Source organism: Pempheris klunzingeri, chromosome 1 (genome assembly GCF_042242105.1).
Source record: "Pempheris klunzingeri isolate RE-2024b chromosome 1, fPemKlu1.hap1, whole genome shotgun sequence".
NCBI classification, from domain to species: Eukaryota; Metazoa; Chordata; class Actinopteri; order Acropomatiformes; family Pempheridae; genus Pempheris; species Pempheris klunzingeri.
In genome coordinates this window covers 16,002,543-16,123,549 of record NC_092012.1, presented here as the reverse complement: position 1 = coordinate 16,123,549, position 121,007 = coordinate 16,002,543, and the positions used below count along the sequence as shown (strand labels likewise).

Sequence of the window (121,007 nt, the reverse complement as noted above, 5' to 3'; positions counted from 1 at the left end):
ATCTGTGTGTATTAATCATAAAAGAAAAATATTGGTGTTAAAAATGTATTATAGGATGTTCAGTTTAGATGGTAGACTGTACTTTCCCACTACCACTGTAGATGGTAGTGGGAAAAATCAGCAGTCATCGCTCTCCTCTCAAGGGACGATTCCTTGCAGTATGGATTTGTCACACATGAACCATTTGGTAGAATTATTTATGCTTCTCAATGACAGTGTTTCATTTGTCAGGCATATTCAGTGAGAGATTATATGGTTTCTGCCTTTGATTTTCCTTATAATTTTTCCCTTTGATTATTAGTGTGACTCCACTGGATTAATAAATCATTGCTTTGCCATCTATTTGTGCAAATAAGCAATTTTCTCTTATTCGGGGCCTTTATCCGCTAGTGGGCGTGCAAGTAATATGAATAGAGGATTTAGGAAGGTGATACAATAATCCATGAGCTTACATTATCACCACGGTGTCATCACATACAAAGATATAACTACACAGAGCTCCTTATGCTCTGTTTCGCGACGAAACAGGACCAGAGAGGGTGTCCTCTCGATGAAAAGTATTTTTACAGACACACTCTGCTCTGATTTGTAGAAGCCGAGCTGTCGCAAAGTGTCGTAAAGCAGCCGATGTGGGGCAGGGATCTGGCGCCCCCGTGCGGCAGCTCCTGTGCTGTAACCGAAGCCAACGAACAGACGACCTGCTGGGTAAACAAGAGTGGATGCCTCGAAAGGCAGGAATGGCAACTCCGTCGAGGGCTAATGGTGAGACATTTCTACCTTGTGAAATAGAAACATAACAGAGGGGTCGTGCTACATTTTAAGAATCGACGGGGCTCCTTTGCGAGTCAAAATGGCTGATTATAGTCGGGTGTATGATGAGTGAAGTGGAGCTAGCCTTTATGTTAGCTTAGCTCGTAGCCGTCCAGGGCCCATTGCCTTCGATTTTGCTTGTCGGATCAGCTCGGGACTGTGTTGTCAGTTTCACAATCCCAGCCACTAACGTCCTCGGATCGCGATTTCTCTGTAGGCCTGCCTAGTTGCTTTTATGGTTAACATTTAGCCAACTGTCCGTTTTCAACGCTTGTCATTATTTCCCTACAGGATTTAACCTCACATGGTACAAAAAGGACGGTGACACATTTTGAAAAAAGGACTTGGACCCAGGTACGTGTTGTCTTTGTTGTCTTCTGTCTGGAGTATGTGTCAGGCTAGGTGGCTAGCTGTCCACTTTGGTTTCTCTTGATTCGTTATTATCATCTTCTTAACATGAGTTACTCACATTTGATGTTCGTATTTTTAGTGCTTCTCCTTTAGCACGAGTTTATCCGGCCTGAGTCACTTCAGCAGCGTTTGTGGGATACAGACAGACAGCAGCCGAGCTTCATTGTAATTGTTAAGCGTTGTAGAAACTATGCTTAGCCCCAGTTTGAGGCTCGGTTATGTCGAGCTAAATCAATCTATGAAGCTCTGTTTTTGCTCGGTAGTCGTTTCACACACACACATACACACACACACACACACACAAGCGTAGTGGGTATCGTTAGCATCAGCTCAGCAGTCCTGCCTCAGTCGTACATCTTGAATTGCTTTACTGTTGCTGTTTCTGTTACACCATATTTTCTGCTATAACTAGCTGCGACTGGCTCACTTAATAGTATCCGCATTATCTCTCGCTTAGGTTATTTGGTCCTGTTTTGTGAGAGATCTGTATTATTCAGCCTCGATGCATGGGGATTTTTTTTCCTTCAGGGCTGTCCTCTGAGGCCCCTGGATTCATGCATGTCATTGCGCAGCTCTCTCTGTGGCAGCTGAGGGACTCTCACTCATCAGTGAGTTTGTATGTAAAGGCAGAATGAGACTTTTGGCTTGTGTTATAGATGGCAGATTCATTAAGTTGACAATCTTACTAAAACCCAGACAACAGCACCCTCTGGCACCATCGACCTCATCAGCCCCATTTTGCAAAAAGTTGCAGCTTCAGGTCAAGTGACAACCAGCATGTCAGTATGAATTGGGCCTTAAATGCATCATGACATGACATTGCTGAGTTTGTTTTCAGTCAATATAAGCAAATCCAATGCGGTGCAACATGCAGGAACATCGTGAATACCTGTGCAATCTAATCCAGTCCAATACAATTACCCTGCAGCAAACACTACCAGGAATGTTGTTGTGTTACATTTCTTGCTGAGACAGTGCCAGAGAGATGCAAAGTGAACTTTTATGTAGTTTTTGTAACTGTGTGCAGTATCTTAAAAGGTATATATTAGTCTTCAGTTTGCTAGCAACTGTGGCCCCACACAGGAATAAGAGTCTTGATTTTGATTAACATGAAATTACATGGGAACACTGACAGACTCTTAGGCAAGGCACCTGAATTTCTTAATGTAATGAATGGTGTCATCTCAGCTACACCATTGTGTGGATGGGGCAAGCAAAGTATTGGTTGTTTTATTTTCTTGTGTCGTGTTACATCACTTTTGCACCCAGATGGCCACATAGACACGGCCAGTACAATATGTTCCTAAATCACTTGCTGAAATAGTAGCTCCATGATTTTGTTTTCAGATTACATCATATCAAGACGTGCAGTCCGCATCCCGCTGTGGGCGAGATCACCTCGTGCATATAGTGAATAAGCCTGCACTTGTGTGATTTTGTTCACACTGTTCCTAACATTATGTGACTTCTGAAAAACACAGTTCACCAGTGAACATCAATGTAGATATGCAGCACACTTTGTAATTGAGGACAGTGTGGTATCAGCAATACAGATGACCAAAAAAAGTTGATCACCAACTAGAAGCAACCAAATTTAACATATGTGCTTTGGAGCAGAGACTTTTTCTCTTTCTTGCCAATTTTCAAACATCAGTTTCCCAGCCTTGTAATCCATGTCAATGCTAACACCTCTGATGGCTCACAGGGGCTGTAGTAAGCCATGTGTCTTCTGAAAAGATTCTTAACATAGACACAAACTTTATGCATCATTTACAAAGGCAATGCTGGAATTTGACGTTGTCATGGGAGACCTTGCACCGCTGTGAAGCATTTCCCACTGCAACATGCTTAAAGAGTCCCTCTCTCTTGGAAATGAACTTGTTGGTGCACACAAATATAGATAGCAGTGTCCCAAAGTCATGCCATAAACATGAGAATCAGTTTCATTGTGGACATTATCCCCTCTGAGATCCCATGTTCGTTAGTCCGATTCATGCATTGCCTGGACTCAACAATAAAGCATCAGTATTGACTCAGCAATTACTTTTGACTCAGCTTGTGGGCATTTATTTTCTATTTTTGATCAGTAGCTTTGGGTCATGCTGTCTTCATTTGTGCTAACAAACAGATTGACTGTTTGTCAATGAACATATTGTCCCACATTTAATACCATTTAGTATTGTTATGGGCATATTGAGGTTTGTGCGTAAGCCTGTATGTTCATTTGTTCAGTGAAGTGCTAGAAAAAAAATCTGAAATTAGTTTTTAGTTTCAAGCAAATGGGATATGCTGTACTGTAAAATAATTCCTAAAGGCTTAATGTTGAACCATTCAGTGCATTTTTATTATCTATAGCCATTTCAACATATTGTACCTTTTGTTATTAAGTACACCAGTTATTTAAATTAAGGTTTTCCTACTTCCATTGTCCCTGATAAATGTGAAGACAGACAGACAGTAAAGGTCATAAATGCAATTTGTGAAGATCTGATGGATGGAGTCCATCAGTTTAGGATTTTGTCATATTTATAGCACACTGAAGCAGCTAAATCTGATCAAACAATCTGATCCAATTGTCATATTTCGCCTATTGATTCAAGTTGATCTTGACAAGCTGCCTGAATTTATTTAACATTGATATCTGAGAGAGCCATTGATGAGTTGCTTTTGATTAATGTACCTAACAGTTCATTTCAACATTATATTTCATGGATGAATTAGAGCGTATAATGTTTTTAGCTCATTGGTTGGGCCATATTTAGGTGTGAGCACTTATTTCCTTTTTATTTTTTGTTGTGAATTTGGTCTTGATTTGAAAGGTCTTAATCCTTGAAAGGTCTTAATCCTGTCACTGACATAATGAGCTGTCCTTTGGCCATCATGCAGCGGAGTGGCCCGTAACTCCTGTCCTTTGTTCTTTTTCTAGATTTTGTGAGATGCAGCCGATAGACGCCTAGGAACTGATGAGAGTGCACTTGGTGTTTGCCCTTTGAGGACGGACCTGCCACCATGAAGAGTGAGGTCTCATCTGAGGCCCCCAGCAGACAGGAGCATCTGAAGGAGCCACTGGTGAACCCAGAGCCCATGGAGGCAGCCAAGAACTTCCCTAACAACATGGAGGTGATTGGAAAGGCAGGCAGTGAATTTGAAACCATGTGTGAGTCCAGGCATCTGGCCCTGAGGGACACGGGAACACACAGAGACTCAGAACGGAGCCTCCCTGGGCGCAGAAAAAGAAAAGGCCAACAGGCAGGGCCATCAGACTGCTCACTGAAGGAGGGCCACATCAGTGAGAGTTCACTGGCCCCTCAGCGTCCCAGGGTAGAACTTTTACAGCACCCCAGTGAGGATGAACATAATCATGAGTCCTCTTTTAGTGACTGTGCGTCCTCCCCTTCCTCTAGCCTGCGATTCGGGGACTCAGACACTCTCAGCTCAGAGGATGAGGGGGAAGCTGGGGCAACAGGGGGGCAACACAAGTCTCCTGCCCTGACAACAGGAGGAGCCGCTGGAGTTGGCCTGCGCCCTGTTATGGGTCGAACTCGGGGGAATCGCTCTCATAAGTGGGTGCGGTCGGAGGCTGAGCCAGTGCTGCTGAAGCGGCCCTGCGTGAGCAGCCGGCGGCCTCTGCATAGGAAACGCTTTGTGAAAACAGCTCCTGGAGGGGGTCAGCGGACTCAGAAGCAAAAGGAGCGACTACTACTGCAGAGGAAGAAACGTGAAGTTATCGCACGTAGGAAATACGCTCTGTTCCATAGCACCAGTAGTTCTAGTGAGGAGCTGAGTAGTGACTCGTCCTCCCCCTCCTCTACGGAAGCAGAAGATGAGCTGTATGTAGATGTCAGCAGCACCAGCAGCCAGCCCAACAGTGCTTCTGTTGCCACAGGTAATTACGAACCACGGCTCTATTACAGTTGTGTGTTGTATTATAATCTCTGTGTGGTATCTGTTTTGTTTTGCAGCATGAGCTTTGTTTTTGCAGGCTGTATCATATGGTTAAAAGCATTGTAAACCAACAGTGAAGGCTTATATAGCATGACACTGTGTCATGGCAATGTGATCACCGAAACACTGGAGTCCAGAGCACAGGCCATGCAGTCTGTATCAGGCATCGTGTGTTTGTATCTTAAAGGCTTGTAGTGTTTGTTTCAGAGTAGCTGATAGATTAAAAGAAACTTTAGATGGTTTATACAATACACACAGGCCTTCTTAAGTGCTATTATGGGTTAAATAGATATCAACAGGCAGAATGGTACACCACAATGTGGACATAATTTTATATTTGTATTGATTTGTACAGTTTGTTAAAAACAGCAAAAAAAAGTATTGCAAGAGTATAATAACAATGATGTTTCCCAAAGCTCACAGTCACCAGGATCCCTAACATTGCAGGAAACAACAATCCAGCATTTATTAACATATTTAAATTGAAATACATTGATGCAATGCGAATTAATATGCACTGAAAAGCAGAACAAAAAAAAACAAATGGCTGAAGAAGATAAGAGGTCAGCGTGTGTTGTGCAACCTGCAATGAGAGTGTGACTCACATCTTTTAATCACAAAAGAGTTTGTTAGTGGTACATTATTATTACAATTTAAATTACCATAACTGACATGTTTAGTCACAATTTATCTAACTTTTAAACCACAGACTTCCAGTTTCCTTCACTGCACAATCAGAAATTAATTGGCCATAGCGGAGGTGTGATGATTATAAACGATCTCACTTACTGTGTGTTTACTGGAGCAGGATCGAGTTAACAGGTTTTCATTCCACAGCAGGTGATTTAATTCTGGCTCCCAACCAGAGAAGGGCAAGTAAACAGAGGACTCACCTTGTGTTTTGTTTAACGTAGTGAAAAACATGCTCACGAGCAGCTCTTGCCTTACATTTCACACAGCAACCTATTGCTGCTGCAGTGTTTCCCATATCTACCAAAAGAAAACAACCAGGTGAAAAATGTAACCAACTGCAATATAGCTTTTGACATTAATGTTGCAACATACATAAGAATATTGTCTGTATGTATTTGTAAAGGCTTGGACATAAAGGATGGAATAGATTTAAGGAATAGCTACTCCCCTCTGCTTTTCAGGGACCCTCACCTGGCAGGCTGAATAGAAACTACAGCCCTCTGTATGTGTTGGAACAACAGGTTTATGCAGGTCCTATACCTAAACCAAAGCTTTCTGCTCTCATTCTTAGTGAAGTAGCACAGGCCAGTGTGCCAATGAAGGTCACCTTTTATTTTCTGTTCTAAAATGTTCAAGCATATACAACAGGAGTCAGTATATCCTTTTTAAAAAGCCCCACCACTACCTCGGTTGATTGTTTTCCTCGTGTAGCCATTTAGGCTCAGCAATATTTCTGCTGCTCTGGCCCTGGGGGAGAATGGAAAGTTAGTTGTTGTGCCTCTATGGTGGGAGGCAGAGGGGAGAAAAGTCAGACTGTTGAGTTGCAGCCTTTGCATAGAAACGGCAGGTCTCGGAGGGAAAACAAGACATTTGTTTACAGCAGGGTAAAGCAGGGAGGCAAGGGATGAAACCTGCCGTCTAAATGCCCAGAGTTAGAGCAGGTGTGTGATCTAGTCAGGGAACGGGTTAATCCTACCTCTGATCTATTAAATGTGAATTAACAGTATCTTAGCCAAATTCACTTTGAATGCAGGTCACACCCCGATTGTTGTTTTAGATCAAATACAATTCCACAAATTCCCTTATGCACACATCTTACAATTGGTCACAACAAATTGTTGGCATCTACAGGAGTTACAAAGACAAAGCATGTATGTCGGTAATAGTAATAGTACGTATTTTTACCAAAGACTTTGCACACTGCTTGCAGTTCTCTACAAATTGTAAAGAAGGTGTTGTTGTTTGTGTAAGCACTTGAAAGCTCTACCAGAGTACCAGGCAGCTAGACTCACAGAGGGTGCTAAGCAGCAGTTCTCAGGAGACAATTGAAATAGAAATCACACTGGGGAATTGTGGACCTCACCAGCATGGCAAGTCACTTAGTGATATGTCTGCACTGCTGCAACATAAAATTGTGTTACCTCGTTAGTCATTCAGACCAGCAGCAGCTACCTTAGATTATTTATGTTATTATATTTTGGTTGTTTTAAGCTTGTTCTCATAGGGTCCAGTGCATTGGGTTTTCATCCATCGATTGAATTCAGTAAAAGGCTTTCCACACAACATCGAAATATGCTGCCGTTTACATGAGTCGAAATATATGCACATAGTTTGAAAAAGATTTAGATGACATCTTCTATCTGCCTTTAAAGGTTGGGTTTAGATTTACGTTGAAGACTTATGTGGGAGATTTATAACTTTGACTCATACAGCAGATGCATGAGTCAGCAACTCTCACTTACACTGAGAAATTGTGACAATAATTAGAAACAGGCATGAGACCATAAGCTCAAATAAACCTATATTGGCTGTGACTATGCGCTGCACATTATCTCCATCACTGGCGGGGACTAAAATGATAGATTTATGCCTGGGTTTAAACCCTGAGACAACCCTGTAGATTAAGCTGCGTGTTATAAAAACACCAACACAGAATCTATTTGGGGAGACTGTGGCCCCATTGCCCTCCCATGATCCCCTGCAGCAGCTCCACTAAAAAGGCTGAGGAGAGAGAATTATGTATTTGTCTCAGATTAGTTTTCCATGAGTTAAACTTCTTTTAACGGTGCCTATGTTGAACTATGCTCCTTGTATGTCATGTGGGTGGCATTTACACACATGTATGACCCCTAGAGTAGTAGTAGGGGTAGTAGAAGACGTGACGGGTATCTCCAGTGAGTGCATGTGGTGAATTTATTTTTAAAATATAAAACAACAAATCTTATCTTTGAAATATATCAGGATTGTTTGAGTATGGTGAGATAGTACAAGTATAGATATAGTTATAATTATGGCACATTCCTGTGTAAATCATAAATGTCATTCACAAACTATACGGAAAAGCTGTAGGTGATATGAATATGCATTGCAATGCTTGAATCTGTGAATGCTGCTGCACTTGGGGTCTACATTTGTGTCACGATATAGGTTTCATATCATCTGAAGGGGCTATCATGGTATTTAGTTCAGGCAGAGATGGAGTGAGATCTGTTGCAATCACAGGGCAGATTTGGGAACGGTAAAGGAAAAAAAGCCAATCCCAGTGCGAACAGTGTTGAGCACTGATGACCTACATTTTTTCTGTTAAACCGTTAGCCTGCTAGTACTGCTGTTAGCATGATGAAACAGGAGAAACACTATCTGGCCACTTAAACAACTTGCACGGTTTTTAGGCTAAGCCACTGAAAAAGAAAGGGAGCGCAGGGTTATTGAAAAGGGAAGCAGGAAAAGTGAGAAGTACATGGCTATGCTGTGTGACATATATGGCATGCACAAACTTTAATATGTGTTTATTTGTTGTTTGTTCATATTTAAAAACCACAAAAAGGCATATTGGTGTATTTGCACTCCTTACGTTTTCATTTTCAAGTATGTATTATCTGTTAATTGTATTGCGTTTGTGTGCTGTTTTTGTGTGGTGTATGTCTGTTCAATACTGAATTCACTTGCTGTGTGCAGGTGCTCTGGATGAGGATGTGGTGGTGATTGAGGCAACTCCGGCTCCAGCTCCTACTGTCCCTGCAAGCGAGGAGATCAATGTTACTTCAACAGACAGTGAGGTGGAGATTGTCACAGTCGGAGATGGTTTCAGGTAGGAGCCTCACCTTTTTCAGCAAGAATATAAATAATGTACTTATATGAATTTTACAATAAATGTGTCTACATTTTCTGCATGATGTAAGGGAAGGTAATGATGGACTGAGACTCAAATATAGTGTGTAGAAAAACTTTTTTCTCCTGTTTTGTGTTCTTTTTATAAGGAATAACAAAACATTCAAGCATCAGTTCACCACTAAAATAATCAAATTAATCAGAGAAATGATAATCAGGCAGTGTTACTGACTAGTTGTGATAATCACTCAGCATTTTGAACACCTATCAGACTTACTGTAGTGCTCTATGTGCTCACCACTCTTATGAGGATTGTAGGTCTTAGCACCCCCACCCCAGTTATTATTGGGGATTGGTTGGGACAATCATTTCCACCAGCTCGATTTGATCATCCCTCCCTCAGCTGCCAGCTGCCACCTGCCACACCGAGCAAGGGTTATGAATTTCAGTATGAATTTCAGTCAAAAATAGCCATTGTATTTTCGTAGTATTTTTTGTGCCAGCCATTAAAGTTTCCATGCCTCTGGGTAATGTCCTTAGGGCTTTGTATACACACTTTCATAGGCCTCTTCAGCTGTGTTGTATTTGCATAATAACAGTAGACATAATTGTTTTCTTATTCATGGAGAGAGTCTACAGATTGAAAAGTTTCGGACCTAATGATGCAACCTGAGGTACATCACAAGTATTACTTACAAATGAGGACCTATACTCAAAAAAACAAACAAAAAAGACTTTATTGAAAAGATGGTCTGTATGGATTTTATTCCTGCTGGAATCCAGTGTAGTTTTGGGTTCGAGTATGGCTTAAATTGAACAGCTGACTGACGAGGGAAACCTGGGAGACCTGGAAATCAATCTCGAGCCAGATCAAAAAGTATCAGAAATGTTATGTCGGAATTGTTCAGAGCAATTTTCTCTTGAGTAATCAGGTCTGTTGGAGCCTGGGGCCGAGGACAAGCTTCTTCTCAGTGTCTTTTGCATGGCTGGTCATGAGTTGTTGTTCCCCTTTCATTAGAGCATGAAGAACCCCCTTTCCCCATACTGCTAAGCTATACTGGTTATGCTATTTATGGCGGATTCTTGATTTTTTTTTTTTTGTTTTTTTAAAACAGTATGTTGAAATGTTTTACTACAAATGTCTGCTTTTAATGGGGTGCTCTATGTGAACACCGATGTTAGTCCATAGCATGCCTTCTCTTTATTAAGACTGTGAGAATCACTTATCCTATAATTGAGCACCAGTGTATGGGTCCAGTATGTTTTTGAGCCTGTCACACTTGTGATTTTGCTCATGTGTAAGGAACGAATGGAAGCAGAGTGTGTAGGAGTATTTCTGAAAGGTGATGAGTTTGGACCAGTGTAAAATGGTGCATTTGGATGGACAATGCAGAAGTGGTTGATGATGCAGTTGAGGCCAAAAAGTTAATGTGCACACAAATTTATTTTGATCACTATGAAACTTGTCTTAAGTGTAATATTATTTCTACTTTAGTTAATTCTAGATTTTAATAGAAATAGTTCTCTATGAAGAAAGCAACTGCCTTTTAAGTCTACAATGTGTGAAATAACACTTTGTAAAGTAATACATACTTTACTTTTTTCACTTAAAGTGCTTACATGATAATTAAGTTTGAGATGATGAAAAATTGAATTGAGGCACCTAGCTTATTTGAATATTAGAGTGAGTTGCTTTTAACGCCTTACCCTTTTCACCATCAGTTGGTAGCTTACTATTAAAGATAGGCGCTAGATGGATGTATAAATAACTTGATTAAGACCTTAACCATAGTATGTGTTAAACCCCTGTTCCACTGCGTGGTACTGACTTGACTCACTTAAACTGGTTTTCCATCAGCAAACGATGAGGACAGTGCATAAAGTGTTTTTGTGGGGAGTGTGTGGTTGAGCGAATGAAACGGCGTGAGCGGCAGCAACTGATGGTGAATGCAACCGGAACAGAGGGTAAATGTACAGTATAGATCACTATGACAACAAGCTAAGAATCTTGTCTGATTTGAGGGGGTACTATCTACAGTGGAAAACAAAAATCCAGAAAAGTACCGGGTATCAAAAAGCGAGTACAGTTGATTCGAGATGAAGAGCACCGTTAAGTAGAAACACAGCATTGTTGAATGCATGTAAGAGTAGCATTTTTGACAAGTAGAAAAAGGAGTAAATGCAGTTTGTTGATGGCAAGTGTTTCTGAGGATGAACAGGCACAGGGTGGGTGGGATGCAGTGTAGTGCTCCATTGGATTTGCTTTGCTCATGGATTCCATAGCTTATAAAGCTGCTGAATGCCTGGTTGTATATTGCAGCTATGCCACATCACTGTGAAGAGATCGGCTCAGTGCCTCTGTTATTTAATTCTCTCTAGAAACGGCACACTGTGAATAAAGGTTCATAATTTGTCCGTGTCGTTGGTGGATAGCTTGAGTGGTAGGGGAACAAAACATTTTTCACTTCACCAAATAATACATTTAAAGCTACATCTTTTTTGTGAATTCCCATGCACATCGATCATTTCTTAACACATTATGTAGATGATTAGAATAATGGTGCAGATGACAGCACACTGAGCAAGAAATCATGATAACCTCATTGTTTAAGAATGCATAATGTTAACTGGTTTGTTAACTGCTTTGTGAAATATGCACATGCTTTGGCCTTTTTGTATGTGGTAGGCTCTGGCTCTGGCTCTGGCTCTGGCTCTGGCTCTGAGTCAGATTAGGCCATCTCGGCTGAATATGTTGGATCAGGGCAAAGCATTTTAGGATCAGGGACAGGGGAGATGGGTGGAGCCTCTGCTGGTGATGTCGGGTCTGGACCAGGCCTTTCAGGGCCACTTGGGGACACATGTAGCAGGCAATGCAACATTTTTTTGACAAAAAAATAATCTGCATTTTTTTTTTTTCATTTTGAATTATGTTTTAATGTTGTGATGTTGCTCACACTTTGTCTCGTTTGCACTTATGTGATGTGGGTGGAGTGCATCTTTTATCTTAAATTTAAGATTTTAACTTTCTCATTTAAAGACTGTTTGTCATGTTTGTCTAGAGGCAAATGTCTCCAAGCTCAGCTGATGTTTGTTATACTTTTTCTAAATCAGACCTGCTAAACATCACCAGTACTATCAACTTCAGTCACAGAAAATGTTTGCACCCTGGAGCCCTTTGTATAGATTTTCCAAGGCATAGAGTAGTATTTTTAACGTGTATTCACACCTTCCAGCCATTGCTTTAATTAATTCTTGTAATGTATGAAAAATAGCTTGTAGAGTTTTAAAGAAGAGGAATAATGAGTAGACAATCTAAGAATTGGAACACAGTGCTCTGTTTCTCAGAGAACTGCTAAATATTTACAGTGTGAAAGCAACACATTTACAGAAGATAGCCCCTACTGTCATTCTCTGCAGCCCACTCCATTTTCCTCACCCCACTGAGGATCTTATTCCCCCATTCTCATAATAAGGCTTCTTGTCTCAATACTCCCGTAATTCCTCATGTAGGCAATTATGCAGTTCAATTCACGAACCTCCCTTTCCATCCATTTCCAAAACAGTACTTTTTATTCTTCCCTACTTTATATTAATCTTTCAGTTATGTCTGAAAACAGTTCTCAGAAGTGATTGCACCAAGCTTGGAATGCTTCAGCTTGTCTAATCTGCCCATTTTCCTGACTTTCAAAGATGTCTTGGCTCGCCAGAGAATGTGGGGATGAGCTTCCCTGAATGGGGGATGGGCGGAAGGGGAACAGGAGGGCGGGGGAATCAAAGGCCAACAGAATGAGCAAAGAAAGCTTTGTGTACGCCGCTAGTGGTCCGATTTCTGAGAGTGTGTTTGTATGACAGGTGTTTTATTTTGGCTAACCTATTTACATCAATGAGGGTAGACTAAATAACAGAAACCTGTCTGTTTAATGCAATACAGACCACCAACAACACAAGCGAAATCCTCCTAAATGAAATGAATAAAGCTGACTCAACACCTCTCCTGTCCTGTGGTGTTTTGTGCAGTGTCTTGTAGTATTTTCCATCACGTGTGTGGACAGAGGAGTGTCTGTCTGTAACTTGTTGAGGACAGGATTGTGGCAGTCTCTCATTGGTACAGCTTGTACAAAATGTGGAAGTTCAGAAACTGTTTTCAACCAACGGCATTTTAGGGACATGGTGTAAATGTTATTGAAATCGGGTCAGAGCAACAGTTTTTAACTCTAACCTGTTCTTCTCACATTGCTGAGTGACATGCTGTCAGTATGGATGTCTTTGCACTTCTGGCTGCTATTATTTGCCTGTGTTGCTCCACAGTTTGCTCACTTGTGAAGCAGTGCATTAGTAGAACATTCCAGTGTTTTAACAGTGCACTGTGGGGCGTGTTTGGTAGCGGGTTTATCCAGAGCCCAGTGAGTAACAATAAACAAGGATTATGTAGCTGGTATGGATCAATTAAAAAAGGCCTTGACCAGGACCTGCCCTGCAGTTTGATCATTTCTTTTTCACACATAGTTATGGCGTTACCTTCAGGGCATGTCGATCAAGTATATTTACGTAACATTACAACAGTAACGCACACAAATACTAGCAAGGATCACAGAACAGAACAGGCTTATAACAACTAAGCTAACACTACCTGAGCTAGCACTACAGCCTGAAGTTCCTCAGAAAGCAACATGAAAAAAACAGCATCCAACCTGCTAATGGTAACCTTGTGATTTAGTTGGCCTCAAATTAGGGTTATCATTCAGTTTCTCGTGACTGTCCCTCAATATTACAACATTATATCAGTCCAACATTGCCCGAGCCTGTGGGATTACAGTAGATGCTAGCTGAATTATCCCCTCAACATGCAACTGCATGTTTTCATCCTTGACTATTTAGTGTTTCAGAATAAAGTCTTCACTTCCTCAGATGATAGGAGGACATGAAGACTGTTGCGTGGGTTCTTACAGCACACTACAAAATATTTTTGCATGCTTTCCGGCATCAGCGAGCAAAACGCAATGGTGGACAACAAGAAAGACTCACCTCTGGTTTGAGGGCGTGCCAAACTAGCTGCTAGGCGGGCTTTGTTACATAGTGACATCACTAAGTTAAGGAAGAAAACGCTGGACAACAAAGGAGACATTTTACAGGCATAGTAATTCTCTTTGGTGTGGACTTTGGGTTTTGTAACTTTTCAGACCTTTTACATGCACAAAAAAGCCTGTACAACACACACTATTGCTTTACATAAGGCTCAGCCATCTATGGGCTATTCATATACACTCACTGGCCACTTCATTAGGTACACCTTGCTAGTACCGGGTTGGACCCCCTTTTGCCTTCAGAACTGCCTTAACTGCCGTGGCATAGATTCAACAAGGTGCTAGAAACATTCCTCAGATATTTTGGTCCATATTGACATGATGGCATCACTCAGTTGCTGCAGATTTGTTGGCTGCACATCCATGATGCGAATCTCCTGTTCCACCACTTCCCAAAGGTGCTCTATTGGATTGAGATCTGGTGACTGTGGAGGCCATTTAAGTACAGTGAACTCATTGTCATGTTCAAGAAATCAGTATGAGATGATGTGAGCTTTATGACATGTCACGTTATCCTGCTGGAAGTAGCCATCAGAAGATGGGTACACTGTGGTCATAAAGGGATGGACATGGTCAGCAACAATACTCAGATAGGCTGTGGCATTTAAACGATGCTCAATTGGTACTAAGGGGCCCAAAGTGTGCCAAGAAAATATCCCCCACACCATTACACCACCACCTCCAGCCTGGACTGTTGATACAAGGCAGGATGAATCCATGCTTTCATGTTGTTTACGCCAAATTCTGACCCAACCATCCGAATGTCGCAGCAGAAATCAAGACTCATCAGACCAGGCAACGTTTTTCCAATCTTCTATTGTCTAATTTTGGTGAGCCCGTGCGAATTGTAGCCTCGGTTTCCTGTTCTTAGCTGACAGGAGTGGCACCTGGTGTGGTCTTCTGCTGCTGTAGCCCATCTGCTTCAAGGTTCGACATGTTGTGCGTTCAGAGATGCTCTTCTGCATACCTTGGTTGTAACGAGTGGTTATTTGAGTTATCGTTGCCTTGCTATCAGCTCGAACCAGCCTGGCCATTCTCCTCTGACCTCTGGCATCAACAAGGCATTTTCGCCAAGAGAACTGCCGCTCACTGGATATTTTCTCTTTTTTGGACCATCCTCTGTAAACCCTAGAGATGGTTGTGTGGGAAAATCCCAGTAGATCAGCAGTTTCTGAAATACTCAGACCAGCCTGTCTGGCACCAACAACCATGCCACGTTCAAAGTCACTTAAATCACCTTTCTTACCCATTCTGATCCTCGGTTTGAACTTCAGCTCGTCTTGACCAAGTCTACATGCCTAAATGCATTGAGTTGCTGCAATGTGATTGGCTGATTAGATATTTGCATTAACGAGCAGTTGAACAGGTGTACGTAATGAAGTGGCCGGTGAGTGTATATTGCTAAGTAAAAGTAAATTTGCTACGCAGTTTCAAAATTGTTGATGAAAGAAAGCTGGATGGTGTAATATAGTTATTTTTTACTCTGTAATTATAATGATATATTTTCTTTGTATAAGTGAAAGGGGTAAGCATCAGATCAGTACTCATTACAGCAGCCATTACACTAGAAAGTGGCGTCATCCAATCCTTAAAATGTGAAGACAAACTTGTCAGTGCAAAGCTTGATGCCTCGAATTGTTTACCACTCCAACACAGTGCTATTCCTGCCATGTATGACTTCATTCCCTTCAACTCCCAAACCAGCACTTTGCTGTATATTACCGCAGTGCTCAGCCCTCAGTCCTCGGCCCTGCTCTCATCCCTGGGGCATGTGGCTCACATCACGTTGGCTTGGCACAACCTCAGCTTTGCCAAGACCCATTCCCATAGTGTTCATGTTTACAATGTACTGTTTTCCTCTTGGCCACCCTTTTATTATCAGGGGGTCATGGTGGTAAACAGATATTTACAAAATAATCCCAGATCTACTTAATTAGGAACCCCTCCCAAGTGGCTAGTCTTGCTCCCTGGGATCAAACCAGAGCTGAGGAGCCTGGCCAATTAGACCCCAACACAACCACACTGCGCCCCCCTCTGCTTGCCGCCCTCTTTGCTGTGTGTTTTGTAGGTAGTGACAAGTATGTGTATGTGCATACATATGGGTAGAAGTGTGCTTTAGTTGAAAGTTAATAAGCTTCCTCTTCTATTCCACTTGCATTGTGCAGCATGTCTCACAGGAAACTGAATTGGATGCAGACCGAATGAGCTAATGGGAATCCCCCTTATCACAAGCAACAAAAGAGGAGGCATTTCCTGCATTAAATCACATCTGAGGAATGTGATCAAAGCTAAATTCTGTTAGCATTTAGCATTTTGCAGAGTAGATCAATAACTCAACCAGCCCATAACAATACATACTATTATTTATGCCCTTTTTTTATATGGTATAATCTTGAAGTCGCTGAACTCCGAACTGTACTCACACTTGACCATCCACAACCAAGACGCCAAACAAGGTGGTTCGATGATTCCAGTTGCCCAGAATTTGTTGAAATACAAAAACCACAAAAATTCTTAGTTTTACTCATTATTTAAACATTGTGTTTTATTTGTCTAAATAATTTTTCTATTATTTCTTTTATTGGAAATTGCAAAGTGTGTAACTGGCATCCATCTATTCCTTCTACTCACTTTTTCCTGTTTCCTGTGTTATATTGTCTATATTGTGGTATGGTCAAAGTAATATCTCAGTTGCTCAACAGTCTGTCACAAGGCAGAGAGGCACATCACGTTACATATACACTGACACATTGAGCCAGTTTAAAGTTTCCAATTCATCTAGCCTGTCTGTCTTTGGCTTCCAGGAAACCCATGCAAACAGAGGGGGAAATATCATTCCAGTAAGGATTTATTGAATCACCTGATAGTTTATGTTTCAAGGAGCTTGTCTATGATTCAGTTTGACACAGGAAAAGCTCCATATTTACGATGAAGTTGCTGTTAACAGGGCAGAGCTTTTGGCACACAGCATACAGCCTCTTCCCTCTGCTCCTGTGTATTTTCCTAAGCACTCTCAGGGAACAACAGTGAAATCCCTTAGCCACAAAGCTCCATGGTATCCAGCTTTACGGCACTACCACACAGTATCTAGCCTCTTGTCCCTTGGGCTCATCCCTCCTCCCTCTGATCACTTGGCTTTTATGGCACGGTGGGGGGAAATGCGGCTATTCCCTGGCCTCCTACTCAAGTCTCAGACAGCAAGGAGTAGAGAAATGGGAGCCTTTGAGAGAGAAAATTAAAAAGACAAAAAGAGGAAGGGCCAGAGACATGGCAAGAAGGGTGTAGAGCATTCAAGTGAGATATTGGAATAAGGAATGTAGGTGGAAATGGTGAGAATTCGATGGAAGTGGTGTTGTAGTCGTGGGTGCCGAGCTCCATGACGGCAGCCCTGAGAGAACAAGCTATCTGTATTTTTAGATTCTTTTTAGACATAGCTGGAATTAGGCATGTGCCAGTCTAAAGTCTATTTGCAGCTATATGAGGTCTTTCTGAGATGTCCAAGTGTATTTAAATAGGATTGTGTGTATGTTTGCTTGTACTACATGCATAGCCCCACCTTCCTTTCCAACAACCCACAAAGTCAGACTGATTTGATGCTCTATGAACAGTAAAATGAGTCAAAACCACAGATCAGACACTATTTTGTCAATTGATCAACTGTGATATGAAAAAACGTAAACCACCTTCATATTCTTGTACGTACATAATTAAGAAATGTATGCCGAGCTTTCCGTTTCAGTTTTGGGTGAATGTGTTATGTTTGGCTAAACCCCCTAAATAGTTTTCAGAGAGCACGTACTTCTGAGTCTTAGCTGGCAGTCCCTTTTGACCTTCGATTATGTCCAAATGCTTTTGTCAGGATTGTCCACTGTTGCTCTAGCCTTTTGTCAAAGCAGCCACTGTCCTGGAAATGAGCTTGAAAGGCTGGGTCTGACAAAGCAAATGCACTGAGCTGTGAGAATACTCTTGGTGAGACAGGCGGTCCTTTACTGCAAATTTTATGTCTGTGTGTCTACAGGTCACGCTCCATGGGGGGCATTGGCAGGATTTGGGGCAGTAGTTGCTCCCAGAATCGTCTCCAGGAGCCACGCGGACGTCACAGACTCTCCACCGTCATACAACCACTGCGTCAGAGTGCTGGGGAGGTGGTGGACCTCACTGTCGATGAAGACGGTAAGAATAAACATAGTGAAAAATCCTGTCCAAGTACTTTTTAACTGTGTCTGTTTAAAGGATAACTACACATAGTTTTAACACAGGCATCTGTGAGGAGGAAGAGGAAGCTTCTTAAGTGATCTGTGATATAGCTTTATACAGTCAAATTCATGACCGTAGCACCAAGGTGAGGAAATAATGTCAAAAAGATGCTTCACAAAGGTTGACATGGAGCTATCTTTTTGGTCACTCCAATCTGGATTTTTAGTGGATGCTTTTTTTTAGAGCATCACATCATGCTACACACCAAAACATTTTCTTAATTTAGACATGGATGCAATTTATAGAGGATGCAAGGACTAATGAGGCCAAATTCTAACTGTTTACTGCAAGAATAATGTGTTGTATTCAGGTATTATTTGCCAGACTCAGAGCAGTTATTAAATATAGTTTTACAGGTGTGCTAACAAAAAGAATATTTTAGATCCTGATACTAAGTACTTGCATAGTTTAAAAATTAAATGGGTTGTTACAGTGCTATAAATATTAACTGTAATGCACACCAATTAATGATAGAGATGAGTTTGTTGTTCTACATTAACCATGAACATTAACCTACATTATGCTAAAGTAGCATTGCTATTTATTAGCATTTCTTTTAACGGTACACAAGTACTTTATTTTATTTAAAAATCTTTGTAACCTCAGGCATTTGTGTGATTTAAGTCCAATGACAGTCCCTTTATCAGCCCACGCTCATGACAGATAGTAAAATGGTAGGGCACCGAATATTAGAGTATTTGCATTTCTTAGGAGAAAGAGGGAAAATTAATTTGTGAATATGAAAAGCAGAGTGCACACACTGGAATGCTAATGAGGTCTGCTCTTCTCCTTGGCTGCTAAGCCTCCGCAGACAAGTACACACATGCTATAGTCCATGCTACTTGTGTCGAGGTGGATTTCAGATGGCCACATGGATTGTGAGAAACATCTCATAAGGTTTTGCTAATTATTAATGTTGTTTTATTTGAAAACTACTCTAGCATAAAAGCAATTTCATTAATGGTAGGATCATCTGGAAAACAAAACACACATAGGCAGACAACATCGACAGACCCCCTCCCCCTTTCCTAACTTATCACCTGACTTGTTTTTCTCCCCAGATCTCTCAGTTGTGCCAACAACCTCTGGCAGCATTCACCCGCAAACAGTTAGGTCATCGTCGTCATCATCTTCCCATCATGCCTCTACCTCAGAGCTCAATGATGCCCCAGGCCCTTCCACTAGCTGCTCAGGCTCGATACCTGAAAGTATGCACACACAGAGGCCAAGCGGCTCTACTCGCACAGCCACTGAGGGTAAGACAGGACAGGACATGGCATGTCCGAAACAGCTGCTGAAGGCCATTTCATTTCGAATCTTTTGCTCCGAGGCAGCTTGGTTCCAAGATGACTTCCTTTCAGCTACTGATATTCAAAAATAATAAAGTATTCAAAATGGTCTATATTGTGTAGTTGCATGTCACCACAAGTCACCTTTATTATTCCTGTTCCTTTAAAGTGCTAACCTACTGTCTCATCTTATATTTTTTCTAATCCTATACTTGTGTCTCAACATCTCATCAGATGACAGCAGACCTGGTTTGTCAGGTACAGCAGGAGAAAACGCAGGCACAGCCATGCCCAGACTCCCATCCTGTTGCCAGCAGCACTCCCCGTGTGGAGGGCCCTCCCCCGGTCACCTGTCCCTGAGCCACTCCCATTCAAGCTGCTTGCAGGCGTCGTCCTCTCAGCAGATCAGTGGCTCTCAGCACGGCCACGGCCACAGCCACAGCAACACTCACCACTACATCCACCACGTCCATCACCCAGCACCACAGCCCCCAGGCACCCTGCCCTTTCAAGAGCCGAGCTGCCCTGTGGAGCGACCCAGTGCTCTGCCCGCACCCTGCGCTGTCAGCAGCAGCAACAATAGTAGTAGTAGCAGCAACACAGCCCACTACCATGACCAGGTATGCTGCATTACATATGACTGACAACAAGAAGTACTTTACATACTGAAAGCACAGCACAAACTCAGTCAGTCTTGTCTCACTTCAACTATGAATATTCTATGAATGAGGTGAGAAGATCACCTTTTAAGTACAACTGTTTAAAATGGACTTGCCATAATTTTCATACTTAAATAACTTCCTCCTCTCATCTGCTCTTCGTCCTCAAAGATTCACATTGCATTATCCTACCCTCCTCCCCCTCAGTTAGTGAAGGTCATGGTTCAACGCTTGTCACTTGGCAAGATGAGCTCTCTCTCTTGAAACAGCATTTAGCCAGAGACTTTAGGGAAACAGAATACACAAGGATTCTTTCTATATACCTTTTCACTCTGAAAGAAGAATACAAGTGAAAAGAAGATATATTGGTCATGGTTTATGGCTTGAATTGTGTATGATTTGCACGTGACTGTATTTGAAAATGTTCTCAAAGGAAGAATCATTTTCCAGAGAAGTTTGTCGCTCTTCTTTCTATAACATCTTTGCTGTACTTCCGCAGCAAACTCTGCCAGTGGACCTGAGCAACAGCAGTGTTCGGACCGGTGGAAATAGTGGGGCTAGTTTCCATGGCAGCACCTCGGCCTTTGACCCGTGCTGCCCAGGCTCCACCTCACGGCCTCCTACTTACGTTTCCCAGGCCACCCCTGGGCCCAGCCAGCCAGCTGCGGTGGACTCATTCAGCTCCTCCATGGTGGCTCAGCCCCAGCCACAAACACAACCCCAGCCCTGCAGACATTACATGCACCCCTCCTGTGAGTACATTGCCTTTGTGCAGGAGAGGAAACCAAATATTCACCACGAGTTTAGTTCTAGTTTCCAAATCAAGTTCAGTGGAAACATTTAGTCAAAAACAATGTCAAAGTGTTTTTTTAACTGTGTTGTTTGCTAGTTTTTATGCCTCCACACTGGCAACAGCCATGGCCAGAGGCAATATGTTTTCAAGTTGTCCATCTGTATGTCCATCCGTCGTCTTGGAACACCTTGAGGGAATTGATTCAAATTAAGCACAAACAGCCTCTTGGAGTCATGTTTTTGGCCACAACCCAAGAATTTATGTGCTAATTATGTTGAATTTTAACACTAATAACTATTAGGCTAAAACAATTAAGCGATTACATTTTATACACAGAAGGTCACAGGTGAACTTTACTTCATAATGTTTTGCATAAACACGTTTCTGGCCATTAACAGAAGGGGAAATAGTGACCATATTTCACATTTGATTTGATACCGAATTAATGCCATTAATCTTAGGTGCTCTCCTTGAAACTCATAATTGTATAGATCTTCTGTGCTGCTGGGTTGAAGATGTGTGTGAAGCATCCACATTCTTTGCTGCGACATCCATATTTGTTTACTGTCCTACAACCTCCAAGTGGTGATTCTAGTTTACTCTAGTTTATTAAGAGTGCCGGCGTTACACTGTAGAGAACTAGAGACAAAGCAAACAAACTTGTGCTGTGGCCTATATGTCATGAGCAGACAGCGTGGTTTTAGTGATATTAAAGAGTAAGAACCAAACCACCATTTAGCTAGGTCAAAGTGGCACTAGCATGTTTGTTTAAAGCAGAACTTGGTAACTTTTATACATTTTTGTCATATTTTTCTGAAACTGTCATTGTATCCCAGCAGTACTACATGAGACAGATAATGTGTGAAATCAGCTTCCTTTGGCGTCTCCTAGTGCTCCTAATGCCATTTGCAATAATCTACTGTGCCTGAATAAACACAACCATTTAGAGCAGGAGCAGTCTCTAATGCAGTGTCTTACGCCTGCATCTATGTAGACAGATATCAGGACAGGATTATTGCAAAACTATGGGGTGCCGCCACAAAACTAAAAAATATGAAACATAATTTCTCTCTTTTGGATTTTTTTTTCCTCAAAGGACAACACAGGGCAAGGAGATATAAATGCTGTAGCAGACAAAATGATATGCAATTTAATTTCTTTTTGTAATTTAAGTGGCAGCTACTGCTTTTCAAGGATTCTCTCATTTACAGTACCTTAGTACTTCTGAAAATTGGCAGACAGCTGCACCCCTAAAACTTAGCTCTAATAGTAATTAAACAGAGCCTGATGGTTAATGTGCCAAGCGCTGTGGGAACTGTACCAGGCAGAAGTAGTTAATTGCTCATTCAACTCAGAATAGCTCAGTAAGGAGAGTGAAGCCGTGTGACAAGGCTCTCTGGAGGGGATGTAGTAAGAGAGTTAGTTGCTGCTGGTGCCTACGCTCACCTCCCTCTTGCCTGACTCTCCTCCTCATTTCCCTGCTGCTTTGACAAGTAGCAAGGGAGTTTGCACGAAGAAGAACTAAAACCAAAAAATACATGAATATTTATTCAATGGATGACTCCGATCACTTTGCCGGAAATCTGTCATATAAATACGAGAAGGTTTGTGTCAACAACAACAAAAATAGAAAAACTGCCACAAAGGCATAATCTGTTACATGATGAGCCGAGATGTGTGTCTGCTGGAATAAAACACAAATGTAGAACCCTTACATGCACATTTTGACTGATGCCTGGGGTGAAAAATAAGTTTTTGTTATTTCCTCAAAGGATAAGTCTGGTGACATTTTATATTTACGATAAGTCCCACCAACACCAAAAACAAATTGATCCTATCAGAAAGTATTGCCTGTGTAGCTAAAGCCTGATATAGCTTAATCCTCTGTGTCATTGAGCTCCATTGTTGTCCGAAAGCTGTTATAGAAGAAACATCACACTCAGCCAAAGACAACAAGAAAAAGCTGGGGGTCCAAAAATTATTAAAAATAATTCAGTAAGCCACATTGTTGTACTGGCTGACAGGTTTCTTGATTACAATGAACGTTGGCACAGTAGTTTACTTTTGTTTTAGTTTTTTTTGTTTGCGTCTGAGTGCCACACACAATTTTAGACTTACACATTGTTAGATTTGGTCTTTCCACTGGATTTGTTAAAGTATTTGCAGCCTTACCCTTTAGTGTTTAAAGGTGTTCAACTCCGTTTTTTCTTTTTCTCTTTCTCTTTCCTTAAACCCAGATGGGCCTCTGGCACGCTCGCTGCATCATCAGCCCTCGTCCGCCTGTCCCCATTCCCATGGGAACCCCCAACTTACACCTCAGCCCCCTCCACAAGGCGATTACGTCATCCCCCACACTGTCACCTTTCATCCGCCACTGCCATCTCACCCTTCGGGCCACCCCGTGCCCCCTGCCCCTCCCCCTCCTCTGTCTACCCATCACCTCTCTAGTTCAAGTGCCCCACTGGCCCAGCACCTGCCTACGGACCACCAGACCCTGCCACACCACATACCGGCGCTGGGGGCCTCGGTGCAGAGGCTCCATCAACACGAGATGCTGCAGAGGATGGAGGTCCAGAGGCGCAGGATGATGCAGCATCCCACGTGAGTGCGGCCATGGCTCAGCTGGTTTTTCTCCTCATCCCAAGTGTATTCTTCTTATTAGTGTAAAAACTCCTGTATTCCCTCCCCCACAGACGAGCACATGAGCGTCCACCTCCACACCCCCACAGAATGCACCCCAACTACGGCCATGGACACCACATCCATGTGCCACAAACTATGTCTTCCCACCCTCGCCAGCCTGACCAGAGAACAGCATGGTCAGTATCAGCGGCAATGAGGCCGAGAAGATGGCTGTTTTTAGCCCTAATTTCTACTAATTTCGACTGTGGTTCCTTCGTTTTATGTTGAGATTGACTAGTATTGATGTAATAATGACTGTTACATGTTTGTCAACAGGGAGCTTGGCATCGAGGCTGGAGTGACTGTGGCACCGTACCCTTCAGGGCACCTGCACTCCCACCTGCCCCACTACCACCCTCCACCCAGACTGCACCACTTCCCCATCCCATTCATGGTGAGAGAAATCCTCAGCACACATGCATACATTAACATAAATGAGAAAGAATCACTTATATATGAAGTCTGGCTTAGATTAATGGTGTTGGCCCCTTATTTATAACATTAGTTATTTCAAGGATGGTTTGGTGAACCACATGAATAATGTATTAGCAATTAATAGTAGCTCATCAGGCATTTCAAGTGCACACTCAACAAATCCACAAGCCTTGAGACAGATCCTGTGCAAATATCGTCGACCGTTTCCCGATGTTGGTGCTTTATTTCCCCCTTGGTCACCCTCAGCAACCAAACATTAGCCGTCTCCTACAATCAGAATCGGGGGAGAAGTAGAACCAAAACACACGAAAGTGAATTTTGAGAAAGTCTCGATAGAGTTCATTATTTTAATTTGCATCATCTACGACCTTCATCATTACATATTTACCACGTGAACACATTCAGAGGCCCCTCTAATTTGTTTTTAAAATAAATTATCTCTAATTTTAGAACTGCCACTTACAGCTTAACAGTATTTCTTCATCAATCCGAATGTATCCCTCGCTCTAAAAGAAACTCATTCCAAATACACGTACAAATACAGTAGCTCAAAGTCAAATGACTCAGCCACTAATAGCGTACATTATATTGAACACTCAGCAGAAGCTTAAGACCCCGTCAAAAAAAAAAAAAAAGGTCTGTAAAAAGTGTGAAATTATGAAATGAAAAATGTATAGGAGTCCTTTGATCCAGAAGGATTAAGTCCATTCATTTATAAGAGAGACAGGCGGAGATTATTCTGAGAAAATGTTTTCCCAAAGTTAATGTGTGCACGTTTTTTTTTTTTTCATCCCTCGCAGCACACTGGCATATCTGAAGTGACCTACCCGCACATTCGGTACATCTCATCTAGGATGACTGGCTTTGGAAGAACCTATGAGGTGAGGACTGTTATTTGTAATTTTACATTGACTAGATTTGTTTTTACTAGTCCCAACACATCTCAGGTAAATGTATTACTATTTCATTTATGATCGCCATCATATAGTTGATATTAACTATATAACTGCCTGTCTCGCATCAAAACATGACTGATCACTGTTTTTATATTGGGATAATGAGGACACATTATAACCGTAGCAACAGTGTGCACATTAGAGTCTATTTGTATTCAGCATACAGCGGTGTCATAGGGAAAGGAGAAAGCAGGCTATAATGCTACATTGGAAGTGCATACAAAGAAGGAGGTTTAATGTATCGACCAGAAAATCTTTTCACTTAACTGGTCAGTTTTCAAGAGGCTTCAACCACAACTGAGTTTGCTCGGTTTAATGTCCTGTCAAACTCGAAACAACCGTAAATCAGTTTCCAAGCTTTAGGCAGTAAACGGCTCCAGTGCAGAAACCCTCTGTCCAGGTGTGCCACTGTTTTCATGCCAAAAATGTGCACGTGCCCGTCGGTCTCATAGCAGCTTGTTTGTACCACTTCCACTCAGGACCTGCTGCATTTAGAGGAACGATTGGGGACTGTGAACCGAGGAGCCTCTCAGGGAACCATAGAGAGGTGCACTTACCCACACAAGTACAAAAAGGTGAGGGTTTTGTGTGTGTGTAGCCATGTGTATATATTGTTCATTGGATTTTGTAGCTACTGTTTATAGTCGTGCATGTCTGTTACAGTTTATTCTGGGACAGAGTGCGTAGTGGTCTTTTGTGCTCATTTCAAACGTCTGATGTTTTGCCAACATTTAGAAAAATCCTGTAGTGTGTTTTACCCAGAGATTGCAGCTGTGAAGACATTGTTGGGGAAAAGTTTCCTTAGGTTTCCAAATGTATCTAAATAAGCAATCTAACACCCTGCCACCCAATACAGAAGGTGTTGGAGAGAGACATTGACCAACAGTTAACCCCCGAAGCTTGGGCATCTATTGGAAAAAATATGCACGCAACCCCAGAATCGGTGAGAAATAATGAACAAATCAATTTGGAAACATGTCTCTGCTCACATGTACAGTAGATGTTAGTTGTAGTCTTGGGGGCCAGGGAATTCGGCTCTAGAATAACTTTTGATTTGGATAACTTTGATTTGTTTAGCCTAGCGACAGCAGATAGAAAGTTTTTCTGTTTTCAGGACAAAACGACCATTCTCTCTGTCCCCAAAAGAACTTAATGTTTTTGTTTTTGTTGAAGTGTTTGTTGTAAACATAGTTACCTCTTTATAAGCAATATATATTTATACATATATATTCATATAAATGGAATACATACTTGTAGTGTTACCACAGTGTTTTAGTTGAGCAGTTTTAATGTGTTTAACAGAGTGGATTAATAGGATTGTTAACCATATGTGATGAGTCTGCTGAGGCAGCTTTACTGACTGCTGCATATCAAAAGTCATGTTTCTAATTGTTTCTCGCAAACAGAGAAAGCTGCATGGTAAGCAAGACGAAGATGAGGGGGCAGATGAAGACACAGAGGAAAAATGCACCATCTGTCTGTCAATACTGGAGGAGGGAGAGGACGTCAGGTAAATGGCTCCCCGCCTGGGTGTTTGCTGCTCAGAGTTTTGAGTGTGGTCAGTCTTTTGCAGTGAATATCTGAGTGAACAGAAGCTAAGATGACTTCACAGTGGAACAAAGAAATGACGCATTTCTTGATATTTTAAAGCTAGATTACTTTTTGTTTTGATTTGTTACAGTTTCCAAATAATAATTTAAAAAAAGGAAAAAGGCCCCGTGCAAAAAGCTTGGGAACCTCGTCAGTTAGCACTTTTCAACATCGTCCTCCAGCTATAACAGCTTGCAGACGCTTCTTCTAGCCAGCTAAGACTCTCATTCTGGCTTTTGGATTAATCCCCATTCTTCCTGGCTCAGAAATATAATTCGGCCTCCTTGCATGCACGCCATGTTTGAGATCTCTCCACAGATTTTCAGTAATCTGGGGGCCGCGGTGGCCATTCCAAAACCTTTATCCGTCTTTCCTGGAGGTTGTTCATGGTTGATTTTTAGGTATGCTTTGGATCATTGTCTTGCTGAAATACCCAACCTCTCTTCAACTTCAGTGTCTGGACGGACCTTCGAACATTAGCCTCTTGGATTTCTTGATAGTTATTGGAATCCATTCTTCCTTACACTCGCACAATATTTCCTGTTCCTCCAGCTGCTACACAAGCCCAAAGCATAGTGGGTCCAACTCTATGCTTAGCAGTTGGCAAGGTGTGTAAATCCTTCGCCCTTTTTTTTTTTCTTTTTTCTCCAAACACACTTTCTTTGGTCGTGACCAGAAAGTTCCGTTTTGGTTTCATCAGTCACATTGGAGCTCCAAAAGGCTTCAGGCATCTGAAGGTTTTCGTTTTCAGACTTCAGATGCTTGATTTTTTTTTTTTTTTTTTTTTGAGGCTGTAGTCTTTTTAAAGTATGTTGCATTGTTGCCCTGTGAACAACTAGACCTGTGTCTACTACTTGAATTTTTTTTTTTTGCTCGTTTGAAGTGATGTGTGGGTTCCTTTGAGCTTTTCTCATAAGGTTTTAGGCACCTCTGCCTGGCATTTTTCTTGGTCTTCCAGATCTTGCCTTGACTTCAACTGTCCCAGTTATCTTCCATTTTCTGTTAATGTTTCTGAGAATGGAAATAAGTAGTTTGAAATGTTGACTTGTGAAACATCAACCCAAGGTTGTTGAGACCAGACAGAACAGCTGCCACAGTCAGATACTTTATAAAGCAGGCAGCTACTTAAGAATAAATAATTCAGCCCTGGAATTATGTTCATCGGTCTCATTGAAGCCCAGATGAGTAAATCACTTGGGTCTGGTCCTTATGGCGCCTACACACCGCAAATTGGAAAAGACGCGAAACCACACACGAGTTCTGTAAGGGAGAAAAAAGGATGCCTGCAAGAAGCCACCGATCCAAGCTGCTTGTGTGCTGACTTGAAGCGAAAAACCAAGGAGAAAAAGAAAAGAATATATATTATATACATTGACGTGTTATGATTCCTCGCCCGGTATCTTACCCTCTCACTTGCTTAATGTCGCTGCTGCTTGCCAGTAAAGACACAGTCCAGACTACAAATTGGAGTCACAGAGAGCTCCAGGTATTTAACCTGCTAGGTACTCTCAGGCATGTACCACCCAACAACACATCTCTCTGATCACATCTTTAAACATTCACACTTAACAATGGTCGCTCATTGGAGCAAGCACGAATTTGCGTCTGATCTCGAGTTTTTGTCGGCAATCTTCGAAAAGTGTCGGCCAGTGGAAAATCATGTAGTGTAAACTTTTAGTAAATATTGTTGTCAGAAATAACTAATAATAATCCAAAAGGGTTCCTAAACTTTTGCACAGGGCTTTTTCCTTCTTTTTAAAAAAAAAAAAAAAAAAAAACTATGATGAAACTCTAAAACAAAAAGTAATCTTACTTTAAAATTTGAACAAATGTGTCATTCATAATTTTGTGCCATTAAGAAGTCACGTTAACTTCTATTCACTTAAATATTTATTGTAAAGGGCATTTTGATAAGTGGTGACCACTGTATGCTTTCAGGGGCGTGTCTGTGAGTGTGTGAATACTAGCAGGTGGAGATGTTTCTTATTTGTTTCGTTTTGCCACCATCTCTGGAGGAAAACCCCCAGAGGTGTAGTAATCAGCCATAAACCCCAGAGTCCCCTAAAATTACCTGTCACATGGAACTGCTTTTAGGCATTCACCTTTTTGAAGAGGGTTTTCTGCCCTCTGTTGGTATAAAAGGGAGTGATGAGTGCCACATTTAATTTTTACCACAGTTTTTTTGTTTATAAAAATGCAGGATTTGTTAAATTGCCAACAGTTACTATTTATGACTGTTTCAAATATTTTTGATATAAATTTCTGCAGTATAAGACACCATATGACTTTTTAGATTTGTTGGTATTTATTATCAACTGTCAGCAAATGTAAGTATTGAAGTGGTGTTTTGGCGTTTTCCTTATCGCTAAACCTTTTCAGCCAGTGAGGTGTCTCTTGGCTTGCGTTATCATTTCTGTGTATTAAAAGTGCGAAGAGTGTCGGGAGGTTGTGGCTCCTGGAAGGAAAGCTTGACTGAGGAGCGCCGTCAGCACTGAGGAGGGAGAACGGGAGCAGCACGAATAAACACGCTTATTTAGGGTTTAGATGAAGAGCTCAAATGTTTTGAACCATCTCCTGTGACATTTTTTAAGGATCAGTTGGGGGTGGTTTTCTGTATTTTATTGATTACAAATCCCGGGAGAAGACCAAAACCAACGAAGCGTTAGACTGTCTGTACTTCTCGGATTACCCTGCCCTGAGCCCATTTGTTCCTATATAGATAAAAATCTTAAAAAGAGAGTTCTCCAAACAGCTGGGTGCTGTAGTTAACAACAAATATTGGTCAAAAATAAGCAAATAGTGTATTTGTTGGGAACTATTTTCAGCCATGGATTTGCTTTGCTAGTATTTACAGCAGCAGGATAGCGTATGTGTGAGGGATCAAAATAAACTGCAATGCCCATCTTTGTGATAATGAAGGACCATGCCACCTGGTGTGATGATGATGATGATGATGATGAAACCCCACTGATGTGTTTTAAATCCTTTTTTTGGACAACAATGAGGCTCTATGGTACACAGTGATGTGCTATATCTGACAATATTTGCTATTAGGATCCATTCATCGTTGGTTGTAGTCTTTTCATGAGCTTTGTTGGCAATAAAAAAAAAAAATGGAATATCACCCAACTTTTACCAAATAATAAAGCATCATGTTATATCATGTTGTTATTATTACATGTTATATTACATCATTATGACCAAAAAAAGCAACAGATAAAGAACAGAGCAGAAAAGAGGGCAGCAAGTAGCCAAGAAGAGCGGGACCACAGCGTGTCCTGCTGACCATAAATGTGAGGCCCACTATGTATTTAGGCCAATTTAACAAAAAAAAAAAAAAGAGAGTGAATTTACTAACAGATGTGGCTCTGAAAATAATTCTGTTTTCCTCCCGTTTTCCCCACCAGACGCCTACCATGTATGCACCTCTTCCATCAGCTGTGTGTGGATCAGTGGCTCCTCACCAATAAGAAGTGCCCCATCTGCAGAGTGGACATTGAGGCTCAGTTGTCTGCTGAGAGTTGATGCTGTTTTTCTAACACCCCTTTTGTTGAAAATTTATTTTGTGATCATATTAATTTTCTCTTCAGTACTGCAGTCAACCAAAGATGGCATGAATTACCTGCGCAGCTCTACTACGAGAAAATAAAAAACATCTGACAAAAAAGCATTGAGCCTAGAGTGCCAGCTATCACATATTACTACAACAGCTAGGAATCTCCATTAAGGGTTTAAGATTTTATTGTATTTATAAAGCTTTTATGTAGCTTTTGATTGTTTCCTCAAGTGTCATTTTGTTTTGTTTCTCTGCATGTTTCCTTGCAATGCATTTCTTTGCACATATAACGTGGGCTTAACACGGCCTAACAACTTGCAGGTGAGGATAGCTGCTCTAGTAAAGATGCATTTCTGTAAACCTAATGCCTTGCTTTACTAGAATACAATGTCAGCCTCCAGTTTAAAAAAAAAAAAACATTGCAGGATTCATTTTACCAATCATTGTATTGATTAGTTTATGTTTAGAAGATGTGGATTGTTAGTGAAAGATGTTTTTTAAGTAAATCAAGACATTCCTAACTAGGGAAATATGTTAACAGATCAGCTGCTGTATTAGTGCACACCCAGTATTTCTAGAGTGGAAATAAACTCCAATGTTCACCTCACTCCCAGAATATGCACATGCTTTGCTACGATTACACCTCCCTCCCAGCACCTTCATTTGACTAAACCACCGTTAAAACAAACTGTAATCTGATGTATTTTAGAGAACAAGAAAAAGAATGTCACATCCCTCTCTTGACTGTTCTTTCTAAACCGAGCGATTGTTGGGATCTGCTGTGAATCCTCTCTCCATTTAGTCGCCGCAGACGGGCCTGTGATGGCTCACTCGGTTTCTGTAAGACGAGCTCAGGTCTACATGTGTGTAAGAAATATCACATGAGCCTGCGACCTGGGATCTTTTTGTCAATTTGACACTGGCAGTGGCGATGACTTTAATTTCCTGTGTGTGCGTGCGTGTGTGTTCAGAGGGAAATACACAGCTCAATTTGGGATAAATATTAACTGTTTGTTCTCACACTTCAAACCATTTTATCCACCCTCCCTTTTGTCTCTCTGTAGTTGAGCAGCAGCGTCCATTTTGGCTGCTGCGGAAAGAAAAACACTAATACTGTTGACTAACTCACTCGCATAGACTTGCACAAGAGAGAAAAAGGTAGGAGAAATAGTGAATATGACAGTGCACTGAGGCCATGTATTTCCACTCTGATTAATATTTAAAAAAAGAAAAAAAAATTTGAATGGAGTGTTGAAATGCAGTACTTAAAGCAGGTATCCATGCATTCATTGACTTAAAGGCACCAGGATCATATTCTGTGGGATTTATATTAGTTTTAAAAATAATATTAATAAACTTGGATAACTCTTAAATGAGTCTTTTTGCTTGGTGTCAGATGATCAGATGTTTGAATGAATGTCGGGTTGAAACAGTCTGAAACTATTTTATGGAATGTCATGAATGAATCTGGATCAATTCCAGCACTGAATATTAGAGTTTGAAGATATTGGTCCCATCCTTAAAGCATCTTGGCTTGTTCAAATAAACACTGAAAATGGTCCAATCATATGTTGCTGATGTCAAATGCAATAATAATGAGTTACCCTGGATGGAAAAAAAACTTTGTTCGCACTGAAAAAAGATTTCATGATTTGAAGAATATTTTCTGTTTTGCAATAATGTATTTTTAAGATGACACATTTTTAGTTCCAATTTACATATATATATTAGCGAAAGATAATTTATTTGTTAGCAACATTTATTATATCAGTTCAGTTGGCACAAAAACAATCCAGATATACAGATAAATAAATTCCTCCTTTAGTGCATCTTCTCATCACGCTCCTTTGTTTTTTATTATTACAAGTCTTTACTATTTAATATAAAGTCAGTTGGTTTGTATTTTATAGACATAGTTGTGGTTTCCAACCTTTTTGGCTTGTGACCAATTAAAACTAAGCAATACATATTTATCACACATACAGTCCCACATCTGTCAGTTGTGACCAGTTCAACAAAAGAGGTTTTCCTCCATTATTTTACTTGAATCATGAAGAAGAAACAGTTATTTGATAATTTACCACAGAAAGGACTGGTGGAAAAGCTTCTCTTTGTATAGATATCTGTTTTTTTTCTTTAGTTTTAATCATCTTGCAAATGCTCAGATTTATCTTAGAGTCCCCTGTGGCAGTCACATCCCACAGGTTTCCTTAGATTAGATACAGAGGAGTAAACCCATTTCAATAGAGAGTCTACTTTACTTTTTCCTGATAAAACCCAGTATTCTTTGTCACACTTCTTGCTATTCCCAAATTTAGTCTAAAATTGAGTAGTTTTTCCTCATAATCCTCACTATCCAAATGTGCAAATCAAATGACTAATAAATAATTAGATAATATTAATAAAATAAAGTGCATTGTTTAGGACTGGGCTGTTTAAATCCAGGTTCTGGGCAGTTGTGGCTCATTAACCAGCAGACAGGAGCAAAGAGCTGCAGGACTCCGACCCTCCCGGAGTGGAAAAGAGCACCACTGCTCAAGAATTTGAATATATATATTTTAACAGTCCCTCTATTGACTTATTTTGTTTGCTTTAATTAACATTGATTTGTAATTTATAGATAAAGCACCTTGTAAAATAGCGGATTTGTGTATGAAAGCCCGGAACACAAGCTCACATGCAGCACCTACTGCAGCCACAAGGTGACAATAACACACAGAGGATGTCTCAGAGAGCCACAAAACAGAAGTGAGACTGGAGGAGCTGTTCACAATCAGGCAATTATGTCACATTGAATCACTTATGAAGAGAGAAGCTCACTAATTTCATCAGGTCCATAATACAAACATTTTACGAGCATATTAAGAGGTGGTCTTTATTTATAAGTAGCGTGTAAACAAAACCAAATATCACATTTCTGGTGTTAGCCTCCGATACTAAACATGCAGTGATCATTTAGTGATGTTTAGGAGCTAGAGATCAATATATTGATTTAAACTGAAACCAAATTGTTCTGTAAGAGTAGCTTCAGGTCTGGGTAGAGATGTTAGAGTCCGGGAGGTGTGACGACTGTAGGTCTACCTGTTATAATCCCATTTGACCTTCATTTATAGCCTATAAAAAGTGAATAGTAACCCCAGATTGGTGTCTTGAACTACCAAAACTATTGCATCAGATTTGACTTGACACACGGGGAAAAACACAAGTGTTACTAATAACACTGATGATCCTCATGTGGTCGTCATGACAGCCAACATGTAATCTGGCTGTTTCCACATGTGCTTTTTGTACTGGAGCATGTCAGAGTGGCTTTCAGCAAAAAGGCCTGGAAATGAAATGCCTTTATCAGCGTAGTGATAGATTTGACATTAAGCTAGAATAAATCTTTATCTAGCTTAATGTCAAACCTGTCATGATTTTGTCCTCATTATTGGACCAAAAAACAAAGAAACAAAGCTCTGCGAAAAAAAAGACTGAGGTCATGTCCTCTGTATTTTTTCCTGTAATGCAGTTTACATTCTACTGTTTCAATTTACACATATAGTAGTGTTCTGAGACAGATATCTGTGCTGGACTTGGACTCAGTGTTGTTAGGTAGGGCCATTTTAGTCCAAAACAAAAAAGATGCATAAATCACAAAAATACAATTCAGTACTTCCAGTGATTTCCTCACTAGAACTTTATTCCTGACAGGGCGGAGAAAGCCCTTAGAAAAAGGTTTTCAGACCAATCATGTAAGGAAACTCTGTGGCACTACTTTGGAATAAACAATTACATTTACCAAAAACTATAAATGAATTTATTAAAATGTGGGAAAAAAAACCCGACTAATAAGTTTAAGTTGCTCAGCAAAAAAAAAGATTTTTTTAGTGGGTTCTGGTCAAAATGTATCAGAGTAATTTGAACGAACGCTGTCAGTATTTGTAAAATCTTGGACTGCAGTCCTGGTGGCATGTGAACATGGTAATAAACATAAACATCAGATTGATCATTGTTTAATGGGTTCTCTGATAATAAAACAAAACAAAGCAGTTCAATATACAATATAACATGCTTTATCTACGGTTTTGTATTGCACAAGGATGTTTTCAACCATCCAAGATCAAACTATATTTGATGATGCAGAAGATCTAAGACAGGAGTCGCAGCAGTTTTCACTGACTTGAGCATAGTGTGGTTATTTGATGAAAAAGAACAACAAAACAAATTAGGATTAGGAATGTATAAGTAATGCAACAGCAGTGCAAAAGGTGTGCGGGAAACAGTCGAGCAGAAGCAAAAGGAAGTCTTCGTAGTGCCACGGAAAAATGTCAACACGTTTCTTTCACCTAAAAACAACTTTCGACAAAACAAAAATCCATTCACCCTAGTCTGTGAGAACCATTATCGTCTACCTGGAGCCTGTCTGGAAAATAAAGCAGCCCTGTGAGTGTCAAAAGCAAAAGAGAAAAATAGAATACTTAAGATCCTTCAGAGAAAATACAAAACAATTAATTTAAATTCTAACTAACTTCTAACAGGCGTACTCCTAAATATGAACACATATACAGAATCAGATCGAAAAATGCCTGTTTTATCATTTCATGTAAACAAATCATTCTCCTCAGTAACTCGGCTTATTGCTAGCTTGGCAACCTGTCCTTCATAGACGTGACTTACTGACTGTGGCATGAACAAGTGATGATGTCTGTGTCCAAGGTAGTACCTGTACCAATAAAGTGCTAATAGACCACAGACAGCATGTTCTGGTTACAGTATACATGGCCTCCACTCTGTGTCGAAAATATACTGGTGCGCTAGAACAACAAAAACAACAAAGAAATAAAGATGAAGGTGAATTTCCAGGTGATTCCCCCACGTGGCCGCTTAGCCCTCTGAATGGTTTTTTTTGCACTTGTGGAACGGACATATTTAAATCGCTATTGCTTTGGTGTTTAAAATCATTTTTTTAAAAATCACAGTGTGATGATTTACCGAAACTCCAAAAGTTTCCTGTAAGTACACTTGCAGTTTTGCATCAAAATAAATATTCCTGGTGGAGCAGCGGTCACTTGAGTTTTGACACTGAGACGACCACCTTTGATTCAGCAATCACACCTTCATTTAAAAACGACGTGTTGAAAGTTTAAAAAAAAAAAAAGAAAAATCTTTTTTTAAAATAAAAAATCACAGCCTGGTCCCACAGATTAAGCATACTTCATTCCAACGCTTCAAAATATTTGAGCTCAAATCTTCAGCAAGATGTAAATGACAGTAAGGAGAACACAGAAGGCTATAAATACAATAAATAGTTTTGTTCAGTACTCAAAGGGACTGTGGAGGAAAACAGACCCCGGGGTCAAACAGTCTTCTTGTCTTTAAAGCAGAGCCTCATTTCAAGCCTGACGGTCTTTTGGTCTGGTGGTGTAACCGAGAGTTCATTTACTACAAAAGGCAGTAGTGGAGGAAGTGTGAGTTTCTCTCCGAAAAGGGTGTCGCAGCTCTTCTCTCTCTGGCTGGAAGCTCCATCCCGTCCTCTGAGGGGGGTCAGCTGGGACGCAGCAAGCTCTCCTCCCTCCTCCCTCCTCCGCCTCGCACTGGAAACCGGCAGCTCCTAGATCTTGGTGACGTAGTTGTTGGGGAAAAGTCCCTGCTTTCCGCGAAGTCGTCCCATCCACCACCCGGACGCATCTAACCGACAGACACGGCTGTTATTAGTGTCCTCGTTCGAGCCGAGATCTTCAAAATTAAAAAAAAAACATAAGTACATGACGTGCTTACCCTCTTTGATGATGTCGATGACGTCATCAGCATTGAAGCTGAGCTCGTCTGTGTCCTGAGCGTCGTAGGCGTACAAAGCTTTGCACTGAGGCACCTGGGGTTTGGGTTTGGGCGCAGGTTTAGGTCGTCCTCCTCCCGGCGGAGGCCTGCTGGCTGATGGTCTGTGGGCTCTGAGACACGATAAGAGAAAAAGAGGGAAACCAAACAACCGTCAGCATCTGCGGGACGCTGTCACAGCACATGAAAATGTGGTTTACTGCGCTGCAGTGGCTGTGAAGTTCAGTCAGGATAAGCTGTTTTTACAGTAGGTGAGGTGTTTTTAAGAGATATTACACATCCCAAAAAATATGTGTGCACACAATCACCATCTTGTTCTATCAAAAACCTTTTGACTACAATTTGACCATTTAGATTTTTCTGCAGCTGCACAAAAACACATTGTGATCAAGCTTTTTTTTTTTTTCACCTGACAGCAACTGTAAATCCTGCTACTGTAAACGCAGTTGTTCACAAAACCGCCACAAGATGGTGATTAAGTATGCACTGAATCTTTCACAAATGACCCGAGACTAAAGCATTTTGAAATGTCATGCTTTTCAGAGCAGATCCAGAGTCAGTGGTTCCTTTTTGATCTCATTATCTCATTATTCTGTATACCGACTGTGTTCATTCAATGGGAAAATCCTGTATGTCTGCTGTATATAAAGTATATTCACTTTTAACACAATGCCAAATACTAATACAAATAATAAATAGTAATACTAAACAATGAGAGAGAACAACTCAACTCAACTAACTGCTGATGAATAGTTTAAGTGGTAAGGAGATAATGGAAGAGTTAGTTTATATATTATGTAATATATGCATGTACTGAGTCAAGCCTCCAAGGGAGTCCTGTGTACATGAAAGCAACTTTCATCCTCAACGTCCATCTCATAAATAAAACAGATCCCAGACTTAACTAAGCCATCAGAAGAGGTGCGCAGCAGGGATTCTTCCACTATAGAAACTCTTTGAAGGATCTTTCATTGCAGAAATGAAAGATCCATCATGTTAAGATGGATAGCAAAAGAATTCCCATTGAGTATCGGAGAAATTGAGCAGCAGCAGAAAATGAAAAAATTAGTTGCAGACTACAGTTGGGCTCCTTTAGCGAGTTTGAACTTTGCCTTCTGTGCCGTTAAAAAACTAAAATGTTTTAAGAGAAGAAGCATCAACATGTCCTGCTGCTGAAAGCTTTTCCAGTCCTGAACCACCACCCAAAACACGGCAAACACTCCAACTCACATTCCTCCATTTGAAGTTGGCCGTCTGTTTCCGTTGCTATAAAAGAATAAATCATCCACATTATGCCATATTACAGAAACACAAGTGTGTGTCTTAGTGTGTGACAATGGTATCTGTGGGCTTCTAAATTAGTAAAAAAATTAGTAAATGTGCATGTGATGTGAGACGCTGTGCCACATCGCACAACAACCTGGTAACTAAAATAATCTATGCACTGAATGGGGGAAGGGCTTTAAGCGTGAGCTAACCTGATCACATTCAAAAGCACTCCTACGAAGTTAAGTCGTATTAGGCTGAATGATAATTAGCAGCATACGTCAGCTATTTAAGCGGCATCAGTACATTAACCATGTGAGTCATACTTTTCACTGGCGTCTGAGTCTTTTGGGAAAATGACAGGTCAGGTCGGTGGTAAAACCGAAAACAAACAGTGAGATGCTGGATGGATTTCCACTTCTAAAACGGCGAGATGTCAACAGAGACGCTAACATGTGAGTCTGATGGGTAAAATATAGAACTTGACAGATGCAGCTGAGTTTTTTCAAGTTACGAACGACATCAAAAACAGCTCCAAGAAGGCCGAATCACCTTCACCTGGTATTACAATAGAAGTATATCAATTTTTGTCAAAGGACTAAACTGTATACAGTGATGTGATACAGCTCTTGTGTACGGAAGGTTGACAAGTACACGTCCTGTAATCAGTTTAATATAATATGATCCATCTCTGTTCAGTAGCAGTAAAGTTAAAGTCATTTTCTTGGTGTGTTATCTGCGTGTGTGTGTTACTCTGTTACTTATTTTACTCCTACACAGTATGTACTGTATTTGTGCCAGTTTCTCACCCAGCGGCTCCTTGATCAGGAACTTTCAGACAGTCCAGGTTGGGCTGCTGCCGGCTGCCACCTCGCTCCTTCAGCTGGTTGATGTTGGCGGGCAGGAAGGGCCGTGTCGCGTTGCTGGATGAGGGATGCCTCTGGTTGTGATGCTGCGAGTTCCTCTGGTTGGCGATGTGATTGGTGTTTTTAAGGCCACCGTTCTGGTGGGCAACTGCAAAGAGGAAAAAAAAAACAAACGCATAAAGCTGCTGTGTTTTAGACCAGTCCACGTGGGTGTAAGAAAAGCCTGTTCAAGTCCTGCGAGGTGGCTGATGGAAACGCTCTACCTGGAGGTCCCGGTGCAGCCCGTGAGGGGATGTGCTGGTGAGTTCGGGACGAATTGGTGCGACTCTGAGTGAAGCTCTTCCTGGTGGGGCCTGAGGATGAGATTTTCAGCAGATGACGAGCAAAGCCGTTTAGATTAAAGAAGAAAATTCTGTCTCAGCTGAAAGAAATAAAGACGACGGGGGATGTGTGCACTTGAGAGATGAGACCAGGCCATTTTTGTGGAAGTCGTGATTAAATGTCAAGTCCTCACACTGGAGTTTCAATGAGTTCATAATCAAATTTGTCTTCAAATTCACGACTCTTCGCTTCATCATGTGACTTGAGTCCAGACCTCAGGTGCACATTATCACAGCTCATGGTGAGAGCGGGTCCCTTCTTTACTTTGGGTCTGTTAATACTCACGTGTGTTCTTTGGAAGCCCGGGGCCAATGCTGACCTGCAGAGTTTTGCTCGAAGCCTTCAGCACAGGCATTGCTCCCTGGCCCTGGACAAAGAGGACCTGCCGGGAGCCGCCCCCGCTCAAGAAGCCCCAGTTCTCCTTCTTCAGTTTCATCTCCAGTCTGAGGGAATATCATCATAAAATTTTTTTTTTTAAAAACATGGGTTTGAAGTGCTCAAGCCAAAATTACATTCTCTGATCCTACTGAACAGGTGTTGAAAATGCTGACTTATAAACAATGACAGCTCTGTACCAGTCCAACAGCTTACAGTTTTTTCCTGCATTTTAGAATTATGTTGCTGACTCCTTGTGTTACTGACTGAGGTCGATTTGTGATTTATTGTTTGAACTCTGTGGGTTTATTCTATTTACTTACGTGTTACTAAACTTGAGTGGTAGCTTCCTCTGGGTTTTCTCCTCAAACCTGCGGGCTAGCAAGCTGATGAACTCCGTCTTAAAGACACACTCCAGCAGGCTGTCGTACTCCTGCTCATGCAGGATCATGAAATCATCCTGCATTGTGCTGAAAAACATCAACATAACAGTTACTGAGACGCTCATACGTGATACACAATCAAAAAAAAAATCATTTTTGATTTCGTGAGGACAATTTAACAGTTCTGCTCCGATGGAAGTTAAGATGGAGAGGCAGACTCATCTTTCACATTTGCATAGAAACAGAGGGGGCCTCACAAAGCAGCTCACATCTGAAGAGGGAAGACAGCTTGTGCCCGTAACCCACACAAGGATACTTTGTTCCTCCCAGCGAGGAGGGGTTTTTTCTCTGATGAGCTTTTTACAACTCCTGCTTTCGCTCATTGCACCACCTGGTCTATATTACCCCACTGACTCAAAAGCCACATGCTCGCACTAACAGTTCATGTTATACCTCTAAAACAAGTTATACAGCGTTCCCATCAACAACAAAGGCTCCAAAAGTCTTTCAGCTCCTTTTATTTTTTTCCTTTTCTTTGCAGTAAACTAGTCGACATTCCTCCATGCGAATGTTTTTGATTGCGTATGATTTCAGCAACATGTCTGACATTTGGACCAAAGTGCTCTCGGTCAGACCTGTGCACACAAAGGGACAGACACACAGACATATACAAGAGGCTGGTTTAATATGCTCCACATGTTTTCAACGTCCCTCCTGTGACATTTACAGGAACATGAGAACTTGTGTGATTGGAAATCCAGACTGTGGCTTTGATGTAGATTCATGGATTTCTGCAGTGCAGTGTCAACAGATTATATGGTGGGCCCCTGCATAACAATCTGTCTCTGCTGCATTTTGAGCAGCCATTGTCTTGTTTTGGAAACAACTCATTACCTACTTCTATCTTCCTATACTCGTACAAAAAGACTGTATATGCCTTGAAAACATGACAGGGCTTTAAAATCCAAAGGATGCATGACTGTGTTGAGGACAGAGTGAATCAAGGCACCAGCTTTAAAATAAAAGCACAGGCAGGTTTTACTGTATTCAGCAGAGGGGGATGGAGTTTGAAATCTGTAGTGAGTTATTGTATAGTCTATTATGTACTCTGTCGTAGGTCAGTTAGGGTAAGGAAAAATATAACATAAGGTAAAATGTCAATAAAACATTTATACCTGAGTATATTTCCAGGTAATACAAGTCATGGAATGCAGGCACTGTTTTATATTTGTTTTATCTTTTTTTTAATTTTATTCATATTAATATTTCTCTGCAATATGCTCTTACAATCAGAAACCTTTTGTCAAGGTTAGGGTTGAATAGATGCATGAGATGCTTCTCAACTTCCCCTGACCCTGTAATCTTGAAAAAGACTGGCCATGAGCTGGAAAACACCCCAAATAAATAGATCTGAGTGTAGCTGCAGGATGCACTGCTTAAAGAAGACGTGCAGAGAGAAACAGTGAGAAGCTTTATGCTATTGTATTGTAAGAACTTGGATTCCAACTGTAGCCAGACAGTTAGTGATATCTGATTTGTAATACCTGAAATATTACAACCTAGTATGTTTCAGAAAGGCCGTAAGTGTATTTGTACCTGAGGGACACTGCCAAGATCTTCTCCACATCAATTCGCCTCTTCAGCACCGCTGTCACCTGCCCTTTCTCTGGTCCCTGTTTCACCTTTTCTCTTCCAAGCAGGTACACGGACTTTGGGGTCAGGATCAAGTCCCTCTTAATTCCCTAAACATAGCAGGAATAAAAACAGAGGAATATACATCATAAACGTTTTTGTCAGTCGTTTAGCCACAGAAAGAGGCATCAGACTGAGGACCAACCCTGAAACGGCGGTCATATTTTGTGACTTTTTCTGCGAAGTCGATCTTTTCTCTCTTTCCCAGGAACTGTCGGAGCTCGGGCCTGTCATCCATTCCCAGGTAGTCACCTACAAAGTTCCTGTTGAGGCTGTGTCGCCGCCTCTCCTTGCGGTTCAACAGCAGGTCAGAGGCTAGATAAAGCCAGAGGAAGAGAGTGAGAGATGGAGACAGAGGCCGATGGACAGACGAATAAAGCTGCTAGCTGCTACTTCACTCACCCTCTTCTCTCATCTGGACATACTTCTTGCGGGCCACGTATTTCCTCCAGGCCTTTTGGATGGTCCTGGCGTAGCTGTCAAACTTGCGCTCCCTTGTCTCTTCCAGCAGAAAGAGCTGTGAGCACAAACAAAGAGAAACCAGGAGGCGTACAGTAAGAGACTGGCATACCTCAGTGCACAAACCCAAACACACCTGAACAGAGTGAATGGAAGGAATGACTGCACACATACTGAGCATGCCGGAGTACAGTTGAATACACAAAGCCGAATATCTGCTGTTACTGATAACATTCAGATTTTCATTGCTTTTCAGGGCGAGAGCGAAGGTTTTACTTCTAACTCCTGTAGAGGCACTTTGTTTGGATTGTTGGCAGGGATTAGATTGTTTAGTGCTTGAAACAATACACTCATGCCGATTACTGCTCTGCTCAGCTGTAGAGACACAATGGACGAACCAGAATGAGGAAAAGACACCAAAACGATAACGCCCACGCCTTTTTCATCACTGTCAACTAAGCTACAACATCAATTCTAAGTTTCTGAGGTGAAAACAGTAAAACACAGTTTGTCACCAGATTTATATTTATTTATTATTACAGGTCTTTGTTGAATACTCGACTCTGATTGGTAAATTACGGCATTCTACAGTCTGTTCTTTCTGTATTGCAGACCGATGCCATGTATAACAGGCCACTGCTATAGATGCGTTCTCATAGTGGAAGCAAGAAAATAATTTTAAAGTCAATAAAATCACTTTTAAGTCAGTATTTTGTTCCAAATTGTTGATTTCTTTAGTAAGAAGCTGTGTAATATGTGGGATAATGTTCAGCATGATGTTTTGCAATAATGACTGGCTCGCTGGACATTATCCTTTACTTATTAGTCTATTATTTGGCTGTTTTGTCTTTTCACAACTTCCTGTCAGAGGAGGCGACCCTGTGCCATCAGACCACCGGTCTTCTTGCCAGTCTATGTCGTTTCCTGATGGGCCTCTAGACACGCCATCACACTCTCTGCCCTCTCCCTCCCAGACTAAACATCCTGCCCACTGCTGTAACAGCTCTGGCATCGACACAGCCTACTGCCGTGTGACGGGACAGGAACAAACCGCGAACAACACCGACACACAGCAGATCAAACTTCAACCACAAAAGCTGTGAGGAGAAAAATTCGCTGAGCCACTTGATTGACACCAAGTAATCACTGACTGTTGCCAGATTACACTTCAAATCCAAGAACAAACAGCAGGTGGGGTATGGCGATGAATTTAACTCAAGTCATTGGGAGCTCAAATAAAGTTCCTAATGTCTTTATGACACAAACTTCACACCAAAGCATTAATGGTCATTATTACGATTGCGGTTTCTAACACAGTATAATGTAGTTGTGAGTGGATGTGTGGAAGTGTTTATTAACGCATTTGTCAGCCATCATAATTCCATAACAATATAGTAAAACACAGGTGTAATATTATAAACTACTGTATGTCTTCATAAGAGACATTATAATAATCAAGACAACTACATTATAATATGTTATAAATCATTTATTAAATGTTTGTATACTGATTATAAATGCAAAATAAGGAGAAAAAATAACATACGTTATTAATTGATTATCAGAATTGTTGCAGATTTTTTTGATAACCCTTCACTTGAAAAACAATGTCAGCCATTATCATTATCATAATTGTGACAAACCTATAGAAAACATCAAATAAGTTAACCTTGGAGTTATAAAGAGATTCTAATAATTCACTTCTAAAGTGATTCACATATGAATGACAGCTCTACTCTATGTAATCTGCACTCAACGCAGCACTTGTAAAATCTCTGACAGACAGTAAGCCACCACTCATCCATCACCACATCCCATCCAACATCTGGCCTGGGGTCAAACAAACTTCACTTATTACACCCAACAGAAAAAAGACGCTCCAGTCATACAACTAATTAGACGATGTCAGTGTCTTATCAGACAGAGAGGCTTGTTTGGAGAAGCCTGGCAGCTCATTTCAGCGGTCCGCCCTGTGTGATATTTGCGTTTCATAAGCACACCTCAGTGACTTGGACTCTCAGTCTGGCAGTGTGGGGGATGGGGGCTCTTGGCGAGCATGGCTGCAATGAATGAGTAAAGGCATTCAGGATCAGCTGTAAGGCCTGAATTAAAACTAAGATGTCTGTGTACTAGCTTCCAAACATACATCTGTGTGTGTGTGCACGTGCGTGCTCAATCGTGCATGATGTGTACAAATGTTAATAAGTGAGAGCGCAGGCTTCACACAAGTGCTGCTTTCATAGGAATGATGAAAAAAAGTAGTTATGGTGGAAAAAGACAAGCCTTTACGATGTCCCCCCAAACTCTGTAACCACAGCCTGTACTTGTGTTTTAGTTCCAGAGCGATGTTGACTCAGTGCTGACGTGGTACGAGGGTCGGGTTCAATCTCCTCCCCTACAACAGGGATTCAAGCATGATTTGGGACACTAGTGCCCTTTTATGGTGTTAAGTGTAAAAATGGTGAGTTCAGTTTTCTCCCTGCAAACAAAAAGGCTTTTTGCATGTCAGCCCAGTCGAGTCCTACATCAGCAGAAGGATAACATATAAAAAAAGTTGGGCTGCAAGTGTTACATTTTGCTGGACAGCTTTCTTATAGAGACGCGGTCTTATAAAGGGCAAAGACCGAGCAAAAGAACAGGATGTGACAGTCTCAAGATGACACAGATGCCAAACGTACCGACTCAGGCGCTTTAATGAAGATCTTGCTGCGTCCAAGCTGGAACTGATCCTGGTCCATGTTGACAGACCGTAAGAGATGAAGGACGCCTTGTTTCTCGTCTCCTCGCCACGTCGGCCAGGACTCTTTAGTCAGGATGGCGTACCTGTGGACCGGCAATTTTAGCTGAGACGATAAAGCATTTAACAAAAGGAGCGACAGATGTGTGGGTTTGGATGGAGGGTTATTTATATAACACACGATAAAGATTCCAACCTGGACCAACTTTTCATATTGATGTTGTACAAATCGCACATTTTCTCTCCAATGTCAACACCTAAACTCTGAGTATTTACTGATCAGATACCAGTGCTCTCTTTTCCTGAAATTAATAATCTGTATACCTCACTGTGTGGGACCTTTTTTATGAAGGTGGCACGTGGCGAGGGATGGCACTAACAACCATACCTAAATGAATACAAATGGTAGTATAAAAGTTTACACTGTCACGTCATGGCTGGCACCCAGTCTGCTTAATAAGCTCAGTATTGGTACAAATCAACCAGCTGAACCAACATTTGCATCGTCCAGTCAAAAGCAGTATGACCTGTGTTACCTGTTGAGGAACTTCCTGAAGATTCTGCGGTAGGCGTAGCCAGCACGCCTCACCCTGATGTTTTCCTTCAGGCCCAGGTACTCCACTTGGTGCTTTACTCTTAAGACAGGAAAAAAGGAATGAAGATCAACATTAAGATGAAATCAACAAACTTTTTTCTGGGGTTTTTTTGTTGGCATTTTGCCTAAAAAAATTCTTTAATGTTTAGTCAATTATCAAAATTGTTGCGGATTAATTTTATGTGATTCACTGATCATTTCAGCTTTAAATGGAGTAAAACACAATATACTATATACCCATACATGCAGTCACTGACAAGTTTACCCTTGCTGTTTTATTTTTCTTTTCCCTGCCTTTTTCATATCCACCCTCATTCTATTTTTAGGTTTTGTTCTCAACTTTTGACATTATATTTTTGTGTTTTATGTAATTTAGAAAGATGAGAATAAAGCAGTTATTAGCATAAGACATAAAAAAACACAAAGACACAAAGATAACATCATTTCAAGTGTGTGAACAAACGTGTTCACACACTTGAACACGTGTCTATATCCAGAAAAAAAGACATCCTCATGTAATTCACTTGGATTTATAATCACAACTAACTTGATTTTACTATCAGTCGTGGTCAGAGTTATCAGCTATCAACATGAACTTTTTCAGTTCAATTCAGTTCAAATGTTTTTTTGTCATACGTTTCTCCGCACAATGAAATTCTAGCTTTGCCCTTTCACCTTCAATGCTGCTTCAGGATTTAAACGAAAAAGATGGATAGATAAACAGATAAATAGAAAAAGAAAGGAGATAAATAAACAGTAGCTACACAGTATACACACACAAGATTAAAAAACATGTTCAAGAAGAAAAACTATATACAAATTCAAGTGATATATACATTTCAAGTAGGTCTACATCACATGAAGCGGAAGGGATAATCACAGGTCATTGTATGCAAGGCAGCTGCGTTTTGCTAACTTTTTCCTCAAACAAAGACCTTAAGCACTACTTAGTACACTCAGACTTCCTGTGCAAACAGCAGTTCCGGTGCTAATTAATGAGCCACCCCGAGCCCGACTCACAACAGGAAGGTCATAGGCTCTGAACAATACAGCAGCGCTCTGCAGCTGAACATGTAGTGCCCAAAGCCTGCGAGCAGAGAATAAAGAGCGGGAAACTGAAACAAAGGGATAGAGAGGGAGCCACGTCTGGAACACATCTCACATGACTTGGTCTTCAGACGACCAGAAAACATCAAAATAAGAACAACAAAAAAAAAAAATTACGCACAACTTTGCTGTCAGCAGGAGGAAGTCATGACTGTTTTACTCCTAATTTGGCTGCTCAGAGAAGCCTTTAGTGTTTGATACATGGAGGCTCTGGATGGTCGGTGTCGTGTGAGACTGTGAGGACGACAGGGGAGACAGTGAGTCAGTCACTTACCGGCCCTCTTCCCAGTCTCTGGGCTTCTTGGTTTCGTTGGGTTTGATGCAACGGATGTAGTGCGGAGTACATTTCATCAGTGTGCTCACCAAATCATTGGCTTGTCTCTAAAGGGTGGAGAAAGATCATGATGAGACTGATGATCATAATGAAAAAGTCATGAAAACCCAAAATGCAGTGACTGAATTACTGACTGACTGCTGAAGGACACTGAACTGAACAGTAAACACAAACATTATCATCATCAAAGGCCATTTCCCACAGTTACCCTGATAAAGAGGAGGGGCAGGTACTGTACATGCTGTACTTGGCACACACACACACACACACACACTTCACTGAACACACACCTTTATTTTGCTGCCTGCAGTTGTGGGTCGACCCTTCTTTTCAGCGTTGAGGTTTTCTGGAAACAGTGCTCTGATGAAGGCGCTGTTAGAGGACAAAGGTGAGCAGACTACGTTAGGACGGGCACAGAAAGGCTGGTATCACCCTCGTGTATTTTAAACCTGAAAATAATGTTGAGTTTCCCTGGCAGCCAAAAACAAAAATGCAGTTAATGATTAAAGAACCAAGGACCTTCGACTGAGGTCACTGGTTTAAATTCCTGAACCACTTGGGAAGGTCTGAGTTGGGGATGGGTGGCAAAACAAGTGTGTGTGTGTGTGTGTGTGTGTGTGTGTGCGTGCACTGTGCTGTATTTGTACAAACACCTCTCTGTGCAGCAACTCTCCCCAAAGCTACTGCTGTATAGAGGAATGCATGCTACTATTTGACAACCTGCTTTGTTATATAAAATAATAATGTAAGTAGTAAAAGGAGCTCAAGAGTACAAACCTGAACTACTTTCCTAAGATATTCTTGAAATTGTGTGCCTTCAGTTTAGAGAGGATATGGAAATTTCACAAATATCTGCTACATTCTGACCTGCAGCAACACATCATAGTGTGGTGATGATGATGATGTTGCTATAAAACACCACATCTATAAATTGTAAGTTTATGATTAGACAAAAACATTAAACTGGGACTCAGTAATCCTTTAGTTGTGATTTTAGTTCTGCTGTTTTGTTTCTCTCTCTGTAATTTGGAGATATGCATGGAGTTTGAGTAAAAGTGACATTTGCCATCTTAAATAAAAAACACCACCATGACTTTGACTATGGAAAGAAAAGCATGGAAAACACTGGATGAAATGGAATTGATACACACACTGATTAATGCCCCTTTATAACAGTCTTTTTCTATTTTACTCTTTTATAGCAAAAGGCTAAACTACAATCAAGAGGTTAATCATATATATACACAGACTGCAAGTTCAGTCTTTTTTCATAGAACTTGATCCATAACAGTAAAAGAAAGGAAGTCTGGGTTTCAATTATGATACAGTTTCATTTCTGCAGCCATGGCCTGAGGCAAAGTATTGATTTAGCATCTTTGGACTTTTTGCTCTCACTCTTTTCTTTTTTAATCTCACCAAAAGTCTCACATACTTGTGTATCAGCAAGTTCCCGTATTATGGAAAAATGTTTATTTAATCAAACAACGCCAACATTTTACGACAACTGGAATTAGCGACGTTGTCTTTTAGTTTTTCTTCGCAGTAATGCTGTAACATTTTAAATGACTTTGAAGGGTACACATTTAAAAGGCTTGCCTAGATCATCTGACGAATGAAAAGAAAAAAAAATAAGGTAAAGTCAGGATCATCAAGACGGCTCCTTTTTGTTCACTTCTGTGATCAGCACATCTGTCATTCAGGCACCAAGTATTTGTTTCCTTTTGAACTGTGTCGGCTCTTTTTGCTTTGAAATCTCACATAAAAGCCTGGTCTAAAGCTGACATGTACTGCTGTTAAACATTTGACTTATCTAAACTTGACTATTTTGCAGCATTTGGTGTTTTTTTTATCTTCTCTCTGCTTTTTTTTTCGTGTTAGTATTTTTTTGTTAATTCCATCCCCTTTCTGGCTTTCTCCCACATTGGTATTTGTTTGGTTTTAAACATCTGACTCAAAGCTATGGACACAGAAGAAAGGATCAGTAGGCTGGGTGTACAAACAGACCAGGAGTCTGCTAATGCTGTCCAGCTGACAATACTGGTCATTCCTTTCTTCTCTATTCAGACCTGCTGCTGTAAGGAATGAGGCTGCTTCCTTCCTTCTCAGGCTTCCTTTATGTGAGACTGTGCCAAACTCTTTTATCTATGTGTGTATATGTTTGTGTGTGTGCATGTGATGTAAAGTTCATGTATATATTTTCCAGCACGTGTCTGAGTGGGATTTTGACATGACCTCCTTTCATGCCTCACGAAACGTGCACACAAAGGCCTGTAGGGTTACACAGACAATACAGGCTATTTGCACAGATGGCCACTTTGACACAAAGAAAGCCCAAGAAAACCGAAACGCAGAGGGACCAAACTCCACAATGCAGCCCTGCAGGGAGGCTGCACTTGCAAGTCCAGATGGGGTAGACCCCAAAAGCTGCATATCTGGACAGCCGCCAGACGTTGTTCAGGGCAGAGGGCACGATACAACCCAGCGCTGCACACTTCTGCTACGTCCCCTCACACTCTCATGCACATGTATTCAATTATATCCATATGCATCACAATAGAAGACTCCCTTTAAGTAACCGTAGCGCCATAGAAATCCTCACCACATGTCAGTGCAATGTGCAAATAGGAGCTCCTTACATTTCACTGCTCTGCATCAACTCAATGAGGTCAGTAAAAAGGACGTCTCGGTTCCTCTCGCAGAAACCCTCCGCATCGTAGGAAACCTGGAGGAGAGACATACAGAAGTATTTCTTAAGAGTCATAATTATCAAAAGAGGACACGGTTGAACTGTTTGAAACCTCCAACAAAATGAAAGACGACACCTGTGTGAAAATAAAAAATTGTAACTGATATTCTGGCCTAAAATCACTGGCTTGAACTTTATGGGAAAAGAAAATGAAGGGTTGCAGATCCAAGGTTTACACCTCCTAGGATTAGCTTCCTTATAAAACCAGCAGTGTATAAATTAAACCGTGTTATTTCTGCTGTACTGTAGGCTGAGACTGGAGGAATGTTTTGAGCCCGGTCATGGGAGCCCCTCAAGTCTTTATGGCACGGGTCATTAAGCCTGCGGCATGTGTGCCAGGCTGAGGCCACCACACATCTGGAGAATGACACGGGACAACCTTGGCCCAGACCACCAAAATGGAAATGAAAGCAAAAAAAAAAAGACGTCTGTTATGTGTATACTGAATAAGGCTAATTAACGTGAATGACGCTGTTAGACACTGTTACATAAGGGGAGGGACTGCGGCCATAAATAGGCAAAGAATAGAAGTTTAGACGGGAAAGACTTGAGAGGATGAAGATGACGACACCCGCTCGAGGATTAAAGTAGCAGCTGTATGACTAGTATTTATGACAGATCATACAAGTGGGGAGCAAAAAGGAACAGCTCCCATACCAACACCATAAAAAAATGACATTTTAATAACTTTCTATTTCAAGAAGTTGCTGTCAGCTCCGTGCTGCTTGTATAACATGATCATTTTCAGTTTAAACCGGTTTATGGAGGTGCTGTAAACCTATTGACCTGAATGTCGTAATCTCTAAGGCATATAAGAGTAACAAGATCAAATGTGTCCAAACTTTATTGAGAAATGGACGACTTCCAAATCTAAACAGAATGGAGTCTTGTTTGTCAAAAACGAGACGATGCTGCAGGCTGAGTGGAGAAAAAGACCAAACTCAGCGCTTTAAATGAGTGCACTCAGACTCACTTTGCCAGCATAGTGGTGGATGATGAAGCCCTGGTTCCAGCTGTTGAAGTGTTCGTGGGTGTTGATCTGGACTCTGAGCTTCTGCAACATCGTCTGGTCGGCTCCCTCGCCCACGGCGTGCATGGTGGCGCACACATCATCCAGGATGCTCATGATGCCAGGGGGATTCTGGGATCACAAGGAAAACATTCATGTCATCACTGTCCTGACATCTCACCAAGAAGTTGCTTGCTTGCATTTTATATATCCTGGCGTTGATTGAGTATTAGTGATCCTTTTCTCTTTAGGTCCAAAAAACACTCCAGTTATATGTACTAGAGCTGCCATAATTAAACAATCACCCGAATAATTAGCTGAGCTGATAATTGAACAATGATTTAATCTAAGATATTATAATGGACATAATATTGATAATGGACATTTTTCTCTATTGTCTCACATTCTATAGACCACACTATTGATTACTCATCATGAACGTTACAGAGACAATATTTGTCATAAGAAGTTGATAACTACAGGCAAGAATCATGAAAACTTTGAACCTTTTAACATAATGAAATATGCTAGAAAGGATCACTTCAGCTACTAGAACAAATTATATGAATCAAATTCTATCTTAATATAAAATTTGTCATACAAATACGCACTTTTGACATCAACTAAGCATCTTTAGTAAGTTATAAGTTACAAATCAAACATTGCGGCAGCTTTAGTCTCACACGCTGCCCTATTTGGCTCCATTTTATTCTAAGTTGATCCGTGGTATTCAGTTTGCACAGTGGTAACAGTGTCTCTAACTCAGAGAACACAGGCCTCTGTTAAAAACGACACATGTAAAGTTGTCACTGGATTAACTAAAGTGGCTCAGAGCTGTCAGGCACTGATACAGATCCCCTGCTCCTCTCAGAAGGAGGCTTGTTTTAAAGCCCTTGTTGTAGATTTCATGGATTAGACCTCTCAGTGGGACAGATAAATCAAATTAAGAGGCATGTCGGCACATTTGAGGATATTAAGCTGCAAGTCATGGCAACAGAGCAGAAACTTGGCAGCAGCTTGCAACTCAGTTTATAATAAGGGGACAATAAAACTAACAAATGTTCATTAAAAAAAATTACTGTTTCTGTCCAAGTTTGTTGTGACTGCAAATTAATGCAGGAAATAGTAATATTGTGTTTTAAGATTAACAACTCTGCCCTCAATAAAACTGCTTATTACCTCCACAATGAAGGTTGTATTTTCAGTCCTGTTTGCTATTTAGAGAGACGACAGAAAAACCTTTTGGAGAAAAAACACAGACTAGTTTTCCATCACGTGGTTGTTGGTCCTGATCTGGGCCAAAAATGTTTTCATATTTCCTATTTATAGTTGGTTTTGTTGGTTTTTTTAATACATTCTTACTATTTTCTACTGAGCTATAAAAATAGCACATGTATCCAATGATTTAAGCTGCAACTAAAGATTATTTTACTTATTGATTAATCTGCCAAATACTTTCTTGATTAATAAATTGATCTTTTGGTCTATAAAATGCCCCGAGGTGATCATTTGTTCTGTCTGACCAACAGTAGAAAAGCTGAGGGTATTCATTTTGTTATCATATCAGACACAGAAAACCTGCAAATCCAAGAGAATATTGGACATTTTTCTTAAAAGAATGCTTTTAATTGATTATCAGATAATTGCTGACTAATTTAATATCAACTGATTAATAAACTTGTCATTTCAGCTCTATCAATAATTGTCCATTACTGTGTGTTTTTTTTGAATGATTTTCCTGATTGACATCCAGCTTTTCTTTTCTATATCCTAAAACACTATAAGGATTTAAGGATACTTTATTAATCATTAAAAGTTTATCTACTTTGCTCTCGATGAGATCACAGACGATCTTGTTGTTGAAGTATTCAATCTGAGTCCACTTGATGCCCTCCTGAACATACTCCTCCTACAGACAGAGACATGAAGACAGTCAAAATATGAAACATCTAATGAGGCTGGAAATGAAAAAAAAATAAGAAGAATGCGGAGGAACCTCACCTGCTCTGCCTTCAGAGTCAGCTCAATGAATATCTGCTGCAGTTTCTCATTCACAAAGTTGATGCAGAACTGTTCAAATCCATTTTTCTAATGAGGAGACAACACGGTTAATAACGTCCATACAGACTAAGTGAGCTTTACCCTCAGTAGAGTTTGGATATCCTTTAAGTTCAATGGGCTTTGTTTGGAGTGGGAGTGGGAATGGAGCCATTGTCCAATTCACAGCACATATACCAGAGCTTCCGCCTCAGCCTTATGTAATGGTGGCCTGCATCTTCTGGTCCAATAATACGCAGACAACAAAACCCAGCTGACCTTTTCTTACATTATGTATACAAGGAGAAAACCTTCAAACTAAAAGGCAGACAGAGCTAGTTGATTAGATACTATCCACAGTGGATAATGTCATTGATTGTCATGGTACGCACTAATAATCTGCTCATGCAAAACAAAATAATATAGAAAAGACTTCCAGTTAGATTGTCCAATCCTATCAACAAGTCCAGGACTTCACAGTAAACATGAAACAAACCAAACAAACAAGTAATCAGATTAGTGAAGCATGTTGAGGTCTGCTGTCTCAATCTTAAGCCACATCCTATATAAATTAGTTTTACCCTTTGTGTTTAATCTGTTTAAATGCTCACAGCTAATACCTGTTAATCTAATTTATGTGTCGCTGCAGTGTAAAATTCAAGTACCCATGTACCTGCCAGTGAAACAGCCCAAAACACTTACCTGGAAAATTTCAAATCCATAAATGTCCAACACTCCAATATTAAAGTTCTGATGATCTTTTACCATGGCTTTGTTGATGGACTGAAATCAAAGGATTGTGTTAGATTATTACAGCTGTGTTGCTTCTGTATATATGATTATGTACTGAACTGAAGTGCATAAACACGCAGGCATACCTCAACCAGGAAGTCAAACACTCGAGAATGCAGGGCTTTGGAGAGGGCGTCACGTGTGTAACACGCCTGCTCCACGTTCAGTGTCACATCGATGGACTCGACCGCATTTCCCCACTTGCTGTCCATTTTCCGACTCGTCAGTTTCTCCTTCAGACGGTTCTGGTCAATTCCGAGCAGAAACGCAGGAAAGGCTAAAACTGTTAAAAGCCAGAAGAGAAAGGAGAGGATAAGAGAGGGGAAAAATAAAAAAAAGACCATGTAACTTTAGAAATGTTCATTTTCCTAACTGAGTCTGTGTTTGCCCATTTATTCCAGACTGAACTCGTAAGAAAACCCTTAAAGAGTGTGTTGTATGCTCAGCAGGAACAACAGCATGATTCTGCTTGAATTAATTTACTAGAAACTGCCAGTTATAATATAAAGCTATAATAATATTATCAGCCACAATAATTTATGACAAAGAGTCAATGTCAAACATTCCTTGTTCCAGCTTCTAAAATGTGATGATTAGCTGCTTTTCCTTGTCTAATGATTTGATAAACTGAGTACTTTTGGGTTTTGGAGTGCTGGTTGGTCATAACATTTGTTGAAATCACTGTGGACACTGGGGATTAAATGATCAATTGTGAAAATAATTGGTGTAATGGATGTAACTGTTAAATGCCTGTAATTTGGTTCATATCGTTATGGTAGATTAGATTATTGCTGTACTATTATGATAAACAGAAATAAAGAAAGGTAGTTCGTAAAGTAAAGTCCTGATCTGAAACAGCAAAGAGATATTTCTTTGAAAACCAGTATGCAAATCAATATGCAGGCCTGCAGTCATTGTAAAGGCATCTCGTGTAACCTGTGCATAGCAGAGAGAACCATTGCATAACTGCATTTACTCTTATCAGTCTGTGCTAAAATCTCACAAATCAGAAAACTCTGGGCGATTCTGTGGCTAAACTGCTGAAACAAATCATCCTCCGGAGAGAATTCAGAGCAGATGAGCTTTGAATTATAGCAAAATGCAAAATAGAAGAATATTATTGGGCTAAGCCTTGAAAAAAAAAAGAGTGTTGAGAACACCACAGATCATTTGTCCCGACCTGGCGTTGATATTCTCCCCTGAGAGCCCCTCCCTGCCTTATTACAGTGACTCACTTCCCCTAAAAGGAAATGGCTCTCAGGCCTGCAGACTCACTGTGTCTGGGAATGCATCAGACCACTGCAGTAGCTGGCCTTATGGGACATGAGGGTGTGACTGACCATGCGCCTGCTTAAATAATGAGGAAAAGTCATTCTTTGTGTTCAGCAGGAAAAGTATGGATTGTATACTAAGGGCTGGAGGATTTTACAAAGGCTGTGTTTGTGAATTTCAACAATCCTCATTAACGCACATGTAACCCCACAGGAAATTTGTTAGTCAAAGTGACAACGGATACTGAGAGGAATGGGAGGGAGGTTTGTCAGCAGACATACAATGCTTTGTGAGGAAAACCATACAATGATCGCATCACTCAGTGCTTCACTTTAATATCAACTCTGCTTAACTTGAAATTAAAATAATGTTTGAATAATGCAATTTTGCATCTTTGCATGTTTATGTTCAGCTGTGGGACAGCAGAAATAGCTAAAGTAAATCTGCAGCACAAAAGATATTATGAAAACCATCAAAATGTTGCAACTGGCTTTAATATATGGGTACTTCAGCAGTTCAAAAGTGTAAACGTGTCATGATGAGGTTTTTATTGGGGTGATGTGTGGGACTGTTTTGCAGTCAGGCACAGTGACCTCTTTGTAAGACAGTATTTGTGCTAAGCTAAACAGCTGCTGGCTGCAGCTTCATGTTTACTACACAGACATGTGAGTGATCTTCGATTCTAACTTCCACCTAATAAACTCATTTCTCAAAAATGAAAAACTTCCTTTAAAGAGCCTTCTCAACCTGTTAGATATGGTCCATTACAAACTACTGTCATGTAGACAAGACTTTTTCAAACCCACAGAACTTAATTTTTAATTCGAGTCAAGGTCTCAAGTTTCCTAGAGTACTAAAGGCTTCATGACTGAATTCTGCATTTTCCCAATCTAACAATAAGCACCACTGAAAAGCACAACATCCAAAAATTGTCATTTTTACAAAACAGAACATCTCTGTCAGGATCAAGTTACATTTAACTATAAATAATACCACAGCAGGCCAAACAGTTTCCAAATTATTTGTACAAGCAGTCTCAACATTTCTTTCAACAAGAGATGACGCACCGACTCTTGTGTAAGCTGGTGTCTATGAGAACCTGGCCAGTGCAGCTTCATACGGGGAGCCGGGGTCTGAAAATGTGCAGCATGCTGCAGTGAAAGCACACAGCCAGTGAGACTGGAGGGAACAGGAAAGGCCGAGATTATGGAGCGCTGCTGTTGCGTCTGCACAGAACAGACCGAGGCTTTGTACACTGGCAACTGCACTCTCATCTGCATCATACAGACACAGCATGAGAAGGAAGGAGAAAGGCAAAGAAAAAAGGAGAGAAGAATGAAGCACGGCAGAGGAAGGAAAGAGGGAAGGGGGACAGGAGGAGAAGTATTTTTCAGAGTAATTTTAGTCTCTGACGAAATAAGTGCAGACCTTTAAGAATAGCATTTTATTTTCTGGTAATCTAGCATGGCCTGGATTACTGCAGACAGTTGGCTGCAGCCCTGCATTAACACAATAAAACTTTAGGGAGTGAAAGTGGTGAGAGAGAAATATCCTCCAAAACCAACCAGAGAAGGGCAATTCAGGACACCGAACAGAGGAGAGACATACAGAAAAGAAAAAGAATGCAAAGAAAAGAAGAAATTGACCACAACTCAGTCTCAATCTGAACATCAGCAGCATCTTTAGCCTCAGTCATAACCATAGACCTGCATCTGTGTCTTTGGGCCATGCTAACAATGTGACTCTATGGAGGGAAATGATGGGCCAGACTAAATTATCTCTGCAACTATTGGTTAGACTAGATTTTTTTGCACATTAAAAGGTCTCCAGAGGATGAATCCTATTGGCTGAGGTGATCTGCTGACTTTTCCACCGGAGTAACCAGCAGGTAAACCTTTCTTTCTTTTATCTAGATCTAGAAATATCTAGACAATTTGCTATTAGATGGATTAGAACAAAATGTGGTACCATTATTCATGTTCTCCTGAGGATAAATACTATTAACTCTTTCTATTCTTCTATTTCTTGGTTTTTCCTCTAGCATCATCATCAGGTCAAAGTTTATCTCAAGGCAAAGCTGTGTAGCCTCAGAGCCAACAATTACCATCTTACTTAAAGCCGCTGCCATGGCTGCGGACTTTAAGTCTTGTTTGGTTATAACTTGATTTTTTCTAATGCCTTATATTCCCTGAAAACTGCTACCCACCCTTAACTTAAAAAGGTTCTTCCTCTGAGTCGAATCAAGTTGAACAACAACATGCTGGTCACCGTTCTGAAGGGGAGTGAAACATCCGTTTGCACACAAACTGATGGTGTGTCAGAGACAATAGCTATTATTCCCGAAACAAATAACGATGTACCAGGATAAATCAAATGGCTATTTTTATCAGTACATTTAAAGTTTGTTTTACTAAAAGTTTTAATGTGAGCTTTGGTTGCCGTTACCTGTTTTAGTGTGAACCACATTGAGCACAAACCTGTGCAGCGTTCAGCTCTTTTGTGAACAAGTCCTGGTGTGAGCGTACTTACACTCTTCACTCTCCACAGCAGCGTAGTTGCCTGCTTCCCTGAAACTGATATTTCCCAGGTGCAGGACTCCAGCCACAATCTGAAGCACCATGGCGCGGTCCTCTGCTGTGATGCCAATCACATCCATGGCATGCTGGGAGAACAAAAGGAAAAGATTGTGATAAATCAAGCCCCCAGTGTGGGTTTACTCACTCCTGTGGTTCCTAGCTCACGTTCTCTAATTACTCCTGTTGCGGTCTCACTGATAAACAAAAACAGGAGGAGATCGTTGGAAAAGAAAACAATAGAGGACTGGTAGGGAGAGAGAGGAATGTAAAGAGAAGACTGGGAGCCACATGAACACTGGTATGAGACTCACACAACACCACTGAGGGTGTTTAGCTATAGAGAAGGAACCTGGCCGTACCACTGTCTCCTGGAAGTCACTCTTGTCGTTGATGTCGTCCACTTTGTAGGAACCAGACTGATTGAGGTAACTGTAGTAATCCAGACTCGTGATTCCCAGGCTGTTCTTCTGCTCTCCACTGGCTCCTTCTATCAACTACAGAGCAGAAATCATATAGGCGTATTGTGAATGCAGCAGTAATAAACATGCTGTTGCACAAAGCTTGTGTGTGATGTCGTTTCCATGTTTATATTCATACGCTGTGCTCCATTTTGCATGTGAAGAAAACTGTACAACGGAAAGCCTGAACTCCTCTATCTCTTCCAGGGACCTCGAGCCATCCACAATGAAAACAGATTGACCATCTTCCTGCAGCCAAATGGCACGTCTTATCCTGCGTGTCCTGAAATCCCCTCTTAGACCTTCTCCACAAGCCAAATGTGTCCCGTTAAGTCTTCAGCTCAAAAAGTAAGTCTCACCTGATAGAATATATGGAAACTCCTCTCTCCAGGATTCCTCATGACGACGCGTGACTTCTCCAGGAGGAAGTTGGAGATTTTCCCTCCGTCTGGTTCGCCACCGGAGCTGAACTGGATCTCAAAGTATTTCCCCTGATGGAGGAAAGCATGTTTGTTTTTCAGTATTGGACTGGGCTGCAATAAAGCTAAAAGCCAGAGCTATAAGATTGGAAATATTGGCACCTGGCTGTTTTAATACATTATATAAAAATCTGATCCTGCTTTTCGTCTTGCTGTCTTCCCCAGACAAGCCTGTAATGTAATATCTGTTCCAGTCCCAAAAGTGAACAGAGACACTATTTATTCAAAGACAGTACCTCAAAAGTGGTGATCTCAGGCCACTGGTGCCAAACCACATTCATTTCCCCAAAACTGGAGCTAAAAATATCCCAACTACTGAGACAATACTGCTTTGTATGCTAACCTGAACACTTAGTGAACCAGTAAACGCAGCTGAGAAAGTTCTGAGGGAACACATTTTCTAAAATGTGCTTTGCCCTAAGTTCCTTCGTAAGCAGTAGAAGATGTGCCTCGGTGGTTGTGCATGTATGCCTGTCTGCAGTCCTTACAAGCACAGCTCTGGTTAACCAGGACACACATGAGGTTTGCTTCCTCATGAAATAGGGAGAAAACTGTAACTGCAAATCTTTGTTTTCAAAGACTCAGCTTGGATCCAAAGGTGTGCCACAGAGAAGTTGAGTCCTCAAATTATTCCTGGGTAAGTAGTACCTACTGCATGTATTTATCTCGAGCGACACAGTTAAAGATTTGCAATGCGAGCGGGTTATTCTAAATTTGTCTGTGTTAAGATTTCCCAGAGTCATCCACACTGCTAAATGTGTCCTTGGAGGAAGTCTTTAAACATTTGCCTGCAGGTTTATGCCCCATGAAACGGACTTTCAAATGTTGTCTTTGGTTAACACGAATCAGTTATGAATTGAGCCACAGTGTTCGGCTTCCTGATTCTTTAAAGGTGGAAACTCAGAAATGAAAGCCTTACAAATCTGCTGGAGTTGTTGTTCCTCACAGTCTTGGCGTTGCCGAAGGCCTCCAGCAGCGGGTTGGACTGCAGGATGATGTCTTTGACGTGCTGCGATGAGACAGAGGCAATGAGCCGTTAGCTACGTCACAGACAGACTGTGCAGCAGGTACAGATACCACACACTTCACGCCCTCTCTGACAGGCTGGGGTGTGCATCTCTGGAACTTTCCACTCAAACACAAGTGCACACACATACACACTCAAAAACATCACACAAAGTCTGGCGTGCATTATCTTTCCCATCTTTCCCATCTGCATGTCAGAAACACATGATTTTTAAATCAGTCCAGCAGACTGAGCTACTCCCACTTCCATTAGTGTACACAGAAGTTGAAGCTATTTCTTGGAATTTTTTGTGTTACTAAACTTAATCCTCTATGAAAGGAAAAAATAAACATGCCACACAGAAATCATTTATAGATATTCATCTAATTGTTAGTTTACTACTTTATCATGTTTTAGTCCTCTCACACTGAGGTTCTTCCTGCACTAATATCTCTGATTTTGTCTCTTGATTTGGTTTATTTATGGAGCTTCAATAAAAATTTTTTGTTGTTTTTATTAATTGTGTATGAATAAATTAATGTGTGAGTATCACAATGCTGAGACAGATAAACACATATGTTACTGGCAGGGAGTTGTTATCCATCCACACATGTGAACAAATATGATAAACACGTTGCATAAGAATGCGTGCGGCTGTACTGAGCACACCGCATAATGTGTGCAAAAGGAACCATGTGATTTGGAAGTGATGCTGAACAGGAGTTGGAGAAGGTGGAGTGTGTGTGTGTGTGTGTCCACTATAACGGCCACATTAGTTTAAACATTGAGAGACTTATTTTTACAACTAGCTTTTAGAAGTGTACATTTGCACTGTATCTTGCAAATCTGAACACTAACAAGAATCTGTGTAAGTATGGGAGTAACACATGGGATTTAGGGTAAAAAAAAAAAAAAAAAAGTCAGACTACGGTTAAATTTAAAGTCTGAGGATGATTTCTAACGTTGTCTTGGTGGAAGCAGCTCTGAGTGGATTAAACATAAAAATCCCAATGCCATCATGGTGGAGGCATTTCCTCATCAAACTTTAGATCTTTATCGAGCTTAGGAACTGGACATCTGCTGGTTGGAGAGGGTGTAAGGGGGGTTGCTGCCAGATGGCTGAAGGGGGCTGGGCGAATAAGAGGCTGCTGATGGGCTGATAATGGGGTATAAGGATTGGGATAATAAGAGGAGGATTGGGCATAAGGAGAGAAATAAGTACAGGAATGAAGTAGCCACAGGTTTTTTGATTTCATACAAGTCTGTCGTCTCATTTGCACAATTTGTAATTCTACGGGTTAGTTGGGCGAAATGCAATCGAAGACGTTGTTGTAAATGTTACATGATCACTCAAACCCTCTTCAACTTGAAGAAGATTACTGACTCTGAAATGTTTCCTTTTCCCAACATTTTATATTGAATTTAAGTCTTGGAGCAAGTCACTATCAGCTAGTATCCCTGTGGCTTCTTCATGCTTCATTTCAATGAGATTTTATTCTGCATTAACTTTTTCTTATGAAAGCAGACCAGAAGATTCATCACAAAAGACCATAATAATGTATCTTTAATGACTTATTGCTTGGCTATCTTTCAATCTATGCAGCTCAGCATCTCAAAAATCTCAAACGTCTCATGCATCTGTTACATAGTGTCCTGAAAGAAAAGCAGCTCCTCTCACCTGTACTTTGGGTCCGCCCCCTGACACTCTAGAGATGTAGCCCATGATATATTTGGCTGCCACAGTCTTCCCTGCTCCGCTCTCTCCGCTGAAAATCAAATTTCAGAAATTTAAACATGCGTTTCCTCATACATGCAATCTGAGCCTCTGAGCCCAATTCAAATCCACCTCATTTGGTGACTAATGGCATGTGACACCTGAGCATATGCTCATACGACATGTAAAGGGATTCGTGCAGACCTGGGTGGCTGTTTGGTATCTAAACCATTCAGTGTGGAGGACATGAGTTATGAGTTATGTGCTTTGAGCGACTGGATGTGCATGTTCATGGCGCCATTGCTTTCAGTCTCTCAGTAAGGACATTAATTCTGTTTTGTCACATTCACAGATTTTTCCCTCATCTCTTTTCCCTCACCCTACACTTGTCTATTTTCCTCCTTGCCTTTCGCGTTGCCAGTGTCATACTTATTTTGACATATGTGGTTTGGCAGTGGATGACAGTGGAGTCTGTTTTTTCTTTCTGTGCCTTAAAGTAGAGTCAGGTTGGTAATGCCTCTGTGAGAAACACAGCTGCAGACTGTTAAAGGCTGCCAGAGGAAGTCATGGGAGCCACTCTATTACACAGCAGTCTCTATATAGTTGTAACCCTCCCCCTATATACCTCCTCGCTTCATCCAAATCCTTAAGCATTGTCTGGGCTACCTCACTGCACACTTCTGCTCAAGTAACAACAAGATACTGACATGCTGAGTTGCCGGTTTACTTTTCAAGTCACCAAAAACCTCCAGAGCGCCATCTTAAAGCTTTGTTTTTCCCCATGGAAGTTATTCTCTGAAGAGCTATTTTCAACACAAGCTGCAACGAGAGTTTCAGTCCCATTTTGAGCCCCCACATGGGCGAGTCTCACTGTTGTGGCGCTGAAATGCTGAAGGCATTGTTAACTTCCGCAGAGATTTATTAACCAAACAAGGACATGAGTTAAACAGTGCAATGCAGAGGCACGGAGGTTTAAGTATTAACTTTTACTGAATCATTACTGACATCAGCTATGAGAGGGATGCACAGTCAACAATGGCTTCTAGTTTCGGTGGTTAAGGCGCACTGCATTCCCTTAAAACCAACTGAAGCTGCATGTACAGTATACAGACAAATCAACCAAAAGAGTTCACACACAATGATAGAATCCCTAATACATTCTGTATTTTTATTTCTGATGTTTCTGATGTCCTTTGCCTACATGCTTAAAATGTATTATAGTATAGTGACACAGGTTTGGTAGTCCTTCCTTTGATTATTGTCTGATCTGCTGCACGTCAAACCAGCAGGAGTAAGATGTCTGTTGGCACAATACGGTGTCTGAACTGTTGAGCGGGCCATTTCAAAGCAACACAACAAATCATCCATTTAGTCTAAAATAATTCATTTGCTGCCCTCGCTTCCTTGGAGAGGATGGAGGAAAACACTGGTGTTTGACATCATGTGCAAACACTACATGGGCAAAACCAAAACCAGTTGCAGCATTAACTAGGATGGGATCGAAGAGAGTTGAAGAACCAAAAAGGTCATCCACATCCAACTCATGGACAATCATAGAAAAGAAAAGAATCCTAGTAATAAGCCAGCCAACACCGAGTTAAACTGCTTTTTTGTAGAATTGGGTTTAAAGAGCTGTTGCTCAGGCGACATGTTGACTTGACTTGACTTGACCTGATATTTAAGTCTGCGTCGAGGAACAGAAATTCATGTCTCTTTATGAAACCTTCGATAACCTTAGTGTTTGTGTGTGTGTGACCTGTGCAAAGGTCAGGTGTGAATAAATTGGTTCTCCAGTGACACATGTTTTGTTTGAGGCTTTTGAACATGTCACAGCTCTGATTTCAAGTGATAGTTTTACAGGGAGTGCCAAACCAGTAACACCAACCTGCTCCCGTACGTGCTGTAGTAACCAAATAGTAAGTAGAAAAATGAATAGGAAAAAGTCACAGTTTCCCAACAAGAAAAGTCAAAACAGCTCTACGACTTCATCCTGAAATCCCCTTATGATTAATTCACACATTTTCTTTGTAAATGTGGAAAAGCGCGAACACTGGCAGATGCTGACCACACTGCCTGGACAGCAGTTCACAGCAGCCTTTGTTTGCTGAGACCTGGTTCATCATAAAACCACTTCCATGCTTTTGTTTGCTGATTTAGTCGATCACAAAATCCACCTCAGTGCCTTTATGTGGGAAACTAAACTAACAACTGCTGGCTGTCCAAACAACAGGCGAAAGTGCTGAAGCAGGGGTCATTCATCATGAGGTAAGCACTATAGTAACCGTGCTGCTCAGGTGACTGGCCCATAGGATAAAGCCCCAATCATGACACCACACTTTTCTCTCTGCAGCTTTGTAGCTCAAACACATTCACCACCAAACTCAAACAGGCTGTGAAGGTACCTAAAAACTCCCCAAATCTGAGAGAGAGTGATTCTGAGCCAAAGATCGTGCAGGTGTTCTTCCTCTCATGTTTTTTTTCTTTTTAAACCATGAAGCTGTTCAAAAATATCCGTAATAACAGCTGTTTTTTTCCATCTCACGTCCTAAACTGAGGCCACATCCAGTTGCTAACTGTTTATTAATAGTACATTTTTTCCATAATTTGCATTTCACTGAAGCTGAAAATGAAATGATGGAAAAACATAAAAGAAACAAGTCACTCTTAGTCAGTCAGCTATACCAAATGATGTGGTGGAACCTGTTCTGCTCCCCCGTTCCCCTCCCAGACATTATCATGAGCTGCAGATGCTCAGCTACAGTTCAGCAACACTTCACAGATCACATTGTACCGATTACTATCTCCAGCCTTTGCCCCACTCTCTTCCATCCGGGACATTTAAAGATCTGACACACTGACATAAGCAGTGAAGCAAAAAGACGATGAAGAGCTGTCGCATTAAATGGATGATTTAATACAATGCTGTCTCTTTCGCATGATTACAAACTTATTACATATTTTGGTAGTCACATGCCATTAGTTCATGATGCGTAAAGAAGGCAGAGAGTGACATGTGATTCTTACCTGATGATAACACATTGGTTCTCCCTGTCAATCATCATGTTCCTGTACATGTTATCTGCCAGGGCGTAGATATGAGGAGGGTTCTCATACTGAGCCTGGGAGTTGACAAAATCATTTAGTTAGAATCAAAGGTCAAAAGGTTTTTTTTTTTTAACTGTAGAGGCTGTTAATCCAAAACTAAAGCCAGGAACATATTCAGCAATAAATGTTTTAAGGTCTGTATTTTTATTATTGTCAAATCTCATGAAAAGGCCAAAGCCACAAAGAAATGAATCCTGCTTTATGGCCAAATATTGTCTGTGTCGGCAAAGTCAAATAGAGCTTATTTCTTTGCATCACAGACCACCACTGTTGTAAATACTCACTAACACCAACACAAATGTGTATTAATCCCCTGCTGAAAATGGTCCTCAACGAATGCACTATTTCCTCCTGTTTGAATGACGTTTGCCAAAAACTACAGAACAGCTGTTTTAGGACTTATTGAGGCTTTTCATAGAGACAGACAGAATCCAAAACTATGGAGAGGTGGATTCACACATGGTTGGTTTGGTTTTGGTCTTTTCATTGGATTTGCTGACAATAAAAAATATAGAATAATTTGTACATTAGCCACACTTTTGCCATTAATACTCATTTCAAAGATCTGCACAAATTAAGACCACGGGCAAATCTGTAGCCATCCAACTTAGCAAACAAGTCAGTGGCAAAAAATCTAAACTTCATCCTCTAGTTTGAGCTGATAACACTGAGCAATTCTGAACTCAGTGCACTTATATACAACCAAATAGTTAAATCTGGCATGTGTGATGCTCTGTGTTTTCACAGTCATTTAGGGTTTTAAAAGTCTTTCAATGTGTTCCTGACTTAAACAGACAAGCCCCCTCTCAGCAGGGCAGCCAAGAGAGGAGGCAGACTTGAACAGGCTGTTCTGTGAAGGTACTGCCAAGCCTTCTCAATGGTTGAGTCAAGTTTCTGACAGCAACATCTGTGCCAGCCCATTGGAAAGTTCGCACTGCAACTAGCCTAATTCATTTCAAAGCCTTTGTCCCTCAGACTGTTGCCATCTTAAACCCCTGGGAACTTCAGTGCTTATACAGTACGTGAGTGAGTTCTCCAGTTTGAACCTTTCATACAACAGAGGCCACTTAAAATGTCTTCAAAGGTCACACAGGATCCAACTTACTGCGCCCTGATACATCTCAACTTCTTTTTCCCCAAAGTATGGCATCTGCTTGAAAGGGTTGACGGAGATGAGCACAGGACCAATGTATGTCTGATGAGGTTATATATTAAAGAGCATACAGTGATGACAAACAAATCAGCAAAAACCAAATAACATCGCATTAAAATCACCTTGTAATGGAACTGTGGAGAAATGATAACACATTCCTCCTTTAATGGCAACAGAGTTTCAAGACATTTATGCTCCATTTTTACAAGGAGATTAAAAAACTGTAAAGGAAAGAAAATACTTAATCTAAGGCTGCAATGACGTCAGGAGAGTGCAAAACAGTGCAGCAGTGGAGTATTTGGTGATCAGGCCTGAGGCTAAATAAGCATCCAGTGCTTACAAATGACAGAGAATAGCCCGGCCATGTAACACTGTGAGGTTTTATGCCCTGAAGCCAAAACGCTGCTCAAGGCAAATAAAGCTGCTATTGTGGGTGGCCTACAGTGACCCACAGCCTTGGCAAGGAGACCTCAGTTACGGCTATTTATTGACCCAAATCAAAGGCCTGACTCAGAGATGTCGAACCCAAAACTGCCAGCAGTTACTGAAGTTCATAGTCCTGAGTACTGCCGGAGCGCGGATGAAGTTTATGTAATGAGCTGCTTTGAGAACGCTCAGCATCGCTTCTCAAAGGGGGTTATTCATTCATTCTTCATCTCATTTCACGTCATGAACAGCTTATGTGTGTGTGGCCACAGCTGCATTTTAGAAACCTAAACCTGACATTTGCGCGACGTACTGTATGAAAATGATAGCTCTCAGCACACCATTTTAAACCCCCGCCGCAATCAAAAATTACGGCTGCTCAAAAGAAAAATGGCAGCGTTGTTCTGTAGATTTCTCCATTATGCAATTCGCTATTTTTCACACCTTTTTGTTCCCTTTTTGCACCACAGTGAGATAGAAACTGGAGTAGATCTGACTCTGGTGAAGGAGCAGGAGTTTGAGGTGTGGGTGGAGGTGTGTACAGAGGGGCCCTTTGCCCCCTGCACACGGCAGCGTTACCTCCCAACACTGATCTATTACTCATTGCTTACAGTGGCGCTGTGAGTGACCATTCAGCTGTTCTGGGAAAAGCAAGGATGAGACAGGGCTCAGCTATTTCTCGCCGGGGTGTAAACTGTGATTGTCAGCAAAGGATACAAAGATGTAGTCATCCATGTATCTCTTCTTGAGGTTATCCACAATGGCGTCCTCATTGATCTTGCTGAGCAGCACCATGTCATCCACTCCGCTGTGTTTAACATTGTGGCTCTGCCAGTGGTACCGGTAGTGGCCCCGGCTCCCCTGCAACAAAACACATACAATGCACAATTGTTAGTTCACTCAAAAAGACACAATGAGATGGCGTGGACTAATCGAGAGTCTGACATCGAGGTTACACAGACGCACTGCTACATGAATGAATTGTGGCTTTTAAGCCCACTCAGACGCTGAGGTGCTGTGGTTTTATCACACTGCTGAGATAATCAGACAAATGAAGGCCAAGAGGAACGTGGTTATTATCACAGCAACAAAAAAGTCTAAGTGAGCACATTTTCTGATCCCAACAGCCTGGTGAGCTGTGTTTACTTTGAAACAGTGCAAGGTCAGATTCCCAGAAGTGCTTTGTGTTATTTGTCCAAGTGTTAAAGATGCTCTGACCCAACTTTTATCCACATCCTAACAATCTGGTTTCTCCCTACATTCCGGTTTTTGTTTTAGCTGAGTGGGTCTCCGGAGAACTGAGGTCATTCATCATGCGCTATGAGTCAGTGTTGTCTGGCTACTGTGGATGAGGATCACAATGTGCTGCGAGGAGTGAGTCTCTTTCTCCTGGATGGAGAACCACTCAAAGCCACAGAGAGCATCCAGAACATTAGTCAACACACAAGTTAACTCTTGACTTCCTCCCTCTTTAGTGAGGAAGTTTGGGGAGAGGAAGGAGCAGAGTGGCCATCTAAACAATACCATCAAGGCAGAAAAAAAGAAACATCATTCATCAGTCATACTTCAGCAGCAAGACATTGTACTTTATATGCAGCAGAAGTGTAGATAATAGATTCTTTTAAAAACATTTTATTTATCTTTATTTCTAGACACCCTAGAGGCATGGTTATTTGGCAATGTCAGTCTGTCAGTCTGCATTCTTAGCACCAGCATTTTAAGATTTGCATTGTGAGCATGTTAGCATTTTGATGTTAGCATTTAACAACAACAACTTATATAAAAGCAGTTTTTGTATATTATTTATGAGGAAGCCAACAACAGATGTTTTATGTGAAAACAAATATTACAAACTGTATTCTGTTGGGAACAATAACACTCGTGGTCCATATACTGGCTGTACTTGAGCTTTCAACCAAATCACAGGACCTTCATTAGCAGATCAAGTTCTCATGGAAATGTGGGCTAAATTTTTTTCCTACCTTACTTTAATTGCTGAGGCTCAAAGTTCAACACTTAACAAAAGTGGATTAAACAATCTCACAACAAGATGCATAAAGTAGCTGCAGCTACGACTCAAAACTACTACAGCACTACAACCCAGCTACTAAATGGACCTTGTGGTGAAATTGTTTTCTCAGCCGCTGTTTCCAAGGTCAATAATTAACTTGTGCTTTTAAGCAAAGATGTATGAGAAGACCTTAAAGTGAAGTCTACAATTCCATGAGAACTGGGCTCAGTCCATTTGCTGATGAAGATCATGTGATATGATCGAAAGCTCTACAGCAGTTGTTTTCTCAACTGTTGTTTCCAACATCAAGAATGAACTTAAAAAAGCTGTACTCTGGATGCCTACTTCATGTTTTGACTTGCAGAGATGGCGGGGTCTTGCTAATTTCAACTTCATAGCCTATGATATTATACAGCAATATATAATATATAATATGTTGTATACACGTAAGTCTGAACTTTCACTGACTAACATACATGATCACTCTACAAGCAGCAAAAACTGTGTGTAAAAAGGCAATATACAGCAAATTGTCCTCACAGATATCAAGTAGATGAAACAATAAGAGCTTTTTAAGGACCGCAAAGAAACACCACAGAACAAAATAAACCAGTGGAAAGTCATTTTGCATTTGGTAATTAACACTAAATTACTTGACCAAGTAGGAGGGCCAGCAAGGCCTTAATATCCTCCAGGGTGACTTAATTCTTTACAGCAGCAAAATTAAAACCACTTTACAGACTCAGTCATAGCATGGGAGATGGCGAGGAATGTTAACAGCTTTTCAGCCTAATTCAGTGGGTATTTTCCCTCGGGAGGGAAGCAGCAAATTAGCCCGATTAATTCTCCAGATCACACCCATTAACATGTTTTACTGCCTTGTAGGTGCGGCAGAGGGAGATGCTGGCTTCCTTCCTTCCTTTGCAACAATGACACGGTGATGTCACAGCCAGGGACAAAAGCACCTCCTGACAATGAGTGAAAGGTGAGGGGGAAACCTACACGTTTGAGTTTAAGAAGCAAGTTCTTGTTGTGTAGAGGGAAACAGGGAAAACACACAGAAACGTGCTTGAACTCTTACTGTAGAGTTTCGTGGATCGGGGTGGAAAACACAAAGCTTCACACCAAAAAGTCTGCCTTCAAGTTAAGTCAATTTTACTTATGTAACCAGTTTGGTAAAAAATAAAAAAATGTCTGAGCCCAACAATCTTTACAAAATAGTGTAATGACAATGGAGACCCAGAGCAACAACATTAAGGAAATTAAGTACATTACATATAATATAAAGTGAATAATAAGACAGGCAACATTCAGGCAACACTGAGAAGAGAAAACAGGACACTGAGAAGCTTCTAGAAGCCAGCAGGAGCTGCCTTTCCTGTGTTTTTAGGGCACTACCATGCAAGAAAAGCTCATAAGCTACTCTGGATAAGCAGGAACATATCCAGAGTACCAACAAGCTGAAGCTAATTCTTCAGAATAGATTTGTGTTTATTTGAATTTACTTTGTCCTCTGAGGGGCTGACTAGGCCTCAATAATGTCCCTGTATCCACTGTCCTTTATATCACTCATAAATTCAAATGCTCTTTATATTTAGGCAGTTGCTTGTTATACTTTTGACGCCACCTACTTACTGAAAGTAGTCCTTTGACCGATGAGAACCTTTTCTCTGAAAGCAGACGTTAAGGGAGAGTGCTGGCCCAACCACAAAGAGAAAACAATTGAACATGCTATATTTAACCTCTCTCTGCTATGTCTGGAATGAAAGTGTGCAGAAGGGAGAGGTAATAAACTGGAGACGTAGGAGGTTATCGTCAAATATTCTGAGGATTGTTTCATCTGTTTTGACTTGGGCCTCGTTTAATGAGGCGAGGGGACTAAGAAAATATTCTTACTTATGGCAGTGGCCTATGGAAGCATAGCTGCGCAGGGAAGCAGGGCTGCACACAAACACACACACACAAAGACGTCTGGGAGGAGCCTGAAACAACCACGCTCCTCTGCTGCACCACAGCAGCCAGGGGTTGAGGGCCGGTATACCCAAGTGATTGTAGTAAGGGTGTTGGGGTGGAGGGTCATTTACCACACTAAGACTCTAAACCAGAAACTATGTCTAAATTCAGACATCGTGAAGAACTAACAACACAGTAATGCTTCATATGAACAGCAGCAGCATGTTTAGCCATCATAACAAAATTTACTTCAATGAATGTGGCAAATAATTTAAACACAACCATTTTCCTACATGTTTTATACCCAAATCACTGGCTGCTCACTAACTTCTATGTAATTTATTATATATATATCTACTAACAGTCACACTGTAATGTTACTGAGGTACGCAGATGTTGTATATCAACACCCAACAACACACACAAAGTTACAAAAGATGAAATGATCTAATGTTAAATTGCCAGATTGCCACAATAATAGCAGCCCATTGTTACCTAACGGAAGCAGAGAGGCGTCTGTCACAAAGAAGTGAAGGCTGAACCACAAAGGAGTGCCCAGTAGGTGAAGAGTATGTGTCAACAGTTACAGAACCAGACTGTGTGGCTGACATTTTCTAAAAATTTCATTGTATTTTCCCGGTTTCATTATTACTCCATAAGCTCTGTGTTGGAGGTGTCATATTGTACACGCACACATACAAACACACACACTGGGGACGTCTGGCACAACTTGAGTCTATGGTGGCTATAACAACACTATCACCATGGAACCACAGACTTCCTGCGGAGACACACAGACTCATTACACAACCAAGCATCTGACCTCACTATTATACTGTGTTTAGAGGCAGTTTGATCTAAGTATATAATCTATTGACAGATATTGTAACAACAGTTACTTTATTAATGGAAGTCAAAAAGCAATTAGAGGAGACAGTTTTGACTTGATTTGCTTTCCCTGTGAGAATCAAGGACAATCATATCACCCAAAGCCAAACTATGGAAGCAGACCTTTTCCCAGAAGTTAATACAAAGGAATTTCAACACCAGTTCTGATCCATAAGCCCAGGGTTTCCCTTCATGCAAATACCATGACCTTATATGGAGAGTGCTGAGCAGCTCTGGCTCGAGGTACAGGAAATGGCTGGGTTTGATTCAGTATCATAAGCGGCACTTTTCCCCTCATTTCTCCCGTCTGTGCCGTTCTCCTTTTCCACACAGATTGGACACACAGTCCACCATGTGTTCAAGACTACGGTTCTGCTCTGCCCACTGATGCAAAAAGCCATGAGAACAAATTCCTGTCTTCTAAAATCAGAGGCAACTTAAGTCGTTAATCTCTCCATGCCACAAGTATGAAGAAATCACACAACTAAATCGAACGCAGGGCAGAAATCTAAACAACGGAGGGCTCGTTTGTGTCACAAACAGTTTCTCCTGGTTCTCATGTTAGTTGGACCCACTGAAGCTATATCTAACTAAAGAACACAACCTTCTTAGTGCTACAATGACTAATAGATCTAAATACAGCAACAGGAAAATACCCAAAGCATTTCAGTGGATGTGACTTTAACTCCTGTCTGGAATGGACTGCTTTAGGAGAGACGCCATGTCTGATAAGCCCTCATGTGTTAGATTAGTGGTGCCACCATGTACCAGCTTACTTGACCTGATTTCTAAAGTCAGCACTGCCTTATAATGTATTTTTCCAAAAATGCTTCTATAGTGAAGACAATTTTCAAAAATGAAAGCTTTGCAAGTTGACTGTGAAAAAAACTCCTCCCCACAAACTTAAAAATCAGACCACCTCATACAGGCCATCTACTTCTGATACATTACTGCTGGTTTAACAATATGTTAATGTTGTCATTTATTCATCCAACCCAAGTTTGAGATCCTTAAATCTCAAACTTCATCTCTACATTTTTGATTTTCTTTTTTTTACTTTTTTGATTGAAAAGACTTAAAGATGGTAGTCAAAGAAAAGATGATGGCCGTGGATGTGGGGCACTGAATACCTGGCCAACAGGAGTGATTCAGATGTGATGGCTATTTCCTAATTATTATCATGACTTTGTTATGAAAAGACTGCTGGTGAAAGAGCCAAGGACCCAAGTAATCTAATTTGGTAAACATGTGTCACAAATTAAAGCACCATTTAGGGATAATTTCAGTCTTAGTGGATGGGTCCAAAGAGTTTCCAAAGAGACGCTCAGTGCTATGAAATTTCTTTTGTTTTTTGGTTTGTTTTGGTAACCTTAAGCTTGAGGAATTTTATTAATCTCCAATTTCTACATGGATTTCGTAATTTTGAGGTTTGCCAAGTGTAAAACACTTCTATCATCAACGGCCTAGTCTGTCGTCCAAATGTAGACAAAAGACACAAAAAAGAAGATTGGGCTTAAACTCAACTCAACTCACACACAAGAACTCTTACGTAAATGTTTAAAAAACATCTCTTCCTTTACTCAGAGGATTGAAATGAATTCGATTAGAGGAAGGATACGTTTGGCTTAGCAACTTTAATCACAGTAAATGTGCTGTTGGTGCAGCAAAGCAGGCAGAGCACTCAGGCTTCAAGCACCATACCAGTGGTTTTGCATGTTCCAGCCCACTGACTGCAAATCATGTATTCTTTACAACCATCTTCCAACCATCTTTTTATTGATTTCCTACCATGAAGACAGGCCACTGCCAGCAGTTCATTTCAGCACAGTGTGAAAATGTGTGAAAACTTGCTTGTGATGGACAGTCCGTCATATTAAGCACCCAGTCTGTTTTATTTTGTCTGACAAAGCTACATAATTGTCACACAGTAATGTACTGTAGCTGTTTCCTCACTCATAGGTTTAAGCTTTTCTAGTAAAACTTCCAACCTGAGAATGAGGTTTTTAACGGCAGACAACCAAATTCACATTGTCCTTTTAATGATGTTTTTGTTCACTTACTGTTTGTATCCCTGATTTCACTTTTCCAACAATCCTAAAACTTGGACACCCTGTGAATGCAACACTTTCTGAAGTTGACTCTCTAATTACTGAGCTTCCTTGAATGCACCAACGAGGACTTCTTTTCAAAAAAGTCCCTGCTCAAGTCTTTGTTGTCATCAGCACACAACCAAGTTCACAGCTATACTAAAATAAGCTACAGCAAATGATATGTGGTTAAAAAAACTGTATAATTTGCAGTAAACTGTCTGAAACATATAGAAAAACAGAACACTGATCAGACTGTAAACATGGGATGTCTATGTCATGAGTCACTCTTTTAGTACTACAACTGGACACTATTTCAAAATACTAAATGGGCTGTAAGGCTGTCCACTCCTGAACTGTGCCAGAAGAAGTCAGGAAGTAAATCCAATACACTCGTGCCAGTAATGTGTGGGTTGATTTTCCCTGATTTTCCCCCTACTCCTTGTTGAAATCCAAAACGTATCTGGTTTGATCTAAACTAAACACAGCTTTAGGAGGTATTACTCCCTAAACAGCATTTCCACCTGGTCCCCGTTGCTTGCGTTTGCACTTTGTCCAAGATCACTCACTGCGTGTAATCCGTACACATGCAGATAAAGCTGCTGAGTGAGATAGTTGGTCTTTCCGAGGGGGAAGGTGAAGCTAGACCATGATGAGAGACAGAGCAGATCCTCCGTAGAAGGAGCAGAGTGTGTGTGCAGAGACAAGTCTGATCCGGTCTGAACTCATGAGAGATGCTCATTAAGGCCACACTGTGCCCTGAACACAACACACACACACACACAAGCACCTAAAGAGATGCTGAAAACTCCAGATGAGGATTTGGACTTGATTAAAGAGTAAATCCATGCTGAATTACACAGAGCAGAAAACTGTTGCTGCACAACTCCCTCTGATTTGTTGATAAATTATGAAGATAAAAGATGGGAAAAAATAACATATAGTTATGAGGTGTAATTTTACGTGTATCTACTTCCATTTTGGCCGCATCGCTCAACATTTGACATTGCTAGTGCATTTGTATATTTGAAGCTTTGAAGTTTGGAGAAAACAACACTGCAAGTGCTCGACACAGGGGCTCGAAAAGTTAAACACAAATGAGGGCAAATAAAAGCTGTTTTTAAAAGCAAATCCACATTTTGTCATGTTGACGCCATACAAAGGAAGAAGAAGGTGAAAGGCAACCTGTTACTTCGGCTGCCAACAGGAGAAATGTCTGTAAGGTCTGTCCTGATTATAGAGAGAAATATACAGCCTGCAGCCCCACAAATAAAACTCTACTTTGTAGTACAGAATGAAAAATGTCCCCAGAAAAATCTCAATCAATATTTAATTGTTTTGGGAAATAATTGATAACCCCAGATTCAGGCACATCTGTCCAAGGCCAGCACGTGCTGTGACATCACTGAGTGGGGTGTGGTCAAAAGGTGACGCAACCAGCCTTTTTTTCTCAGTTTTAAAATATAATTTAAAGGGATATTCCACCTATTTCAAATACTCACATGAATCCCCTCTAAGGGAAGTTCAGCTAAGGCATGTTAGCCCAGCTATACTATTTTCTAGAGATAGAAACTGAGCCTTTGACCTTAAATAAAACAAGAAAACAACAATGTTAAAAGAACGAGAAATGTAAGTAATATTGAATATAAACATTTTCACCTGCACATACAGTGGAGGACAGTGGAAAGCAGAAACCAAAAATGCTTTTGGCATCCTTGCACCTTATAAAATGTAGCTGGGACAGCGGTATAAATACTGCAGGACAACAAGCCTCGTTCTCTGTCTCCATGCCAACATTTCTCACGCTGTTATGGATCTGAACTGCTTGAGGTCACACACAAGGGAAGAATGACAAGAAATATATCATTCTGCTAGAATCTGGTAACATGAGCACTGACTGGTTGTAATGATGTTATAATGGTGCGCCTGTAGGGCAGGGCTGAGCACCGTCCCTCCCAGAGAAAGAGGACATAATGATCAAGTGTAAACAGATACTGGACGACTTTTAACACATTTCACACTGAACTGCACAAAGTTTCAGCTTTACAGTGGCAGCACTTTTCTTCATCCAAACATAGAACAACCATGGAAACTTGAGAGCTGCTGGTTTCAAACATCTCAAATTGAATTGGTCTCTTAAATGGATGACAACAGCAACAAGCCTGCTAATAAAACACAATATCAAAGACAATGTGGTTTAGGGTGGAATTCAGCTGAAATCCTAGACAGGAGACATGTCACAAAGTGCTGCTTTTTCTCTTTAAAGCAGCCTCAGTAGTGGTTGAATGTAAACAAACCATCTGCAGTGGAAACTCATTCATAGCCGTGCCTTGCGCCACAAACAGGGCTGCAGTTTTAAGTTTCAATCAGTGAAATCCAAACCAGCGTCTTCCCTAGTGGCAACTGCATACAGGCGACTACGTGTTAGACACAAATTGCAGAGTTTTTCAAAGCCTGACAAAGTGAATCTTGTTAAACAATGAAGGACTAGGTGGTTTAATAAAATACCACCAAACCTGGTGAGTCTTTCAGTGTTTCCAGCAATTCCTCGTGGATTCTTAAAGCATCCATCACTTCTTAGAAGGTAAAAGAAGGATTGTGGACTTATCAAATTTGAGAGCTGAGGTCTATATAATAATGCTCTCATGGCGTAACAAAGGCAGAAAGGTCGCCTAGTATCAGCACTAATATGTTACAATAGCAGCTCACTTTATCAAACAACTGCCTGGAGAGAAGCAAATCACTAAAGTCATTCAAAGTCTCCAAAAGGTCTCTAGGAGAGCTTCCAGCTGTTTCAGAGCAGAAGCTCACCTCCAGGAAAAACAAGGTCTATCTCTGAAAAACACACCAAATTATAGGAATTCTTCCGCTGTGTGCCAAAACTGTTTGTGTGTTGTGCACATAGCATTGGTCAAAGGTCCCTCACGTTACTGTGAGAAAGGTCACTCAAGGTGAGACGAGGTCAGCCCAGTTCTTTAACCTTAGAGCAAGGATGCATTTCTCCAACACTATGTGGTTTCAGAAAACACTTGTTCTCCAGAGAATGTTTTATTTGGTTCAAAAGCAACAAGATATAAAACAGAGTAATGATAAGACAATGACATATATTGCATATTTGGAACTGTTACAAGTGTACTGAAGTGCATCTGTGTTTTTTTTTTACTGCAGGTTCATTGGGTGTGGTGCATGCGTATGATGAATGGGAGGTTAATGATGTTGACTTATCAACCCCACCAAAGTGAACACGGTAATAATGCAGCTAAAATAATGACTCAGCCGTTTAATTCTTGCACTGACAGCACAGAAAATCATTGAGCAGCTTCCCAGTATGCGGTGAGCAGAGCCCCAGTCAGCATGGCTGATGATGCATACTGTAACTCCCCTAATTAAAGAGCAGTGCTAAAAGTGTTACACAAAAATACACATAGATCAGAGTGGTGTGCTTACAGATGTGCTCATGCTGACTATCTTAAAAGAGGGCAAGACACTTCTGCTACTTTGATTTGCTTCCTTGGCTTCATATCAGTGATTCACCGGTGTTTTATTAACAATAACAAGCTTTCTGAGCTTTCTGAGAAACTAGACTCCAATCACACTGCTAACACAGTAATCGTTATTAGAGAGATGATTTCTCATTGTGACATTTTATTAAGTAAACAGCATGTGAAAGTTCAATGTCACATAAATCAACAATTGTTTACTGCTGTATCAAACAATTTGCAGGAATAAATCCACATCCACTGTTCACAGATAATAAATAAGAAAAACTATTTGGAAAGAACTTCCTGTGATTATGTCACGGTCTCTTTGTGATGGATGGTTTTCAGATTTCGACCACAGGGAGCACATTTCAGTCAGAATACAAGAAAGAAGTTGAATGTCACGATAAGGACAAGATTTATAGATGCCCAGTTGGAATGATGAAGTTGAGATTAAGAAATTTATCTAGTTTGAATCATTTTATTGTGACCCTAGCTGCCGCAAATAACCACGTCTGTCAATAATGTAAAAAATACGTCAGAAGCAGACAAACCCAATGTCCAAGTCAATGTTTGTTTTGGCCTGTTGCTGATCATCATATTCATAAAAAGGGGAATCGACATGGGGAATAAAAGTGACTACATGAGAACACTACAGTACAATGACTGCACTTTGCTACTGAATACTGCAGTATGACAATCTAGGGAAAAGGGTCACATGGACAGCACAACAACAGCAGGAATCAAAACGGACTGGAAGTCAGTTTATCATTTTGTAATGCCCTCTCTATTGATGCTAATTTCAATTGTTATAGTATTAAATTCAGCTGTCATAATGAGCATGTATAGTTTACTGCAAAAATACTGTTTATGGATGGAAATAACCTCGAGTTCAAGAGGATCCTATTCTGACACTCCAGCCGCTGCATGATTCCACAGTCAGAAATGCACTGACTCAGCCCTGCCATGGGACATGTGCCAAAAAAGACAACTAATTCATACCAGCTAATTTTAATTTTGTTTCCACTTAGTTCATGGCTTTCTAGAGGAACACATCAGCTGACAAGCCTCTTAAAAGCTTTGACTCAGTTTTTGTTTCCCACTAATCACTGTCTACCATTCTATGAGTTTTTCCCACATGGTCTGTGCCAAAAATATACAGGTACAACTTGGTATTTTTCAGATATCGCTGTAAGATATTAATTTGAACTCAATATAGAAGTCCCACTCCTTTCTTAATGCGCTGGTAGACATTATAATTCCCTGTGCCTGTACAGTGTCTCTGTAAGGAAGTAAGGTTAAACAATAGACATCTACAGGCCAAACCTCTTGCAGCTGACATAAAGACAAATGAGGTTTCCACTGGACAGCGTAAGAGGCCGAACACTGGCTGGCATGTGACGATGGGAAGCTATCAGAGCAGATAACCATAGCACAGGTGTAAGAGCTGGGCCTTGTTCCCTAGCCATGATGAGGGAAGTCATACATGCAAATGGACGGCTATGACAGGATACTGCTTAGTTCAGGATCTAAGAACAAGGAAAATAAACTAAACAAGCACTTAGGGATGTTACATTGTGCAGTACTTGCAGGATGTGTTATATTGCCGCAGATAAGAGCATTTATAACAAACTTAATTTATCCTTTATTACCTTGTTACTCGTTTAAAGAGAGAAGAGGAGCAAGGAATTAAGTTAATTAAGTTAGTTAGGGAATGATCTAATAACAGCTGAGCAAGACAACTTAGTTTAACGCTTTAACTACAGCTTCTTAAAATGTTGCACTGACATTAAGATGCCAAAGATCATCCATCAACTCCGATAAAACAATTCTACCTGCTGGAATGCAGATTTCACTTGAACTGGTGTGATGGGCATGAGAGAACCACGAGAAAGCATAGAGAAAACCAAACCATGAGAATATATAAACCCAGAACAGTTAAAAGATGCAGCTGAGCATAATGAGACCACTAATTTCCATTTAAATGTAAACATGTTGTGGAAACACTGACATGCAGACAGAATTAAAGCCCTACCTATGTTAACGAGTCTACAGTCATGCCAGAGGGCACAGTGGTGCATCGATTAAATGCTACAGTCAGCATCACAATGGCAATACTAATGTAGATTTTAAACAATTATAATGTTTATCATAGTGACCATCTTGGTTTAGTGTGTAAGCATGCTAATGTTGTTGTGTAGCAAAATTCATGGCAATCCATCCAATAGTTGTTGGGACACTTCACTCAAAACCACAAATGTCAATATAATGACACTGGGATATTTCTGTCTGGACCAATCAACCGGCACTGCCGTCCACAGAGCCACGCAGCAGGCGTGGCCAAAAACGTGAATACTGTCGACACACTTCAGCTGATGTGTGATTAAATTCACACCCGATGATATCCCCATAAAATACTTCAGCTGTGTAATTATTGGCCAGACAGGAAACAGTCCAGTTAATGTCTGACAAAATGCATGCAAAATGCTCGGCGCTCTGTCTAGTTGCTTTGTGAATGAACTTTGACCCTTGGTCAGCTGAAGTAACTGCATCCTCTCCTTTCATTTGTAATGAAAGCAATGTGGCTGAGACTGTAGGACCACAACGGCAGCAGAGTAAGTTGACGAGTAGAGTTAAGGCTTCCCCGGTCATTTAGAAAACAAGGCTGAGGTGTACATATGGAGCCAAACTGTGCAGTTACACAGTACTCTTGGCCACAGGAGGGGTAGCACATACTGCTGAGGGGACACAATAAAAAGAGTCACAAGGAGAGAAAACCACTGTGTGTCACCTCACCACCACTTCCAGGATTCATAATATCATGCTTCGCAATTACAAGAATACCAGAGGCCTTGATGTCACTACTGGACAACTCTCTGATGAGACATGAATGTAGAAATATGCTTTTGTGACACCAAAAGTGACAACACCCACCAAGCCATAGGTTTATGTGGAAACAATGCTAACACATCATGTGTGGAAAAACACAGGCCCTTTATGTTTGACTCATTTTGAATAAGATCCCCACCTTGTCTTATGTCCCTAATGTTGAATTTGGCAGAGCTAGCAGCTACTGCACAACGATGAACAAAGAAGGAATTACACCGACAAGAATCATCATGCATCATGTATACAGAGGAACCGTGCAGGAAAATATAGCTCTTGAATACATATTTTTTTAAATCATATAACTATGAAATATTCCACAGCAAAAGGCTGGTGCATGGCTCCACGCCTCAGCGTGAAGAAAAAACAACATATTTCGACCAATTAAAAAAAATGATGTAAGTGACGGAGTGACTTATTGCGAATGAGGTGTCCATTTATACATAAAACATATAAAGGTTTTTGTTGTTGGGTGTGCAGGAAAAATAGTAGCCTTCCACATCTGCTTGCAATACATTTGAAGACTGAATAACAAAATGGATTGAAATGGCGCATTTCCACTAAAAATTCCAAAATGAAATAACAGTTGCAGAAAGAAGTATAACCACATTTGACTCCATCTACGGACTCGCAAAGCTTACACAGTTGATGGTGGTTGACAACTTGAATTTACAATGTGCAACTTATTATGCTTCTATCATCCAGGATGATTTACAACAAGTGCAACAGTGGAATAAGTCAACACTCATGAGGTCCGTCATCACAAACAGCAAACTAGCAAAAACATGGTTGCAACTTTGTAACAAAGACGTATGGAACTGATCAAGAGGAGTGTGTGAGTGTGCTGAGCCACAGCGACAAGCCTAACGAGTTCCCCAGGTCTACAGAATGGGTGTCCGTCCTGTTTTCAGAGAGAGGGCTTGAATTCCTGAGCAAATCTCTACAGCAGTGATCGGTTTGAAAATGGAGCGCCAGCTTTTGAAATGAAGGGAGAGGGGGTTACTCAGTATGCACCTCCCTGTAGGAGAAACTAATGCAAACCATCTGCTGTCATACCGACTTGCTATTCAGCATCTGGCAAAGAGGGAACCAGTGAGCGATGCTGGTGTCTGCTACTCCAGACTGTTAGGATGACAAACTGTTTTCTCTCTCTTGTATTCTCTACATGAGCTGATACTCTTGCCCCTTCCCAACAAAGACCGTAAAGACAAAACCTACAACAGCTTTTCAGTTATTTTAACCAGTCTGAGTGTGAATGTGTGAATGTGTTTGAAGTATTAACACCATTATATTCATAACACGCTGGGGCATATTTTCTGGTGTCAAGTTTTCTCACAAGAAGAAAAAGGCTCCTGTTCATAAACTTTAAAATAAAGGCAACCATGTGCAGCAAGTACGCAAAAATACTGCAGTAAAAATTCCAACTTTAACAGAGTGTGGAACAGATAACAGCTCCACAAAAGCAGAATTACAACAGGAATGTTGTTTCAGTCCTGCTGGTTTTGAATAGACATTGTTTGTGCTTATGTGAACAAAGCAAGTGGTTTGAAGATGCCATAATGCATAAAACATCCTGGGATTGTTCAAGAGGCTCAACCCTTGGAGGATGTTTGCTTATTTTGCTAATTTAAAGGGGTTTTCTTTATGTCCCTGAAGGTAAATGTAATCCCAAATAAACTTATACTGAGTCCTTGAGGAAAACAAGACAACAGGCAAAAAAGCTGCGTCACAGCTCTATAATTATGTTGAACAGCCAAAGTGGGAATTCTGGCTCAGAGGACTGTGGCTTGAAAACATGTTGCCAAAACACAAGGACAAGGCCACACAATGTCCTCCATATCTTAGCTCACGGCGTTCAGTAACCAGGAAAACCTGTCTCCATGCAATGCACACACACACACTAGCAAAAACAAGGTGAGCACATACAGTGCACACACTCCACCTGACACATGCTGCCTGGCTACTCTTCCTCCAGGACTAACCGGTTTTCAACAAGGGGCCGAACCTCATGCATATGATTAATGCTTTTACGTGACATTACATCTCTCTGGGTTTCACTCAAACCCTCACTCGAGTCAAATTCAACCATTCTAGGTCTGTGTTTTCTCATTAATTTCACTCCAGCCCATAAAAAGTCTATGACTGTCAGAGGGACTGCCAGGATGAAGACTGAGAGGGAGAGGGAGTCGGGGTCAGAGTCACACTGGGGTGACCTTTACTGATTGTGTGATTAATGACAACTATTGGCATAATAATGTCAAAAAAAAATACATAAAAAAAACATAAAAGACACACCTAGAAAGATCATTAAGAAGATAGCATTTCTCATATCCAATTACAAAGCAATAATAAAGCAATCTGTAGAAACTGGGGTATAATTTTAGATTTGGTAAATGAAAAAAGGTGTGTAGAAGTAGCCACAACAGAAGTGACTCTATTTAAAACACACGTTGTTTAGTTTTGGGGTCTCAGGTAATCACATGGAATATTTTGACCATATATATTCCATATATATTTAAATATATATTTGTGTGTGTGTGTTTACAGCTACTGGGCCATAAAGGCGATACAAATAAGTAAATATAAGGCAGCAACAGCTCCACTGTGTTGAATATGTGTTTTATATTGGCTGTATTAAGTAGATCGTGTCATAATAATATGTGTGTGTGTGTGTGTGTGTGTGTGTGTGTGTGAGTATCACTCACCATCCTCTGCCTTCAACACAACAGCCGCAGTCTCACTCTCTGTCGTGCTCCCAGTGATCCAGTGTCTGTGCGACCCTCAGTGAAGTTCACACTGCCTCTAAAAAAAAAAACCAACAAAAAACTCTGGGCTACTTGTTAAACCTGAAGCCAGAGCACAAAATCCAAGTTTGCAGAAGATATTCCGGATTAGAGTCCCCACAGCATGGATGCGGCTCCTCAGCGGTGTCCTCCGACCATCGTGCAGACAGATCAGGGTCCGACACTGACAGCAGCGGAGCGGTGCGCAAACAGCGGGCTGGATGGAGACTCACGGACGGAGCAGTGCCCTCAAAAATCGGCTCGAAGACATAACACAGGAAACCGAGCCAGAGGGTCCAATCACAGGGCGCTAAACCGGGAATATGCTTAAATATTCATTAGGTGCAGGGAGTGAAACAACTGGGCATGCGCAGCTTTGGGGCGTCCAACAACAGACTCAAAGAGGACAAAAATGTGTCAGCAGCAGCAGCAGCAGTCCCCTCCTGAAGTTGAGCCCTCTGTTAACGCACTGTCAGTTCAAAGTACATTAATGTAGGTTACATTTTATCATTAAAAACTAGATCCTAAAACAGTTTTTGCTTTTACTTTTGCTTTTGACTTGCCTTTCTCTCCAGAGTGTGCATAGCAACACTAATCACCTACCAACATTTATCTAAACTTGTTGCACATTTGCCTTCTTTAGCTTTAAAATCAAACTGTATGTTCTGAGTGTGACATTTTAGCTTCTGTCAAATAGCAAAGTTGACACAAGTTATTGAAAGAACAATATTATTTTGTTATTTTCCCTTTTAGCCCACATACTGCATGTGGAATAATCATTTATACTTAATTCACTGACAGGGAATCACTGATTCTTAGTATCATTAGTATATATATCCAGATCCCGTCCTTTGATTCATAACAGTGTTTATCTTCTATCCGACTTTAGATGATCTTTTAATAAATTCCCTCTGTACAGTAATTCAGTCCCACTGCCTCCTCAGACAAATGTAAATGCAAGGCCTTTAGGAAGTCTCTTTTGAAGCGCATGGGTGGCACTGCTGTCCACCTCTCACAGCCAGTCTGCAGCCAGACTGAGGCTCGCCTTGAAATGATGTTGGGCGGTTAGGCGACTCTCTGGGTGGGTGTAACCTGTCTAACAGGCTGCCTCTGTAGGCAGGGGAGGCATAGTGTGTGTGTGTGTGTGTGTGTGTGTGTGTGTGTGTGTGTGTGTGTGTGTGTGTGGTCATATTTAAGTTGTGATGACCATGAAAAGTCAATTACTCACTACAACATACTGATGACTACCTTGTATTGAATATCATCCATCTGTTATAATGGATGAATAATAGATTAATTAGGTAGAATTCATAGAGCTTTGGTGTCTTGTCACCACCCAGTGGACATGGTAAGGCAGCACATTATGAAAACTGGCCAGAACACTGACTTACATCTGGGATCACAGCAGGGTGTTTACCATATGTACCAATGTACCATGTACATTGTGCAGCATGTCTGGTTAAGAGTGTTCACAAATCTGATGTGCCTTCAGTCATTGTTTAAGATGGGTCTTAAAACTGGTATATGTGTGACACTCCCCTATTGAAATTATTAGGTCAGCAGTAGTGTGGACATGAATAAACGTGCACAATCAGTGTGTGTTACAATGCACTGAGGCAATCCTAATAATGTTTCAGGTTAGTCTGTGGTCCTCGTCCAATTCAACTCCATGAACTATATCTGTTCATGGTGGAGTAATTCTGTTCAACATCTGTCCACCAAACACCATATTCAGCCCATTACCTGTCCTCTACCAGCACACCCATTAACCTCACTAAGCCCCAGTACAGATACCAGCCACTTCTCCTCTTCCACATCATCTAATGGTCTTCTAGTTGCTGACTACTAGCTTGTGCAAGTACAGTGTGTTTGAGAACTTAGCTCACCTTGTACTTTTAAAGTTAAATTGACGTGCATTGTTGCTTTACGTGAGAATTGACTTGACACTGAATATAGTGATTGTATGGACAAAAAGATGCCTTTTATCAGTTCCTTGTCATTTTTTGTCATACTAAATCACTCAAATGTATGAAACATTTATGATTTAAACTTTATGGGAAATGTCTGAACTGTTCTTCAATGAACATGAGGATGAATTTGTCCCAGATTAAAACATCAAACCATTTTGATCATTAGTGCATACTCAGTTATTTAAATTCTATGTGAAAGTAGTGAGATGTTCATAGGGGTTTCCTATTAAATGAACTGCAGATGCTGATGAGTGTTTCCATGTTCTGAGAATATAATGGTCATTCAAGGATTGTGCTTAAGCAGTTCAGGAAAATTATTATTCTGATCATCATAAACTTTAACCTTTTGTTGTCTCTTTCATGACTTAATGAGGATAGTTGGAATAATTCAGTTTTCCAGTAGTCTGCATGCCTAAATCTACAACCAGTGCAGGCCAAAGGCTCCAGTAATTAACCAATAGTGCCATCTAGTGCAAAGAATCAACTAACATAAATGTAATTCTGTTGGAGTTGGGATGATGGGTGGATATGTTCTGGCCTAAGTGAGGATTTAATTAAAGAGAATTTAACTTTGTTGCAAAAAATCCTGGTTAATTCTTGTATGTTACCTTGTTTCAAAATACATGTCTGGTTAGGTAGAAACGGGTGTCCAGGTAGGACACCTCTGGCCACTACGTGGGGTTACTGACACACATTCGTGCACCAGCCACCACCAGAAGGAGGGGACATCAATGAATGTGGGTCAAATTCATCTTTTCCGAGTACTTTGCCCTTTCTAGGTCAAGCAGAGTGGGTGCATACTTACCTGACATGATGTCTAGTTTCACTCAAGTTCTTTCGTACCGCTATTTTACATTAGAGTCAACACCAAGTTTGTTTTCCCCCTGAAAGAGGCGGGGACGTGTCACAAGCTGAAGTTCCCGGATGAGCCGATCTAATCTGTGTCAACGTCTCATGGGAGTTGTAGTCCACGGATGTTTTACTTGATGACTGCTAACAAAGTAATTGTTTTTTTTATAGTTAAAGTTACAATGTTATCATTATCTAATGTGGCGTACAGTTGTATATATAAGTTTGCCTTAGAATACGGGTGTTCTGAGACCTGGTTCAGCTTTCCAGAAAGTTTGGTGACGGAAAGAGTCGGTACAAAGATATAAGTTAGCTCAACAGCGAAGCCCGGAAGTAGGGCGGGACCTCGGCGCATTATAAACATGGCCGTTAAGTCCTTCACTGCATCAGATACTGCGTTTGGCTGAATTTGTCAGACTTTCAGGAAGTCGCTGAGGCCAACAAATACAGTAACAGGTGGAAAGAAAATGTAGACACGCAGCGGACGCTTCTACGTGATTTTAATCGGTGTATCTGGGACGGGCGTTTCTAAACTTCATGCAGTACTTTATGCTAGCTAGCTAACCAGGCTAACGCCGACGTCCCATCGTTAACTTCTGTCAACTTTTTCAACCAGCCAGCGTAATCTGCTACTTGACTGCTTATCGAAATGGAGGAGTGCCGTCGCTGGTCCAGGCCGTCTCGATGAATATTTTACACACAGACGTCTCGGATTTACTCTGTTAAGGGCTGACATAAACTTTCTTTAAGGCTCCTTTTGGGTTGTTTTTTTCCACCCGACCGTTCAGCAACATCACTGAGAGGGCGGACATAAACAATGTTTTCTGTCAAACCCATGAAACCAACCTTCAAGTGTTATCTTCCGCCGGTACAGGTATGTTTCTGCTTGTGACTGATAACAGCTCACTTCAGTTTTCACCTCACTGTAACGTTACAGCGTCAAAGTCTTGAGTTAATTCAGACTAAAGTTGTCGTGACTGGGGTGTAACGGAAGGAAAGTTGATAATTGACGTGTGGTCAAGATCGTAAGGGGAGATGGCCAGAAAAGGAGGTGCTATATCTGTAGAGTTTGATATAAAAATATGAATGAGCAGAAGCATTCGGCCAGATCGCCCTTTGTTTATTCATAATTAATGTCAAATGAAATGTCACTGGCTAGAAGAAGTAATAGTTTTCTCTCTTCTGCTGTTTTTAATTTTTCTTTGAATGGTGACTCTGATACCTTGTTGAGAAGGAGAATAATTACTCAACTATAAATTGGCACTGTCTTTGTAGGGGTAGTGGCTGCAGGTGTATGCACCTTCCAGGCAAATCACAGGGTTTGCTTACAGACGCTTGTGTAAAAACCCAAACAAAATCAGTGTTTGTACCCGCAAGGTCAAGACTAGTTTTTTTTTTTTTTTTTAATTTTTTTACATCTAACATTATTTCATTGGCATTTAGTTTTAAGAAAGTGTTCATCAGTGATTGTAGTGTAGTTTAAAAGCATCATCGTCATCTTTATATTGTCATGGGCATGCTCTGGTCTTGGTATTCACATAAAAACAGCATTGCAGTGACTGCATATGTATGAGAGTATATCAATGAATTGCAATGATGCACTTTACCCAGATCTGGAAAAGAAGCTGTTGGGAAGCTCCACTGCTTTGCTTATCTAATGTAATATGTTGTGACCATTTCATTTTTGCTTTTTCTTGTACACTGCAGTTCTAATATTTGGGTAGGGTTTGTTAAGGCTTTGCACTCCAGAACATTTGGAGTTTAAATGAATTTTAGCTGTAAATTGAGATTATTTACAACCACGTCTGATGAACAGTATAGAAATTGTAGCTCCTTTTATACTTACAAACCAACTGTTTAGAAAAGGCTATGATTGTTACACTTCCACCCCAGACCTCCTAAAGCCAAAAGTCAGCACTTTAGCCTCATAGTCATTCATTCTCTGGAAATCTGTGAACTGGAGCAGAGCTGGAACTGAAAAACACATGACTATTATGGGCTGTCACTGTATCTGCAAGTGTGAGCAGTATTTGGAGATATCGTATTAATAGCAATCGCAGTGGTTGGTCGCTGTGAATCTTTAGTTCCTTCTACTTGTGCAAACCGCTTGTACCATTGCGTATCACTCATTACCACATGTTTTTACTGTTTATGAAGTATTAATTGCAACAAAACATATCATAACAGCTGTCAGGATGTCCAGTGTGGTCACATGACAGCAACGGTTAAATCTTAGGCGTGTCGAGAATTGTCAGGCCAATGCTTTGTTTACAACACTAGCACACATCTGAGTGCTAATTCTGTAGCCCCTCCACCATGTAATGACACATTTTTGCCATTATTCATTAACACTCCGGTTTATGCTTTCTTTTAGACTGATGTGAAGAAAACTGTTGAACCGCCTATTAAAAAATTGGAGCCAAAGTTACTTCAAGGTAAGTTTATTTTCTGCTTTACCCTGAGAATAGATGGCACCAAAAAAAAATAAAACCTGAAAAAGATCTGTCTATTTGATCTAAAGTTGGTTATTATGTTACTAAAAGACTGTCAGTCCAATTCACTCTATAATTTAGATGTCTAGAATGGCTCTCAAACTTTAAATTGTCAAACTCAGCAGTGGTCTTTGAGAGTTCAGCATCAAGTTTCTTGAACAGAGAATTGGGTATGTTACTTCCTTTTGTCCCATTTGCAACACTGTGAGTCAGTGTTGGATTTCCTTAGACCACTAAGTAGTCTCAAAGTCTCTAGTCTCTCAAGTGAAAGCTTGGATGAAGCTCAATTCATAGACTTGGATAATAAGTCATCCTATTTTTATTTTACATAGCTGGCAGTTTTTAACCAGACTGGTCTGACAGGTTTCTCAGCTGAGGCAGTCACGCGTCATTCTGTATCAACCTAAGCTAATACCCATGCTGACTAATTATTGTGGACATCCTTTATTGCCTTTAATCTTATTCCATTTCCCATCTCCATCATCTTAAATTTTAAAAAGCAGGAAATCCTCAATATTACTTATTGCTTAAAACATAATCAGATTCTGGTTCAGTGTCACTGTTAAATATGTTTAACACACACACAAACAATAGGAGCATTAGCAATCTGTCATTGTTTCTCAAATGTCAATGTAGTTGTCAGTCAGCACCACCCGAATTTGACCTGTTAAAGTGTAGGTGTAGTGTTTGTTCAGTTTTCTCACGATGAGTGCATCCTCTCATGAGAATTTAAAAACATCTCCCCACAGACGATATTTGCATGAACAGCCGTTTAGGACTCTTAGCAGCGCAGGTCGTCTCTAACAGTTTCCATGTCTCAGATGTTTGAAGTTACATTTTTACAGGAAACAACTGCTTTGAAACTCTATAATCAAAGTGGATTTTAAATGTGGACTTCTTAATTCTCTCAAGCTGTGCCAATCAATGCATATTTTTTCCATTATGGCACCAAAGTCTTGCGTGTAGTTCGTTCATTAACTGGAGCAGCAGGACAGCTTTCACTTCAGTGATTTATTCTGGTTCAGGTCTGAGCGGTTAATTTGGGACCCTCATGGGAGTGTCTTGACACACCCTTTGCATAGTGTTGCGCTGTGTGTTATTTGGAGTAAATATACAGTAATGTCCTCCATAAAGTAAGAGAACTCTTAAGACATAAAGTAGTTGCAGTTTGTCAGGTTTACATCTGTTCACGGGTTCCTTAGAGGCACTCTTTAAAAAAAAAAAATCCTTCATTTGCAAACCCTCCATCCATTCCCAGGCAGCATTTACTACTGGTCGTCGGTCCTTTCCCATCTCGATTATGGAGCTGGGCAGACAAAGACAAACAAGTTTCATTATCAGTTACTTGTTTTTAACTCGCTGCATGCTCGCTGCATGCTCACTGCATGCTGCTCTGAGGCAATCTTTTGATGTGACTGTCTGTAGGACTCCACCCTGCTGGCCTAGTGTTAATCTTTTAAAAATCCGTGGGGAAACTTTTTATAGTCACATTCTTGTCAATGCATTAATCGTCTTGTGATCATGTTTAAAGGGAAGGGTCATGTTACTCTTAAAAAAAGTGTATGAAAAACTTCCCCATTAGCCCAAAGCTGAAGTGAAAGCCATAATGTGACTGTGCATGTGGCAGAACTGAAGGGGCTTACTGTCCCACTTTTTATCTCAGACTTTTGGCTTTTCTTCAGCTTCAGCTTTTTAGAATCACTTTGCAACACAGCTTTTCACAACCATGCTACTCTTACAGGAAAGCATTTGAGATGAGATTTAGAAATGACCTACTCCTCTTGACTAGTTGCGTACTTACTAAGTAAGAAAAGTTTTGGTGACTGACAAAAGGTATCACTGAATTTTTGGCATAGGTTTATTTTGCACTGAGCAATAAAGTGAAGTGTAATGTTTTCTGTTAGGCTTAAGCACAGTAAGATGTTTGTCATTTACTTTCCTGCCTACTAAAGGAAATGGGACCGCCAGTTAAACAACAGAGGTTCATACAAGATAAGTAAGATTAAATCTAGACTAGTTGAACTTGTTTTAAGTTCTAACTTGTTTTCTTTACTGAAAACATTAGATATTTCAACTTAATTATGCACATAGTAATAATCGTATACCCAATGGGATTTCATTGTTTAATTAACAACCTTAATAATTAATAGCTTAACTGGTTGTAAGGGGGTTATCTTTTGTTTGAGGCAAGCAAATTGAGCTTCAGCTTCTTTACTTTGTCTTTGTGACCTTCACTTTCTGCATTCTTTCTTGTGCTACAGTAGCAAGGTCTAGGTTTTACACTCACATATTGTTTCCTCTCATTTGTTTGTCATCAGGGGAGATAGTAGTTAATGAGGTGAACTTTGTGAGGAAATGCATCAGCGCTGAAAGCAGCCAGGATGACCTTTGGGGGAAATTGATATGCACTAACTTTAAGGTCTCCTTCATCCCCCAAGATGCCCCATCTAAACAGGTATGTATTAATGGCAATTGACTTTGCTGTGAATATTTAGCAGCCCTGTCATTATGATACTATTGGTGTGAAAACGCCCTCGTACACTTCTTAAAAATGTTGACGTTTTATCAGGTTTGAAATAAAGATTGCCCTCCCATGGCTCCAGTTCCGGTTTTATATCTATGGAATCTACCAGCATAAAGCTGGGTAGCTATAATACTTGTATTTCCACAGCTATGTTTCTATGTGCTGCGCATCTGGCAAGGAGGAAGGAAAACTTGTGTACTTTCCTGCACTACATTGTCAGTGATATGGCACAAGAAGTGAGAGAACAGACGTCATTTCCAGCTATGCGGCAGATTGTTGCCATAAAAACAAAATGGAACTTGATCATTGCTCAGTCCGAGCGGATCAGCCCGCCAGTATCTGAGAGATTATTTCAGTCAGTCAGTTATGGGTGTAATATAATGCCTACAGGATGTCAATGTAATTATTCTCCCTTTTTGTTGTTTGCCTTTACAACAGAAGTCGAAGTTGTCCCACCTCCTGCTTGGAGAGCACGACATCCCCCTCACCTGCCTGGAGCAAGTAGTTACAGGTACATGTGGTGCCAAAATTTGTGTCAAACCTTAGACTTTAGAATTAGATTAGACATTCACCCTTTGACTTCCACACGTAGAAATTTTGTTACGAGTCTAAATGCTTATCTCAGAAATAATAATGCTGTCTAGCCAGAATACCCCAAACTATTGATTTTCTAGTAAAAGCAAGCTGATATAACCATTTTAAAAGTATATTCAGAAGATGTTTAAGCTCTTTCTCAATCAGATTTCTGTTGATTGAATACTTGATTGATGACGGTTAGCATCCTAAGCCAAGAGTGATCTACGATTAGAGTTAAAGTTAGATGGGCCTTCATTAATCTTTGAGTGCTTGGGTGACCGTTCTCGTTTGTTGTTTTTTTTTAATGGTCAGCAATCTGATAACAAGTGATGTCACTGCTAAGGCAGTGATTAGTGGCAGTGCAGCGCGGCTGGGATCAGCCTTGTTGTGTCATTGCTGTCGATTGCTGACACTGCAAGAGCAACTGCCAGGAGCGAGGCTTATTGTATTACAGTGATGAAGCATGAGGATTTGCTTTGAAATTCTGTCTTACATCCCTAAACACTGGCATCTGCATAAGTAGAAGTTCTCTAGTGGTATTTTGTGTTTGTTCCTCTCAGTGAATGATACAAAGGGGAAGAGGAAAGTATTGGGGTCAAACCAAAAGCTGAAGTTCAACCCAACAGAGCTGATACTCTACTGCAAAGACTTGCGCATCATGAGGTTCTGCTTCGATGAGGCTGGGCCTGAGAGTGCCAAAAAGGTGAGTGAAACTGAATGGTAAAATGAATATTAAAAAACAATTATGCTGATCATAATTTAAGGGTAAAGCCACTATGTGTAAAGACTGAACATTTCTCCTTTCTGACTTTGGGGCCTTCCTTGGCAGCAACAAAAATGCATGCACCTCATTACTTCCATTGATCCAACTCATGGACACACTGAGATGAATGAACAGAGCACAATACAGATGACACAAATTTTTGCCCCAATGGCCTCATTTTTATGCTTTTAGGAAAACTTGCCATCATAGTAATTTGAAAGAATCTCATAAAGAGTCTACACATAGTCGCTTTCAGTTGCCTCTTAATGCCAATACCGCCAAATAACTAATTGCTCAGTATCAACCATTCCTCTTTTTCTCAGTTTCCCCCTGCCCATTTCACTGTCAGTTGCTGCTGACCAAACTTTTCCTTTCCTGACCGTGTGAGCTTCCTACACACACACACACACGCACACACTCTCAGTTTCAGTGCAATGCCTCCTTCCTCAGTGACAAGGATATTTATATCATACAAACTTTGATGTGCTACTCTCTCACCCTCCATCTGAATATAAATGACTAACTTTTCAAAAAGCATGTTCAGCGTGGCCATGAGCCAAACAATGAATAAGAGACATTAAGAACAATGCCCATTCAAGGCAAAGGAAACAGAGAGAATGATCCTGATTGTAGGAGCAACAGGCAGTGTGACTCTGACTCATCTCCTGCACAGAGAGAGTGGATGGACAGATGTGTCTTTCTTCAAATCAGAGCTCAGTTGAGGGAACTGTATGTCAGTGTATTTAGCAGTGTGTATTGATATAATGTCCTCATATTTTGGGAATGACGACTGGTGTTTTATATTAAAATTTCAGGAGATAGTTACACACAAGGGAAATTAAAGCTAATCCTTAATAGTACAGATTCAGTGAACAACCATGTAGAGCCATTGATTCAAACACTTGAAATGCAGCTTAAAGAACTGGGGCCACCCAAATGTAATGTCGTCTTAAAGGCCAGGAAAACATGTATTTCCTTGGTTACATTTGTCACTTAGGTAGTCATTTGAGCTGTTGTGGTAACTAGCAGTGGATTTAGAGTTAACAAAGGATTTCAAGCCCTTCTAGTTAATTTTGGAAAATGTTGGTAGCATGATTAAAAAGATGAAACCAGGATGTTTTCACCTTCAGCAGAACTTAACAGTCCCTGGGAACGTGTGACTCTCTTATAGATATACTTAACCAACTCAAAATAAACCATCAGCACACTATATAAGCTCTATAAGCATAGATCTATTATTAAAAACATGGTGGCATCTGGAGTTGTGGAAGTCCTGGAAGTAAATGTGTATTTGTGAATTATGTCCGTGAAGGTCTCCAGGAGAGTTTGGCTCCTTGCAGATATACAGCTGCCTCACTACATGACCGTGAGGCAGCTGCATATCTCGTTACAGTGTGCCAGTGAGCTGTACATGAATGTGAGCGTACACAGTTGCATGTCTGATCTCCTCCCGTGTCATCTGGGAGCAATTTTTGTGTAGGGTTTAGAGGACTCTACTGCGCACACCTGCAACATATTTGGCTAACAGTGTTATTATAGCATGGCATTGCCACTGTCTTGGGTCCCAATGCTACTACTCTTGATTTAATTTATTTCTAATTTAGTGATCACTTTATTTAATGTCCTTACAACAGCATATGGAGAGTTGATTATGTACAGCGCACTGAAACAGAAATGAGTCTGCCCTTCCTCACTGCTTGTGAGTTTATTTATGGACACCATGTATGTAATTACAGTGTGAACCTAAAACAGGGCTCAGTTCTTTTTTTTTTTCTTTGTGACATGTGGACTTAAGCCAGCCTATAATAGCTTATTTTGCCATAGGAAATTACAGAGTTGGGAGAAGCCTTGTCTACACACACTTTTTTCTGTGTCCTCTCGTGTTATTCACAGCTTCACTACTGAATGACTGCTTTGTGTGACTCCAGTGGAGCCACAGAGAGATTCAGTCCTGTAAACCCAGAGCCAGTAGGCTGACAGTTAAACATTTGCTTTCCCAGGTTTCACTTGTTCTTGTGTTTGTATGGTTAAAGAACGTGCCTCAGAGGTCATTTTAGCACTCTGAGTGAACTGGGAGTACAAATGGCTGTGCACCTAATGTACCTAATGTGCATCTAATCGGCTGTGATAATGTTTAATTGACACCGCCATTCAGATCTACTTCTATTGTGTTGTACTTTTGTGTCCTTTTATTCTAGGTTTGCCTCGCTATTGCCCACTATTCCCATCCAGCTGATCTTCAACTGCTATTTGGGTTTGAGTATCAAGGGCGGCGATACCATGAATCCAAAGGTACGCATTTAGCATACCAAATTTATTGTATTGCTGCTAAAAGACACACTGTGTTTTTTAAAACCTGTTAACTTGACCTGTTTGTGCACATTTAAGAATTGTATGTCTTGCCAACGTAATTATCCATGTTTAATTTCTAAAGAACATAATCACATTTTTAATTTTTAAAGAAATTAAGCTTTCTAAAAAAATTCTAAATTTTTTCCTAATTTCCAGGGGAGCGAGTCAATGGTTCCACCCCTCGAGGAGGATTCCAGACCCCCATTTTTGACCGCTCCTCAGACTGGGATCGAGAGATCAAGAGAACAGGGGCATCAGAGTGGAGAGTGTGCTCCATCAACGAGAGTTATGCCATCTCCCCAAGGTTTCAGCTCTTGTTGTTTATTGTATGCAATTTATGTTGGCCATTATGGGCAGAGCATATCTGTCGCTCCTTCAGTTGGCCTCAGTTATTACAGACACTCTAAAGACTGAATGTGAATGTCTCAGCGAACCATGCAGGTCTATTTTAGACAATACATGCTATTCAACTGAGTTCAGTGGTGATGTCATGATGGGTTACAAAGTAAGGATTGTGCAGTATTTTATGTGGAACTGAGAAAAGACTCAAAATTGCATAATAATAGCTTGCACCAAACTTGAAACATCACATGAGGCCAAAACAATACTCACAGTACACTCTAAAAAAAAAACAACAACCTCTAGATACTCACCAGATTAGATCTTTGGGACCAACACAGCAAGTTACATACAGATCATCAACAAAGGCTCTCAGTACCATTACCACTAGTAATATTTTGGTAGGTCAGCATGAAGCAACATTCTTGTAATATTCATATGAAAAAGATGGGTATGGGTAAGTAATGCAAAATATAAGGAATATAGCTTAAATGATCAGTTTCTGCTTTAGGATGTTAATTTCTGACTAGAAAACTGAAAGTTGTGGGAAACATTAAACTACATTTTCCTAGATGTGTTTTTCTTTTCCAAATGCTGTCTTGTGTCTAATTCATGTGTAACACCTGTCTTTCTTTAACTCTTCTTTTTAGTCTTCCAGAGTACATTGTGGTCCCAGTTTCTCTGGCAGATCAGGACCTAAAGCAGTACTCCTTATTCTTCACTGATAACCGCATCCCTGTGAGTACTTATGCTCTGCATTTTCCATTTAATGTGTGTTGTTTGACCAGCTTTGTCCATTTATCCATTTTAGTTATTTATTATTAGGCCAATGATGTCTGCCACTGGAGTCATTTGTTATCATTATGTACCAATGCCAAGTAGCGTCCAGTTTGATTGATCCTTCCTTTTATTTACCCACTCATTCATGTCTTATTTCTGTACATTTTTCCTTGTAGGCCTGGTGCTGGAATCACCCAAATGGAAGTGCTCTTGTCCGCATGGCCAGCATAACTGATCCAATACAGCAGAGGAAGATTGATCAGCGGTACAGCAAACTCCTCTGTTTCATTCAGATTCAAAACATGTATATAAAGTGTTGTTTCTACTTTGTTTTTCACACAAAAATGCCACAGCGTTCAGTGTCTGTCTTGTGTTGTTTTAGGGTCTTTACTGCCATCACAAAGAGCCACCCACAGCGGAGTGAAGTGGTCAGGTCAGAACTAGACAAGTGTCTGCCTAATATCCAGGAAATCCAGAGTGCCTTTGCTAAAGTCAGGCAGATCTGTGTCATAGGTGAGCCTCATTGCAACTCTCAGTGGTAACAGCTTCTGTCTAAACATATCTCGATGCACATTCCTCTCGAAATGGAAGGGATTTCTTGAGATGGTTTTGTAGGTGTGCAAGTGTTTGACCGTTTTGATTGTGTGCAGATCCTTTTGAGGAGTCTGAGGAGAGGTGGCTTTCCTCTATTGAAAACTCACGATGGCTGGAGTGCGTCAGGTATGTAAACAGCTGACACTGCACGAACTCCCAATTTTGTGATAGTTTATGCAAAGCCTAAATTAAAAATGTCTGGCTGGACTTCATGGTGTTCTTGTTATTCCTATCGGTCCATCTGGAACATAACATCCCTGCATGAACATTTTGTATTGTTTTTGACTGTCTACACTTGTCTAAGATGCATTTACGCATCCAGTATACATTATTATTTGTTGATTTTATCTTTGTGTAAATATACATTCATAAGCATAGTTACTAGTTTTAACAGCATGATTATTCAGCCTTGAAATCTATAGCTGGTGTTTGCCTGGTCAGTGATTGGTCGACAAGCAAAAGAATTATTAAAGATAATTACGTCTATATTTTGCCAAGCTATTGATGTGCTTCTTTGGTGCGTTGCATAAACTTATTAGCGCAAAGCTGGTTACTGAAAATAACACTACTTGTTTTTCAAAGTCAGTTAACATTTATGTTCTGTTTGTGATTCAAGGGCTTTCCTGAAACACTCGGCTGAGATCGTGTACCTTTTGGATGGAAAGAATTCTTCAGTCATTCTTCAAGGTAAAGCTCGCTCTTTGTAAGTTGTCTTTGTCAGTCAAATGTCCACTCAGTGTTTTGAGGTGAAGCTTCACAGTTTAAAGCCAGGTAGCTACAGAGCAACAGCATTGTTTTTTTCTGAACTTTTGATTTTATTTGTCCATCATTTGTAATGTACCAATATTCAAACATGTTTCACATCTGCCAAAGTGCATTTAAAACACTGGCCTCTTGAAGCTTTTGGTGTCTCTTTTTGTTTTACACCTGTGCAGAGGAAGAAGACAGAGACCTAAGCTGCGTAGTATCCTCCTTAGTGCAACTCATGTTGGACCCTCATTATCGCAGCCTCATTGGCTTTCAAAGTTTGGTGCAGAAGGAGTGGGTGATGGCTGGCCATCGCTTCTTGGACAGATGCAACCACTTAAAGAAGAATGACAAAGTGGAGGTACTTAGTCTTGCAGTAAATAACCCAGTCTCAGACCTAATAGATTTGCTCAAGCACTTACACTTCTTGTTGTTTGGTTCTCACTGTTCTCTCGGCCTAGTCCCCACTGTTCATGCTGTTCCTGGACTGCGTGTGGCAGATGATGAACCAGTACCCAGCAGCATTTGAGTTCACAGAGGCCTATCTGACGGTACTGAGTGACAGCATGTGGATCCCACTCTTCAGTACTTTCCTCTTCAGTTCTCCCAAACAGCGTGCTCAGCACTTAATGGTGAGGGATACATGCATATAATTGTACGTGCATCTATCTATCATTTCATTGAACTGATATATTTATGCACTGAAATGCCTCGGTGAACAATGATGTTTTTTATAACCCTGAGCACCAAATGCAAAAGATTTAACTATACAGTAATTCTGAATATATGTTTGTATTATGTTGTAGTAGAGCAATTTTGCACTTAAAAATATCATTATCTAATATTAGATCTGTCAGAATGTGTGTCATATGTGTGCATATGTGTCTTTGTCAGAAAAATGAAAAACACGTTTTAATCCCAGGTGATAGCATGAACCAGAGCAACCTTGTTTTTGTGGTGTCATTTCATGTCAAGGACTGTAATTTTCTTTTGTGTGTGTCAGATAACAGCTGACAGGAAAGACTACAATGTCATGCACACAGATAAGAAAACATTTAGCTTGTGGTCAGGAAAGTAACCAATACATTTGACGAAAACAAATTATTATTATTTTTTTTACCTTCATGCATTGTCGCCTCAAGTCTGGAAGGTTTTTTTCATAGTGTAAAATAACGTTTTCTATGTAGTATTATGTACTGGGTATAAATAATCGTGTGTTTACGTTACAGGACTTTGCCAAGAATAAAGCCATCCCTCAAGGAGAAGACCAGGCTGTGTATTTCCCTCCTGTTTGGGACTGGTCGCAGCAGTACTCCACTAAAGACCAAACCCTCTTCAACAACCCCATGTACATAGGCAAAGGAGTTGCCTGTGTTCAGAATGGGGAAGTGAAAACCTTCAGACGCGCAAAGGTACATAACACAACGAGCAAGTTTATAGTGTGTTTTATGTGCTTGCTCTCTTCACGTGGTACCTTGGACATATTACAAACACTTAAATTCCAGACAGTTTTTACAGCGTTTGTGCTTTTTCTTGGCTGTTGTAGGATGAGTATCACATCTGATCTCTTTATCTGATTTAATTTACAGTGCTCAACACTCCTTATTTTCAAGGCCAGGTTAGGCTCGATAATGGTGCAAGTATATTCAAAATGTGTCACCTCAGGCTGGTCGGTATTAATATGTTCCGAGGGACTTTGCTGAAATACGTGCAATTTCTGATGGAGTAAATGTTTAACATAAGCAACCCATCCAGTCAGCAGTTTTGTTTACTGCTGCTGAGATTTTATGAGTAGCATGTTGTTTTTGTGACATCAGCAACTTCAAAATGGGCACAGAGGGTGAATTATTACACAAGAAAAAAACAAGGATTTATTTTTTAAGTCGTGGTTTTCAGAATGATGACAATTTGACAGCACAGGTGGAGAGTGAGGAACAAGTGACAGGGTGCAGCCCACTGCAGCCCACTGCTGCACCCTGTCACAGAGATAATTTATCATGCCTAGTGAAAGTAAACTAACAGTGTGTCCCTCCTCCAGCAGAAAACCTACAGCTCCACTTTGCGAGGAACGCCTGCATCTCTGCGCAATGGACTGAAGGGTGGAGGGGAGGAGACACTGACCCGACGGGGGTCTCTGGTTTCAGAGCTGAAGCCTGATTTCTCACCAGTGAAAGACGAAAGCCCGTCGGAGCGCTTCTTCAGGGACTGGTTCTCTCGACCTGCCGACCAGCAGGGCCTCCTGATTCCCCTGCTCATGCCGTCACACGTGGCTCTCTGGAAGCTCTTCTTTCTCCGCTGGGTTCCTGAAGCCTGCATCCCCAGAGGAGGCCCCATCACCGCCTACCACAAGCTCTCCCAACTGGTCGATGAAATTGAGATACTGCAGAACCAGCTCAAGCAGTATAAGGGACCCAGTCCAGGCAGCACGCCTCTCCCCAGCCCAAGTGGACCCCCTTCAGACCAAAGGAGGATGTACTTTAAGGCCAGTTCCCCACATGACCCCCCTACATCTCCAGACTTCCTCACCTCCTCCTTTCCTTTCACCCCAGTGGGAAACTTGTGCCGCCGCAGTATCCATGGGACCCCCATCAGCAAATTTCTGAACGGGGCGAGGATCTGGCTCTCAACAGAGACTCTTGTGAATGACACTGTCTGAGGTTGTAGGTTGACTTTAGGGCTCACTTTTCTGAGCTCAGTACAGGCATGAGTAACAATTAATCATCTAATTTTCTATTACCTCTTTCTTAAATACTAAGAAGGAAAATGATAAATAGAAAAATGTAACATCATAGTTTTTAATTATTTATAAGCTAGAATTTGCACTGTTGATGCTGCATAAAAATCTGAGGTAATTTCGAAACTGAAGTTTTAGTAACAAGCCTGAATCGTTGTTGTCCATTACAGTTGGAGAATTCAGATTAACTGAAGCACATCCTCCTCATTGGCCAGTGAGTTATTACTGTGAGGTCTCCTCTGACTGTGAACAATCATCATACTCAATGCATTTTTAAAATAGATGCATCTTCTTATGTACTTCAGCTTTGGTCTGTCTCACAATGTATCTAAGCTAACTGCTCTTTTCGTCTAAGCATACTGTAAGGGGTGCTTTTGGAGACTGTAATATTGAGTTGAGGTTGAGAGATTTACCTGTGATTTGCTACACATTTTAAAGCAATAATTGAAATTGTATAGCAATGCTATCAGTTTAGTTGTCCTTTCGTTGGATTCCCATTGGTTAGTAAGACTTCCCCACTGTAATGGAATTGAAAAATGTAATCTAAATATTAATGCTTTAAATTAGAAAATGCCCTTTTTTTTATTGCAGCAGCAATGATGCATTTCACAGAACACTGATACCCAAATACTCCATTTGCTTATACTTTCTAGGAAATATAACTGAAGATTTAATATTTTACCTAGGTATTATTTAAGAAAGAGGAACAGAAAATAACACTGCTAACAAAAGTCATGTGGGTCTGGCCTGGTTGAATGTAATGGGGTGTTACTTTTTTTTTTTTTTTTTTTTGCACAAAATTAATGCTATTTGCTCCAAGTGCCCATATTTTAATGGTTGTGTTGGGGTTTCACTGTAAGTATCAAATAGTGCGATTCAGGGTTTTACTATGTAGATTTACTCTATTTTTGAAGCAGAAAAGGGCCTATATTTTTAGTATCATAAAGCAGGTGATACTGAGAGGAAGAGGTGGAGCAGTGAGGACTTTAATCTGTGGTAGATATTTCCTCTTCTCTTTTGAAGGGGTTTTATTCAACTTTTATAGACGCCTTCTGGTAAGGCACTGAGGAGAAACTATTCAGATTAACAGGAGCTGAATGGGTAAATACTCGAAAGCAAAGGGAGGGATGAGGGCTTTGACTCAAACCAGTCTCTAGTTTAGAGCGCGTGGTAAACCGGACATCAGGCACTTAAGTTACTGATCCAATGAACTGAACAGTGATGGGTCAATAACAAGTGGTGCAGCTTCAAGCAATATCAGCAATAAATCATCTGGATAGCAAGTGTCATAAATACACCATATGTGTAATTTTGACATTTCAAAATAACATGATATTAAAGGGCCACTGGAACTTTGGTCCTCACAAGCTGTTTTTAAAGAAAAGGCTGGAAAAGGTTTGGATTGAAAGAATGAACACATTGACTGTATACACTGATACTGTATGTAGCTATAACAATAATTAGTTTGTATTGTAACATTTCCTCCTTTTTTCTTTTTTTTTAGATAATTCTCCTGTGTAGAGAAGTAATATAATAGAAAACAAGCCGATAAGTTACTGTACTTCTAGTTAGGATTGTGAGCTTAGTGTGGAAAGATTTTTATGGTGCAATTTCAATTTCCTAGTGAGCGCTGCAAAGACTTTGACATTTGAACATCCTCAAAAGTGTCTACCTGACAGGTTTACTGCCTGCTGAATTAGATAGTGGTTTGAGACATTTTAGGAGAAATGGATCAGTCATTCAGTGCCTCTTAAAAACTGGTGAGAAACTAGTATAGTGTAACATCACAAAGTCTTAAAATAACAGTCTAACGTTTAATGTCAAGGCCCTTTCTAACTTTAAATATAAGACCACTGGACAGACGCAGTTTCTTTCCTATTACAGGTGGGAGCATTGATCCTTAGATGCTAGATTGACCAGTTTCCAGCGATATTCAGATGAACTTGTGATTCTTTAGCAATAACTAGTTCAGGTGTTTTGTTTTTTTTGGGTATAGATCTTTATAGAGTGAGTGCAGAACCTGCTCTCCCAAATGCTATTAATTGCACATTTTACTCAATATATAGGATAGTGTGTTTTTAAGGTGGTTGTTGAATATACTTTTGGCAAATATTATAAATACTGTATATGCTTGAAATCTTCCAATTAATATTTTTGATTAATGGTACTAGATAACTTTTATCCATAATTCTTTATATTTTCTGGAGAGATATTTATATGCTGTGTTTTTCCACTAATACACAATGTTGCACTCTGCTGTAATTGTATGATGACGGTGCTTCAATTTGGGCACAGTTTGATATTGATTAGCCGCAGATGTATTTATTCAGTTGTGCAAATGTTCTCTAAGATGGATGCAGTTGCTACTGTACATCCCCCGTGCCTTTTTGGGAAGATCGATCATTTTTGTAACTATATTTTAAATCTGTCGACTTATATTAGTTTTCTAAAACTGTTGTTTTATCAGTCGTGTAAATCTAGTTAAATACAGAGGTACTGCACTGAAGCTGTTTTTCCTAACAGGAAATAAGGCTCAAATGTGTACCAGTAACCAATCATTACATTATTTTTCAAATGAAAGTGTGTTCTGGCTTTTATTTCACTGGCAACAAATCCATCCATCCCACTAATTTTGTCTATTGACCTTAGACAGTACAACACACCTCCCTCACACCACAAATAATAGTAGATGAGATGGGTAACAATTCATTTCTGCCTAGTAATTACATATTATCAATAATCATGATATATAAAACCTGTGCACCAAGAGTTTGGCCTACCATTACAATTCTTGGGAGTGTGTATTTTCTCTTTAGATAATATTAAATCTCAAGAAAGAACGATACTACATTGTCATTTACATTATGATGCTGGGGTGGACAAACAGGGATGTAGAGGAAATGGCTGTAAGACATTAAGGAAGAAGAAATGATCTCCAAATGCTGAATGACGGGTATGATGCACAGATGAGGTTTATGGTTGATCACATGAACACACTACACTACTTTTTTCATATTATGTATAAGAAAACACATATTTACTTCTTGTGCTTCTCTGTGCTTAAAACTAGAGGAACAATGTTAAGAAATAAAAGCAGAGATAAAGATATCCCAATGAAACAGCTGCTATTTGTGGTGTTTCATGTACTTAAAAGCCTCTGATGTAACTAGTTGGACTTGTTTAGGGTTTTTTCATGACTGACGCAAGTTCATGCAAGTTTTATAATTCCTCCTGAATGCCTGTAGCTTCCGAACCAACTAAACATTTATTGGTTTGAACTTGGAACCTTTCATTTCGAAAAGACCTCCACGCTGAAGGCTGAACCGTGGATTGGACATCCCTCCACATCACGACTCTGTGACTCAACAAGTTAAGATAAGAAATACAAAACAAAAGGAAATCTGTAACTTTTTAAAAAAAAAATGTATTTGCTTCAGTCACTAATTGCTGATTAGATTACTTTGTTTGGATTTCACATCACACATGTCAAATGCATACAGCACAGTGTGCAGTGCACTTGAAGGAGCTGCACATGTGAGTCAAGGTTTGCCTTGCTAAGAGACATTTTGACAGCTCATAGCAGTAAAAGCACAGGTGGAGTAAATAACATCAACAATGGTTATATGTGCTTTTCCTGCAATTACATGTAAAACCTACTGATGTGAAAAGACCTAAAGTGGTTCTGCTTAGGGCCTCAAAGGTCCAACCCTGACCTTTTCCAGATGTTTTAAATTACTCTATCAACACCTGGATCTTTTAGCATATGGTGAGAAGTTTTTTGTTTATGTCAGCCCAACATTACCAACCAGGCAAACTCCCCATGTGGTCCCCAGAAACCCCATGTTCACTTGCAAATTTGCACCACTCAAGTACGAACAAAATCTAGTTCTAAGTTTTATTTAATCATTTTATCGCAGAGGAATTGACACAGAAAACCTGAAGCCAAGAATGTTATTCCTGTGCAAGAGAACAGTACAGTCATGGGGATCAATATTGGCTCCACTGACGCTTAATCCAGCCACAGTTTTGTGTGACTACAGTGACCTTTCATGGCACCATGAAACAGAAAATTACTGAAAATGTCAGATCAAATTATAAATTAAATGGTCACAGACAAGTGGGCTATAAATGATGGGCCACATCTAAAGGGGATTTTCAAAGAAATAGCCGGAGGGTTTTTAAAGTGGCGTTTTTCAGTTTTCCTTTAGTGCTCATGGCTCCAGCTCCCCCTGCTGTATACAATCTCCCAATGAGCATCTGATGCATTGAAACAAACTGCAGATGGTGTCAGTTGGGCAAACGCAGTTCATTATTCATTTATTTACTATCTTTCTGCTGGAAAAGCAGATGAGCTGTGAGTTTCAGTTGTTCCGTCGTTGATAGTATTATGAATGTAGAGTAGTTTGATGTAGGTCAGGCTGAACTTCACTAAAACAAGTAAAGCGCAGCTCGCAGTTTGCTGACTTACTCACAATGACTGTAACGCACCAACACTTGACACCCACGCCTTTGTGTACGCGTGGATGTAACGCTGTAAACCGTGTACGTGCTCGACTCTCGTGCATGAAAAAAAAAAAAAAAACAGGAAATTGAATCAACGTAGTGACGTCATTGGTGAGCGCCTCTGCTGGCCTTCGAAATGGGCTCGACTCCTTAGCCTTGATTTCTTCAATTGTCCCTCTGCACATCAACTTTTTACCAAAAAAAAGCCTGTTCGCGATGACATTTGGAGGTACGTCTACACAACCAGACACAGTAGATCCGTCTTTGAAGGGCACTCTGCTCATTGCCACGTTAGTTGGGAGCAGATGTAAGTCGAGCAGGACTGGACTCAGTTCATGTAGCTAGTTGTAGCTGTGTTAGCCTTGTAGCTAACTAGCCGGAACCTCTGGGCTGGTGGCCAGTGATAAACTATAGCGATAACGAACCGGCCTCTTATAACATTAACCACCATTTGAGCTCACTATCTACGTTTAGTGTTGGTCTACGAAGTGTCATGCTGTCACTTTCCAGTGTTTAGGGGAAAATTAGGACTCCCAAGTTGCAAGCTAACTTTAGCCAAGTCAGCCACTAGCTAGCTAACGGTAAACATAGTTAGTCTGAAGTGAAGTGCAGCGCTAACTGAGGAAAACTCTCACTTGTAACGAACTACATTTATAAAACAGAGGTTTCCTATCCAGTCCTGTTCAGGGTTTGTTTGAGGGAGCAGGTTTACTCAGTTTTCTGGACAACTGTGCCGAGTGAAACCAGGAACACACTCGAGTTTGGATCATGAACTGGTGTTTAAAAAAAGGGAAGAGCTGATCCAAGTTACATTTATGAGAAATAAGTCAACCTGCTTCTTGGAACACGTCCAGTAACTGGATTCACATTAAGCCCCGTTTGTTTACCTCTATTGAATCAGATGGGACTTTACACCATCGGCATGCCTCGATGGATCAATCACAGCTGCACTGGAGCACATTTTCTATTGTTATGTCAGAGTAGAGTTGATTTTTGTACTGCAAAGTAGAGAAGTAAGGTTGAGGGTGCTTTTAAACTGATGCTTTTCACCCAAGTTTTGGTCAAACTCACAGAACTTAATGTTGAATCCTAGTCTAAGAATACAAAATATATCAAATATGCCAGGTTGAATTTTGATTTATGAATGCTGCATTCAGAGTAAAAGATGCTCAAGACGCTGAAGAAAAGTTACAGCCATTATTCGTCGCTCCATGAAATCCTTTGAGTTTCTGAGTTTTATTGACTGTGGTGAAACGCTGTGTATGGAAGTGCAGACTTTTAACACACTCAGCAACTAGAACATGTGATCCATCAGTTAAATGTAAAACAACACAAAACGTGCAAAAGGCCAAACTGCCAACAAGCCACAGTTTAGAAAGTCACTGATCTTATATCTCGGGAAGGGGAATTTCATCTTCGGCCTGTCTAGTTATATATTTTTGCTGCTACGAATAAGCTCTTAACAACATTCTGTCAATTTCGGTGTCTGCAGCGACAGATGAGTGTGGCAGCACCATTAATGCTTCCCATCTGTGGTTCAGCATAACCGAACACAATCTGCAAAAGACCATACATAGTTTTCTGACAATCCTGATACAAAAGATATTATTTTACAGTTTTTATGTAATTTGGCCTGTGAAGTGCTCACTTCACAATGTGCAATACTTTGTAATATCTCCCCCTCCTTTTATTTATATTCCCCCTATGTGTACTACATTGTTTCTATTTTTATAGTTCCTCTACCGTAGCTGTACAGATTTGTTTTCATATCTCCTCGTGTCTGCTGTGACATTGTAAATTTCCCCATTGGGGGACTAATAAAGGAATATCTTATCTTATCTTATCTTATCTTATCTTATCTTATCAGATTTGAACTGTGCTCATAGATCCTTTCTCTGTTTTTTCTCCAGGTGAATTGGGAGACAAGGTCAGCCAGGTGATTTCAGAACTGGTTCCTGTGCAGGCTGACTGGCTTGCAAGTTTCAGTTCCTGTGCAGTACAGTAATACTACTCGCTCGGTCAGAGGATTGCGATGAAACCAGCTCAGGAGCGCAACCAGGAGTGCCTGCCTCCCAAGAAGAGGGACCTTCCAGTTAGTAACAGCAGCGGAACTGGAGGGACAGGGGCTGTGGGGGCTGCAGGAGGAGGCGGTGGTGTTAGTGGAGGTGGCAGTAGTGCTGGGGATGGTATTGGAGAAGATGAAGTGGTTTCCATCCAGAACTCTGCTGCCAACAGTGACACTCAGGGAGGGACCCCGTCTGGAGAGTGGCTGCGAGCTCAGCCAGGTCTTCATTATGGAGTGGATAATTCTGATGGCATACCAGCGGTGCCCGTTGACCAGTACAGTATGCTCTACAAAGTGGCTCTTCCATCTGTGACGTACTCGTCCACCAGTCTTCACCCAGTGTTAAGCCACATCTCTCCAGCCTACACTGTACACTCACCTCTCCTGCAGCATCCAGGCCTTCCCTATCCCCCTCTTGGCTACGCCCAGATCCCTCATTCCTCTCTTCAGTTATTCAGTTCCCCTTATGCAGCGGTACCTTATGCTCTACCCCCTGGCTTCGTCCCAGGATCATTAATCTCTCCCTCAGGCACCATTCCTCAGCCCCACCTTGTTCCCTATCCATCTGTCATACAAGAAGGTGTTGTTTCCCCACCTCCTCAGGCCCAGGTAGCTGCTCATACCTTTGCCAAAGTTGCAGCATCCAGCGGTGTCCCGCTGATGCTGCCATCAGAGCAAGCTGCCCAGCAGCACCTTGGTACCGTAGGCGTGCTGCCTGCAACAGAGGTCAGCTCTCGGGGGATGCCAGTCTTCTACCATCCTCAGGGCGCCAGGGCTGCCACTGCCACCAGAGACCCCCACGGTGTTCAGCAGGAGAATGAACCAGAGATGAATGGAGGTGACAAAGAGCAGGGAGCCAGGGAGGTTGTACTAGACTCGGCCTACACTGCTAGAAATGCACGTCTGCTGCAGGTAGCATCTAGCCCCATGGTGCAGGAGCACAGCCAAGACAGGGGCCTGCACAACCGAAGGCTGGAAGAGAGGAGCTCACCTGGCCAGCGCAGCACTCCAGACAGTGACCTGGAGGTAAGATGACCTCCTAGTGTGACTTATGGTTTCCTGTCAATCTTGGTATTGCAAACTTTTAACAGTAAACAAGTCATAGAAACAAAATCCTTTTAGGTGATAAGGGATTAATTACCACTGCTAAATACAGCTAACATTTGATTCTTCTTCTCCCTGCTCCTGTTCAATCATGCATCGTGTATAAAGTTATATAGTACTGCTTATATTTTGCGTGAAAGTTTATGTTGTAAGTGTACACAGAAGTGATTAACGTTTTCAAGTGTGCCCTTGTGAACGAAAAGGCCCCCTAATAAGGAAAGAAGCGTCAACTGAGAAAATCACATCATTCAACATGGCAAGCAGCAGTGTGACCAAAAAGGCAACATTTCAGAAACAGAATGAGAGAGTAAATACGTTAGCATTTATATTGACAGAAATACTTCAACATGGTAAAAGGAATAACTCCACAAATGAACCAGTATGACATGCTTTTTCAGAGGTTGAGGGACATAATCTGAGTTTGTGGCTTTACATGATTACTCACAGGAGTCTGCCTTTGGTGTGCAAATGTAGTCATAGGAATGACAGTGATCTGGCCTTATCTCCAGCATCTTTACATATCTACATCTTATTCGTCTTTGTTTCATTTTTATGGAAATTTCAGTGGCCTGTGTTATTATTAGATATCCAGAGTATGTCAGTGTTTTAATTCTACACCTTCTTTCCTCAGTATTTCTAAGACCTCCTAGCATATGTTAATTGTAGACTCTACTTCCTTCCTTAATTGTCTGTGTCTGTAGATCTGTAGGTAATCAGGCAATCAATCACAGCCAGACAATTGCCACTTTGTGCCAAAACTATGCTATTTGTGGTATGCACAGTGAAGTCCCCAGCGCTGCTCTTGTGGTGGTGGTGCAGGGGAAGAAAGTATGTTGATTCCTTAATAAGTAAAATAGTTTTGGTCCTGTTGGTTTGTGCTGGCTGCCGTCATTGACCGCTAATCGCTTATTTAAATGGGAAGAAATGCCATCAACATAAAATAAAGGTCATTGCGAGTAGCTGCAGACTGCAAACTAAAGAAAATTTGTCAAAATAAGGATGAATTTTTGCATTTTTGAATACATTTAAATACAGAATGAGACACCAACATGTTTTTTTTTTTTTTTTTTTAAATAAATCATTGTGCACATCCTGTTAGTTGTGCCTTGGACAAGTTGGTGAGAAGAGCACCACTAAGGCATGGCACACATCATTAGAAGTTGTGTGTTGGTTAAAATGTATTTATTTACTGAGCCACACAGATATTTAATACTTATATGCTGTAATTCAGGCTGCTGGGGGAGAATATTTGTATGTGGTGTTGGAAATCGTCTTATAAGCCATTTTAATTGTTCTGCGTGATCAGTCAAAATTAAAAGCTGTCTGACCAATTTGTTTAATTAACTTCCAGGTGCAGCAGGTGGTTGGCCGTTTGGCTGCCTCTAACCAAGCTGGTATTGGCTTGCGGAAAGAGGTCTCCTTTGCTCCCTTGAACCTCTCTCAGGGTGCCCAGAGAGCCAGAGATGTCCATGGAGAGTGCACAGCCATAATTTCCAGTCAGTCTGCGTACACAGCCCAGCCTGTGAGCTACGGTGACCCCAGAGTGACCGCTCTCCAGCAGCAAGCAGGACAACCAGGCCACGCTGTCATGCTTGCTAATGGGCAGCCAGTTCTTATTCCCCTGGAGTATCACATGCAGCATCAGCCCCAGCCACCACAGCAACACTACCCAGGACAGGCTAATGACGCCTCAGCCAGCCATGCCTCTACCACCACGGCCTCCCCTAACCCAAGCTTTAAAGCCTCTGATTCTTCAGCCAGAGTGTGCCTCCCCGAAAGGGCGGAGCCGACCATAGCTCAACAACAGCTCCTCCAGCAGCCCCCTGCCCAGCCTACAGCAGAGGTGACTCAGGCCCTAGCTTCAAGCCTCACTCCCGCCCCAGCTCCCAGCAACCCGTCACACTTCATGAAGGGCGCCATTATCCAGCTGGCTACTGGGGAACTGAAGCGTGTGGAGGATCTGCAGACTCAGGATTTTGTGCGCAGCGCCGAGGTGAGTGGGGGTCTTAAGATTGACTCTAGTATGGTGGTGGACATCCGCGCCAGCCAGCAGAGACCAGGTCTCGTGTCGCTTCACTTCACTGTGGGGGAGCAGCAGAGCAAAGTGACCATTGATGTGCCCCCGGAGCACCCCTTTTTTGTGTTCGGCCAGGGCTGGTCGTCCTGCAGTCCTGAACGCACCGCCCAGCTTTACGGCTTGGCCTGCCATCATCTGCAAGTCGGAGATGTGTGTGTGTCCATCACCCTGCAGCAGCAGCTTCAGCCGCAGCAGCAGAAACAGCCACAGCACCATCATTCACAACAGCAGCAGCAACATCAACAACATCAACAACATCAACAACAACAACAACAACAACAGAGCCTGTCCAGGACTTTGAGCAAAACCAATGCTACATCAGGACCTGGTCACCAGCTCATGGGGCCTCCTGCCCCTCAGCAGTCACGGCCTCAGTCTCATTTCAGGCCAGACCGCATCCACAGAGAAAGACAGAGGGATGGAGAGAAAGATGTGGTCGATAAGGAGGAAGCCACGCATTATGGGGTTGCTGGGCACACTGAGTCGCCCATCAGACCAAGTAGGACCTCAGCAGAGCATCCAAGGAGCCAGAGCAGTTACCACTTGCACACAGAGAGCTCTGCTTTTGCAGGGGCAGCGATGGGAGCAATGCAGGCTGCACTCGGTGCTTCTCAGAGACGCTGGTCCTCGCCTGGCCTCCAAAGATACAATATGAAGGGAGACGAAGGGCCACGCCCTCAAATAAGCACCTCCGGGCCCACGAGGCCCTCCTTCATCCCCCAGGAGGTCAAACTGTCCATTGAGGGGCGCTCTAATGCAGGGAAGTAGCATCACATTTGGTAGCAACTATACAAGAGACTGCCACAAGTAAGAATGAGTCTGACAAGGAGAGAAAGAGGAAAAAAAAAAAAAAGAGTGCGAATGTAGCCTCAGAATGTTTGAGATTTTGCACACCTAAAACATAAAAAGACACAAGATCTTTGTCTATCTGGTGAGAAGTTCTGGTTTGGTTTGGCTGTCACTCAGCCAAAAGATACAAACCTGTGGTTTTCCAGCCAGCTGAGGTCTGACAGGGACATGAAAACCTGAGTAGAAAGTATGTAGCTGATGAAATGCCTAGCATAGTCCCTACACACTGCATTTCTCTTACTCCCTCCCTCCCTCCTTTGTCGCCACTTCCTCATACCCATGCTTGGAAGTTACCATCGCATTCAGAAAACTCTTGCTTCCTTTTTGACCAAACTGTCTCTCTGGAAGGCCACGGACTACGAAGAATGTGTTTGTAGCACAGCGAAGCTACCAACTCTACCAGTTCTGATGTATTCAGAAGATCGCAGCCAGTGATCTTCTATCTTCTCCATTCCTAAGATCGTGTTTCCCTCAAAAGCATTTACCCAAAAAAGAGCGGAGCTGCTGACTTCAGCAGGTCCCGTGGTGATGTTGGCACTGTTGACGCTAACTGTCAGTGCACGTTACATTATGCTTCTCCGGCAGGAGGCTAAAACCTCCTTTGTCAGCAAAGATACTCTCTCGGCCTGCAAAGAATGGGATCCTTTCTCAGGCCAAGTGTGGCATGTCCCACTTGTCTTACAATCGAAATAGTGATAAATCAATCAGTCTGTCTGTTCAGCAATCAGTCACCACTCCAAAAACATCATACCCTTGTGTGTGTGTGTGTGTGTGTGTGTGTGTGTGTGTGTGTGTGTGTGTGTGTGTGTGTGTGTGTGTGTGTGTGTGTGTGTGTGTGTGTGTGTGTGTGTGTGTGTGTGTGTGTGTGTGTGTGTGTGTGTGTGTGTGTGTGTGTGTGTGTGTGTGTGTGTGTGTGTGTGTGTGCGCCGCAGATTGGAACAATGCTTTGTTCTCTACGATACCTAGAGATATCTTGCATTCCAAGTACCATCAGTGAGAATATCCATCACTTAGTCTTAGTGTCAAACTTCTTGCCCTTGGAAAACCATTTTTCAACCTGACGAACACCCTCACTATACCTCAAGGCTTTCCCGACCAGACTGGTGACTTTAAAATGCAATTTTAAAGAGCGTCATTAACAGAGGAGGCACTGGCTGGTCATCACCAAAGCCACCTGTGGGAGTGAACCAGAGACACATCACAGCCACTTCAGCATAAAACCAGCGCAGGAGCGGACGGGCCTTGTAGTTTGCCTTGGAGAGTGAGTCGGTGACAAGATCCTGTCTTCGTCTTAGTTACTCTTTGCTCAGTTACCCAGTTAAAGCAATAGTTCTTTTCACAGCACGCAGCTGTACTGCTCTCCCCCAGGAATCTCTTCGTGGGCTGTTTTGCATCTCTACACATCTGAGGTGTGAGATCTGACCCGCTTTCAACCGCAACCTATAAAAAGGTGGTGCACTATTTTTACTGCTGGTTTCATTGATGCTTCGATATTTCTACACAAGCAAAGCATTAAACTCTGCTTCTCTTTGATTCTCCATCTCACCGATGATGTTTTATCTCACGTGGATTTACTCAAGTGCATCTCCAAGAAAGGCTTGACTCTAATTATGTTGCGATCATTATCAAGTTGTCTTCTGCTCTGTCTTCTTGTTTTAACGTATGCGGTCCTTCACTTTTGTTCTAGGATAAACTTTATCCAGTGGATTTTACGATTGTCTTGTGTTGCACATAGAAAATGTCACTCATTGACTTCACACTGACCTTGTTAATAGGAATCACAGTACGGTAGATGTTTTGTTTTTTTTAATGAAGGGAATATGTTTGAAGTATTGTTGTTGGCGTTTTGTGGTGAGAGAGAGAGAGAAAAAAAAACTGACTTGCATGTTTAACTGTTTACAAATTAGCCAAGATGAATGCTGCAGTTTCCTCCTCCCTGACAGTTTTGTACCCTTGTCACTGAAATCCAAAAATCCAAAAGGGTGTAATTGAAAATAAGTGCAATTAGATCACACATGAAATCATGTAGAGGTTTATAATCAGACTCATTTCTCACACATACATTCCCATCAGAAAGAATAAATCTCACAGTACCAGATTAGCTTTTCTCCGTCATAGATATTTGGAACACATTTGATCACGTTTGAATATTGAATCAATTACCTGTTACATTTTCTTTTATTGGATGTGCTCAGACGGAAGGATCAGTCGGTTAAAAATGTGTTGGTGCTGTAGCCCAGACACTCGTGTGTGTGTGTGTGTGTGTGTGTGTGTGTGTGTGTCCGTGTCCATGAGTCCTCTTCAACTCTCTAAACTGGTAGTAAAAGCGTAGAATGGAGCCTTTAACGCCCTGGCCCAGGCAAAGTCGTCCTCTGGTAATCAGCTTTAAAGGATAGGTCCACATTTTTTTCAAGCCCCGTCTCATAGCTGTCCTATAGTCGTATAAAGATTTACAAACTCTCCTGTCAGCTGTATGTGTAGAAATGACTCTTGTTGTTACCGTTTGTCCGTTTCAGCTCAGAACGAAATGCATGAACTGGAATCACTGTAGGACGTGTTAACGGCCCGTATGAACCTATCCTTAAAGATGCTTTGCAATGGAAGATTGCCAGTCAGAATGTTTTACACATCTTACCATCAGAATCTCACCACATTTTTTGTCATGCTGTAAGCAATATTGATAATACCTACAAACGTTACATGTAGTCTTGGCGTTTTCTATGCAGTAAACTCAGTATTGTCTTAAGCAGAGCTGTCTGAAGCAGCAGGGCAGGTTGGCTCATGCATTCGTTTTAACACTGATGTCTGGCTACAGGAGTTTGGCTTTAAATTTTATAGGAATACAAATCAGTATTTTTGCTTTGCTTCTTTCTTTTTTTTCGCTCAGTGGTGCCCATGTACCTACATATAGCACACTGCTCAGTCACAGATGGGTAAACTTTACACTGTCTTCTCGCAACGCCACACAGATCACTCAAATCACCAATCAGCCAAAGCACTCAAGACGAGTGTCACTCAAAATGTTCACGTGTTCGTCCTGCATCATTTCGGCACAGCTGCCAAGCAACTGTGTTTTAGATCAAGATGCATTCGATAGGACTTAAATGGTGCAAGCAGTGCCACTTGTGACTTTACCTCCCGTTAGTTACCACAGCAAGGCCATCCTGTGCTACCATGAGCCTTTCTCTTCTTGCCCTCTGCTTTGAGCTGTGTGTGTGTGTGTGTGTGTGTGTATAGCAGGAAACTTTTACCAAGATGTCCAATGAATCTTATTCACATCACTGATAGTCTGTTGCTGTAAGTAATTGCACTAAATGCCCTCCTTTACAGTGTTGTAATATTAAAACTGTTGGTAAATTGAAGAGTTTCAAAATGTAAAGCACACAAAATCCCGGAGAAAGCGCAGGTTGTGTGTTTCTGTAGATAGATGTATTTTTTTGTATAGATTGCTTTGATGATGCTTGTCGATAATGCCTTAAATTCTGCTTTGTACAATGTGTGAAATTTGAAATAATGGTATGAGGCTTTTTCTTCTCTCTCGTCATGCTCATGAGCAGAAGTTCATATGTAGATTTCTCAAAGGGTGACAGTGAATTCTGTTTTGCCCCCCCCCCCCCCCCCCCCCCCCCTCGACTGTTCGACCAAGAAAATCTGCAATCCTTTCATTTCTGTGTTTAGTTTATTTTATTTTAATTTTTCTTCTCTGTATCTGTTCTGTTACATTTCTAATACACTCTTTAATTCTCATACTTACCTTTTTAATTCCTCTCTTTGGACGTGTGGAAGCGAAGTAAATGGAAGCTCTTATCTGCACTTTTTACAAGACGATGCCAAGAGTGTCAGCGACGGAGGACAATCCATTAGTTCCACACACACACACACACACACACACTTGTTTTTATTGTTGTTGCACAAGATGAGTAGTTTTTTTTATTCCCTTGAATTAATGGATTGTCTTTGGTGTTTTGTGCTTTGTCCCACTGTCTCTGAACAACAGAAGGTGGGTTTGATTGAACGGAGAGGGACGGGCTGCATAAATCAGATAGCTTTCCATTGGTGGTAAAATGTAATGGTTGGTTCTGTTTTGTGATGTTGGAGTTGGGTTTTTTTTTTTTTTTTTTTTATTTGTTTTTTACTCTCCGTGTGAACTACTTCCTGTTGTTTGATCCAATATTGCAAAGGTGACTTAAGGACGGTTTCGGTGTTGCTGATGTCGAATTAAATCAGGAGAACATGAACGGTTAAAAAGTTTTAAAGACGTCTGTGTATTTTCAGATTTGACATTGTACTTTTTTGGCACAAGGTGACACTGCTTTTTACGTGACGTGTATCTAAAAACAAAACAAAAAACAGCATCTTTTTTTAAAAAAACAAAAAAGCCTAAATCTGCAAAATATATGCAATGATGTAAATGTAACATTCAATCCTCAAGTATAATCCAGGTTGTATGAACTTTGTATAGTGAGTTTTAATATCGTATGGCCGTACCAATATGTATTGATCTTTTATCAGAAGCCTTAGAGTTGTTGACCGAAAGTGCTCCCTTAGAATACCCCACACCTACCTGACTTTAACAAAGCATTAATATCTCTATTTTGTTGCATTTTTATTTGTACCGTTTTTGAATAAAATAGATTTGTACTGTATATTTGTACCTCTCTGTGAACTACTTAGGGCGGTTTTGTTTTTTTGTTTTGCTGTTTTAATTCTATGTACTTAAAGGACACAAAGATATTGTATTTTTATTGTTACAGCTAACTTGGAGACATTGCATTTATCATGTTTGTTAAGTAAACACAATATAATATATATATATATATCTATATATATATATTAAATATATACAAATATAAATATGAACTATTATCCAACCTGTGTGCTGTGTTTCTTTGCTATATTTCTGTGTTTATTTATCTTTAAGTGGCAAAATTAAAGGTGGAAGAGGTATTAAGATCTTTTATTAAAGTGTTATAGTACACCCATACAAATTAAAAGTCCTGCGTTTATTTTACCGAAGAAGTTCAAAAGCATAATCAGCAATAGGTATTTCAAGTACTCATAAGACAGCAGAATGGACCCTGTCAGAGCATCACATGATAAGATTATTATTGCTTATTCCTACTATACAATCAATCAGTCAAATATGTAACTACTACTGAATAGTTGTGTTGAAATTTAAATGCCAGAGTAAATAGCATTGATGTATTTTACTTTGAAAATCATCTGTCTGAATTCATTCAAACTGGATTTCACTGGTTCAGATTGAAAATGAAAAATTAAAATCAAAATTATAAATTGAGGTTACTCACAATCATTCATTCAGTCAAATTATGATCTAAAAATTCAAATCTTAAAAAAAAATGGAATTTTATTAATTTGAATATACTGTATATATATATGATATGCTCGATACTTTGTCAAACAACACATTACTAAAATTGCAAAGCACATTATCTAAATGGCATTAATTCAGTGGTAATTTAATTTCCAAGTAATTCAATTTACAGTATTTAATTGTGAAATCATTTGACAATTAGGCATCAAGCTGCTTATGATTTAGTTGGCTATTATTAGCTTCAAGAGAAAACTACACTATTATGTATTGATTCAATTGAAAGATCCCAGCACGAGAACTTCTACCACAGAATATAACGGCACGCCTTCAACGAACACAAATTTCATGGTTCTTAAATATTTTGTCAGAGCGCCACCGACATTTACTTATTTTAAGAGAAGACCTCTCGCTGTTGAAGAACTGCGTGTGACACTGTATCCATGAAAGACAAATGTGCATTTGTGTGCATAAATCAAATGAGAGGGAAGTGACACTGGACACTAACATTATAGTAAAGTCAATGTTTATTTCCACATTCTTTACCAGGTTTTCATCATGGTCTGTACATCTGTTAATCCAGTAACAGAGGATGGCATCCCTAAAGTGCCATCCAGTCAGAATGCATTGATATCGCAGCAAGCACGAATGTTCTCATTAAAAGTTTAGCTCATTCATTTGGCCTTGTTCAGAGAGTTTCGTTTTGTAAACATGGACATTGAGAGAAAATCCTGATAGATTAATATAGAAAGGCCAACGTTTTTTAACAACATTTTTTCCTTTTGATTAAACTGTAAAAAAAACAGGCAGGCATATACTAACAGGCTCATAGCGAACCATTCTAGGGCAAGTGCAGTTTCACAACATGCAGTGCTTACCTAACCCATAGTGAAAGTACTGCTCGTAAAGACCAACATCCCCTCAGAGTTTGTAGCACTTCCTTTATAAATAGTATTTCAGGACGCAGAATTTTCTGTGGCGTTAGTCCACCGTAGCACAAGGGGGATCACAGCAATTTGAAAGAGCAACCTCTGAGAATACCCAGTATTCATAGTCTGAGAGAAGAGAGAAATAAATGACACCTGAAGACTTTTGTTGTGAACTCTGATCTGCCCTTGATACAGTATGTCATGAAGCGGATGGCAGTGAGACCCTGTTGCTTTCATGTGCTGAACTAGGAAGAGGAAAAATGTCTCCGGAGACAAAGTGTCTCTAGAAAAGTCAGAAACGGTCATATGCTAGATCTATAAATGATTCTTATGGACCAGGGTGTTGTAACCAGGCTCTGAGCCCTCTCACTGAGTTAATTTGCCTGAGAAGCTAAACTCTTTACATTGAAGTCCATTTAAATTAAAGTTGCATTCTGCATAGTTTCAGTGAAAAGTGAATTAATTTCCCTTGGAATAAATGCTGTTGCATAGAGGTTTGATGCACTCCTAGAAAAGCCTCTGAGGATGAAACTAACAACAAAAAAAGTCCCTACATTTCTTTCTTTGTTCAATTCGCTGCAACAGACAGCCAGGTAGATTGACTCTCGTCTAGGAGTGACTCAAACAGAACCAGTCCTTGTCCTTGTCTCTGATATTCTTTGAAGAATATTTCAGAAACTGCTCGTTTGACACTGTAAATGTTTGCATCTGGAGAGGTGAGAGTCAAGAAAAACTGGAGGTAACCTTACAGGCAGGAAATTAAACGTGGAATATCCAAACATGGCCTCTAATTCAAACATTAAAACAATTTAATACCACTGACGGGAAACAGAACAACCAAAACATTTTCACAAGAAAAATATATTCACATCATATTGCATAAATATGTGCTGGAATGAGGTTAATGAATATAGATTAATAAAATCTCTCTCCCAGTATGTGTCGTGACATTAGCCCCAGTGCTCAGTAACGGATGGGAATAAAAAAAAACAAAAAAAAAACAGGTTAAAACAGGCTTTTAAATTGAATTCCTCTGTCATGTAAATCAATAAATATCTTTCATCAATTCTGCGAACAGTGGATGTAAATTGACCATATTTAAGTGGTACAGGTTACAAATAATGAAGGTATAACAGCTTTACGAAGCATGTGAATGCTACACAAATTGCATTATCTGTGTATGACGCTCTATATAATATAATAATAATAATAATAGTAACAACCCACTTTCATGTTGTAATTTACTCATGAGGAAAACAAATGTGTCTTTGTGGGCAGAATTCAAGTAATGTGACAAATTCTGTTGTCAACAAGTAATAATAATAGCAACTGTTTCGTTGTGACCACTCGATGGAACATTTTAGCACAATATTCCTTAATGTGATGAGTCCAAAATATATAAGAGGTAACTAATGTATTGTACAGTACAATAACAGCAGCACAGACTGAATTTTTATGAGCCAAAGAACGGCTCTGTAACACAAAGTAAAAAAAAAAAAAATGACATTGGCAAAATATTCGGAGTGTAACAATGTAGAGAAAGGAAAGCAGAGTCAAATATTGGCAAATAGAATGTAAAGAGGCAAATACATTATGTCGTACAACTCAGGAGATGAGGGGGAATGTTGCTCAACACTGGGCATGTTCAATAGGACAAAACATTCAGCGGTTGCCTGTTAAGAAACATTAAGATCGAATGAGGGAAATACCTGTGGAACTGGTGCGTCTGTAGTTCAGTTGCTCCTGTGAATGTTTGTGTCCTATTAAAGTGCCTGAGTGATAAACGCAAACACCAATTGTGGAGAACAACCCGCATCCTCTGTAAGTAGTGTACAGTACATATAGAGCTTTGGAAGCTTGGAGTTGGAACGCAGTAAGCCACAAGACAGAGGGCGCAAGACCCACAGCGCCAGCTGAGGTAGTAGTTTGACTGAATATGAACTTCCCAGGGACCCACGGTGGCAGCTTGAAGAGAGAGGTGTAGCTACCGGTAAACCCAAGTCACTGGGCTGGCGGAGTGGACCATAAAGAAGGGGGCTGTGGCTACAAAGCCCCCTCTCCTGTCACTGAAGGTCCATGTGCAAAAAAGATTTTTTTTTCCCCTCAAAGGAAGTATAACTGCTCCTACTAGAATGAACTGTGTTAAATCTGCTAGCCCACTGACGAACAGATAAATCTCTTTACAACATGCTTTTATCATCCATACAACATTAAACATTCTCAACCCTGTCCCCAAGGTTTTCTAGACTGTAATAAATTAGAAATTGAAGCAGTTTTTGCTATATTTAACAAAGCAGTTTGTGTCTGAAGCTGTTCGACACAGAAGACGCTGGAAGTAAACCAGCTAGGAATGGTTCACTGCGACCATGGGAGCCTGCTGGCAGAGTGCAGAGGTTAATGATGCTGCTAAAAGCCAGTTGCCCCCCCCCACTTCTCCCCCCCGAGTGGCCTGGTCCAATTATGGCAGCTTCATGAACAGACCATTATCAATGGAAGGGACAGGCATAGGGCAGGGGAACTGAAAGAGGCTCATGTCTGCTGTGAGGGCAGCCATCGCTGCAGGATCATGCTCTATCTGTGTCCTAAGGGCAGGATCGATCTTCTCCAGGCGTCGCTTGATCCTCTTCGCCTCCCTCTCGCGGATTAGCCTGGCCTGCCTCTTCTCCGGCGTCTCATTGGCCCTCTTCAACCGCATGGCCTCCCTGTCTCTCTGCAGCCTGCGCGCCCGCTGCTCCTCTGACTCCTGCATCCTCTGCATGCGCTTGGCCTCGCGGTCCCGCAGCCTCCTTATTTCCCTCTCCTCTTCCGTCTCGCACGCCCGCTTGTTCTTCTTTGCCGTGCGCTCGCGCTCTAAACGCTGCAAGCGGGCCTCCAGCGGCTCGTTCTTCCTGCGCAGAGCCCACTTTCGCATCGGCGACTGAGCCTCCATTAACTGCTGATACGCCATGCAGCTGTTGCACACCAGCAGCACTCCGGCAGGGTACACCGGCATAGGGCTCAGGATGTCGGGAATAGGAGGAAGGCTCGAGGATGAGGAGTTAAGTGCATCGGGGATGGATGCGAGTGACGGGCCCTCAGAGAGGAGACTGTCAGGCAGTGAGGGAAAAGAAGGTCCTTGATCAGACCCTGAGCACGGTCCTGGGCCTGAGCACGGTCCAGATCCTGGGCCTTGACATGGTCTGGCGCCTTGACACTGACTCGAGAGGTGGCCTGGTCCCTGGCAGGTGCGGTGGCCTTGACATAGGTTGGGGTTGAGGTCAGGTGCTTGGCAGGGGCGAGCGCCCTGACACGAGCTGGGGCTGGGGCCTGGTCCGTGGCAGGAGCAAGTGCCTGAGCCTGGGCTGGCCATGGGGCTGCTGGAGAGGGAATGGGACATGGAGCAGGGGTCCCTTCCACCGACATCCATCCTGGTTGTGTCGAGGATATCTTTAAGCTTCTCCCTAAGAAAAGACGCCGTGTTAAATAGCTGATCAAGTAATACATCTCCTTTTAAGCTTTCTTAAAACCCCTGATACAACATTTTCTTCTTTCTTAATCCAACCTCCAGACCTCCAGATCTTTTTGCATCATATTCATCTTTTCATGTAGAGGCAAAATTGGAAATTTAAAACACTTAAAAGCGAATGCTATTGCTTAATTGGACATTTTTTCACCAGTCTGCATCAAAGGCATAATCAGTCATCAGTTTGTCATATGGCGCTTAGCATTGTAGCTTGCGTAATGACAGTGAAGGATAAAACAACAACATGTTGGTGGCAATCAACACTTTTCAGTTGCCTTGTATTCGACGAGCCACTAGGCAACAGCTTGTGACCACCCTGGTCCGGATGGAGCGGTTACGTCGGGCTTCCACTAGGAAGCTGCTATCATTGACATTATTTGAGAACTATTTAGTCCAGTGGAGGAAAATGATTCATTTCATCTTACTTATTTCTTCTACTTTTTGTTTCAGTGATGAGCAAGATGCTGACGAAGAGGAGACAATACTATAGGAGCAGAACGTGTGTGCTAAAAGCTTTAAAAGTTACTTCATTCACAGTGAAGTACTGATATAACGTCATCAAATGGCTTTACCACACACAGCTAAAACGTGTGTATTCATACTTATGGTGTTTTTTCTTAACGTATAGTAACACTTGAGTCCATCAGCTATAATAGCTCACAGCTCCTCGTTGCTTTTTCTTTTCACTCCTGTCAAAAATACATTACAGCTTCTCACTATGTTTCTCCTTCTACTATATGCCCTGACCTTGCCAGTGCCGTTTTAATATGAAACGTATCTGTAGTTGCTAAGCAACATGCACGCTTATTTCCATTAAATCTGTCTTTCCAGTACCAATTTTATTCATCCCTCTTGTTCTGCATCCTGCCTAATCTCACACATAGAGAACCACTGCGCCATTGTGTTCTAGTGTGTTGCTTAAAGACACATTTGTCTTTTGAATGATTGTGACCTGTGATTTCTGACTTAAAAAAAAACAAAAAAAAACTTACTCCAGCCCAAAATATTTTTGGCTGTTCTGGATGAGGAATTAACATGCACTACTAAAAAATGGTAGAAAATAAATAATATTGTTCTAATCGGTAACAAAACAGAGAAACACTATGAGGTACACACTGTATTTTTCATCATTTATTTATTATTCATTACGACTTATTTGTTTGTCTTTAATCTACTTGAAAATTGAAAGCAGCTGACTTATCATTTTCAACTTGAGTCAATTGCTTGATTATTGATTTTAACTTATTCATTTGAAGTAAAATGCAGAAATGTTGGCTCCATAACAAAGCATCTATATCTACAATCATTAATCAATATAATATATCATCAAAGACATGAGATAAAAGATATGGTGGAGATAAGGCGAACCTATTAAAGTTGTTGGTGTCTGTGAAGTGTGCACCACAGACAGCGCAGTTGGAGAGGCGGTCCTCTGAGTGGATGAGAAGATGCCGTCCAAGTGAGCCAGGCGAACTCAGGGCTCGCCCACACACTGGGCACACATAGCTCTTGGTGTTGCTCATCATAGTTGTGTGCTGTTAAAGACAGAAAAATGAGATAAGAACAAGAGACTGGAGAAAATAAAGAAGTTTTAAGTGCATAAGAAACATTACAAGATGGCAATTATCTCCTTGTTGTTGTAATTGTTTCTCAAATTATTGTATCAGTAACCCGGAACTGCAAAACAATACAGCTGTGAAATATATAAATATTTATATAAAACTGTAGATAATCAATTCAAAGTTAGTTTGAAAAAATAACTTTCATAATTAAGGCTGTGGGTGTAACACACATGCTATGAGCATGTCATTTTCTTTATATTTTTACTGCTCTGCATGGAATACTAATGCAAAACAACAAAACGTATAAATGTGAAATGTTCAACACCATAATTAACTAAACAAAATTAAGTTGCTCCATTTGTGAAAATAAATTCTAGACATAAAAATCAAAATGACAGGACATTTCAGATATTACAAATACCAGCATTCAAATATGCCCAAGAACTCGTCTTGCAATTAATTACTGCAACACCAATTAGTTACTGCTGTAACTGTGGTAGTTGATAGCTGTCCACTGTGATCGCTCAACAATACGGTGAGAACACACACTCATATTTAAGTGCAAAGATAAAAAAAAAAACATGCAGTGTTGAGTGAATTCTGCATCTGCTGAAGTCAGCTATAAATCAGCTACTGAATGTGATGGGTGAACACGTACTGAGAGCTGAGAGCATGGATTACTGTAAAATGAAGGATCAACAGTCTGGAGGAAGAGGCGAACCTGCAACTGCAGCATTTTTAGGAGTTATCATTAAGATTGTACAAACTTGTAAACCAGGTGTGGTTGGTTTTTGGTGATGGTTTTAATTTTGTTTTAGTAAAAAAAACCCAAAAAAAAACAGCATACTAACAGACCTAAGACTCCTACACAACACCTTCTCCCTCAGCCTGCATTTCACTGAAGTGCTGGTGCTGAAAGCTACTTAGGGGCTTTAAAGGTGATGACCTACTACTAGCTATTAGAAACAGACTGCAATAAAGGATCTAAAGCTACTTTGTTTTCATGGGTCTGTGCTGGCTTAGGACAGGCTAGACAATGTTGTTCTCACCTGGTAGACATGGGAGATGAGCTTCTCAGGGCTGCTGAAATCCAGCGTGCAGAGTGGACAAACAAAGTTGTTGCCGTGGTCTGCCCCTTCCTCGCTCTCCTGAGGAAAACCAGGCATCGTTAAAACACATTTCAGGAGCAAAACCAGTGCTATATGCAAGGTTTTTCTTTTG

At 40.9% G+C, this 121,007-nt stretch overlaps 5 protein-coding genes across 10 annotated transcripts in view; 3 read left to right on the top strand and 2 right to left on the bottom strand.

Annotated features, from left to right (window-relative positions):
• The first annotated feature begins 684 nt into the window (after positions 1 to 684).
• rnf111 (ring finger protein 111) lies at positions 685 to 31,644 on the top strand. Of its 2 annotated transcripts, XM_070828651.1 has the most exons (16): positions 685 to 762; positions 1,102 to 1,164; positions 4,148 to 5,107; positions 8,818 to 8,950; positions 18,073 to 18,227; positions 19,373 to 19,567; positions 19,835 to 20,220; positions 20,759 to 21,011; positions 23,290 to 23,653; positions 23,746 to 23,871; positions 24,011 to 24,128; positions 24,970 to 25,050; positions 25,605 to 25,700; positions 25,982 to 26,068; positions 26,532 to 26,635; positions 30,123 to 31,644. In XM_070828651.1, exons 3-16 carry the CDS (start codon positions 4,231 to 4,233, stop codon positions 30,238 to 30,240), a joined length of 3,093 nt encoding a protein of 1,030 aa, XP_070684752.1. In that variant the 5' UTR covers positions 685 to 762; positions 1,102 to 1,164; positions 4,148 to 4,230; the 3' UTR covers positions 30,241 to 31,644. The 2 variants fall into 2 exon arrangements, with proteins under 2 accessions (XP_070684752.1, XP_070684760.1); XM_070828659.1 differs by lacking the exon at positions 25,982 to 26,068.
• A 2,345-nt stretch (positions 31,645 to 33,989) lies between these two features.
• On the bottom strand, positions 33,990 to 81,109 carry myo1ea (myosin IEa). The gene is made up of 29 exons (XM_070828529.1): positions 81,066 to 81,109; positions 65,774 to 65,917; positions 64,583 to 64,672; positions 63,397 to 63,491; positions 60,337 to 60,424; positions 58,572 to 58,661; positions 57,533 to 57,664; positions 57,075 to 57,209; positions 56,669 to 56,801; positions 52,954 to 53,150; positions 52,778 to 52,858; positions 52,040 to 52,126; positions 51,864 to 51,947; positions 50,003 to 50,170; positions 48,920 to 49,005; positions 46,574 to 46,655; positions 46,224 to 46,330; positions 44,784 to 44,882; positions 44,189 to 44,333; positions 41,454 to 41,568; positions 41,197 to 41,366; positions 40,956 to 41,101; positions 39,300 to 39,446; positions 38,887 to 39,044; positions 38,484 to 38,573; positions 38,164 to 38,368; positions 37,319 to 37,354; positions 36,032 to 36,201; positions 33,990 to 35,941 (listed from the first exon to the last, which is right to left on the bottom strand). Exons 1-29 carry the CDS (start codon positions 81,066 to 81,068, stop codon positions 35,865 to 35,867), a joined length of 3,360 nt encoding a protein of 1,119 aa, XP_070684630.1. The 5' UTR covers positions 81,069 to 81,109; the 3' UTR covers positions 33,990 to 35,864.
• A 3,227-nt stretch (positions 81,110 to 84,336) lies between these two features.
• mtmr10 (myotubularin related protein 10) lies at positions 84,337 to 100,443 on the top strand. Of its 2 annotated transcripts, none has more exons than XM_070828994.1 (16): positions 84,337 to 84,836; positions 86,337 to 86,397; positions 88,773 to 88,909; positions 89,417 to 89,489; positions 90,115 to 90,257; positions 92,516 to 92,609; positions 92,826 to 92,973; positions 93,659 to 93,746; positions 93,965 to 94,053; positions 94,171 to 94,301; positions 94,439 to 94,508; positions 94,999 to 95,069; positions 95,318 to 95,490; positions 95,591 to 95,761; positions 96,359 to 96,541; positions 97,171 to 100,443. In XM_070828994.1, the coding sequence occupies exons 1-16, from the start codon at positions 84,780 to 84,782 to the stop codon at positions 97,783 to 97,785; spliced, it is 2,304 nt and encodes a 767-aa protein (XP_070685095.1). In that variant the 5' UTR covers positions 84,337 to 84,779; the 3' UTR covers positions 97,786 to 100,443. The 2 variants fall into 2 exon arrangements, with proteins under 2 accessions (XP_070685095.1, XP_070685087.1); XM_070828986.1 differs by having other exon boundaries at positions 97,168 to 100,443.
• A 3,955-nt stretch (positions 100,444 to 104,398) lies between these two features.
• Positions 104,399 to 109,193, top strand: atxn1l (ataxin 1-like). Its single transcript, XM_070833692.1, has 2 exons — positions 104,399 to 105,457; positions 106,887 to 109,193. Exons 1-2 carry the CDS (start codon positions 104,399 to 104,401, stop codon positions 108,378 to 108,380), a joined length of 2,553 nt encoding a protein of 850 aa, XP_070689793.1. The 3' UTR covers positions 108,381 to 109,193.
• A 5,137-nt stretch (positions 109,194 to 114,330) lies between these two features.
• The window catches only part of znf821 (zinc finger protein 821), a 17,576-nt gene continuing 10,899 nt past the window's right edge, over positions 114,331 to 121,007 (bottom strand). For all 4 annotated transcript variants that reach the window (XM_070835771.1, XM_070835779.1, XM_070835764.1 and 1 more), the window contains 3 exons: positions 120,836 to 120,934; positions 119,593 to 119,759; positions 114,331 to 118,162 (listed from right to left, as the gene is read on the bottom strand). In XM_070835771.1, coding sequence (XP_070691872.1) covers positions 117,181 to 118,162; positions 119,593 to 119,759; positions 120,836 to 120,934 — 1,248 coding nt within the window. In that variant the 3' untranslated portion in view covers positions 114,331 to 117,180. The remainder of the gene's footprint in view (positions 118,163 to 119,592; positions 119,760 to 120,835; positions 120,935 to 121,007) is intronic.

Bases quoted from the DNA above. Each gene is read 5' to 3' on its own strand.
- atxn1l (XM_070833692.1), top strand. From the start codon at position 104,399: ATGAAACCAGCTCAGGAGCGCAACCAGGAGTGCCTGCCTCCCAAGAAG. The intron at 105,458-106,886 runs GTAAGATGACCT...ATTAACTTCCAG, and splicing joins CTCCAGACAGTGACCTGGAG to GTGCAGCAGGTGGTTGGCCG.
- mtmr10 (XM_070828986.1), top strand. From the start codon at position 84,780: ATGTTTTCTGTCAAACCCATGAAACCAACCTTCAAGTGTTATCTTCCG. The intron at 88,910-89,416 runs GTATGTATTAAT...CCTTTACAACAG, and splicing joins AAGATGCCCCATCTAAACAG to AAGTCGAAGTTGTCCCACCT. The intron at 94,302-94,438 runs GTGAGCCTCATT...GATTGTGTGCAG, and splicing joins CAGGCAGATCTGTGTCATAG to ATCCTTTTGAGGAGTCTGAG.
- myo1ea (XM_070828529.1), bottom strand. The intron at 37,355-38,163 runs GTGAGAAACTGG...ATTCTTTTATAG, and splicing joins CCTGATCAAGGAGCCGCTGG to CAACGGAAACAGACGGCCAA. The intron at 36,202-37,318 runs GTGAGTTGGAGT...ATCGTGTCTCAG, and splicing joins CCAACTTCAAATGGAGGAAT to AGCCCACAGACCATCAGCCA.
- rnf111 (XM_070828651.1), top strand. From the start codon at position 4,231: ATGAAGAGTGAGGTCTCATCTGAGGCCCCCAGCAGACAGGAGCATCTG. The intron at 21,012-23,289 runs GTGAGTACATTG...CCTTAAACCCAG, and splicing joins ACATTACATGCACCCCTCCT to ATGGGCCTCTGGCACGCTCG. The intron at 23,872-24,010 runs GTCAGTATCAGC...GTTTGTCAACAG, and splicing joins CCTGACCAGAGAACAGCATG to GGAGCTTGGCATCGAGGCTG.